Source organism: Monodon monoceros, unplaced genomic scaffold, assembly GCF_005190385.1.
Source record: "Monodon monoceros isolate NGI ecotype Baffin Bay Population unplaced genomic scaffold, NGI_Narwhal_1 Super_Scaffold_14, whole genome shotgun sequence".
Taxonomy (NCBI): Eukaryota; Metazoa; Chordata; class Mammalia; order Artiodactyla; family Monodontidae; genus Monodon; species Monodon monoceros.
In genome coordinates, this window is record NW_021703770.1 from 40,393,296 (window position 1) to 40,537,474 (window position 144,179).

The window sequence follows — 144,179 nt, forward strand, 5'->3', positions numbered from 1 at the left end:
AGATGTGAACACTGTTGAAATGACAACAAAGGATTTAGAACATTACATAAACTTAATTGATAAGCAGGGGCAGGATTCAAGAGGTTAAGACTCCAGTTTTGAAAGAGGTTCTTCTGTGGGTAAAATGCTATCAAAAAGCATTGCATATTACAGGGAAATCATCCATGAAAGGGAGAGTCAATCAGTGCAGCAAACTTTATTATTTTCTTGTTTAAAAAAATTGCTAGAGCCACACCAGCCTTCACCAACCACCATCTTGATCAGTCAGCAGCCATCAACATCAAGACAGACCCTCCATCAACAAAAACAATATGACTCACTGAAGGCTCACATGATGGTTAGCGTTTTTTAACAATAAAGTATTTTTAAATTAAGGTATGCATATTGTTTTTCTAGACATAATGCTATTGCACACTTAAGAAACTAGTGTAAACATAACGTTTTTATCCACTGAGAAACCAAAAATTTGTGTGACTCACTTTACTGTGATACTCACTACATTGTGGCATTCTGCAACCAAACCCACAGTATATCCAAAATATGCCTGTAATGAATATCACTGAAATACCCATCAAAAAATGGATAATATTTTTGTGGAACTTGAAAAAGTGATTCTCAAATATATATGAAAGTTGAGAGTTCCTTATCTAGTGATATTTTATTGAACCTAAATATCCCGATTGACCTCTGGAATTCTTCATGCTGAAAACAAATAAAAATGCTGAAGACTAGATATAGATATAGATATAGACATAGATATAGATAGATATAGGCATATCTCCAAAGACCTAATGAAACAAAAACATTTTTCAATCACAAATATAATAGAGGGTATGGACAGTTGTATTTTCCAAAGATGGACAAAATAATATTTTCCATCTCACAGATCTGCAAGGTGACCTTAACCTGCTGTGAGAATTCCAAGCCACTGAAATGCTATGTAAGGTCCTCTTGTCAATAGTCCCAGCTAAGTGCAATCCATCTTTCAAAACATCCTAACCCAGGTAGCAGACATTTGTGTAGAGGAGCTTAAAGATGATTGATTCCAATAGCCAGCCATTTGAGTCATTCCCCAGGAGTTTAGGTTTCCCTGCTGAGACCCCAGACATTGTGGAACAGACAAGCACTTCCTGTTGAGTCCTGTCCAAATTCCTGACCCATAGGATTTTTGAACCTAATAAAATTACTATTGTTTTATATCACTAGATTTTTGGTGGTGTGTTTTCTAATAACAGTTAATTGAAACAGCTGTATTTCAGCAAGTGGCAGGAATACAGAAACTGCTTTTGCCCTGAATGTGTATGCAGAAGCTGGAAACTTCAGTGGTTTTCACAGCCTTCATGAGTCAGGGAGCACCCAAGGTAGGAAATCTAATAAGAAACTCTCAAACCCTGAGTTGGGAACGTCGATGCAAGGAGGAAGCAAAAGTAAATATACGCATGCCTCTATCCACAAAGGATTATGGTTGTCCCGACTCTGAACAGAGAAAGGAAAAAGAAAAAATCCCTGGGAAGTTGTACCCACAAGGTGGACTTTGAATATATTTGCAGTCAAAAGTTGAGACTCTTATGCTTCAATTAAGTTTTAAATTATTCTACATCCTTACTGCCCTAAAGTGCTTACAGTGGTAGTACAAATCCTCTCTGGAATAATACTCCTTCCTCCTACACCCAAAAATTCTGATAATTAATTTTCAAATAAAATGGAGTAGCACAAAACTTCTGTTCCCAGCTATGATTAAGTAATAAAGATCAGATCTAACCTTCACCTAAAACAACTACAAACTTGGTGGAGTAGAAACTCTTGAGCTTACCCCCCTCACAAAAACACCAAAATCACAGCAAACTGCTGAATAACCATCAACAAAAAAATGCTGGAACCTACCAGAAAAGATATCCTACATCCAAAGACAAAGAAGAAGCCACAATGAGATGGTAGGAGGGGTGCAATCATGATAAAATCAAATCCTATACCTGCCAGGTGGGTGACCAACAAACTGGAAAATAACGATATCACAGAGGTTCTCTTACAGGAGTGAAAGTTCTGAGTCCCGGGTCAGAATCCCCAGCCTGGGGGTCTGGCATTGGGAGAAGGAGTCCCCAGACCATCTGGCTTTGAAGGCCAGTGGGGTTTGATAGCAGGAATTCCACAGGACTGGGGGAAACAGAGACTCCACTCTTGGAGGGGGCATACAAAGTCTCAGGCACACCAGGACCCAGGGGAGAAAGCGGTGACCTCATAAGATCCTGGGTCAGACCTACCTGCTAGTATTGGAGGGTCTCCAGTGGAGGCGGGGGGCAGCTGTGCCTCATTGTGAGAACAAAGACACTGGTGGTGGTAGTTTTGGGGAGTACTCATTGGTGTGAGCCCTCCTGGAGGTGGCCTTTTTCTCACCAAATATTGGACATCTCAAATAATGTGTTTTTTTTTAACATCTTTATTGGAGTATAATTGCTTTACAATGGTGTGTTAATTTCTGCTTTATAACAAAGTGAATCAGTTATACATATACATATGTTCCCATATCTCTTCCCTCTTGCATCTCCCTGCCTCCCACCCTCCCTATCCCACCCCTCTAGGTGGTCACAAACCACCGAGCTGATCTCCCTGTGCTATGCAGCTGCTTCCCACTAGCTATCTATTTTACGTTTAGTAGTGTATATATGTGCATGCCACTCTCTCACTTTGTCACAGGTTACCCTTCCCCCTCCCCATATCCTCAAGTCCATTCTCTAGTAGGTCTGTGTCTTTATTCCCGTCTTACGCCTAGGTTCTTCATGACTTTTTTTTTTTTTTCTTAGATTCCATATATATGTGTTAGCATACGGTATTTGTTTTTCTCTTTTTGACTTACTTCACTCTGTATGACAGATCTGGGCCCATCCACCTCACTACAAATAACTCAATTTCGTTTCTTTTTATGGATGAGTAATATTCCATTGTATATATGTGCCACACATTCTTTATCCATTCACCCTATAATGGACACATAGGTTGCTTCCATGTCCTGGCTATTGTAAATAGAGCTGCAATGAACATTTTGGTACAGGACTCTTTTTGAATTATGGTTCTCTCAGGGTATATGCCCAGTAGTGGGATTGCTGAGTCATATGGTAGTTCTATTTGTAGTTTTTTAAGGAAACTCCATACTGTTCTTCATAGTGGCTGTATCAATTTACATTCCCACCAACAGTGCAAGAGTGTTCCCTTTTCTCCACACCCTCTCCAGCATTTATTGCTTCTAGATTTTTTGATGGTGGCCATTCTGACCAGTGTGAGATGATATCTCATCATAGTTTTGATTTGCATTTCTATAATGATTAATAATGTTGAGTATTCTTTCATGTGTTTGTTGGCAGTCTGTATATCTTCTTTGGAATAATGTCTATTTAGGTTTTCTGCCCATTTTTGGATTGGGTTGTTTGTTTTTTTGTTATTGAGCTGCATGTGCTGCTTGTAAATTTTGGAGATTGATCCTTTGTCAGTTGTTTCATTTGCAAATATTTTCTCCCATTCCGAGGGTTGTCTTCTGGTCTTGTTTATGGTTTCCTTTGCTGTGAAAAAGGTTTTAAGTTTCATTAGGTCCCATTTTTAAATTTTTGTTTCTATTTCCATTTCTCTAGGAGGTGGGTCAAAAAGGATCTTGCTGTGATTTATGTCATAGAGTGTTCTGCCTACGTTTTCCTCTAAGAGTTTGAGAGTATCTGGCCTTACATTTAGGTCTTTAATCCATTTTGAGTTTACTTTTGTGTATGGTGTTAGGGAGTGTTCTAATTTCATACTTTTACATGTACCTGTCCAGTTTACTCAGCACCACTTACTGAAGAGGCTGTCTTTTCTCCACTGTATATTCTTGCATCCTTTATCAAAAATAAGGTGACCATATGCACATGCATTTATCTCTGGGCTTTCTATCTTGTTCCGTTGATCTATATTTCTGTTTTTGTGCCAGTGCCATACTGTCTTGATTACTGTAGCTTTGTAGTATAGTCTGAAGTCAGGGAGCCTGATTCCTCCAGCTCCATTTTTCATTCTCAAGATTGCTTTGGCTATTCGAGGTCTTTTGGGTTTCCATACAAATTGTGAAATTTTTTTGTTCTAGTTCTATGAAAAATACCAGTGGTAGTTTGATAGGGATTGCATTGAATCTGTAGATGGTTTTGGGTAGTAGAGTCATTTTCACAATGTTGATTCTTCCAATCCAAGAACATGGTATATCTCTCCATCTATTTGAATCATCTTTAATTTCTTTCATCAGTGTTTTATAATTTTCTGCATAGAGGTCTTTTGTCTCCTTATGTAGGTTTATTCCTAGATATTTTATTATTTTTGTTGCAATGGTAAATGGGAGTATTTTCCTAATTTCACTTTCAGATTTTTCATCATTAATGTATAGGAATGCAAGAGATTTCTGTGCATTAATTTTGTATCCTGCTACTTTACCAAATTCATGGATTAGCTATAGTAGTTTTCTGGTAGCATCTTTAGGATTCTCTATGTATAGTATCATGTCATCTGCAAACAGTGACAGCTTTACTTCTTCTTTTCTGATTTGGATTCCTTTTATTTATTTTTCTTCTCTGATTGCTGTGGCCTAAACTTCCAAAACTATGTTGAATAAGAGTGGTGAGAGTGGGCAACCTTGTCTTGTTCCTGATCTTAGTGGAAATAGTTTCAGTTTTTCACCATTGAGGACGATGTTGTCTGTGGGTTTGTCATATATGACCTTTATTATGTTGAGGAACGTTCCCTCTATGCCTACTTTCTGCAGGGTTTTTATCATAAATTAGTGTTGAATTTTGTTGAAAGCTTTCTCTGTCTCTCTTGAGATGATCATATGGTTTTTCTCCTTCAATTTGTTAATATGGTGTATCACGTTGATTGATTTGCGTATATTGAGGAATCCTTGCATTCCTGGAATAAACCCCACTTGATCATGGTATATGATCCTTTTAATGTGCTTTTGGATTCTGTTTGCTGGTATTTTGTTGAGGATTTTTGCATCTACGTTCATCAGTGACATTGGCCTGTAGTTTTCTTTCTTTGTGACATCTTTTTATGGTTTTGGTGTCAGGTTGATGGTGGCCTTGTAGAATGAGTTTGGGAGTGTTCCTCTCTCTGCTATATTTTGTAAGAGTTTGAGAAAGATGGGTGTTAGCTCTTCTCTAAATGTTTGATAGAATTCACCTGTGAAACCATCTGGTCCTGGGCTTTTTTTTGTTGGAAGATTTTTAATCACAGTTTCAATTTCGGTGCTTGTGATTGGTCTGTTCATGTTTTCTATTTCTTTCTGGTTTCAAATAATGGTTTTAAACACTGGGCATTATGCAGCAGGACAGTCATTTCTGAGGGAGAAAAAAAATATTAACTGAGGGCTATGACTGCCTTACTTGCACCCTGGATAGTGTTTCCAGCCCATAGTTCAGGGAGAAGACACCTAGGTGGAGCCTGGTGGTGTTGCTCAGTTGAGATAATGAAGTTGAGAACTGGTGAGGTCAAGGCAGCTGCAGTTCACAGGGTCAAATAGCAGACAGGAGAGTCCTATAGAGCGAGAGCTCTGCATAGATAAAGGAATTACTTCTTGAATTTCAACTGAATACTAATCAGTGAATCAGTGTCAGGAAACTACCTGAATTTTTATAAAGTACTATTTGGAAGAAACAGAAAGAAATATCTGCAGGGTTAACACAGGGTCAGGAAAAGTTTGTGTCCTTACCAGCCAAAGTAGTAATTCAATAGTAGTAACATCATAATTCAAAGGGTTAGAATAAACAAAAGTGTATTCGGTCAGTGGTGGAGAAATATTAATAGACCAAATTCTCCTCTGCTTCTTCCTACAAAACTTAAAACAACCCTGAAAAGGATTAATCTAGCACCCAGCAAGGTAAAGTTCAAAATATCTGGCATTCAATTAAAAAATTGCCAGATGTGCAAAGAAATCACCCATATAATGAAAAAAAATATTCAATCAACAGTAATAGACTCAGAAGTGACAGATGATAGAATTAGTAGACAAGGATAATAAAACAGTTAATATAATTATCTTCCAAATGTGCAATAAGGTAGAGGGAAGGATGAATATATTAAGAAAAGCGATGAATGATATCAAAAAAGTATCAAATTGAATTTCTAGTTCCATAAAATGTCTGATATTAAAAATATACACTGGGTGGGATTAACAGCAGAAGATATAAATGAACTTGAAATATAAAGCAATAAACAATAAAACTATCATAAAACAATAAAAACTATCCAAAATTATATATATAGAGAAAAAAATATTAAAACATACTAACAGATCAAGTAGTCCAATGTATGTGTCTGGCGTACTTGAAGGAGACAGAAGAGTAAGGAATAGAAAAAATATTTGGAGCAATAGTGACTGACAATTTTACAAATCTGATGAAAATTATAAAACCAAGAATCCAAGAAGCTCAACACACTTCACACAGAAGCAACATGAAGAAGTCTATACCATGACATACAATCAAATTTCTTAAAGTGACTGCTAAAGGGAAATTTTTAAAAAACAGCCAAAGAAAAAAGAATCATTACTTAAAGAAGAACAGATATAAGATGATTGCAGATAGAAAACTTCTTTTTGCAATCAATGCAAGGCAGAAGAATGTGGAGTAACATTTAAAATACTGAAATGAAAAATGAGAACCTGGAATTCTATACCCAGCAACAATATCTTTCAAAAATGAAGGCAAAATAGAGACTTATTCAGGCATACAAAAGGTAAAATAATTCATCATTAGCACCATGAGTTATGTTCAGGGAAGTCCTTCAAGCAGAAAGAAAATAATACCAGATGGAAACATGCATCTACACAAAGAAATAAAGAACACTGCAAATGATAAATATGTGGGTGAATATAAAAAAACCTCTGCTTATTTTTAAAACCTTTCTGAAGGAAAATTAAATTGTTAAGGGAAAAATAATAACATGTATTATCAAGGCCATAACAAATGAAGAAATAAAATGCATGATAACCGTATCACAAAGGCTGAATAAATGGAAGTACACAGTTTTAAGGCTCTTTTACTGTAAATGATATGCTATCACTCATTTCTTACCAGCAGAAACTGAGGTGGCTGTAGGAGCAGGCCACCCAGGTAAACCATCTTATACACCAGGTATCCTTCTTTGTGGGAGTTCCTTTCATGCTCACTGGTGCTGACTGGGGAAGGGGGACATACAATGGAGGGTGGATGTCTGTAAGAGTCAGGCTTGCTAGTAATAGCCCAGTAGAGGTAGATTCAAAGGAGGATAGAACCCCAAAACCAAAGACTTTTTTGTTTCCCTCTCAGCTTCTGTAGGAAGAAGCAGTGCCTTCTGTCTGTCTTACTTGTATTTTTAGTGTTGCTGAACTACCACACATCTGGAATCCAACAGAATTCTGTGCTCCTGGGGCATCCAGAACTCTGTATGCACGTGGGATGCCCAGGAATGGTGCCAAACATACTGTGCTTATCTCCTCTGCTCACGCACATGCTCCTGTATCCAATTCAACTTCCTTAACAAAGGACAAGTTCAAAGATAAAATTATTATTAAGAATTTCATGAAGGCAATAGGACAGCATTAACCAAACAGGAGGCCCTTCCGCAGGTTCTGTGTGCCTGCACAGTTCTCATGCCATAAATCTTGCCCTGAGCGATACATCCAGGAACTCAGTAAAGATCGAGTGAAAGTCTTGGTTTATGTTAAGGGCTGAGCACTGGTTGGCCTTCCACTTGGTGGGATTGGCCTTATTGCCTCTTTTTCTGTTCACTTCCCTGATAACTTGCCCAGGTACAGAAGTAGTGTTTTCACCCTCCTGGTTTTGTTATCCCATGTAATATGATGCCAAAAGGTGTAGAAAGTTTCTGGTTTCCAATGACCCACTGAAGCCCTGTGTACTGGCAGCTGTTCACCTTGGCCACCAGTCAGGGCTTCAGCTATACCTGGTAGTATGGTGGGGGAGCCACTGGGGTTAAATTCAACATTGAAAAGTATTAATTTAAGCCATAACGCCAAGAGGAAAATTTGAAAATCTTTATGATCATTTCAAAATGCGCAGAAAAAGATTTGATAAAACTAACATCCACTTGTGATTTTGTTAAAAAAAAGTCTTTGAAATCTAGATATAAAAAGGAACTTCCTTAACCTAATAAAGAATATTAAAAAATTTACAGCCAACAAACATTCAGTGATAAAATATTTAAAGCTTTCCCTTTGAGAATACAGAATATGTAAGAATGCCTTCCATCATCACTTCTATTCAACATTTTAGCATGAAAAAGACATAAAAATTATTTCAAAAAGAAAAATAAAATAGTCATTATTTACTGGTGGCATAATTATGTAGAAAAAAATATAATGCAGATAATTTAAAAAGAAGTTTAGCAGAATTGCAAGATACAGAATTAAAATACAAATGTCAATGTAGACTTCTGCTTTAAACCATGGCAGAGTAGTTAGTAACAGACTAGCCTTTCTACTTAAATAACTGGACAAGATATGTGAGGCAAGATTTCAGGCCTTGGGTATGAGTCAGCATATAGCTGTCATCCCTGAGAGAAGTAAAAAACATGATATAAAGTCCCATGTTCACTGCAGCTCTCTGTCTGAAGTCAATTTCCGGATTACAGCTTACAAAGCTGGAAAACAAGCAAAGCACATCAGTTCCACTTGCCTGTGGAGACAGATTTCAGAATTTGGGGCTATCAGATTAGCTGGAATCTGCAGGGCAGGCAGGAAAGAAGAAAGATGCACATAAGGTAGGAACCAAAAGTCTCTTTGGGGGTTCCCTATAAGTCCTTACTCAAGGATTAGGCTGTGCATATACAATGAAAACCTTTACAAGGCTTACTAAAGACTAGTTGTTGTGAGATTGAGAGAGTAATAAAGATATTAGAGGTTGGCCAGAAATGGGAAATGAAATTCCCATCCAGGTAGAGTGAGGAAACCTCAGAAACACTCAGGGATAAAACTGAGACACCAGAAAGGCCATAGCTTAGGTGCAATAACCACTAAGGCTTACTGGAGACCTATACTAACAAAGCTCAAAATCAAGCCTGGACAAGAACAGGAGGGAATTTGAAGATAGCCAATGTAGAGGGTCTTGGAAAACATTTTGGAATTTTCACTGATCCACTGTAACAGAGTATAGAGCCAAGCCTACATAAATGCAAGTTGATTGGATATATTGAACTGACTGCAAGAAAAAAAAAAAAACGACAACACTTTTCAGGGGAATATAACGGAATTCAGTGTCCTTACAGCATATCACCCACAGCATCCAGTACACAATGAAAGGTTACCATATCTGCAAAGAAACAGGAAAATATGACCAACAACAAAGAAAAATAGCAGTCAATAGAAATAGTTGTTGAGAAGGCGGAAATGTTTAATTTCAAGGTGAAGTGTTTAAAACAGCTATTATAAATATGTTCAAGGGCTTAATGGGAAATATGGCCACAATGAGTGAAGAGTCAAGGAATCTCAGTAGTGAAATAGAAATATAACACTTAAATGGAAATTTAGTGATTCTACAGTAAATGACTTTTAAAAATTACTGAATAAGCTTCAGGGCAGAATAAAGACAGTTGAAGTGGGAATCCAATCTGAAGAACAGAGGATAAGAGCTTGGAAACTAACAGAGCCTCAGGGATTTAGGGTGACACAATTATCACCATATAACTGGAATCCCAGAGTGAAAGATCACTTATGATGGGCCAGAAAATTTATTAAAAAGTATATCCAAAGCTTTCCAAGTGATATAAAGTATTGGCTTATAAATCCAAGAAGTTCAGCACAATCAAAGTAGGGTAAATACAAAGAGAAGTACACCTACACACCTAGATACGTGATAGTCACACTGCTGAAAACCAAAGGTAACATGTGGAAAGCAGTGTGAGGTGGAAAAAAAAAGATAGATTGCAACAGAGGACTAGTTAGGTAAATAATGGCAAACCTCACATCAGAAACATGGAGGCAAGAAGATCCAGAATTCTAAATAACCATCAAAAAAGAGAGGGAAGAAAGCCCTTTTCAGATAACTAAAGCTGAGAGAAAGTATCACCAACACACTTGGTGTTGCTAATTCTGCAATATGAAGGGAATTGGTTCCATTGGAGATGTAGGAAAGAATGAAACACCAGAAATGGTAAATATTAGAGTAAAAATTTTAAGTTGAGGTTTTACAATGCATTTAAAAGAAACATACATGACAACAATAATACAAAAGATAGGGTGGGAGTGTGAAAAATAGAATTACACTCTTACAAGGTTTGTACATTTGTGAAGTATCATTTATGAACAGGAGGTGTGAAGTACTGTGTGTGAAATGTGAAACTGTGAACTCCAGCTCTGCAATGCTGGAGTTGGGGAGAAAACTGAGGGTGTTATGAAAGAAGAACATAGGGGGATCCCTCCTAAATATGTAATATTAATGGATATAATATTGATGAATCTTAGCAATTATTTAAGTATGCATACTATTAATCCTAGAATTGTAGAACACTACATCTAACAGTTGCAGAATACACATTCTTTTCTAGTACACTGAGAGCAATCATTGAGATAAACCATATGCTGGGCTATAAAATGAGTCTCAATAATTTTCAAAAGTTTGAAATCTTATAGAGTATGTTGTCTAACAAATTGTAATGAAATTAAAAGTCAGTAACAATAAGATATTTATAAGACACCCAAATACTTGAAAACTAAACAACAGAATTCTAAACAAATAACAGTGATAAAAGAAAAACTCACAGAAAGGGAAATTTAAAAATAATTTCAAATGACTTCTAGTTAAAACACAACATACTAAAATTTATGGGATATTAATAAAGCGGTTCTTAGAGGTAATTTTCTAGATTTAAATGCTTATATTATTAAAGAATAAAAGTTTAAATCAATTTTTTTTTAGTTTCCACCTTAAAGACATAGACAAATAAGAAAATTAAATAGAAAAAAAGAAATAACAAAGAGCAGAAATCAATGAAATATTAAACAGACATTAGAGAAAATTAACAAAGACAAAATTTGGCTTTCTGAAAAGAAATACATTTGAATCTCAGAAATACTTCTGTTAGGAGGGCAAAATAGTACAGCACCTTGAAAAAACACTTTGGTATTATATTTTCATTTAGAATGTGCACATGCTGTAGAAATCTGTGATTTTACTCCAGGTTACAAGCCAAAGAGAAATTCTTGCGAATCTTCACCAGGAAAATCATATAAAAATATTTATAAGCACACTGTTATAGAACAAACCTAAAAACAGCCCTAAAGCACTATCACAGGACAATAGATATAGGAATTGTGGCATATTCATGGGTTAGAATAGTATAAGGAATTAAAACAAATCGATTACAGCAATTAATTTAATTAAAACTTTTCTTGTGTACCTATTAGGTGTTAGGCACCTGGGATACGTCAATTAATAAAACTGACAGAATAGATCTCTACTCTCAAGCAACTTACATTCTGAGGTGAAGAAAGATAATAAACAATTTACATAATATATAAGTAAATTATGTATAAATTATACTAAAAAGTGATGAATGACTATTAACAAAGGAACCAGTAAAACATGGTAAGGGGACACTTGAATTTGAGTTGGAGAAACTGAGGAAGTAATACACAAGGGGAGTATATTATCAATATTATGTGTACCACTAAGAAGGAGAAAATGCTATCAGGGAATTATTTATGAGCTGCATCCTGATTTGAGAAATGTTTGTGAAATATGTCATTGACATTTTGGGTTAAATGCTCAATAAGCAGAAAAAAAGAAGTAAATGTGAACATTTTCAGCTCACTACAAGTTATGCTTTTTATGTATGCCATTTGATGATTAAAGAAATAGCTGGCAACTCTACATTTGAAATTATATCCTCAAAATATTTGTAATATATGGTCCATATTTCTTCTGTGTACATAAAATAATTCTCTATATATGTTCTCACTATTAATCATCTGAAGAACTTTTTGAGATAATCTTCTTCTAGATTTCAGAGACAATATTGCATTCAATTATTCAAAAAGCAAACAAACACTGAAATATGTGTTTAATAACATGTCAGTTCTCTTCATGGAGTTCATTCTATATATGTGCTATATAACTGTAATTTCAAATATAGAAATCAATAGAAATGTTTTTTTAAAGTTTATTAATTTTCTGAGTTTTGAAAAGGAAGGCTTTCTTTAAGAAAACATACCCATTTTCCAGGTTTTGTTAAGTGATTTAAATATAGTACAATAGATTAAAACCAAGACTTTCAAGTATGGACTTAGAGGATCACAGAGTTTTTAAATGAACTTACATGAAAAATCATTCGTTTAAATTTTTAAACAAAATTCACCCTAAACATCTCCCTGATGTTGTTCTAGGACAATCCCACAGAAATAATAATGTGTGTGTTTGACCTAGTAAGTAGCCGATTCCAGCTACTGAGAAAGCAAATTTGGATAATTCAACTTTTAAAATCTAAGGCAAAAGACTGCTTAACAAGATTAAGTAATTTGATATGCTATTTCTTATTTTAATATATTCAATGAATTTCATACATTTTGACAGGATTATAATTTCTGCAAATTGATCCAAAATGATTCTCCCAAATTTCAATCTATATGCACATTTATCTAGACGAAAGATGATGGCACATATAATTATTAGATTCTAGTTTACAATTCAACTTACCACAAATTTAACTAAATGACATATCTGCCACTATATAATAAAGAAATAGGCATATTCATAACATGTATCTGGATGTTTAATTTTATGTAAAGCCATTTATTTCTTGTTCAATGTCCCTAGATATATTTTATTTGATATTTGGTTAGTGTATTCCTCATAATTTCTTCTAATATATATTTGTGCCTAGGAGGGAATTTTAAATTATACATGTTCCAAGTATTGAAGAACAAGCATGAGTTGAAAAATAAATAATTGAGGCCTGGATAACATGAGACTCTCCCACACCAAAAGTGTAAAGTATTAAAAGTTAATTTGAAACATGATTTTTTGGAGTTTAGTTATTTTAAAGGATGCTTGCAAAACTACTTTGCAATAGCCATATTCATGGAAGGTAAGTTCGCTAGTGCCCACCTTATAGATCAGTAAACTACTTGCAGACAATTTGCAAGGAAAAGCTATCTCATAAGGATATGTTCAAGGTAAGAAATTCATTGGCAGAGACTCATTACTCACTGTTCTAACCTTATTTCCTCACTGTGGATACAGTTTGAAAATGTATTCCTGTGTATGTGTAACACACTATTTTCTACGAGATGTTTAAATAGATACCAAGGTGTAGAGTTCCAGAAATTTGAATATATGCTTCAAACATCTGGAGTTATACATATGGGGAGTATACAGCTGTGTTTATTTCAATGATTACACATTTACATGCATACAATACATTTATTTAAATGTATAATTTCTTATATATGTGAGAATATTCAAACACATTTGCTGTACTTATTTGAATATGAAATTGAAAAAGGATTCAAATAAATAATTCACCATTTTTATTTAAATCTTACAGTATTTATTTGTATAAGGTACTTATTAATATACAATCAGAGCACTTTTTAGTGTAAAACCAAATATTTTTAAAAGATTGAAGTAACAATCGGGATCATGAGTCATACAAATGAAGAAATTTTTTGTACAGAGGTATTCGTAGCTAGCATACTTTCAGAAGAATTTGGAAATTCAGCAGGACGAGAATAAAAGCATTTGCAATTGGAATGTGTTTCTTTTATTCTAACAATTTTATCATAGTATAGTGGCCATTTTAATTGAATCTCAAAGCACTTATCCAGAGGCATTGTTTTTGTTTGTTTTTATTTTCTTTCTTACTACCTTATCTGACAAGACAAACACTTCTGGGTATTGGTATAATATAGAACAAAAAAGGATTTTATTATTTTAAAGCTGCACACATGCAAATCTGGTCAAGAGTATTAGTCTCATTTAACTCTACCTTTATTTCTGGAAGAGGAACTGGAGACCAACAAAGGATTTAGAAGGACAGAAAATAAAAGTACCTTTTTAGACTCAATTCCTGGCCCTGATATCTTGGGAGATTTCAGAGGATCTTCCAGTTAGTCTGTTTATACTTGTCCAGTTCTTTTGCATGCTATTTCCTTTCTCAAGGTTTTCTTTTGTTTGTTCGTTTGTTTTTAAAGATTTGATGTGCTGTCCTAGAGAAAAGTGACTTATATTTCAGCAAGAGAAAAATTATATTGGAAGTCACATAATTTTTTTTAAAGAAATTTGAATTCAATTTATCACAGTATAAAAATAATGACTGCAGGCATTTTTTCATGTGTTGAACGACTGAATAAACGTCACTCACAGCCTCAGTTTCTTCGTTCTTAAGCTGTGGATAATAACATCTCGCAATGGGTGTTTTGAAGATTATATAAGATATAAATCATTCAATTGTCAGATGCTTTGCAAATAATAACTAATAACAATATTTCATTCCAATTTTGTAAGTGTGAAGACTGGGTACCTGGACATATCTCCAAATCTTAGTTGTTGGTCAGATTTCAGGAATCACCTTTCCTAAACTGATTAATCTGTTAAAAGCTTGAATCTGCAAACAACATCGTTTTCAGACAGTTCATTCTTCCATCCAGGGATGCCCCCCCAGAGTGTGGATGGTATGTGTGTATGTGTGTTACGTGAGAAAAGTTCAATAATCAAAAGAACGTATTTCTGTGCTTTATATTGAAAAACAAGTCGCAGTCCTTATTTTCAGTTTCCGCGGTCACTTTGTGAGACAGGTATCAGAGCCTGGGAATCGCGTCAAAAGGAAATGCCACAGGTTCCGCGCATTTCCTTCCAGGACCCGCGCAGAGGCGGGAGAGAGAATGACCAATTGGAGCGCAAGTTTAGGCTTCTCCCGCCCCTTTCCGTCGAGCCCCGCCTCTTTTCCGTACGGCCCTCTAGGTGTAGGGGTGTGCAGCAGGCTCGTCCCGCCCCCTCCTCTGAGTGACAGGACCGTGGACAGCAACATTTCCAGCCGGACACATAGTTTGTTGGCCCTTGCGTTGGCTGAGCTAAGGTGTGTGTGTCCCGCGAGGGCGAGGGGATTGGGGAGGCCCTGCCCGGGAAGCTCGGGGTCGGGGACTGAAAGCAGGCGCACCTCCTTAGTGGGCCCCCAATGCGTTTAGGAGACGTTCGATCCGCCCCTGGGAGCGGCACTTGGGCGGGCTGGGCGGAGGGGGGGCTCTGGAAGAGGAGGAACCCAGAGCCCGGGAAACCCAGTAGGTACGGTAATAACTTAAGGACCCTTCCCGGAGAGCAGGGAGATCGCGGTGGGGGTGGGGATGGCGGGCGCGGGATTAGTGCGGTGGGTGGGCGTGGCCGCCGTGGTTGCTAAGGAACGCGCGGTTCCCGCCCTGCCAGCGTGTCTGGCGCTGGCTGCTGGGCCCTAGAACCGTAGCCCCACCCACATCCCAAGGCCTTCCACTAGGGTAGGGGCTGGCTCCCGTGTGCTGTCAGTTAATTCGCGTCTGTTAATTTCACTGTCCTGATCTCTGCGTCTATAGTTCCCGCTCAGGCCTCCCTCTCTCATGTTACTCTTCTCAACATTTTTTCTCACTCCCCTTCTAAAATGAACAAGTATCTGCAGACCAAAACATGTGCAGAGAAGGGCTTCAGGCAGCCTGAGGTGGCTTTATTGCCAGGATGGTGGGGCGGGATGGGTCTTTTCCTGGTGTTTGGTGAATCCCTGAACCCACATGGTGTCCATGTGGATGACTAGGAAAAGGGAGATAGAAGATCTGATATCTTCCACCTGGAATTCTTTTTAATTGGTGCTGCTGTTTGAGCTCAATGAGCTTCTCAGGAAGTTGAGGCAGTTCATTACTGGACATGCCCTAATATATGATCTCCCTTTCGGACCCTATTATGGAGAAGGGTGGTACTAACCCTATAAAGCCCTCTTTTGCGTCACTGTCCCATATTTAATGATTACAGCAGAACAAACATTCCAGAGAGAAAATACAAAGGAGCTAAGAGTCTGCTTTTACTTCCTTCTGCTAGGTTTACTGTATAAATCCCCAAGAAGGAAGCTTGTACTACTTGTTACCACTGGGAAGAAGACTGGCCTAAAAGTCAGGAATGTAGCAGAGTTTGGAAATATTTGCCCTTGGGCAGTAACCCTCATAACTGTTTTCTCATCTGGAAAGTGGAGATACTTATGTGCCCTTTATTTCTAAAAAGTAAGGAGGAATAATTGGTTGTGAAAGTGTTATTAAAGTAATGATCTACACGAATGTAAACTGTTATTGATTACACTTTTAATCTATCTTTTTGTCTCTATGATCTCTGTTGGTGATTCTGTATTAGTTCTTGTTAGTACCTGAAATGTCTTGCATGATATATATTTTTTTCCATTGACACCACTAGATTTTTTTCAAGTATATTCATAGCCTGAAAGAATTGGTAAAGAGTACTTTCTAATTCAACGATGAGCGACCTTTTTGGTGTCATATACCATTGACTCTCCCCTTAGGAAAAAAACACAATTACAAGCATAAGTGGACCTTGGATAAAGAACATCTGTTTTTGATCAACTTCTTGAGGGTTAAGGAAATTACTCTCCCACCTTACCTCACTCCAAAGAGTGAGTAATTTATATCCAAAACTACTTGGCTGGGAGCAGAATTGGGTCTCTTTCCTTTCTTACACAGTGCATCTCACTGTAGCTTACCTTAGTTCATGGTCTTCAGTGAATCCTTTTTCTTTTCTTTTCTTTTCTGTATTTAGTGTTTAACAAACATGAGCTACCAATGATCAATAAACTGTTGCTGTCTTTCAAAAACATGTAAATTGTATTTTATTCCAGATGCCCTTTGATCATCCTCTTAAAGAATATTTTTATATTTAAGCAAGTAAAAGATAAATTATTGTCAAATATTTTGGGAAAATGTAAAATTTTATTTATGTAATTCTCTCTTCTATGAAAGTCCATTTTGGACAAAGAAAAGCTGATTACTTTTAGTGTATGCTACTAGAATTATTTAATTTAAATGAATGATCTTTTATAACATTATAATTTCCCATGTCTAAAAAATATTGTGTTTGACTCCACTTTGGCTCTTTTCCTGTTTTCTGTATTAAAATGGAAGGCTAGAAATAGAGATATTTTGTTTGTTAATGTACCTTTATCTAGCTTTATCGGTAAAAGTGGGCATCAGTAGTAGATACTATCATTAGACAGAGAAAACAATGAAAAGGAAAATATATAGCTTTTGTAATAAACATAAGAGTATTTAGGAGCACTGATTGTTTGTTTAGCACTTATAATTTTATTCGAACTGTTTAATATTTATTCCTTTGTTTACTCAACTCACTTCATTTCTAGTGGAGAAACTAGAATAAAGACAAACTGATTATAGCAAGAATTCTAATGGAATTAAAGTTTTAGGGCCTCAATAAATAATAGCTCTTCTCTCGAATTTGTAAACAGACAGGTGGAGTTGGCAAGATCTGCTTCCTTACTACAGAGCTGATTGGACATAGTGCTTTCAGTGGGAGACCAAAAATGAGTACTAGAACTTCCTTCCCCTTTTTAGCTCCACTCCCTTTCTCAGAACCTAGACTTTAGTCCAGTGAGAGAAAATTTCAGTTTAAAGAACAGATGCACTTACTCAGAATTGCTGGTCTGTATGATCCAGGGCAGAGAAGGAAGAAAAAGAAGATAAACCCCTAGTGTTCACAGGTTTATAACAGGTTATCTCTACCCATTGGAATAATATGGGCCAAAGGATTTCAGCTACGGATCATGTAACTCCCCTGTTGGGAAGCTGTGAATACAGAGTGGGATCTGAGGCCAGGACTGTTAATCTAGTGCTCTGGTTTTTCATCCTAGAGTGTACCTCTGGGCCATTTGAAATATGTGGAGGTGTTATTAAATTATTATGATATCTTTAAAAGCTACTGGCTTTTAGGACCCTGACATTTAAGGATGCTGAATATTGTATAATGTAGAGGTCCACCAGCTCAATGAAAGCTTTCCTTCCCCTACTCCAATGCCAAAATCATCTCCAGACTATTCCAGTGGAAGTTCCTCCATATAGAAACATGAAACTAGGCCAAATTTCACCCTAGTCTTTGTTCATATGTGCCATGTTTTTTCTTTCTTTTTATTTTTTTTAATTGAAGTGTAGTTGATTTACAATATTGTATTAGTTTTAGGTTAACAACAGAGTGATTCAAAATTTTTATAGATTATACTCCACTTAATGTTATTATAAAATATTAGCTATATTTCCTGTGTTGTACAATATATCCTTGTGGCATATTTATTTTATACATAGTAGTTTATACCACTTAGTCCTCTATCCCTATCATGCCCCTACCTCTTCCAATCTCCCCACTGGTAACCACTAGTTTGTTCTCTGTGAATCTGTTTCTGTTTCATTATATTCATTTGTTTGTTTTATTTTTTTGACTCCACATGTAAGTGGTAATTTACAGTATTTGTCTTTCTCTGTCTGACTTATTTCACTAAGCATAATACCCTCTAGGCCCATTCATGTTGTCACAAATGGAAAGATTTTATTCTTTTTATGGCTGAGTAATATTCCATTGTATATATACACACCACATCTTCTTTATCCATTCATCTATTGAGTATCTACCGTGTTTTTGATATCAATAGATTTGACTCTAAATGTGAAGGTCTTAATAAAAACACTGCTTAGAATGTAGTTATTTTTTGGTATTCTCTCAGAATGACTAAAATTACGTTAATGGAAAATAGCAATACATAGTTCATCATATTTAATATCCTTAAGACTGAATATATCCTTACTGAACATATAAGAATCATAGGCTCCTAGAGCTAAATTTTTTTCACCCCTATTATATACATTTAATTCTTTCTTGTATGGTACAAGTGTTAAGTATCTTTGCAACAATATAGTGAGTAGGTATATATTTTCATCAAAAAGAAAAGATGACTTCTTAGCTTACTTTTTAGTTTTGAAATGTTAACAATAGAAAGATAAATACTCTGTACTCAGTGGTTTAACAAACTCTGTTGTGTTGAATCAGAAGGTGGAGACAGTTCTGTAAATGAGAGGATCTTTTCAATTTCATGGTTTTCAAGCCAATAAACATGGAGAATGAAGCAGGAATAAAGTAGCTTAGTTCTTCTACAGTAGTATTATGTAGGACAAAGTGCAAAAACAGCAGACCAATTAGATTGAACAACTTAAAATTTTGGGGAAATGAAGGGAAGATAGTTTAATACAAAAAGCATTTTTTACATACTTTGAATTTTAAAATATTCAAATATTTCAAGATACAGAATAAGAAATTATATGGATACCTGTGACAAAATCCTAATTGTAGATTACAGTTTATAACCTACACCAGCTAGAAAGTGCACTGGACTGAAAGTTTTAGACTTGGCTCCAGCAATAGATATATCATTTGTTGGGTTTTATAATGTCTCCAGGCATCAAGTTCCTTATTTGTGAATAGAAAGAGTTGAAGATTTATTGTTTTCTACCAGTTTTTTCTGAAGAATATGCTTGAGTATTATGAAAATTCTCATTATTCACAGTGATTCACTTATAGCAGTTTATAGCACTGAATCTTTCTGGGCAGGAGTATATTAGATATTTTTTAGGTATAATTTTAAAAAGCATATCCCAGTTCCTGATTTCATTTTTTCTGTTCATAGAGATCTGTTCTCTGTCTCTTCTCCTTCCCTCAACATCCCCCTCACCCTCCACACATGCACACACTTGGAAAACACTGGGCTATGTAGAAATGATCTATACAGGCTCTTTCAATGCCAGGACTTTCTGGATAAATTCAGCATTTGAAATGAATAAAGTGGAACAAAAAATTCCCACAAAACCAGGGAAAAGGAAATTGGCAGAATACTCATAGGCATACCTGTGAAAATCTGAGAAGAATTTTAAGCTAAGGAAGAATATTTGAAGGAATTTTTTGATATCTAACACATGCAAGAATGCATAGCCTCTATGGATAGGAGAACTTCATATAAAAAGAGCAACAATTAAGTGACACTAGGAAGAGAATAAGATAAAACAAAAAGAGGACAAAAAAACTGAAAAATGTGAGAACTGTATTAGTTTTATATTCATGCTGTATAATTTCTGTATTTCAAAGTCTGATATAGGTTTTACTGGGCTGAAATCAAGGTATTGGCAGGGATGCATTCCTTTCTGGGGGCTCTGGGAGAGACTGTTTCCTTGCCTTTTCCAGCTTCTGGAGGCTACCCACATTCTTTGGTTTATGGCTCCCATCCTCCATCTTCAAAGCCAGCAACATTGCATCTCTCTGACTATTCTTTTGTAGTCAAATACATTATGACCACAACTAGGAAAACTTAACAACATTTAAAGACTCAGCTGGATAATCCAGGAGGTTCTTCATTTAATCACATCTGCAAAGTTCCTTTTGCAATGTAAGGTAACATATTCACAAGTTCTAAGAATTAGGACTTGGACATCTTTGAGGAGGGACATTTCTGCCTATCACAATAACATATTAAAAGTTCATATTTGAGGCAGTAAAGAGCAGAACTGATGTTACAGTAGAAAATCTAATGTGTGGAGAATAGACTTGAAAAAATGTCCTAGCTGAAATACTGAATGCATGAAAAGAGAGAAAGATGAAGTCCATTATATGAACATTTGGAATTTCTGAAGGAGAGACTAGAAAATAGCTAATTGTTCCTAAACAAGAGAACAGAACATTTGAAAAAAAGTAACAAACAAAGGGATAACAGGAAATAAAAGTTTCATTAACTAAAAAATGACCAATGTATGCAGAAAGGATATTTCTTATATGAGATGTAACAACTCAGAGACACAATATCAAAATTTTTTTCAAATTATAATGATAAAGGAAAAAAAATTTTCATATGTATAGAAAGAGAGAGAAAAAATTGCATATTATTATCAGGAAACAAAAATTAAGCTGGTCTCAGACTTCTTTTCTGTAGTATTAAATACGAGATGACAACAGAGCAACATTTTTAGAGTTTAAAACAAAATTCCATGCAATCTGTCTTGTTCACACACAGCGACAGAAAACCACTCTTAAATATATAAAGAACTCTAAACTACATACTTTCTGCTTTGGGGGGGAAAAAGGACAATAATTTATAAGAAGCTGATACAATATAAATACAAAAGTGATGGTATATTAAACAAACAAAACTGATGATATATCTCAGAGCCCTAGAATATAGAGGTGGCTTTAATAATTACGTTAAGTCTAGTTAAAAATTCAAATGTAACAAAAAAAACTGCATGAGAAGATATATAATGTAAAAATTAATTCAGCAACAGCAACGTAAATTTAAATAAAACATTGTGATTTTTTGATTTATTTATGCCAGAGATGAAACCTGGTAATTCAAGAGTATGAATAGATTAAAAAATAAACCATAGCTCAGCAAACTATGACCTGGAGCCCACCCACATCTGGCTTGTTTTTGTAGGACCCATGAACCAAGAATAGTTTTTATGTTTTTAAATGGTTGAAAAAAATCAAAACAATGATATTTTGCAATGTGAAAATTATATGAAATTCCAACTTTATTGTTTATAATTAAAGTTTTATTGGAACACAGCTACACTCATTTGTTTACATATTGTCTATAGCTGCTTTTGTGTTAAAACAGCAGTGTTGAGTAATTGCAACAGAGATGTAAATGTGGTGCTCTCGTAGTAGCTTTGCATTGCTTCTCAGAGCACTACAAATCACAGTGACAAAATTGAGTTATAACTTAATTTTGTCTCTTGACCTGCAGAGCCTAAAATATTTATGATCTGGCCCTTTACAGAAAAACTTTGCAACTCCTAACCTAAACTATATATATGGACTTTAGTGTATAAGACTGAAACTTTCTTTTCAATTCACGGTACCCAGATTTACTCAGTTATTGCCCTTCAATGTTCTACTTACCCTAGCAACTCTTTGGTCTTATATGGACTTGGGTTAAAACCAAGAATCTATTATTCTTTATATTTAATAATCCAAATTTTCTCTTTTTCACCTCTGTGCTTTAGAAAATTCATGTAAAGATTTTAGAATATCACTTCCAAAGACAAAAATCAGTTAATACTGCAATACTGTAAGAAGAAAAAATGAATACTTTACTATTGTATGCCAAAATTCTATGTGCTTATAGAGATAGATAAGCATGTACTACATTTAATAAGTAGGTTGTATGTCAATCATTTAATAATCAAATATTTGTTTGGCAAGTATAGGTGAATTATTTCAGAAGAAGTGACCTTGAAACAAGGTTTTGAAGGATATTTGTAAATTTAAGGTAGTTAAGTCTGGGGCTAAGGTAACACGGAGAATAAGATTTGTAAAGCCACTAAGCTGTCAGTAGGGTCATGTGATTGGGAAATGTAAGAAATTCAGTAGCTGGAACAGAATTTGGAAAAAAAAGTGGCTGGAGTTGAGGCAATAAGACCTGCTAGCCCAGGCCAAGAAGGCTTTTAAATGTCAGTGCAAAGCAATTCTCATCTTGTGGGCAATGAGGATCCATTTCAGATTTTTGAACTGTAGAGCAACATGATCAGATTAGTATTTAGAATAATGGTTCTTAAATTTTTCAAGTACAGCACTCCCTAAAATTCTTTAATGTTATGACTTATAACTTCATGAAGCAAAAGTTGCCTTGGGATATACCCATTTATGTTATATTTATAACATTTTTTCCTCTGAGGGGGATATATAAACAATACCCAAATTTCTTTTCTCCATTTTACAGATGTAAAGTCTATATCTCAGATAAATGATCTGAACACACTCTTCCCTGTAGAGGAAAGTGAGTGTGCTCTGTGATTAGACAGATTTGATTTCAAATCTCTACCCTTACCTTGTTAACTGCATGCTTGGAAAAGTCACCTAATCATTAGAAAACCTAGTTTTCCCAGGTGGGGTTAATTGTACTTATCCCACAGGAATATTATGAGAATTTCTGATAATGCATGCGCCATGCTTAACACAGTAAATGGAAACTGCTGATATTATTATTATTACTAATATTAATCATCATCATTATAAGGCTTCAACACCCATTATTCACATTTTCAAAACACAAAAGTTTTGAAAAATTATTTTTTTCTAAGTTTTCACAAACTAATTGGAGGCAAACCATCTTTGAAATGACAAGGTACTAATAGTATTTATTTTTCTAGTCAGTGTCAATATTGATAAGATTTTGCTGTGAAGTATTGATGTGCTGCCCCTATACTCCTCTAAGAGTGTCATGTAATTATGGTAGACATGGGACATATTACCTTTCTATAGTCTCCAAAACACATCTTGCCCATTTTATTTTTATTTTATTATTTATTTATTTATTTATTAGAATTTTTAAAAATTAAAAAAAAAATTTTAAAGTCTTTTAAAAAGACTTTAAAAAATCTGGACCATTCTTAAAGTCTTTATTGAATTTGTTACAATATTGCTTCTGTTTTACGTTTTGGTTTTTTGGCTGCGAGGCATGTGGGATCTTAGCTCCCTGACCAGGGATCGAACCCGCACCCCCTGCATTGGAAGGCAAAGTTTTAACCAGTGGATCACCAGGGAAGTCCCTCAAACATTTTAGATAAGGACTACAGATCTATATTATTGTGATTTATTTTAACAACAGCTTCATTGAGATATGATTCACAATCATAAAATTTATCATTTTAAAGTGTACAATTCAGTGAGTTTTAGCATATTCACAGAGTTGTGCAATCACTACTATCTAATTTTAGAATGTTTTCATCACCTCACAAAGTACCCACTATCAGTCACTCCCCATCTGTTCTGCTCTCACCCTCACCGTTAATCAAACTTTTTCTGTCTCTATAGATTTTCTCATTATGAACATTTAATATAAAGAGAAAAATAGGAATGATGCATTAATTGGACTTTTGTGAATGGCTTCTTTCACTTAGCATAATGTTTTCAAAGTTCATCCATGTTGTACCATGTATCAATATTTCATTACTTTTTATGTTGAAATAATATTCAATCATATGGTTATACCACATTTTGTTTATTTATCATGGATTGTTTTCACTTTCTGGCTATAAGGATAATGCTATTTACATTTGTGTACACATTTTAATGGGAACATACATTTTCATTTCTCTCACATATATACCTGGGAGTGGGATTACTGGGTCACATGGCCATTCTGTTTAGTTTTTTGAGGAACAACCAAACTGTTTTCCAAAATGGGTGCACCATTTTGCTTTCCCACAAACAATGTATGAAGGTTCTAGTTTCTCCACATCCACAGCAACACTTCTTATTATCTGTCTTTTGGTATAGCCATCCTAGTGGGTATGATTTGAATTGTGATTTTGATTTGAATTTCCCTAATAACTGACGATACTGGGTATCTTTTCATGTGCTTATTGGCAATTTGTATTTATTCTTTGAGGAAATATCTATTCAAATCCCTTGCACATTTTAAAATTGTTATTTGTGTTTTTACTGTTGTAAGCGTTCTTCATATATTCTCTGTATATGACCCTTATCAGTTATACAATTTGAAAATATTTCCTCCCATTCTGTGGGTTGTCTTTTCATTTTCTTGATCATGTCTTTTGGAATACAAAAGTTGTTTTATTCTGATGAAGTCCGATTTACCTATTTTTATTTTGTTGCTTGTGCTTTTCATGTTGTTTCTAAGAAACTGTTGCCTAACACAAGGTCATGAAGTTTTACTTCTGTGTTTTCTTCCAAGCATTTTATAATTTCAGCCTTTACATTTAGGTCTATGACTTGGTTTGACTTAATTTTTGTGTATGGTATGAAGTAGGAGTTCAACTTTATTCTTTTGCAGCATCATTTTTTTTAAAAGACTATGCTTTCATATTGTGACTCTTGACCTGAATTATCATCATTATTTTCAAATCATCTAAAAATTGCAAGATATTTTTTAATTGAAATACAGTACGTATGTATGTACAGTATGTATTGAATACATACAGTACAGTATGTATTGAAATACATTATGAAATGATCACCACAATAAGTCTAGTAACCATCTGTCCCCATACAAAAATATTATTGACTGTATTCCTTATGCTGTAACTTATTTATTGTATAACTGGAGTTTGTATCTCTCAATTCCCTTCACCTATTTCACCCACCTCCCCACCTCTCTCCCTTCTAGTAACCACCCATTTGTTCTTTGCATCTACGAGTCTCTTTTCATTTTGTTTTGTTTGTTTGTTTGTTTTCTTAGATTCTACATGTAAGTGAGATCATGCAGTATTGGTCTTTTTCTTAACCTGATTTATTTAACTTAGCATAATACCTCTTGATTCTTTTGCATATAGCTATCCAGTTTCCCCAACACCATTTATTGAAGAGGCTGTCTTTTCCCCATTACGTATTCTTACCTCTTTTACCTCTTTTGTCATAGATTTATTGATCGTATAAGTGTGCATTTCTTTCTGGACTCTGTCCTATTCCATTGATTTGTGTGTCTTTTTTTGTGCCAGTATCATACTGTTTTGATTACTGTAGTTTGTAGTGTAGTTTGAAATCAGGGAGGGTGATACCTCCAGGTTTGTTCTTCTTTCTCAAGATTGCTTTGACTATTCTGGGTCTTTTTGTTTTTCCATACAAATTTTAGAATTGCTTGTTCTAGTTTGGTAAAGAATCCTTTGGGGTTTGATAGGAATTGCATTGACTCTGTTGATTGCCTTGAGTAGTATGCTCATTTCAACAATATTAATTATTTCAATCCATGAGCACAGTATATTTTTCAATTGTTTGTGTGGCTTCAATTTCTTTCATCAATGTCTTATAGTTTTCTGAGTACAGGACTTTTACCACCTTGGTTAGATTTATTTCTAGGTATTTTATCCTTTTAAATGCAGTTATAAATGGGATTGTTTTCTTAATTTCTCTTTTTGATAGTTCATTGGTAGTGTATAGCTATGCAACAGTTTTTGTATATTAACTTTATTGAATTCATTGGTGAGTTCTAATAGTTTTGCGGTGGTGTCTTTAGGATTTTCTATGTATTTATATATGTATATAAATTATATAGTATATACATATTTTATATATATGTGTATATATTTATATATATATTCATGTCATCTGTAAACAGGGACAGTTTTACTTCCTCCTTTGCAATTTGGATTTCTTTTATTTCTTTTTCTTTTCTCATTGCTGTGGCTATGACTTCTGATACTAGGTTGAATAAAAGTGTCAAGAGTGGGCATCTTTATCTTGCTCCTGGTCTCAGAGTAAATGATTTCAGCTTTTCACCATTGAGTATAATGTTGGCTATAGGTTTGTTATACATGGCCTTTATTATGTTGAGGTACATTCCCTCTATACCCATTTTTGTCGAGAGTTTTTATCACAAACAGATGTTGAATTTTGTCAAAAGCTTTTTCTACATCTATTGAGATGATCATTTTTTTTTAAATTTGATAATGTAATGTATCACATTGATTGATTTGTGAGTATTGAATTGTCTTGTGTCACTGCGATAAATCCCACTCGATCATGGTGTATGATTCTTTTAATGTATTGTTTGATTTGTTAATATTTTTTTGAGGATTTTTGCATATATGTTTATCAGTGGTGTTGGCCTGTAATTTTCTTTTTTGTGGTCTCTTTTTCTGGTTTTGGTATTCAGGGTGATGTTAGCCATGTAAGATGAGTTTGGAAGTGTTCCTTCCTCTTCAATTTTCCAAATAGTTTGAGAAGGATCAATGTTAACTCTTTAAATATTTGGTAGAATTCATCTATGAAGCCATCTGGGCCTGGACTTTGTTAAGAATACTTTTTTTAATTACTGATTGAATTTGTTAATTAATTATTGAGTAAATATTAATTTATTTATTAATGACTGAATTTCATTACTTGTAATTGGGGTCTTCATATTCGGTTGGCCAAAAAGTTCATTCGGGTTTTTCCATTACATCTTGCAGAAAAAGATGTATGTTTTCCCATACGTCTTACAGAAAAACCCAAACAAACTTTTTGGCCAACCCAATATTTTCTAAATTCTTCCTGATCAAGTCTTGGGAGATTGTACATTTCTAGAAATTTATTCATTTCTTCTAGGTTGGCACATAATTGGTTGTAGTAATCTCTTATGAGCCTTTGTATTTCTGTGGTGTCAGTTGTAACATCTCCTTTTTCATTTTTCATTTTATTTATTTGGGCCCTCTCTGTTTTCCTTGATGAGTCTGTCTAATGGTTCATCCATTTTGTTGATCTTTTCAAAAAACCAACCCTTAGTTTTATTGAACTTTTCTCTCTCTCCCTCTTTTTTTTTTGTTAAGTCTCTGTTTTATTTATGTCTGCTCTGATCTTTGTTATTTCTTTCCGTCTACTAACTTTGGATTTTCTTAGTTCTTTATTTTCTATCACTTTAGGTGCAAGACCAGATTGTTTCTTTCAGATTTTTTTGTTTCCTGAGGTAGGCTTGTATCACTGTCAACTTCCATCTTAGAACTACTTTTTCTGCATCCCACAGATTTTGGATTGCTGTGTTTCCATTTTTGTTTGTCTTCGAGTATTTTTTTACTTCATTTGATTTCCTCTATTACTGATTGGTTTTTCCTCTATTACTGATTGATTTGTTTAGCTTCCACCATGCTTGTGTTTTCTGTAGTTTTTTTTTCTTGTAATTGATTTCTAGTTTCATAGTGTTTGATGGAAAAAGATGCTTGATATGATTTTAGTCTTCTTAAATTTATGAAGACTTATTTTGTGGCCTAGGATGTGATCTATTATGGAGAATGACCCATGTGCACTTGAAAATAAATGTGTATTCTGTTGTTTGGGGATGGAATATTTTATATGTATCTATTAATTTCATCTGCTCTAATGTGTCATTTAAGGCCAGTGGTTTTTTTACTGATTTTCTGTCCGAATGATCTGTCCTTTAATATAAGTGAGGTGTTAAAGTCTTCTGCTACTGTATTACTGTAAGTTTCACCCTTCATAGTGGTTAATACTTGCTTTATTTATTTAGGTGCTCCCATATTGGGTGCATTTATATTTACAATTGTTATATCTTCCTGTTGGGTTGATCCCATTATCATTATGTCATATCATACTTTGTTTCTTATTACAGTTTTTGTTTTAAAATCTATTTTGTCTATCAGCGCTACCTCAGTCTTTTTTGCTTCAATTTTCATAGAGTACTTTTTTTGCATTTCCTTACTTTCAGTCTCTGTGTGTCTTTAGAACTGTAATGACTCTTGTAGAAAGCATATGTATGAATCTTAATTTTTTAATCCATTCAGTTACTCTATGTCTTTTGATTGGAGCATTAAGTCCATTTAAATTTAAAGCAATTCTTGATATGCATGTACTTATTGCCATTTTGTTAATTGTTTTGGGGTTGTTTCTGTAGTTTGTTTTTTTTTTTTCTCCTTTCTTCTTTTGCTTCCCTGTTGATTTGATGGCTATCTTAGTGTTATGTTTAGATTCCTTTCTCTTTTTTTGTGTTGGTATCTGTTTTAGGTTTTTGATTTGTGGTTACCCTGTGGTTCATATATAACAACCTATATACATATATATACACATATGTTTTGTGTATGTATGTGTGTGATTATTTTAAGTTGATGATCTCTTAAGTTTGAAGGCATTCTAACCGCCTTGTATTTTTATTCCCCCACCACCATGTTTAATGTTTTTGATATTATATTTTTGTTTTTGTGTCCCTTAACTATTTATTGTGGATATAGATGATTTTACTACTTTTGTCTTTTAATCTTCCTACTTTATAAGTGGTTGATTTACTGTATGTTTGCCTTTATCAGTGAGATTTTTTTTTCCTTTCATAAGTTTCATATTTCTAGTTGTGGCCTTTTCTTTTCTGATTAAAGGAGTCCCTTTAATATATCTCTTAGAACTGGTTTGGTGGTGCTGAAATCTTTTAGCTTTTGCCTGTCTGTAAAACTTTTGATCTCTCTATGAAATCCGAATGAAAGCCATGCCAGAGTATTTTTAGTTGTAGGTTTTTCCCTTTCATCATTTAAAATATATTGTGCCACTACCTTCTTGCCTTCAGAGTTTCTGCTAAAAGTCAGCTGATAGCCTTATGGGAGTTCCCTTATACATAACTTGCTGCTTTTAATAACCTTATGGGAGTTCCCTTATATATAACTTGTTGCTTTTAACTTGCTGCTTTTAATATCCTTTGTTATCATTAATTTTTGCTATTTTATTTATAAAGTGTCTTGGCATGAACCTTCTTGTGTTCATCTTGTTTTGGAATCTCTGTGCTTCCTGGACTTGGATGTCTGCTTCCTTCCCCAAGTTAGGGACTTTTCAGCTATTATTTCTTTAAATAAGTTATCTGCTCTTTCTTCTCTTTATTCTGTGACTCCTATAATGTGAATGTCAGTTTGCTTGATGTTGTCCAAGAGATCTGTTAGACTATCCTAATTTTTTTAATTTTTTTTTTTTTTTCTGTTCGGCTTGGGTAATTTCCAGTAGTCTATCTTCCAGATTGCTGATGTGTTCCTCTGTATCTAATCTACTATTGATTTCTTCTAGTAAATTTTTTTTTATTGCAGTTATTGTAATCTTTGCTCTGTTTCTTCTTTATATTTTCTAGCTCTTTGTTGAACTTCTCATTGTGTTCATCCATTCTCCTCCTGCATTTGGTGAGCATATTTATAATCATTACCTTGAACTCTTTATTGGGTAGATTACTTATCTCCCCTTTGTTTAGGTCTTTTTCTGAGATTCAACTTGTTCCTTCATTTGGGACATATTTCTCTGTTGCCTCATTTTTCCCAGTTCTCTGTGTTTATTTCTACATGTTAGATCAGTCAATTATGTTTCTTCATCTCGGAGAAGTGGCCTTATGTAAGAGATATCCTATGTAGCCCAGCAGCATGTTTCCCTCTGGTCACCAGAACTATATGTCTTAGGGGTGTCCCATACATGGGCTGCATGTGCCCTCTGTTGTGGCAGGGCTGACTACCATGGTCATGCTGGTAGGTGAGGCTGGCCCCAACCCAGTTGGCTGCGAAGCCACATGTTGTGTGGTTGTTGCAGGCCTGATAGGGGATGGAATGAGCTCCCCATGCAGTTGGTTATACAGCCTGGGGGAAATAGGACTACTGCTCGCCTGCTGATGTGTGGGGCTGAGTACTAGCATGGCTGTTTGCCTGGTCCAGGTGGGCACTGAGCTGGCACTGGCCTGCTAGAGAGCATGGCCAAGTCTCTGGGCAGCTGTCCACACAGTCCAGGGAGGCATGGGTCTGTTGCTATCCCACTGATGGCTTGAGGGAGGATTCCAAAATGGGGATTGACAATGCTGGTGGTATTGCTGTAGAATGAGCTCCCAGAAATGGTTGTTGTCAGCTGCTCCATCCCCATGGGGAGTCCCAGTTACCTCCTGCCTCTCTGGGAGGCTCTCCAAGATCAGCAAGTGGGTTTGACCCAGGTTCCTTTCAGACTACTGCTTCTGTGCTGGGATTCAGAACATGTGAAGTTTTGTACATGCCCTTTCAGAGCAGAGAGTTTGTTTCCTATAGCTGTCTGGCCCTCCCAAACATAAGACTTGCTGGTTTTCAAAGCCAGACATTTGAGGATTTGTCTTCCTGGTGCAGGACCCCTAGGCTAGGGAGCTTAGTGTGGGGCTCAGGCCTCTTATTTCTTGGGGAGGAACTCTAAGATTTTGATATTTTTTCATTTGTCGTTTGACAACCTGAGGAAGTGTGCTGACTATACCACATCTCTGCCTCTCCTATTCATCTTCTTGTGGTCCCTTCTTTATATGTTTAGTTGTGGAAAATCGTATATGCTAGTCTTCATGTTGTTCTCATGGAGAATTGCTCTGTAAGTAGTTGTAATTTTGGTGTGTCCGTTGAACTCCAGGTGAGTTCATAGTCTTCCTACTCCACCATCTTGGCCACCTCTGCAAGCTATTTTTAATGATATAATTACAATTAGTAAAACTTGTATTCTCAAATACTTTGAGTTAAATTTTATGTTGATTATTATTGTTAGACAGCAGTTTGGAACCACTTAAATTTGATACTCTTATCTATGTGAGAGCAATTGTGGCATAAAGCTAGAGATAAGTTCAGTGCCTGGCACATAATAAGTATTTAATAAATATTCATTGAACAAAAATGAATAAACCGTACATTATTTGAATGTTTTCCTTGTTGCTTTTTAATTGGCATTTGGTTTAGAAAGTAACATGTACTTAACAATTATGGTTGAATAAATATATTTATAGGTCAACTCTACAAATTGCAATAACAGAAAATAAATTAAAATTAGTCTCTACATTCATATTTAAGTCTAAAATATAGTGGAAACATCTCTTAGTACTTTTCAGATAATCACTATACAATGAACCATTCTTCAAGTGTGATCGGCAGAAATAGTGTTACTATTTATTACAGTGGAAGGGGGTCTTTACTTAAATAAATTTAGGACACATTGGGTCAAGTAAATTTAAATAGGCTTTTCTATTATAGGACTTCTCAGAGCTTTTTTATGAAAGTGTACCTTGTGTAAAGGGGGAAAAATATAGTGGCCATAGAAACTTAATTTGAATGAACATATAACAGAGTTAGCAAACCACAAACCAAAACTTGGAAAATGCTACCACAGTGATTTTATTTTGTGGACGTTAAGGAACTGGAGATCATCCATTTAATATTTCCATATACTCTGTTTTGGATTCCAGTAAGAAAAAGCAACCAAGAGTATTATTATTGGTATCTGGAGTTGAATCTTCCAGGAGTGCGAGCGCAGCTTCCTCAGTAAAGGTCTTGCCTTTAGAAACATCTTACCCCTTGACATCTCTCCGGAGTTAAGACTTGGCAGCCTCAAGGACACAGCACAAGGTGTGTTTATTTGATTTAACATTTGGCAAAAGGTGTTTTGACTTGTGGTTTGTTTTCTTTCACTTTGATTTTCTTGTTTTGGTTTGTTTGTTTTTGGCAATGAACTTGAGTTTGGAATTAGTTCTTTTTTATGGGAGGCAGGATTACAATGGGGAAATGTTTTTACTTGTATTTATTTTATGATTTTGGGTAAATCCAAGAAAATGAAGCAAGATCCATAAAACTATAAAATTTTATCTGATTAATTTGTTAAATCATTTAGTATTATTAATTGTCTATGAGAATTTGTTGCCACATTAAATATTTGATCTCTCTTGATGTTTGATACACTATGATACTTTGATACATAACTATATGTTGATAATTATATATTGGTTAAAATCAATGTCCCTGCATAGTAAGTAATGAACAAATTAAGATCATCATAAAATATCTATTATTCAACATTACTTTAAATCTTTCTTGATTAATTGGTATATCTATGTCTCACATGTTTTGTGGAGAGAGGAAATATGTTATAAAATGGAAGAAAATGGGCCCCCATTATATCTGTGACCCTATCTTCTACTCTCTTCTTCCACCCCTCATTCTAATTAGAACTCTTCAATAGCTCCCCATTTCACTCAAGACAAAAGCTAAAGCTTTGAAACTGGTCTGTATGTCTCTGCAAGACCTGGCTCCTTGTTACCTCTCTAATCCCATCCCTAACTACTCACTTGCTTAGCCATACTGTCTCCCTTGTTGTTATTTGAAAATGACAGGCGTGTTCCCATCTCAGGGTTTTTCCATTATTTTCTCTACTGAATTGCTTTCTCCCTGATATCTGCATGACCAATTTATTTACTTTCTTTTGGATTGTTATTAAAAGGTCGCTTTCTAAATGAGGTTTTACGTGGTCACCATCCAAAATATCCCTGCTCTGTGTTTTCTACTTAGCATTTATCTTATCTAATAAACTATGTATTTTATACTTGTCTTGCTTACTGTCATTATCATTTGCAAGAATATTAGTTATTCCTATGAGGGCAAGGGGTTTTGTTTGCTCTGGTTTTATTCTAGCCACCAGAGTAGTCCCTGGCCTTTGATGAGTGAATGAATGAATGCTTAATTTAGAAAATATTTTTTAAGGACTTACCATGAGCAGTGCTAGTTGGTGAGGATAAGGAATGAAATACACAGTTCCTGCCCTCAGAAGTACACTTTGAAGGGAGGTAGAAATTGCAGCAGTATGAACAGAACATTATCATTACTTGGGGAAGCAACATTTAATCAGACTGTGTTGGGCTCATGAAAGTCTTCCTGAAAAATGTAACCCATTGAATCACTCAAATAGCCTAGGTTATGCTGTAGGAACAAAAAAGCCCAAAACTCAGTATCTTTCTTTTTAAAATTTTTATTTTATATTGGAGCATAGTTGGTTAATAATGTTGTGTTAGTTTCAGGTGTACAGCAAAGTGTTTCAGTTATACATGTACATGTATCTATTCTTTTTCAAATTCTTTTCCCATTTAGGTTATTACAGAATACTGAGCAGAGTTACCTTCCACTATACAGTAGGTCCTTGTTGGTTATCTATTTTTAATATAGCAGTGTACAAGTCAATCCCATTCTCCCAATCTTAACACAACAAATATTTATTTCTCACCCAGACTACATGTCCAGATTGGATTGGTAGGGACTCACAGTGACCAAAGACATTGAAGACTTCTTCTGAATGTACTTCCATGATCACTGCAGAAGTGAGAAGAAAGAGTGGCTAGTTATGCACTGGCATATAGAGTTTCACTGGTCAAAGCAAATTGCTTTATTTCAAGTGGGGGACTGCGAAGTACAATACTGGCCTCTATGCAAAGGGAAAGGAAAATTGGAAGATATGTGAACAGAATTAATGACTACCATGCCTTTCTACTGTTTTAAAGGAGTATAGGAAAATTGGAAGATATGTGAACAGAATTAATGACTACCATGCCTTTCTACTGTTTTAAAGGAGTATAGGAAAATTGGAAGATATGTGAACAGAATTAATGACTACCATCCTTTCTACTGTTTTAAAGGAGTATAAGATACCCACGTAAAGAAGTGTTTGAAAGCATTTTCAGAGAAAGGAAGGGCATGGGCAAACCCAGTAAGCTGTTACATATTATGATCATTTCAGAAAACTACACGTAGTTAAAAGTAGTTGGGGTATAGTGCATGCGTGGGATAAAGACAGATAAAGAGATTAGTGGGAAAACAGGGGTTAGATTATAGCACACTATGGAATTAGAGCTCTATCCTAAAGGACTTAGGGAGCATTGAATGATATAATATACCTCAGAGGAATTTCTTGATTAAATTTAATTTGTGAGAGATTATTCCTGTTTTTGTTTGTTTTTTTTGTTTTTATTGAAGTATAGTTGATTTACAATGTTGTGTTAGTTTCAGGTGTACAGCAAAGTGATTTTATATATATATGTATATATACATATATATGTGTGTGTATATATATATATATATATATACTTTTTCAGATTTTTTTCCATTAAAGATTATAACAAGATATTAATATAGTTCCCTGTGCTATATAGTAGGTCCTTGTTTATTTTATATATAGTAGTATATATATGTAGTAGTATAGTATATGTTAATCCCATATTTGTATCATTTTTATTAGATTCCACATGTAAGTGATATCATATGATATTTGTCTTTCTCTGTCTGACTTGCTTCACTTAGTATGGTAATCTCTAGGTCCATCCATGTTGCTACAAATGACATTATTTCATTCTTTTTATGGCTAAGTATTATTCCATTGTATATGTATACTACATCTTCTTTATTCATGTGTCGATGGACATTTAGGTTGCTTCCATGTCTTGGCTATTGTAAATAGTGCTGCTATGAACATTGGGGTGCAGGTATCTTTTTGAATTAGAGTTTTCATGTGAGATATTATTTTGGAATCAGTGTGGGGGATGGCTTTGAGGGGAGGAAAAACTGGAGACAGTAAGACCAATTATGATACTAATGCAGTAATGCGGGTGAGACCCTGGATAAAGACAATGACAGAGGAGATGAAAAGGAGGAGAACAAAAGGTAAAAAGGCAGGAAAGTGTTTATGGGGCGGACTCCAGGGCACAGAGGAAGTAGGATACTTCTTACACTGGCAGTGTTTGTGCCTGAGCATGTGTATGTGGATTTTTGTTTAGTGTGTGTGTAAATGTGTATGTTGCTGTGTGTGAGAGAGTGAGAGTAAGCTTGCAAAGTCAGTTGGCATTACCTAAAGATCTATGTTTTCTTCATGATTTGGTAAACAAGCTCATGTGCCCAGATTGAAACGAAGATGGGTTTCAGGAGAGCCCTGCAAGCTGGAATGGCTACTGAGTCAAATGGGAGATGGGATCACCTTGGGGCTGAGAAGTTGCTGGGTAGTGTTCTGTACTTGTAAAATATCAGATTACACATTTTACAGCAAAAATTGCTTTGGGAAGTTCAGTTGCGTTTTTCTTTAAATTGTTTAGAGTTCAGCAATAATTTGAAAATAAACATTTTAAATGAATTTGTGTATGCTATTTCCATTAGAGGGGCCCATGATATATAACCTATCCCCTGCTCCCAAATTTTGGCTAATGTGATAATGAAGACCCAATCATTTTATAATAGAGGAAAATTTTCTAAAATTAGTGAGGTAGTTATCCAGTGCTTTTATAAAATCATTTTTTATGATAGACTGAAATAAAATACTATAATGTTATAGTGAAGTTTAATTTTCAAAAAGAAAATAGAGAAGTGATTGGAATACTTATTATATTTTTCTTAAAGTTTTTTGGAAGACATTGGAATGTACTATAATTTAAAGATATTCTGAAATTGCATTTCTTGTTTGCCATTGTATGTTAGACCCATGGTCATTTTAAATATTTGGGATGCTAAATTTATTACTGCAAATTCAAGTCTGGTCATTGACAGAACCAGTTTTATCTAATGTCAGACTACTGCTCTAGTAGAAAGAACCATACCGACCTGCCCAATGCACGTGGTGGATATATGAGAGAAATTGTGACATATCGACTTAGAAATAGCATCAAGAGTTTACAACTCCTGAACTCCTGATAAGAGAATATCAAAGAAGTCGTGGAAGTGTTGAACTGAGAAGATTCTTTTCTTAGTGGAGAATAATTGGAGATTTCTGACAAAGATAAGAGATTCAGTTGTTAGTTTAAAAAATGGGGACTAGTGTTTAAGATTTTTGTTGTTGTTCAGAAACCTTCCATTTTAGAAAGTATTTTTGCATACTGATTATGTACATATACTGTAAACATTTAAGTGATAATCTATTCCTTCAAAGTTTTCAACACACTAACAAGAAGACAGCATATGTAATTTGGCATTTTAAAAGTTATCCAAAGATACTTTTGCTGAAACCACTTAGCTGATTATAGAAGATGGTTAGAGTACAATTTATATGTAATTAAGTTACACATAAGATACATATTATGAGACCATTCTTTTCTTTTTGTATCTCATTGACTTTTTAAATGAATGTGAGGTCATCAAGTTCAGGTTATTATTATTTTTTTGTCTAAAAAAACCTATTTGGACTGTAAGGTGCCTCAACAATGAGTAACTGATTAAGCCAGAATGATGTAATAATACTAACAACATTTATTGAGCACTTACTATGTGAGAAGCACCATGTCAAGTACTTTAAATGAACTAGCTATTTAATTTAATGCTTACAGCAGCCACATGAGATAGGAATTCTTACTGTACTGATTTTAAAAAATGATAAATGAGCTTAGCTTTGTAAACAACTAAAAAGTAACAGAACCAGAAAGGAAACGAGTTAAAGCAGGGAAGAGTTAACCCATACTTTATCAGGCTCATATTCTTATAAAAGATAGAGAACATATAGCATTTTTAAATTAAGTTTATAATAATTAAGCATAAAACGTGGATGTTTTAAGTTAACGTAACAGTCTTCTGAAAAATATATCTACTCAAAAATATACTGAGTGTCTACTATGTCCACAGTGTTCTAATAGTTTGAGATTATTTAGTGTACAAACAATTGTGGTACTACATCCTAGTGGAGGGAAGTCAGAAAATAAGCAATAGACTAAATTTAATATGAAAAGAGCTTTTTAACATTTTAAAAGTAATAGTTGATAGGTCTAAGGTAAAAATAACTTTTCTTTTGCAACACTGATCATATACTTGTTCATAAAAAAGGTGAATATTGATTGCTATAATATGGTTATTTATTTTAAATATTATTGACCATTACTTTGAAATCTCTCCCTTTCCTCCCTCCTTACACACTGAAGATGCAGCATTCCAAGAAAACAATTAAATGTCATTTGTAAAATAACTTTATTTTATTTAATTACAGAACTAAGTGCTCCATGGCTTAAACAGAATGAAAGTGAAGTCTTAGGACATATTTTTCCTATGAAGAACACATTTAAGTGCATTTTAGCACCAAAATAACTGCAGATGCCATGATTAAAGATTCAGTCATCGTCTTTTTGTTTGCAATATATAGGGGTATGTTTATGTGTGTATGAGAAAAAGAGGAAGGGAAAGAATAAACATGAGAATGAGAATGAATAATGCCAAAGCTCCCTAGGTGCTTTTGTTTTAGTAGCTTCTCAGAATTCTACCTCTATAATTCAGGGAATTGACTAAACATTTACATATATTGTTAAAGTAAAGGATGCCATTTTCTCTGTTCTATGTTTCTTCTATTTTCTCTCAAGTGGTCTCAGTATTACTATACTGGATATTCTTTTATGTAGCTGTCTCTAGTATACCACTCCGTAACTACTTGGTAGACCATCTTACATCTATTCTTTCTTGTGTATGCTTTAAGGAGTTAAAAAATGGATATAGTTTATGAACTTCATTATTGAAGTAGTAATGATGTGGTACAGTGAAAAATTAAAATGTTTAATCACAAGGTCATTAACAAAGAATGAAAAATAATTAAGGGCAAAAGATGAATAAAGGTTTTAAGATAAAATCGAAACTCAAGTATGAAAAGACCACTGTATTGAGAGAGGCATAGGAAATATTTTTGCAGAGGATATAATCTGTATTAAAAGTCCAGTTCTGTTAGGAACTAGACTTTTGTACTGAATGAGATAACATGAAAGTCTTTGGAACAGGCTGTAAAAAAGTTTTGGAAAAAGTAAAGGTAACAAAAGTGACAAATGTAGTTAAAAAATAAGCAGTAAGGAATATGATTCATTAGGGAGAATTTTGGACCAACCAGAGATTGTGATTATGGCCAATAATGTGAAAAATTTGGAAAACTATATTTTTCTTTTTTAATTGCTTCATCAGTTTATTCATGCACTAAGAGTTGTTTACTTTCATAAAATCCCATTTTCTGACCTGAACTAAACAAGGCAAGTTTAAAGGCAGGGACTCAGAACAGTTCACAGCCTTTTCACTATGTTCATTTCTAAATGCCTTATTTGAAAGAGAATGCCCTGGTTTATGATTTTCATATCTTTTTCCCTTTTAGAAACAGGCAGATGGTATGAAAACTGGACTCCCTTATTTAAAGGGAATGTTGATATTTATAACCAAGCTTATCTCCAGCAAGATTTGTTTTTTGCAGCTGTTCCAGGTTGAAAAAAATATTATATTAAAGCCCTGGCTTGTTTTTCTTTCCATATTTGGGGGGGGGTAATCTTCAGAATGTGAAAAAGTGATGTTTGATTTTAAACATGAATGCAATGTAAACTGTGATTTTTTGCTTCTATATGTGAATTTTCTGTTTGTATGCTGTGATGATATTACTCTTTTTGTTTCACTGATCTATTTCCTAGATACATCACACTTGAGAAATAATTTACTCATCTTTTTCCTATCATCAAAGTATTCTAGGAAGTATAGTATATTTTCACTGAGTTAGCCTTTATTATTAAACAAACTATTTTCTAACTGTCCATTTTGATATGTTAGTCATTTTCTTTCTGCCCAGAGTGAGTATATGTTTTACTGGGAAATCAACTTTTTCTGTTCTTTTTTTATAGTTATATTATTTTTTGTAAGATATGTTTTTCTTTCTTATTTTCTATTCTTTGTTTCTATTTTCAATTACAAATGCTGCTATTTTTCTCTGAACATGTTTTAGAAACTTTCTTTTATAATTTAATAGAAAATTAATTATATTTTATTCTCTAAACTTAATACTTAGAGCTATCTTTTTGGGCATGTGTTGACATAGAATGAATATCTAAGCTTATACACACACATAATCTTTGTTTATATGTGTTCTTATTATGTACCCACATGTACAAAATTTTCCATAAAGAAGGATATTTTATCAATAGATATATTGATTTATTGTGAATAAATGTGATTATTGATTTAAGTGGACATAACTTACACAGCTTGCTTGTCAAGTTAAAGCAAGCCCCACTATTTTCATAAAGATTACCTTCTTGAATATGAAATATTATGCAAATTATGATTATGTCAGACATATATTTTTCCTTTTTAATAATTAAAGCTGAAACTTTTATTTAAAAGTTTTTAGTGTTTATCAGCACTCACAATTAAACTATTTAATTTAATATCATGAAAACCAGCATATTGCTTAAATTTACAAAACCCCAACCATTATTAGTAGTAAACAGTTTATTTCCAGAGAGTTTCTGAATAAACCCTTTAAACTTCAATCTTTGATTCATAAAATAATCAATCTCTCTCTTTAACCACATAGAACATGAGTAACTTTAATAGATTTTATCAGTTCAGTTTATTCCACACCTCCCTTTATTCTTTATAATGATAATCACAGTTAAAAATGTTAAGTGAAGAATATGTGAACTCTTTGTTTGTGTGTCACCTCTCTCCCTATCTTTTTGTAAGGAATGCTTTTCACTCTAGTATGTTAGTTCATTGTACAAATGCCATTTTTTCCTTGCATGAGTGTTTGCCTAATGTGGGTTTAGTAAAAATTTAAATGGAATTCTCAAAATAAACAAATTGACTTGAAACACTTAGTGAAAGCTGCCAGCATTCTATTATTCTGTACTCTCACCATGTAACAAAGCAAGTGATTCTACAAAAGGTATGAAACTGCAAACAAAAGTCTTTCACCTTACTATTCCTGGTTTTATTATTATTGCTGCATGTTCCCGATGGATACCCTATGAGTGAGCATTTAAGGATCCTGTGACCTGGGGTTGTCTATATTCATTTTCTATTTCTTTAGCCAGGAGATCCAAAGTATATATTTCTCAAATTCTTTGAAAATAATAAAAATAATAAAGATAAATAAATATAATAAAATAAATAAATAATTTATTTATAAATAAAAATAATAAAGGGTGTTCTTTCAATCAGTACCTTATACATCTAAATCTCACATAAGTTCAAATACAAAGAGCTAGGGCAGAAATAAAATACATTCTTTTATTATATGATATGGCTGAAGGAGATGTTGTGTTTAGTCATATAGAAGTAGTAGTGTATAAAAAAAGTGAAATAAAATATATTTATAAACTATATTAAAATAATTGAAATTTTAATTCAGAAAGTATTTATGTGTTTCCCAGGCTTGCAGCCTTTCATTTTGAACATCAGTGATCATTATTCTATCAGTTTATGGGGAAAATAGCAAACTGCTCACAATAATCACCCTCTCTTTTTGAAATATCCTTCTAGAGGACCTGATTCCAAGGTAAAATGTTAGCTTATGTGAAGGAGGATTTAATTAACACTTGAAAATTGACCAGTGGGAGAGAGAGAAAACTTGTAGAGTAGTAATGCCATTTTATAGTGAATAAAAATTGATTCTAAATATAATGACACTTTAATTTCTTAATAAGAATGTAGTTTAGGAAGGATCTAACAAACGTGACACATTATTTATTTATTTATTTTTGCGGTATGTGGGCCTCTCACTGTTGGGGCCTCTCCCGTTGCGGAGCACAGGCTCCAGACGCGCAGGCTCAGCGGCCATGGCTCACGGGCCCAGCCACTCAGCGGCATGTGGGATCTTCCCGAACCAGGGCACGAACCCGTGTCCCCTGCATGGGCAGGCGGACTCTCAACCACTGCACCACCAGGGAAGCCCTACACATTCTTTTATCTTTAAAAATAATTACTGGGAATTCCCTGGTGGTCCAATGGTTAGGACTTGGCGTTTTCACTGTGGGGACCAGGTTCGACCACTGGTTGGGGAACTAAGATCCTGTAAGCTGTGTGGCACAGCCATAAAAACAAAAAACAAACAAACAATAAATAAAATAATTACTAATAATAACCAACATGGCTATGTTTAACTGATTCAATAAACTAGATATTAGATAATTAATTTCCAGGTATGTATTAGTTTTCTATTGATGCATAACAAATTACCATAAACTTAGTGTCTTGCAACAACAACCATTTATTAGCTCACAATTTTGTGGGTCAGAAGTCCAACATGGCCTGAATGGATTTTCTGCTCAGGGTCTTACAAACCTGAAATCAAATGCCAACCAGGCTGTTCAAGGCTCTGTGAAAGAATCCACTTTTAACCTCTTATATGTTCTTGGCAGGATTTAGTTTCTTCTGGTTGTAGGACTGAAGTCCTCATTTCCTTCTCAGCTAACTGATCTATTTCAGGTCAGCCTTATTTTTTGCCACATAGCCCCCTCCATCAATGGAGAATTTCTTATACACAGAATTCCTTTGACTTTGAATTTCTCTGACTTCTCTGGCTTTGACCTCTAGACCAAGATTTAAAATGCTCATATGTGAAACCCCTTTGCTGTTAATGTAGCATAATCACAGGAGTTATATTTTATCATAATCACAGATTCCACCCACACTTAAGGAGGGGAAGAGAGTTACAAAGAAGACCATATTGGAGGTCATCTTAGAATTCTACCAATCACATTTGATGTAGTCATTACTTATCAATATGAGTGTATGGATAACTTTTAATCGACGGTGTGCTCTAGGATTACCTCATTATTTTTGTAGCTAATACCAGGTCTTTCTTGCTCTGCTCACTTAAAATTTTTGTGTTTACATCTAACATTTTACTTCCTACATCTCTGCTGCATTATCATAGTTTTCTTCTTATCTGTGTTTAGAACAGGTGAGACATAGGACCACACATTGAGATTTCTACTTTTAAAAAGCAGCTAATGAATTCCTAGGGAGAGTTATTCTGGGTCTCTTTTGGACATTCAAAACTGTTTTGAGAAAACACAGTTAATTGCAAAAAGCTGTAATGTATTTAGGAATTGATGGGGCAGAAATAGAGTAATGAATTATATATATATTATCACACGTTCCCCAGACAACAGATTCTGAGGCACAGCTTAACCTTGAGTGCAATACTAGGGGGACAAGAGTGAGTGAAAAATGGAAGAAAGAAAAACTTTAGATAAGGAGGAAAAACAAATACAAGGTGTTTACTAAGCTGGCCATAGGTGCAAGAGAAAATGTAGACTTTTGTGTGGTCACGTGGGACTTCTCCAGGCCGGCTGTATAGAACCAATTAGTTGGGTTGAGCAGAAGAAAGTAATTTATCTGCCAGCATCTGCCTATCTCTTATTTTTCATTGGTCAAAGCTCACCTCATGGTTTGTTACTATCCCTGTACTTTTCAGATTGTTGTTGTGCTATGGGGCTTGGGATTTGGAAGTGGCAGGAGGAGCCAAGCTTCCTATGGGTCTAGGTGTAGGTATTGCTGTAGCTGTGGAGGTAGTGTTGGAAGCTGTACCTTCACCTTCACCCCCAGAGGAAGCCAAGTCAGCCAGTGGTATTTGAAGATTAGTTGAGATTAATGGCTTGTGCTATTGGGTAAGTGATTGAAGATCCAGGAGGCAGTGAATCTGCGGAAGTACATAAATTGGGTCTAACATAGAATGACATGTAGTGATTGCATCTGGTCAATTTCTTTAAAGATTCCTTATAATATGTAAATGGGCCTTTAATAATACCTATGTCACAGTTAAAACTCACTAAATGTTTATGAAGTTTAATTTTTAGATAACATCGTCTCCTTGGTCATCAGATAGTCTTTTCAAAATTTAGATAGTTTATTTGTTAATAGATGGTGAAATACTCAAGCATAATTAATGTGAGAAGCAATAGATATCATTCCTTTGGATATCCATTGTTAATTGAGTCCTAGAGTTATACCGAAAGGCATTGATCTTGTGGATGTGTTACTTTTCAAATATGAGTATTCAACCAGGTCAATATTCTTTACAAAAGCCAATTGTCTAATTTTCACACCATTACTGTAACAGCAGAATTCAGATTAACATTTACATGGTCTTCTTATACAAAGATTTTGTTATTATTTATTTTTTGTTATTATTATTAGGATCAGGGTAGGATTGAACCCAGGTTCTCTGATAAGGCTTGTTGGACTGTCCAAGGTATAAAGGTTAAGAACAAATAGATGTATTTAATCTCTGAGGTTTCTTCTGATTCTGTTGTACTAAATAAACTATTGTTTATACTCAGATCCTTCCTTTTATATATTTAAGGTAAGCTCCATGGCTTTAATACTACCATTCTCATTCAAAAATTGAGGTATATTCATATGTCTTTTAGTTAAGTTCTGTGGTTTTAACTACCATGTTTGTCCCAGATTTTTTTTTTCTTTCAAACTAACCTCAAATATTAATCTCTGGGACTATATTTTGATTGACTTTTGGAAAATTCTAACTATGAAGAAAATAATAGCTCTCTAAATTTTGTGGTTGATTGAGTGAACAAACAAACCAATCTAAGTTTGTATAATTCAAGTACATTTTCATTGTCAATTGTACATGAAAAGCATATTATCTGTTTTATAATGAAATATTTCATTGTCAAATGAAATGTTATATAACAATGTTATAAATATCTATGTCTCACCCCCAAGAGTAAGAAATAAAATTACAAATTGAAAGCTTCATCTTATGGCCATGGTGGAGGAATATGGGCCACACTTTGCCTGCTTTAAAAAACTATCAATAACAAACTGGTATATTTCAACAATTTTAAACATTGGACAACAGACAGTAGAATTGTGATTCCTAAGAGAAGGAAAACGGTGAGCACTGGATTTCTTCCTGGAATTAATTTCCTGCTTGTGGGTATAGAGAGGAGGAACCCAAACAGAACCCAGCCACCTCACTGAATTTAGCTGATATGGATTGGAGTTTGGAGAAGCTGAGTGGGCTATATATGGTGGGGCAGAGTTCTGGAGGGAGCTATGCAGTGAGAGCATTTCAGAAATCTACATAGGGGTTCCCTTGCAACTTTATTGTGTGCTATGCCATACATGTGTAGTATGTAACTCCATTTGGCTGGGCATAGCATGGGAAGGGTGTGTTAAATTGAACAATTATGAGAGCTTACACAGAGTGGGGAGATTAGAGCTTTGGCCAGTCAGAATGGAAGGACTTCATGGTCAAGTAGGGCAATTAGTGGGACCCTAGAGATTATAATGCCTTAGAAGTAGGACTGATCTGAGTGAAGGCTGTCCAGACCCAGCCTAGAAAAATTTAAATAAAACCTGATCAGAGCTTCCCTGGTGGTGCAGTGGTTGAGAGTCCGCCTGCCGATGCAGGGGACACAGGTTTGTGCCCCAGTCCAGGAAGATCCCACATGCCATGGGGCAGCTAGGCCTGTGAGCCATGGCTGCTGAGCCTGTGCGTCTGGAGCCTGTGGTCCACACGGGAGAGGCCACAACAGAGAGGCCTGCATACCACAAAAAAACAAAACCAAAAACAAAACCCTGATCAAACTGATTTGTAACTTAACTGCTTTCCCATCCTCCCCTCCCCCTAAAAAAAAACCCAAAATGTTTCAAAGGAAGAAAATGATATCCAGATACTCAACAATGTAACATTTATAATGTTCATCATCCAATAAAAATTACTAGACATGTCAAAGTGCAGGAAAATGTGATCCACAACCAGGATAAAAAATAGTCAATAGAAAGAGACTCATAAATGACAGATTTGGTGGACCTACCAGCAAGGAATTTAATTAGTTATTATGAATATTTTTAAATTTTTGGTGGGAAACATGAAAATAGACAAAACATGAACAAAATGGAAGGTATTAGAACATAGACAAAACATGAACAAAATGGAAGGTATTAGAAAGAATCAAAGGAAGTTCTAGTGATAGAAAATACAGTTTATGAATTAAAAATTTTACTGTATGATATTAATAGATTAGACACTGTAGAAGACAAGATCAGTTTGGACATATTGTAAGAAAATCAGCCCCAAATGGAAAATAGAGAGAAAATGATTGCTTAAAATTAAAACAAACAACCAAAAACCCACAGAGTCTCAGTGACTTATGAGACAATATGAAGTAGCCAAATATATATGTAGCTTAAGTCCTAGAAAGTGGGGGGCAGAAAAATATTTGTAGAAATCATGGCAGAAAAATTTTAAAATTTGATGAAAACTTTAAACTCACAGATCTAAGAACTCAAGGAATCCTAACAAGGATAAAAAAAAAAAAATTAGACAGACACCAAAACACATCAAATTGCTGAAAACAAGGATTTAAGAAATCTTCTAAATTAGCTAGATCAGGGGAGGAATATGAAACAAAGAAAAAATGGTGAATTTGAAGAGTGTTCATCAAAACTATGCCAGCCAGAAGACTGAAAGAAAATATTGTGACCCTAGAATTCTATACCCAGCAAAAATATTCTTCAAAAGTGAAACACAAAAAAATACTTTAAAAAAATCTTAGAGAATTTGTTGCCCAAACACTTGCATTACAAGCAATATTAAAGATAGTTCTTTAGGAAAAATGAAAATGAAACCTCAATCTATACAAGGAATAAAGATAACTGGAAATAGTAAATATGTTGATAAGTATAAAATGTATTTTTCTCATTTCATAAATTTTTTAAAAGATGCTTGTTTAAAGCAAACATATTAACTATGACTTGGAGTGTACTGTTGCAAGGCCTTATACTATGTTAAGTAGTAGAATGTTATTTGAAGATAGACTGTGATTAGTTATATATGTGGGTTATAAATTCTGGAGTAACCACTGAAAATGTAAAACAAAGAGGAATAACTAATAAATTAAAAGTGAAGATAGAATATTAAAAAAATGTTCAATTAATCCCAAAGAGGCAGGTAAAGAAGAACAAGGAAAAGAACAGATGGAACAAATAAAGAACAAATTGCATGATAGTAGATATAAACAGAAATATATCATAAGTCCAATAAACAAAATTATCTTAAAACTCCATTTGAAACAGGTATTTTCAGCCTGGGTAAAAAGACAAGCCGCAACTATATGCTATCAACAGATATAATTAAATACCTCTGTGCAAACTATCTCAATTTTTATCTTCCTTCCTCATTCCCACCAAATAACTAAAGAATTTGGTGTTTTGGTGTTTATTATTAGGAAGCATGAATATACATATATATAATATTGTATATATTTTACCTAAATAATATTAGCTATTGATTTGAATGTTTTAAAATGTTATATAAATGTATTAACACATGTATTTTGTCCATATGTTTTACTGCCTTATATTTCATTGATGAATAAATTGTGATGTACATGCAGGGCTTTTTTCTTTTTTTTGATGTTATTAAAAATGTTGCACTGAACATTCTTTCTAGTGTTTTTGTGCATGTAAATATAGAATTGTTTTTCTAATTCATATAACTAGCAGAGGAATTGATGATTCTGGTGAATGCATATCTTAAATTTTACTAGATATTGCTACATCACTCCCCAAAATACTCATTAGTTACTGCTCTTATTTTGTTACAGTAATCTATTCTCTTTAAAAAGTTCTGTAAGTGATCTTGCATGCATTTTAGAGGTATTCATAGTATTTATAGGTATTTTATAGATTTTACTGTTATAGTAATTATGATCTTTGTACCTAGATTTAATATACAGTAGCCTTGCTGAGCCCTTGTAAAGAATGTTGCACACAATCTAATAATTTGCCTGTAGTTTCCTTTCTGTCTCCCCAGTCATATTATTTGTGAATAATAAATTTTGTTTTTTTTTTTTTCTTTCCAATCCCTGCATCCTTTCTCCCCTTGTCTCACTATATTACCTGGATTTCTCAGTACAATGACTATATTTGTCTTGTTTATGATTTTCACTATTAAGGATAATCTTTATCTGTTTGCCTGTTTATAAAGCACAGTGAGAAAGTTCTTTTCTATTCCTGTTTCCTCCCTCCCTTTCTCCCCTGCTCCCACCCAACTCTTCCTTATTTTCTTTCTCTCTTCTCTTTAAGAATCAATGGGTAGTAGATGTAACTTTTATTTTTGCATCTATTGATTGAGGACTTTCATTTTTTTCTCTTCTTTAAACAGTTACATGCAGAATATTATTAATGTGTTATCTAATATTAAACTATCCTTCCATTTTTGTTATTGGTCCAGCTTCTTCATGGTGAATTTTGTTATTATGATTATACATACTGGATTTAGTTTATAATATTATATTTAGGATTTTTATATTTCTCTTCATAATTGTGATTGGCTTATGATTTTTCACTCTCATAATGTCCTTATAGTGTGTATTTGTATTTTTCAAAATAGCTTATTGTATATCTGATCTAGCTTGTTAAGGATTTTCTTTTCCTCGAATATTCCTTTCACATCTGAAGCTGGGGAGCTGATTGATAAGCATGTCTCTTAACCAGTTCTTGATATCTTTTATTCATTAACCAGATGCTTATTCCCTTCCCTTATAATCCTTCTAAATCAGCTTTCCAATAATCCCTTTAATTCAACAAACTTTACATGAAACAGAGGTTTTATGGGATGATAATGTGCAAAATTTGAAAAGGTAGACAAGTAACATTGGAAACATAGTTTCAAGTCCTCTCAGAGATTGACAAGACACATGTGGAGATTCAGTAAAGCTTTGCAGAAAACTTGTCCTAAAACTACCACATTTTGGGAACTTGGTTCACGTTTACTTCAATGTAAAATACATGTAAATTAAGAAAAATAAAAATTTTAACTTTAAAATAAGCCATGCTTGGTTATAAATAGTGATTTTGATAGATTAAGAGTGAATCAGAATACTTCATCTACACAGATATATATTATTTTGGGCTAAACATAAAAAATGTACTTTTTGCTAGTAAACCTTTGTCTCAGGTAACTTATTGAAAGCTCTGAATAAGAATTTGCTAATGTTACTTCAGAACCAAGGTAAGGGAGTTCATATTGAGGAATTATGATAAAATAGATATACATCTGTTTACTTAGGAATTTCAGAGATAAGAATAGATGCCATCTGAGATGTTTGCATTTAGAGCTTATTGTTTTCCCTCATCTTTTAGCTACCAGTTTTTGGTAGCATCTGGTTGGAATACAGTTTTTTTGTTATTGATATGATAATTGAAACAATCTTGGGTTTCATAAAATTCCCTTAAAATAACCCCTCATTTAAAGGGATTATAAGTATTGAAAAATCAAAGTTTGTGACCTTTAGAGCTAGAACCCTATTTTTAATTACTCTTTGTCTCTTCAAGAAAAATAGTCTGAAGCTGTGTTGGTCAAAGGTCAAAGATATGAAACTGCCTTTTCTCTGCTTGAGTCCCTGAAGCCAAACATAGCCTTGGTTCCTCTCATTCCTCTTGACTGTTAGTAGCTCTTAGCATGCAGTGTACACGTTGCCTGACTTACTGATTTTATACTAGAACTGTAGGTGCCTTTGCTCTTTTTACATGGTTGGATATGTGTCTCTTCTTTTATCAGCATTTTGTAGTAGTAAAAACAGGGTCTGGAGTTTTATTTATTTGGTACCATATTATTGTAACCTATAAAAACTTTTTGAAAGTGCAGTTTACAATAAAAAAAAAACCTTATTTGAAAGAGTGTAGTTTATGACTTTTTAATTAACTATTAAAAGTTATATCATAGGCCAATCCTAGCTTAATTATCTTTTGCAAATGTAATACGAGAAATTAACTGAAGTGCATTTCCCGTTTTGCTGAATTTAAACCCTGCAAATCATAATGATCATTTTTCTGCTTAGGAACATGGTCCAGAGAGAAATCCTCTCCCTGTCAGATTTGAAGTGCCTATTCCTTTGATATTTATGCGAGGTTCAGAATTTTAAAAAATAATTCCATGGGACCCAGCTAATGTAACTCCCCCGCCCCCAAATGATGAGCGTTGCTGATGGTACATGCAGGCAGCTTTTTGTCTATTCTGGGCAGTATAAATTTAATGTGTTGTTTTCAAGTATGCCATGTGTCCAGATGCCACAACAATCTGTGAATTAAAAAGGCATTAAAATAAAAGTAAGTAAAATATTTGTAGGTATTTTTTTTTTGAAGACCTGGGAATTTGTGATACAATAATGTTTGGATTAACTAATTCTATTAGGTTTCAGGAAAAACAAGTGCATTGTTTTCTTACAGCAATTTTAAACATTTTATGGTGTGGATTTATACTACTACTCTATCCTCATCGCCTAGCCCATACCTTCTTCTCCCGCTATATTACCTATTTCTGTTAATGACATTACCATCTCGCTAATCCAGTATTTTGCAAGTATAGGCCATGAACCACCTGAGTCTGAAAACTGCGGCAGGGAGCTGGTGCTTGTTTAAAATGCAGCTTCCTTGCACCCACCCCGACATTTCTGACCGGGTGTCTCTGAAGAATAAGACCTGGGACTTTGTATTTTAGTTATGACTCAGTTTAAAAGCATAGTCATCTTCAGCTCTTCCTTTGCCTCATACCCCCATCCAGCATGTTCCCAAATTCTAAAAGTCAAACACCAAAACATCACTTCCTTTCTATTTGCTGCATTCCTTCCTTAGTGGATTGCCTTTGAACATAACTAAATTTTTTTTAAAACTTATTAATTATGTTCAAACCTTCCAGTCTTTCTAATATCATTAGAAAGTGTCTGATTTGGTTACCTCACTGCACAATACCCTTTTATGGTTTCCTGTTTGAAACAGGAAACCCGAGCCTTTTCCTCTGGAACTGAGATGCTCAGTTCTGGGCAGCTGACCCTTTCCACAGGGACTGGGATCTCCCCATTTTACCCAGGCCACAGCTGCCTCCTGAGAGGGAGGCCTGAGTACTCCATGCAGTTATGAGTTAAGCTGGTTCGAGATATTACACATTCGTGTTATATTCATTCACTTTTTAAGATGACCTATTTGGCCATTTTTCCTCCCCTTAACACTTATGCTCCCCATTATTTTGTTTTTGTTTTTGTTTTTCATGGACCACTCTTTTGCTGTTTCCTTATGTTCCTATATTTTTCTTTATGTCCCTCTTGAACCCCATCCATTCTCAAGCAATTGATTATTACTTTTACCTCTTGGCATTAATTGAAACCTTATTCTTCTCAGAGACACCATTTCCCTGAAGCTTTCTTCAGTGGAAACTGTTCTTTCTTTAACCCTCCACATACCCATGGATCAAGATTTTGGTTGTTATCTTTTCATTTCCTTATTACCACTTCCAGATCATTTCTTTTTCCATGCATATAGAATGACAAATGAAACAAAAAAAAAACAGCTCCTTTGTGGTTCATTCCATTAGACTGTAGTGCCCTTTACCTCTCTTCTTTGCTGTTATCTGTGGACATTCAGGTCACAGAGTCTCCCTAACTTAGAGTTTTCTTTCCATCCTACCCCAAATCTTTCCACCCTCCTGAGTACCTTCACTATTCATATGTATGAAGTATATATTATTCTGGTCTCTTGTTTCCTTATCTGCCATATTGTTTTTCTGTCATTTTAGTCACCCTCCATGATGGGTGACTAACGTGCTTCATCCCAATAATAACACCAATCACCTCACCTTTGCTATTAATAACCTTTAGTTCTTCTAGAGTAAAAGAAGACTTTGGTTATTGGACCTCATACAAATCCTTAAGTCCAAAAATCAATCTATTTTCTGCTTAACTCTTAAATCCTCACTGTCTCCACTTCTTTCTCTATCTTTAAACTCCATGGTACATCATTTCACCCACTTTTTATAGTACCCTAATCTTCTTGCCCTACTGCCCTTCTGTTATGCCTGTCCAGGAAAAACAAAACTTTGCTTAATCCAGCCTCTACCCCTTCCCTAGACCAGCAATGCACAGCTGAACACTCAGAAATATATTATTTGCAATCATGTAGCTTGCTGCTACTGTGGATTCATGGTTACCAAATTAATGTGGTCTCTTAGTGTTTCTCATTAATCCGGTTTTCCCGAGACACCTCTTTCCATTTCTCCACAACAGAAATTCCAGCCTCTGCACTCTCAAATCTCCAAACTTCCCACCTTCCGTTTCACTCTTAGGAGATAACCTTGCTTCCTAATTCATGGTGAAAGGAGAGCTACCACTTAGAGCTCCCTCTGCTTTCGGCAGCCAAGCCTCAAAACTTACATATATTTTTACTCATCGTTTTTCCTCTTTCCTGCTGAAGTGAAATAGGTAGTCTGCTATGATTATTCCTTCAAGTGTACACTGAATTCTGTCCCTTCCTATCTACTTGGAAACCTCAATCATTTTCTGTTTTTTTTTTTTTTCCTGTGTCTTCACCTCCTCACTTTGTGCTGGTTACTTCTACTTACTATTTAGACCAACTCAAATTTCCATCTGTATTCAAAAACAAACATGCCCTCAAGAGTAAAACAAAGCAAAGCATAACAAAAAAATCTCCCTCAACCTCAGTTCCTCTCTACTTACTATCCTATATCTCTCCTTCCTTTTACTTATTTTGTAATAGATTTGTCTAGGCTTTCCATCTCTGCTTTCTCACCTTGTGCATATTCCTTAGACCATAGGAATTAAGTGTTTCAGTGTATGTGTCAGGGAAGAAGCAGGGATGACCATTGTTAAATCATATTATAAGGCCACTTATAATGAAACTGATGAATGCCCATTCAATTTAGGACCAAAGGAGCCATTGCTTCTTTTGCTCAGCATAGTATTTTTGAGATTTATTTCCATTGTTGCATACTATCAGTAGTTTTTTGCTGGGTAGTATCTCATTATATGAATAAACCGCAGTTTATCAGCTTTTCTATTGATCAGCATTGGAGCTGTTTCCACTTTTTGGCTACTATGAATAAAAATACTATGAACATCCTTGTACAAAGCTTTTTCTGTAGACATATGTATTTATCTCTCTTAGATAAATACATAGGAGTAGAATTGTTGGTAGTTAATTTTGTAAGAAATTGCTATACAATTTTCCAAAGTGGTTATATGATTTTACAACTTATATACATGAGAGTTTCAGTTGCTCCACATCCTCCCAATATTTTGTAGAGTAAATCTTTATTTGAATCATTCTAGTGGGTGTATAGTGATATTTCAATTCTAATTTTAATATGCATTTTGCTGATTACTAATGGTGTTGAGAACTTTTTTGTGTGCTTGTTTGTTATTTGCATATCTTCTTTGGTGAAGTTTCTGTTCAAGTCTTTTACCCATTTTTTGTTGAGCTGTATGTCTTATATTATTGAGTAGCTCTTTATACATTCTGGATGCAAGTTCTTTTTGTCAGATACAGGTATTATGAATATTTACTTCCTATAGGTAACTCACCTACTTGATAAACTTCAGTACATCCTCTTCTTTTTGCTTTTATGGTGCATACCATCTGTGTTCTCTCTAAGTGTTATTTGCCTACCCCAAGGTCATGAAAATAATCTTTTTTCCTAGCAGCTTCATTGTTTTGTTGTTTTTCTCTTTTGTTTAGGTTTATGGTCTATCCTCAATTGAGTTTTGTGTGTGGTATGAGATAGGGGTCTGTTTTTATTTTTCTTTTTCCCATAAGGACATAGAGTTGTTCCAGCACTATTTGTTGATACTGTAATTACTTTAGTTCTAAGTATAGATGAAGGGTAGTCCCAATCACTAAGATTCCTCTTTTGGAACATGACTTTTTGGCGTCATACAGATTACTGTCTTGTAGTTACTTTTCTAATGAACTTTTATATCAATGTTGGCAAGTGATCAGGATTTTGGAAAGCACATTTTCACACATTCGAGTTTTTACATACTCTTTCTGCAGCTACAAAGGAAATTAATTTGGCAAAGTAAAGATGAAATGGTCACTTTGATCCTTGAATATATAAGGAAGACCACTGTTTAGCTCTCCAGTTTTATACAATAGGAATTTGTTCCTATTGCAGACTTATCTCACTATTACACTTATGTCAAGGTATACATTGTCTACTTGGATGCTGTGTCACATTTTGATAGTCTTTTTTTTTTTTTTTGCGGTACGCGGGCCTCTCACTGCTGTGGCCTCTCCCGTTGCGGAGCACAGGCTCCAGACGCGCAGGCTCAGCGGCCATGGCTCACGGGCCTAGCCGCTCCGCGGCATGTGGGATCTTCCCAGACCGGGGCACGAACCCGCGTCCCCTGCATCGGCAGGCGGACTCTCAACCACTGCGCCACCAGGGAAGCCCTTGATAGTCTTTTAATTACCTATTTTTCACTTCCTCAAGTGTGGAGAATTATCTCAGGAGATCTGAATCATGTACCCTTGCTTGAAATATTAAAATATAGATTCCATGAGTGGGGGAGGGGTACGGAAGTGACATTTAAAGTAAATTGCAGAGTTTCAAAATCATGGACCTAAAAGCTGAATTTGATAGTGCACTGGAACATGAGTAGGGAACAAAGGACAAACTTGGATCATTAATGCTTCTTTATACCAAGGATTTTTGCTTTATATAGGAAAAAGGCCATAATTTGGATGACTTAAGTATGTTCATTACATGATCAGCTTTGAAATTTTAAAACATTACTCTGGAATGTTAGATCAGGGACCCTTATCTTCTTCGTTTACTACTTTCTTCAATTCAGCTTCTAGCATAAGATTGTATTTCATGATTGATTCTCAATTCTGATCAAGCCATAGCCAAACATCTTTTTTGCCTGTTTGTAACTTAATACTAAGGTTAGAGGGTTTTTTTTTTTTGTTTTTTTTTAAGTGAGGGTCTATCTTGTAGCCTTAAAAACTGAGATGGTTAATTTTTTGTGGTCATGGGTTGAATTTTTTTAATAACCTTTGTTTCGATCTGTATTTAAATGTCACAGTCTGGATTGAATGCTTTTTCTGGAAGCAGAGACATATGTGAAGGCTTCAGGTTTCTTATTTCTTTACATGTTCTTTCTGGATTTCATAAAAAAGGTATAAATGAGCAATAAAATAAGTTGGTTGGAATGTGATTAAATATAACACTACCTTTGTTTTTTTTAAAGGTCACATATTATGCTTAAAAATATGTATGGGAAATTGCTGTGCAAAATTCAGGTTAAGAAAGGATATTAAAAACAAAAGTATTCTCTTTAATTTTAAAAGTCCTAAAGAGTGTACAGTTTTAATGGAGTAAAAATTAATTATGAGTTATTTTAATATGCAATTTAGGTATTAAATAAAATTAATTTTTTTCTTCCTTAAAAATGTGTTATCAAGTTTCAAGAATGTTAAAAACTTCTCTGATGATTTAATCTAAAATAATTCTTACAGCAAAATTCATAAATAATAAATATCTTATTAATCCATATTTTAGTTTAGCTGGGTCTCAGAGCAAGTTAGTTCCTCAGGGAACGTAGTCTTCTTTATAAAAGAAGGTGATGAGATGTAATCTCCAAGGAATTAAATTGTGAAAACAATCTTGGTATTGTACATGCTAATATAAATCTGTTATTCCCTTTCTGCATCTATCACAACACACTTTAAATTGTGGCTGATCTTGTATGCAAATAGCTGTCTTATTAGAAATTGTGGCTGTATGTGCTAATGTCTCCCTGGATTTCTAGGGGGTTTGCTATCTAACCATCGAAGCAATAGAAATGAATGATGTTTACTGCAAGGCTTTGAAGAACAAAGAAAAGACAGAGCATTTTAGAGGTTCTAGATGTCTGAGGCATTGACAGTTTGCACCATACACATGAATGGGTTTCTCTTTAGATCATTTAAAATAGCCCTGATGTGTTTATTAGGAAAGTAAAATATTTTCCACCTTCTTGTGTTTGTTGCAACTAATAAAATGTGAGTCATTTGTGCATGTGTGTGCTCTCTAGGCATTTTTTTGTTTGTTTCAACATTTGTTCAAATGTAACCTTGCTTAAAAAATAGAATATAATAATTTCAAAGATAAGAATAAAGTTTAAATTTTTGAAACTTTGCATAAAGGTTATCAATCACCAAAATAATTAGGAACAAACATTTAAAACTAGTTCCTCTTTAATGTATCTCCTAGGTTGAAATTCTCTTAAAGTTTTTATATTCACAGGTTATTATACACATAAAATGTGTCATTTATAGAGTGTAAGCCCTTATAAACCTTTAGGTTCTTTAGCTTTTTTTTTTGATATAATTTTGTGTATTTAAAGTACATTTTAAAGTAAATAAAGTCCAGTTTACTTTGGTGAAAAGATTCTCTATGAGTTCCTGACTTTTTTACTTACTACAGATAATGAATGAATAAAATACTGGCCTCTAAAGTGTTATCTCTGTTTGGATGTTTGTTTAAATGACCAGGAAGGAATTGGGGGAAACATAGTTAGTGACTGTTTTGGTAGGTTGCCTTAGTAACTTGCTTTTTAAACATTTAAGCTATTCCATAAAGGCAAAAAAAACAAAACTAAATTGAAGAGAGAATAATATCTTGTGTATTTATTCATTTAAACTAACTTCTCTCCTAAAATGTAGTGATATCTTCTCTAGTCCCACACAATCAAGATTAAAATAACTTGACTCCTCTCTACAATTAACAAATGCAAAACAGTATGCAAATGGAATTGCTGTATGAATAAATTATATCTGTTGACATTATTTATGGTACTTCTTTATCAGAATTATTTTTGATATTCTGAATTACAACAAGTGAGAATATAGGATTAGGTGATGTCTTGGTTTCAATTCTGAAATTTTAAGCATGTGTTATCTTAGATGTAATAACTACATGGTTTATGAGAGATTAAGACAATTTATTTGACTTTTTGTCTTGCTTTGTACATTCCTAGATATTACCATAATATTAAATCTGAAGATTATTATGAATATAAAAATAAATTTTTATCTGAATTTATAATTTTCCTATATATAAGTAGACATTATTACTTTGGAAATGCCTTTTACTGTATAAAGTGGGGTCATTGTTTTCATTGCTCTATCTGTGTGACCATAAATATAAATAAACAATACAATTTGGTCTGAACAGATTTCAAATGTGTTTGGCATTTGGCATTGTTAATAATGCCCATTTACAGTTAGATAATTGCATCAGTTTATATGGAGACATCTATACATCTATTTGTTTTAGTTAGGGTGATACTACCTACTGTGACAAATAGATGCAAAACGTATAGAGGCTCAAATGCTACAAGTTTACTTCTTGTGCTCATAGCAGTATGAAAGGGAAAATATGTTGGTTGAATAGCTGTCCTCCATGCAGTCATTCAGGATCCAGGATGTCATGGGCTCTGCCATCTTCATCACATTATTAACAGGGTCATTCTGGAGGTCATCTCCATTTCAGCCAGATGAATGAGTACATATGAAAAGTTTTTATAGGTTAGTTATAGAAGTAGCAGACATTAATTTATTCATATTTCATTAATTGAAACTCAGTCACATTCCCACAACTAACAGCAAAGGAGGCTGGAACATGTAATTGAGTGTGACCAGGAAAAAAAAAAGGAGAGCATGTAATTTAGGAAGCAGCTTTTCCTACATTCCACCTTTCTGGTCATGATATAGCCATAAACATCCTTTTTCCTGCCTCCCCAGTAGGGAGATCCTAAAGTTCCCCACTTACTGAATCCCACACAAAGTCAAGGATCTCAAGCCAATGCACAGTCTGGTTCCTTGAGGTTTACAGAATATGAAGTTTACCTACTGTTTCCCAGCCTCACCAGGCCCCTAATAAATAACAGCAACGCAAAGGATAACTGCTTCATAGCTCCAATAATCACTCCCATTTAGAAAGGGAAGAATGGGAAACACACAGGGATTGATCCATGCTGTGCAGGATACCGCTGAGAAGGCCCATTATACTGACAGTAGAAGTTTCTTGCTTAGACCCTAGTTATGGTCTTTTTTAGAGAAATTCCCTTGTCATGGCTCTGCCTTCTGGATGGTTCTCCTTCCTGGTCACATATGAAGTGAGTGTTACAAATCCACAAAGTTTGCCTTCTTTGGGGGCAGCACTCTGCTGGTTTAAGTTTAGAGGCCCAAGGATTGGTTTTCATTCACAGAATTTTTTAAACAAAATTTCTGGTTTCCCTGTAAATATAGTTCCCTCATATTTTAGTAACATTTTTACCATTTCTAGTTAGTTCCATGTGCCAGTAATCACACTGCGATTTCTTTCTTAGACATGGTTCTCAAGTCTGCTTTCTTTATAAACATCAGATCTCCCACGCCTCTCTTTCTATAGTGGCTGCCTCCAGGTGATCTGGAACATTACGTTCAGGTGAGAAAGGAACATCCTTGATCTGCTCTTTGCCCTCCTCTCTCTCTCTTTTTTAACTGAGATGTCTTAATGAGCACTTGTTTTTCAAAATCTGTTAAACTGTCTTCAAAAATTTTTAAAAAGCTTTATTGAAGTATAGTTGATTTACAATGCTGTGTTAATTTCTGCTGTACAGCAAAGTGATTCTGTTATACATATATATACATTCATTTTTTAAAATATTTTTTCCATTATGGTTTATCATAGGATATCGAATATAGTTCTCTGTACTCTACAGTAGGACCTTGTTGTTTTAGCCATTCTATATATAACAGTTTACATCTGCTAACCCCAACCTCCCACTCCATCCCTCCCCCAACCCCCTCTGAGTCTGTTTCTGTTTCATAGATAGGTTCATTTGTGTCATATTCTAAATTCAACATGTAAGTGATATCGTATGGTATTTGTCTTTCTCTTTCTGACTTCCCTTAATGTGCTTATCTCTAGTTGCATCCATGTTGCTGCAAATGGTATTATTTCATTCTTTTTTTATGGGTGGGTAATGTTCCACTTTGTGTGTGTGTATAGATAGATACATAGATAGATAGATAGATAGATAGATAGATAGTTAGATATCTCATCATCTTCTTTATCTATTCATCTATCGATGGACATTTAGGTTGTTAACATGTCTTGACTATTGTGAATAGTGTTGCTATGAACATAGGGGTGCACGTATCTTTTTGAATTATAGTTTTGTCTGGGTATATGCCCAGGAGTAGGATTGCTGGATCATATGGTAATTCTATTTTTAGTTTTCTGAGGAAGCTCCATACTGTTTTGCAAAGTGGCTGTACCAACTTACACTCCCACCAACATATAGGAGGTTTCCTTTTTCTCCACATCTTCTCCAGCATCTGTTATTTGTAGACTTTTTAATGATGGCCATTCTTACTGGTGTGAGGTGGTACCTCATTGCATTTTTTTAAATTATATTTTTTATTGAAAGTGGGCATAGAGGGAACCTACCTCAACATAAAAAAGGCCATATATGACAAACCCACAGCAAACATTATTCTCAATGGTGGAAAACTGAAGGCATTTCCTCTAAAATCAGGAACAAGGCAAGGGTGCCCACTCTCACTACTATTATTCAACAAAGATTTGGAAGTCCTAGCCATGGTGATCAGAGAAGATAAAGAAATAAAAGGAATCCAAATTGTCAAAGAAGGGTAAAATTGTCACTGTTTGCAGATGACATGATACTATATGTAGAAAATCCTAAAGATGCTACCAGAAAACTACAAGAGCTAATCAATGAATTTAGTAAAGTTGCAGGATACAAAATTAATACACAGAAATCTCTTGCATTCCCATACACTAACAATGAAAGATCAGAAAGAGAAATTAAGGAAACAATCCCATTCACTACTGCAACAAAAATAATAAAATATCTAGGAATAAACCTACCTAAGGAGGCAAAAGACCTGTATGCAGAAAACTATAAGATACTGATGAAAGAAATCAAAGATGACACAAACAGATGGAGAGATATACCATGTTCTTGGACTGGAAAAATCAATATTGTGAAAATGACTATACTACCCAAAGCAATCTATAGATTTGATGCTTCTCTTTAACTTTTATTTACTGCTTTTTGGCGTTTAGAAGTTGGCATTTCCAATCTTGTTCCCAAATTACTGGGCTCTCTATACCCTCATAGTTTTGCTTGTGAACTGGCCAGTTCTTGCCTGACTTCATCTTTATCCTGTAGCTCCTTCCTCGAAGCATTGAGGAATGCTTCCAGGCACCCTCTGGGGAACACTTAAGTCTGTAATAGTCCCCACCAACATACATGATTCAATCACAATAGAATTTCATTTCTTTTTCAGTAGAGTACAATGATGGTTTGAACTAAAATATTGCCTGCCGTGTCAGTAAACAAAGGATGTGGCAGCCATCAAGCCATCACATTACAGCCACTGGATGGTGAGCCCTGAGGGAACTCAGGATGGAGACAAACAGGCTGCCCACTGCCAAGCCCATCTAGCAGTCAGCCACTGTAGCCACCTGTGATAGTACACCAGAGGAAACTCAGGATGAGAAAACACAGGATACTGGCCCCAGGTAGCTGAAGGGCATATCAAAGGAATGATTTCAGTGAGCCCAGACTCTTGCATCTTCCCATACATAGAAAAGAGCTAAATTCCTTAATCTGAGCTATCTGGTTTTCTTTAATTAATAGTAATCTTTTGATGTTCCAACTACCTGGTCTTTGTTGCAGAAACTCCTGTATATCCTGGCTTCCCCCCTTGCCTCTTTGAGCAGTCTCTCAGAGTCATCTGAGATGCTTCCTCCCAGGCTTGAAGTCCTAAGAATGTTTGCTGAATAAAACATAACTCTCAACTTTTAGGTTGTGCAGTTTTTTCAGTCGACAATAGTAAATAAGTTACAGAATACCCTCCTGCATCCCAGGAAGATCAAGATTCTGTGTTCTTACAAAGATACCCTTATGGTTTCTCTGGAGATTATTTCCATTCTAGCCAATTGGAAGGGGAAAAAGAACACAGGATTCAATACTGGAGATTTTTAGTGTTCAGGTCTGGAAGTGGCACACATGACTTCAATTCATATTCTGTTGATAAGAATTTAATTAAATGTTTGATTTCAGGCTAGGAAAAATAGTGCCAGGAAAAGGACAATATGGATTTTGGTTAGTAGGTTGCAGTCTCTGCTACAATATCTAAATTCAGTAAAAAGAATAGGATTTGAAAGATATGTTGTGGATTAAAGCAAACTGCATATAATGTAGTGTACAGGGGGGAAGAAATTTTCTTCTACCCTTCTAGGTTCTTCTGGCTGGTCTAAGAATTAAATTGACGTGAGACAGATTAACAGGAGAAAATCAAACAGAACTTTAATAACATGTATACATGGGAGAGACCCAGGAAAACAGAGTGACTCATCAAAATGGCTGAAACCCTCACCTTAAATACCCTGATCTCCAGCTCTAACAGTGTGGTTTCATTGAGCATTAATAGTACTTGATAACATGAATGTTACCAAGAATGGATAATTGGGAAATTTAATTGTATTTAATTGTATTTATTTGCACCAACAATTGTATCCTTGATAATTTATTTGAAAGAATTTTATATTTTCTTTCTCTTTACATCTTTATTGGAGTATAATTGTTTTACAATGGTGTGTTAGTTTCTGCTTTCTAACAAAGTGAATCAGCTATACATATACATATATCCCCATATCTCCTCCCTCTTGTGTCTCCCTCCCACCATCCCTATCCCACCCCTCTAGGTGGTCACAAAGCACTGAGCTGATCTCCCTGTGCTATGTGGCAGCTTCCCACTAGCTATTTTACATTTGGTAGTGTATATATGTCCATGCCACTCTCTCACCTTGTCCCAGCTTACCCTACCCCTTTTCCTTGTCCTCATGTCCATTATCTATGTCTGCATCTTTATTCCTGTCATACGCTTAGGTTCTTCAGAACTTTTTTTTTTTTTGATTCCATATATAAGTGCTGGCATATGGTATTTGTTTTTCTCTTTCTGACTTACTTCATTCTGTATGACAGACTCTAGGTCCATCTACCTCACTACAAATAACTCAATTTCATTTCTTTTTATGTCTGAGTAATATTCCATTGTGTGTGTGTGTGTATATATATATATCTATATATATAGTTGCCATATCTTCTTTATACATTCATCTGTTGATGGACACTTACGTTGCTTCCATGTCCTGGCTATTGTAAATAGAGCTGCAGTGAACATTGTGATACATGACTCTTTTTGAATTATGGTTTTCTCAGGGTATATGCCCAGTAGTGGGATTGCTGGGTCATATGGTAGCTCTATCTTTAGTTTTTTAAGGAGCCTCCATACTGTTCTCCATAGTGGCTCTATCAATTTACATTCCCACCAAGAGTGCAAGAGGGTTCTCCTTTCTCCACACCCTCTCCAGCATTTATTGTTGGTCGATTTCTGGATGATGGCCATTCTGACGGGTGTGAGGTGATACCTTATTGTAGTTTTGATTTGCATTTCTCCAATGATTAGTGATGTTGAGCATCCTTTCATGTGTTTGTTGGCAATCTGTATATCTTCTTTGGAGAATTGTCTGTTTAGGTCTTCTGCCCATTTTTGAATTGGGTTGTTTGTTTATTTGGTATTGAGCAGCATGAGCTGCTTGTAAATTTTGGAGATTAATCCTTTGTCAGTTGCTTCATTTGCAAAAATTTTCTCCCATTCTGAGTGTTGTCTTTTCATCTTGTTTATGGTTTTCTTTGCTATGCAATAGGTTTTAAATTTCAGTAGGTCCCATTTGTTTATTTTTGTTTTTATTTCCTTTTCTCTAGCAGGTGGGTCAAAAAGGATCTTGCTGTGGTTTATGTGATAGAGTGTTCTGCCTGTGTTTTCCTCTAAGGGTTTTATAGTGTCTTGCCTTACATTTAGATCTTTAATCCATTTTGAGTTTATTTTTGTGTTAGGGAATGTTCTAATTTCATTCTTTTACATGTAGCTGTTCAGTTTTCCCAGCACCACTTACTGAAGAGGCTGCCTTTCTCCATAGTATATCCTTGCCTCCTTTGTCATAGATTAGTTGACCATCGGTGTGTGGGTTTATCTCTGGGCTTCCTATCCTGTTCCATTGATCTATATTTCTGTTTTTGTGCCAGTACCATACTGTCTTGATTACCGTAGCTTTGTAGTATAGTCTGACATCAGGGACCCTGATTCCTCCAGCTCTGTATTTCTATCTCAAGATTGCTTTGGCTCTTCAGGGTCTTCAGTGTTTCCATACAAATTGTGAATTTTTTTGTTCTAGTTCTGTGAAAAATGCCAGTGGTAGTTTGATAAGGATTGCACTGAATCTGTAGATTGCTTTGGATAGTATAGTCATTTTCACAATGTTGATTCCTCCAATCAAAAAAACATGGTATATCTCTCCATCTGTTTTTGTCATCTTTAATTTCTTTCATTAGTCTCTTATAATTTCTGCATACAGGTCTTTTGTCTCCTTAGGTGGGTTTACACCTAGGTAATTTATTCTCTTTGTTGCAGTGGTAAATGGGAGTGTTTCCTTAATTTCTCATTCAGATTTTTCATCATTAGTGTATAGGAAGCAAGAGATTTTTGTACATTAATTTTGTATCCTGCTACTTTACCAAATTCATTGATTAGCTCTAATAGTTTCCTGGGAGCATCTTTAGGATTCTCTATGCATAGTATCATGTCATCTGCAAACAGTGACAACTTTAATTCTTCTTTTCTGATTTGGATTCCTTTTATTTCTTTTTCTTCTCTGATTGCTGTGGCTAAAACTTCCAAAACTATGTTGAATAATAGTAGTGAGAGTGGACAACCTTGTCTTGTTCCAGATCTTAGAGGAAATGGTTTCAGTTTTTCACCATTGAGAATGATGTTGGCTGTTGGTTTGTCATATGTGGCCTTTATTATGTTGAGGTAGGTTCCCTCTATGCTTACTTTCTGGAGGGTTATCATAAATGGGTGTTGAATTTTGTAGAAAGCTTTTTCTGCATCTATAGAAATGATCATATGGTTTTTCTCCTTCAATTTGTTAATATGGTTTATCACATTGATTTGTGTGTATTGAATAATCCTTGCATTCCTGGGATAAACCCCACTTGATCATGGTGTATGAGCTTTTTAATGTGCTGTTGGATTCTGTTTGCTAGTATTTTGTTGAGGATTTTTGCATCTATGTTCATCAGTGATATTGGCCTGTAGATTTCTTTTTTTGTGACTGCTTTGTCGGGTTTTGGTATCAGGGTGATGGTGGCCTCATAGAATGAGTTTGGGAGTGTTCCTCCCTCTGCAATATTTTGGAAGACTTTGAGAAGGATAGGTGTTACCTCTTCTCTAAATGATGGGTAGAATTCGCCTGTGAAGCCATCTCATCCTGGGCTCTTGTTTGTTGAAAGATTTTTAATCACAGTCTCAATTTCATTGCTTGTGATTGGTCTGTTCATATTTTCTATTTTTTTCCTGGTACAGTCTCAGAATGTTGTACTTTTCTAAGAATTTCTCCATTTCTTCCAGGTTGTCCATTTCATTGTGATATAGTTGCTTATAGTAATCTCTCATGATCTTTTTTATTTCTGCAGTGTCAATTGCTACTTCTCCTTTTTCATTTCTAATTCTATTGATTTGAGTCTTCTCCCTTTTTTTCTTGATGAGTCTGGCTAATGGCTTATCAATTTTGTTTATCTTCTCAAAAAAATAGCTTTTTGTTTTACTGAGCTTTGCTATGGTTTCCTTCATTTCTTCTTTTATTTCTGGTATGATCTTTATTATTTCTTCCTTTCTGCTAACTTTGGAGTTATTTTTTTCTTCTTTCTCTAATTGCTTTAGGTGTAAGGTTAGGTTGTTTATTTGAGATGTTTCTTGTTTCTTGAGGTAAGATTATATTGCTATAAACTTCCCTCATAAAATTGCTTTTGCTGCATCCCATAGGATTTAGGTCATCATCTTTTCATTGTCATTTGTTTCTAGGTATTTTTTGATTTCCTGTTTGTTTTCTTCAGTGATCTCTTGGTTATTGAATGGTGTATTGTTTAGCCTCCATGTGTTTGTATTTTTTACAGATTTTTTTCCGTAATTGATATCTAGTTTCACAGTGTTGTGGTCAGAAAAGATACTTGATATGATTTCAGTTTTCTTAAATTTACCAAGGCTTGATTTGTGAACAAAGATATGACCTATCCTGGAGAATGTTCCATGAGCACTTCAGAAGAAATTGTATTCTGTTGTTTTTGGTTGGAATGTCCTATAAATATCAATTAAGTCCATCTTGTTTAATGTATCATTTAAAGCTTGTGTTTCCTTATTTATTTTCATTTTGGATGATCTGTCCATTGGTGAAAGAAGGGTGTTAAAGTCCCCTACTATGACTGTGTTACTGTCGATTTCCCCTTTTTTGCCTGTTAGCATTTGCCTTATGTATTGAGGTGCTCCTATGTTGGGTGCATAAATATTTACATTTGTTATATCTTCTTGGATTGATCCCTTGATCATTATGTAGTGTCCTTCTTTTTATCTTGTAATAGCCCTTATTTTAAAGTCTATTTTGTTTGATATGAGAATTGCTACTCTAGATTCTTTTGATTTCCATTTGCATGGAATATCTTTTTCCATCCCCTCACTTTCAGTTTGTATGTGTCCCTAGGTGTGAAGTGGGTCTCTTGTAGACAGCATATATATGCGTATTTGTTTTTGTATCCATTCAGCCAGTCTATGTTTTTTGTTTGGAGCATTTAATCCATTTACTTTTAAGGTAATTATCGATGTGTATGTTCGCATTACCATTTTCTTAATTGTTTTGGGTTTGTTATTGTAGGTCTTTTCCTTCTCTTATGTTTCCTGCCTAGAGAAGCTCCTTTAGCATTTGTTGTTAACCTGGTTTGTTGATGCTGAATTCTCTTTGTTTTTGCTTTTCTGTAAATATTTTAATTTCCCCCTCAAATCTGAATGAGATCATTGCTGGATAGAGTAATCTTGGTTGTAGGTTTTTCCCTCTCATCACTTTAAATATGTCCTGCCACACCCTTCTACTTTGCAGAGTTTCTGCTGAAATATCAGCTGTTAACCTTATGTGGGTTCCCTTGTATGCTATTTGTTGTTTTTCCTTGCTGGTTTTAATATTTTTTCTTTGTATTTAATTTTTGATAGTTTGATTAATATTTGTCTTGGCCCTTTTCTCCTTTGATTTATCCCGTATGGGACTCTCTGTGCGAAGTGCACCTTATTGACTATTTCCTTTCCCATATTAGGAAAGTTTTCAACTATAATCCTTTCAAATATTTTCTCAGTCCCTTTCTTTTTCTCTTCTTCTTCTGGGATCTCTATAATTCAAATGTTCGTACGTTTAATGTTGTCCCAGAGGTCTCTGAGATTGACCTCAATTCTTTTCATTCTTTTTTCTTTATTCTGCTCTGTGGTAGTTATTTCCACTATTTTATCTTTCAGGTCACTTATCCGTTCTTCTGCCTCAGTTATTCTGCTATTGATTCCTTCTAGAGAATTTTTAATTTCATTCATTGTGTTGTTCATCATTATTTGTTTGCTCTTTAGTTCTTCTAGGTACTTGTTAAACGTTTCTTGTATTTTCTCCATTCTATTTCCAAAATTTTGGATCATCTTTACTATCATTACTCTGAATTATTTTTCAGGTAGACTGCCTGTTTCCTCTTCATTTGTTTGCTCTGGTGGGTTTTTAACTTGCTCCTTCATCTGTTGTGTGTTTCTCTGTCTTCTCATTTTGCTTCACTTACTGTGTTTGGGGTCTCCTTTTCACAGATGCACATTCGTTGTTTCCATTGTTTTTAGTGTCTGCCTGCAGTGGCTAAGGTTGGTTCAGTGGGTTGTGTAGGCTTCCTGGTGGAGGGGACTGGTGCCTGTGTTTGGTGGTTGAGGCTGGATCTTGTCTTTCTGGTGGGCAGTACCATGTCCAGTGGTGTGTTAAGAGGTGTCTTTGACCTTATTATGATTTTACTAAACCTCTCTGCTAATGGGTGTGATTTTGTTCCTGTCTTGCTGATTGTTTGGCATAGCATGTCCAGCTTGCTGTTTGTTGAGTGGAGCTGGGTCTTAGCATTGAGACGGAGATCTCAGGGAGAGCTTTTGCCATGTGATTTTATGTGGAGCTGGGAGGTCTCTGGTGGACCAATGTCCTGATCTCAGCACTCCCACCTCAGAGACACAGCCCTGACACCCAGCCGGAGCACCAAGACCTTGTCAGCCACAGACCTCTGAAGAAAAGGGAGTAAAAAATAAAGAAAACTGAATAAAATAAAATAAATTTTAAAAATTATTAAAAGTAAAATAAAAATTAAAAGTAATAAAAAGAAAGAAAGAAAGAAGAGAGCAACCAAACCCAAAAACAAATCCACCAATGTTAATAAGCACTAAACATTATACAAAAAACAAAGAAAACAATCAAAAAGATCCAGACAGGCAGAACCCTAGGACAATGTTAAAAGCCAAGTTATACAGACAAAATCACACAAAGAAGCATACACATACGCACTGAAAAAAAGAGAAAAAGGGGGAAAAAAAAAAATATATATATATATATATAAAAAGATATAGGAAGCGAGCAACCAAATCAATAAACAAATCTACCAATGACAATAAACTCTAAATACTAAACTAAGATAAACATAAAATGCTAAGCTAAGATAAACATAAAATCAGAAACAAATTAGATGCAGAAATCAAATCCCAAGTCTACAGTTGCTCCCAAAGTTTACCGCCTAAATTTTGGGATGATTCGTTCTCTATTCAGGTATTCCAGAGATGCAGGGTACATCAAGTTGACTGTGGAGTTTTAATCAGCTGCTCCTGAGGCTGCTGGGAGAAACTTCCCTTTCTCTTCTTTGTTCGCACAGCTCCTGGCTTCAGCTTTGGATTTGGCCCTGCCTCTGTGTGTAGGTCGCCTGAGGGCATCTGTTGTTCCCTTAGACAGGACGGGGTTAAAGTAGCAGCTTATTTGGGGGCTCTGGCTCATTCAGGCCAGGGAGAGGGAGGGGTATGTAATGTGGGGCAGAGGCCAATGTGACATTGCAACAGCCTGAGGTTCACTGTGTGTTCTCCCAGGGAAGTTGTCCCTGGATCATGGGACCCTGGCAGTGGCAGGCTGCACAGGTTACCAGAAGGGGAGGGGTGGATAGTGACCTCTGCTTGCACACAGACTTCTTGGTGGCTGTAGCAGCAGCCTTAGCATCTCATGCCCGACTCTGGTGTCTGTGCTGATAGCCACGGCTTGTGCCCATCTCTGGATCTCATTTAGGCTGTGCTCTGATTCCCCTCTCCTTGCTCATGCCAAAACATTGGTCTCTTGCCTCTTAGGCAGTTCCAGACTTTTTCCTGGACTCCCTCCTGGCTAGCTGTGGTGCATTAGCCCCTTTCAGGCTGTGTTCATGCAGCCAACCCCAGTCCTCTTCCTGGGATCTGACCTCTGAAGCCCGAGCGTCAGCTCCCAGCCGCCACCTGCCCCTGTGGGTGAGCAGACAAGTCTCTGAGGCTGGTGAGTGCTGGTCGGCAATGATCCTCTGTGTGGGAATCTCTCTGCTTTGTCCTCTGCACCCATGTTGCTGTGCTGTCCTCCATGGCTCCGAAGCTTCCCCCCCTCTGCCACCCGCAGTCTCCACCCACAAAGGGGCTTCCTAGCGTGTGGAAACCTTTCCTCCTTCACAGCTCCCTCCCACTGGTGCAGGTCCCATCTCTATCCTTTTGTCTCTGTTTTTACTTTTTTCTTTTGCCCTACTCAGGTACGTGGGAAGTTTCTTGCCTTTTGGGAAGTCTGAGGTCTTCTGCCGGCATTCAGTAGGTGTTCTGTAGGAGTTGTTCCACATGTAGATGTATTTCTGATGTATTTGTTGGGAGGAAGGTGATCTCCACGTCTTACTCCTCTGCCATCTTGAAGATCTCTCGAATTTTATATTCTTTACCAATATCTAATGGGAATAAGTCAAATGCATTTTTACCTGTTGCTTTAAAAATGGATTTTGTGAAATAAGTTATTTCTGAAGTTTGTAGATAGTTCTTTTGATTTTTTAGGACTTCATCATAATTATTTTCTTTCTTTGCAGCAGGCACTTTGGAGATCAAAGATGGGAAGAAAAGATGCCTCCACTATAAAACTTCCTGTTGATCAGTACAGAAAGCAAATTGGTAAGCAATGAATTCCCTTTGATACATTCTTGTGAATTCAGATGAAGATAAAAGCAATTATGTGTGATATTAAGAAAATAACTTTTCCCTAATACATATGATGCACAGAATATGAATAACAAAGGACTGCACAGAATTTTTAAGGAACAAAAATCAGTGCAGCCCTGTTTACCTCTGAAGAAATACCTTTTTTGTACTTATGATTTTTCAAAGCTCTTTTAGATTTTATTAATTTGGTAAAGCAAAAATACTTTTATTGTTATTCTTAAGGCAAGGTGCTTGTGTATAATCAGTATTTTTAATATTAACATCTGTTTAATTATTTATTTTTATCCTTATAAAATCTTTCAATTCTTTTGACTCTTAGTGGCAATAATGTGATAACCTCAAAATTCTCTATTAAAATTTTAACTTAGTAAAATGGTGGACTAGAAGGAAGTCCAGTAAACAGCAAAGGAAGATAACAGGAAGCTTCCCTGTTTTAGACTATGCTCTAGGTACAGGATTTCCTACCTAATCTTTTCAAGGATGCATGGAGTATTTACAAAAAATTACCTCCATACTAAGTCACAAACCAAGTCCCCTCAATTTTAAAGAATCAATATCCTGCAACCACAACTTTGAACAAAGTGTAGTAAATTAGAAATCAATTGGAAGCCAAAAAGTTAACTTCCCCTTCCCCACCCGCTACCCTCTCTTCTTACATGTTCCTTCCTTTTGCCACCTGTTCCCATTCTTTTGGAAATTAAAATAATAATCATAATAATAATATTAATAATAAAACCTCTTCTAAATAACTGACAGATAAACAAAGAAGTTACAATACTTGTCAGAAAATAAGTAGAAGTAATTGATAATAATAGAGTATATATACCTGTTTTATAAATATGATACATAAGGTACACTCCATAAGGGAAAAGATGTTTCTGCAAAACAAAGGAGATGAAAGCAAAGTGAAAAATATTTAAAATATGTAACCAATTAAAAATTTACACGTAGAAAAATAAAGCCCTACTATAAATAAAATAATCTGGAAATCCAGTAGTAAAATGGGCAAAAAATATGAGCAGGCAATTCATAAAAGAGGAAATCAAACTACACAAACAAAACCAAACAACTATTACAACAAAAAATGCAATCAAAAGAATCTTATGAAAGATTTAACTCACCTAACTGATGGATAATGCAAATTAAAAAACAATATTTCTGACTATATTATTTCTTAGGAGAAGGTTTATGATATTTGATTTCTTTTGTATATATCTTCCTTCACTTATAGGATGCAGCATGAGTAAATAGTGTGGGTTGTTATATTATTTATGTGTTTAAACAGAAGGACTGACTTACCAGATTGAAGTTTGATCAGATGGGATGTGCTAAACCACATAAATAAAGAATAACCATATTGGGGATCAATCCACACCCAACTCTTAAATAAACAATTCTTAGAATTTTGACAAGTGTGTATATCCATGTAACCACATATGCCAATCAAAATATAGAACATTTCCATCTTCTCAGATAGTTCTAGTCAGTCCTTACCCACACCCCCCATATGCAACCACTGTTCTGATTTCTATCATCACTGATGACAGAAAAATAAAATAAAGCATCAGCTAAGATTTTTATTGAAATTGAATTGCATCTAATGATCAATTTTTGAGAATAGATACCCTAAAAATCTAAAGTATTCTGTTCTATAAACATTGCATATCTTTCCTTTGATTTAGTTCCATTCATATATATAAGAGCCAAGAAAGAATAAGACAGAGAAAGTAATATAATTGTAAAGTCTCAGCCCTCTTCTTATACTAAATTGTTCTGAGGATTCTGTGTTATGCATTATGTTCCCGTATAGAGTTCTCTTTCCTGTTTCACTTCCTCTTGAAAATATAAGCAGGCACAAGATCTACCCTTCTCACAGGATGCTTGTGAGATCCATAAAAAGTGTTAGAGCAGTTTACAAAGTAGAGTGTTGCATGGACATGAGTTATCCTGGGTAAACTTTGCAAATACAGTAATCATGATCAAACAAAATATACTAAAATTAAAATAGCGAGGGTATACTATTGTCTACTCTTTTTAAGGATAATGCACTGCAGTGTTTAGATTTTCATGTATATACTATAGAATAATATAGTAATATTATGTAAGTAATAATAATAATATGTAAGATTTTGTAAAGACAGAGAAAAAAATGAAATAGAAAAAATATTAATTAGTTAATTAATTAGGATATTAACTAATGCGAGAATTTTCTCAAGGATTTTTCTTTTCTCACTTAATGCGTCAGAGTTAGAAAGTACCAGAAGCCTCAACTCATACTAATGATGATAGATGGTCTATCACCGACACTGTCTTCCTTACATGGAGTTCTATGTAGACATTTTCCCAGATATGATCCAAAATGTGAGGAGGGAATAAAGCAACTAGAATTATTTTAAGAAGATATTTCAGTATTGATGGTAAAAAACAAAGTACAAATAGCAAATAAACTGAGTATCACAGTGTTTTTCTTTTAGTATTCAAGCTGTTAGTAAGCTAATTTAGATTGCTAATAAAGTTTCACAATGAATAGAGGCGTTGTATGTGTTCAGTGTTCACTTGTTACTAAATCTCATTTATTTATGTAATTTTTGTTTGGTCAGTCAGTAACTGTACATGGCAAAACCAGTGCCATTTTTGAATGATGATTTCAATATCACTGTTTAATATTTGTCTTCCACTAAAAGTTTTGCCTTTTAAATTATGTAGTAAATGACAGTGATTAATGGCTTTCACAAAAAGCCTTTCTTACAATAGTCTTTGCTCAGGTAAGAATCAAATGAGCTGACACTGTGACTGGAAACGCCTCGTAGATAGAGAATTTTCACATTAAATGGACACTACGTTAATTACTATATCATGATCTTGAAATGTGTAGAGAACTGAGATGGAATACCCTTCTCACTTTTAAGGCAGTATACTAAGAAAAACTGAATATTCTGAAATATTGCTGACTGCAAAGGGAAATAAATTGGTTTGGGCCTTACATTTCTTCAGAAATAATGTTTTAAAAATAGATAGTGTGAGACTGGCTAATATTACATGTATTATTCTAGAGATAAATTATTTCAAAATTGGAAAAGAATAGAATTTTTAAAACTTCTAACATAATTAAGATATTTTATAAATAGATATTATTAAATATATGAGGCCAAATAATACATGTGCTAGGTAAATCATATAAAAATTATAACTAATTTACTTATAAATCCCTATTTTCTTATATAACAGAGGTATTATAGGCATCTTGTGCCACGCACATCTTATTTCATCCTCATAGTAGTCCTATAGGAGCTTCATTTTTTACAGATCAGGAAAATACAGCACAGATGGGTTAAAGAAATTTCTCAAGGTGCTACATTTGGTAAGAGGTAGAGCCAGGACTCCATTCCAAGAAACTGACCACAGAATCCCTTCACTATACTGCTTCCCTGGGGCCAAAGACTATATTAGGTACTGGCAGATGCAAAAATAATTAAGTCATAAGATCTGAGTTCATGGAATTGGCAGTATAATAGCACTATGGCTATTATGACTGTCTGAGGAAACTCTGCTCATAATTTAGAGATACAATGTCCAAAATAAATTCTGGTATTTCTTAATTCTCTCTATATTTTTAAAAATCCTAATGTTATTATTATAGTTTATTCACTAAAAATTCATATATAATGGTATACGTATTTACTATTTCCTCTATTCCTAATTCTGTTTTATGTCCCAGACCTTCTATCTAAAATCATTTTCTTTTGTGCCTGGTAGACATCATTTTTTAGAATTTCCTAGAATATATGCCTGCTTGTGGCAATTTCTCAGTTTCTTTTTTTTAAAAATGATATTGATATACCATTATTTCTGAAATATGTTATCTCTGGCTATAGAATTTGAATTTGGAAGGTTTTGTTTTTATTTCATTGTGTGTTCTTTCAATATATGAAAATATCACTCCTTTGCATTTTGTCTATTATTTTTACTCCTAGGAACTCAATCTAAATGTTACTTCTTTAAAAATAATCAATCTTTTTTTTTTAACCTCCTTTTAAGATTTTCTGTGTCTTTGGATTTCTGCAGTTTCACTAAGATGAGTCTAAGTATAGGTTTGACTTCATTTATTCTATTTGGGGTTTACTGGGCTTCCTGTTGTTGTAGATTCATTTTTTAAAATATGTTCTTGAAAATTTTTATCCATTGTTTCCTGAAAATATTACCCCAGTTTCATTTTTTTTCTCTCATTTTTGGCAAATACCAGATATTCTATTGCTGTACAATAGAAAGGTGCATTTTCAGCTTTACTAAATGCTGGTAAATTACTCTCTAAAGTGGATGCACTCACTATTTTACAGTCACAGAAACGATGTAAAATGTTGTCTATTTCTCCATATTCTTCATTACTTTTTAGACTTAAAATTTTGCCAATCTCATACACATGAAATTGTATTCATTCTTATTTTAGTTTTCATTTTATTACTTACTAAGATTAATCATTTAATATATTTGTTGATCTTTTGATTTCTCTCTTTGACAAATCTATTGCTGCTATTTTTCTTTTTCTTTTTTTGTGTGCGAGTAGACTTTTAACTACTATTCTTTTCTTTCATTCTTTTTTTTTCATCTGTTAATAGATCTATATTTTCTTGAACCAATTTGTTTAACATCCTGGGATGAAGCTAAATGAAATCTACTGAGTTGTTTTTCTCTCATTGCATTGTTTCATTTCTTTATTTATACTGATAATAATTCTCTGTTACTTTATTCCATTATCCAATTTGCTTCTTGCTTTGGAAATACCTTACTTGTTTAGTTACTATAGCTTTTATACTTTTATACTTTATTTTTATAGTCTTTAAAATGGTAGGACAAATCCTCACCCTTATTTGTTGTTTTTAAAACTTGTCTCAACTACTCTTGGTCCTCTATCTGCTCATGTGAATTTTAAAATTAACTTTAAATAGTCATGAAAAAGGCCACTGGTAGTCAAATTTGAATTCCATGGGATTTGTAGATTACTTCGTGGAGAATTTATGTCTTTATATGTGAAAATTCATATCAGTTTTATCTTTTGAAATTATCATATGGCTGGTAAATTCAATAAATTTTTATTATTTTCTTTATAAAGTTATTGAGTATTTTTGAGCTAAACAGAAGTGATACATAATTTATTTGCTATTATTGCATATTTTTTTTGCTAATATAAAATTATATTTTGTAATTGGTTCTTGCTGCTATATAAACATGGTAATGAATTTTAATTATTAATCTTGTATTAAGCAACCTGACTGCATTTTATTAGAGTAATAATAATTTGTAATTTCTCTTGATTTTCTAATAGGCATAATTAAATTTTTTTTAACCTTTGTATTTTATCTTTCATATCTTGTTATGTTGTGTTTTTCAAGTATTGGATATAAATTACTGACTTTTAAGAAAACACTTCAATCGTTTTGCCATTATGTATAATACAGCTCTAGGATTTTGGTACATACTTGTTGGACTAAGGAAATTCCCCTTTGTTCTTAGTTTGCTAAGAGTTTGTTTTTCTTTTTTAAAATAATAAAGTATGTTGAATTTTATTGAAGTTTTTCTGTATATGTTGGAAGGATATTTTTGTTATTTTGGCAAATTGTATTTATAGATTTTCAAATGTTAAACTATCCTTGCATTACTGATATATACTGATATATATCCTACTTTGTCTTGATATTTTTTAATACACAGCTGAATTTAGTTTACTAATAATTTAAGATCTTTTTAACATCCTTCTTCATGCATGAAATTGGCACCAACTTTCCATTCTCTTTCTGTCTTTGTTCAGTTTTAGCTTCAGAGTCATATAAGATTTCTATAATGAATTGGAGAAATATCTTTTTTATATGCTCCAGGATAGGTTATATAAATTTGGAAATATGACTTTCTGGAATGTTTATAAAACTCCCTAGCAAAACCCCTGTCTGAAGCTTTTTAGATGAGTAGACTTTTAACTACCTTTTTTTTCCATCAGTTAATAGATCTATATTTTCAGCCAATTTGGGTAACATATTCAGTGATAAAGTTGAATGGAAAATATAGAATATATTCATAAACAGTTATGCATAAAATTCTTTTAATATTTTAAAATTATAACTGTAATTTCTGTTTTTAATTGATGTTATTTAATTTTACTCTATCTCTTTTTTCATCACTTAAGATTTGTTTAAATTTTTTAGACATCTTAAAGAATTAGCTTCTGTTACTAGATTTTATTATTTCCTTTTCCATAATTCTAGTGTTGTCTCTGATTTCCTTCATTGTAATTCTTTAACTTGTCTCTTTCTTTTATAATTATTTGAGTTGAATTCTTTGCTATTTGCTTTACAAACATTTTTTTTTACTAATGTATTCATTTAATGGATCAGTTTTCTTCACTACATTATTGGCTCTATTATATTATTTTAGAGCTTTCTTGAGTTATATACAGTTATCCCTCAGTATCTGCCAGGGATTGGTTCCAGGACCCTCTGAAGGTACCAAAATCCATGGATGTTCAAGTCCCATAGTTGACCTTTGTATTAATGGCTCTGCATCTATGGATTCAACCAACCTTGAATTGTGTGGTACTGTCTGTATTTACTGGAAAAAAATCTTTCTAAAAGTGGACCTGCATGGTTCAAACCCATGTTGTTCAAGGGTCAACTATGTATATATATATATATATATATATATATATATATATATATATATATATTTCAAATTGATTTTTAACCTATTGTTTTCTGTTCAGAAAATGTTTTTAGAATAATGTTAGTTTTTGATATTAAGCTCTTCTCTATTGCTTACTATATATATGGTCAATTTTATTAACATTCTCTCTGTGCTTACAAGGGATAGATATCCTCTAATATTGGGATGCAGTACTGCTTATATTAATTGTGGTGTTCAAATCTCTTTTGTACTTAATATGAATGTATGAGCTGTCATTCTGTGAGAAAGAGTAATTGATATATTCTCACTAATTCCATGAAGCTGTCAATTTTTGTAATTCTGTCATTTTTTACTGTGTATATTTTGAGGTTGTTTTTGTTGCATAGCATTTCTAAATTGGTATATATTTCTGATAATTATTCCCCCTTTTCTATTAAATCCTGGCCTTTATAAAGTGCTATTATTTTTCTTCAGAAAATCTTTTTTTGTCTTAAATTAATATTAGTAATGACCTTTCTTTTGTTTAGTATTCTGATTGACATTTTTGTTCCTACCCTTTTACTTTCATCTAGACTTTAATGTTATATTTTATGATTTTGATACAGCCTAAGAATCTTTGTTTTGGGGCAAGCAAATTTAATCGTATATTATTTACTGTGAAAAAGAATCTAAATATATTTCCACAATTTTATTTTGTATTTTTTATCTGTGGCGGTTTTTCCTTGCTAATCTCTACCCTAACCTTCTTTCCAAAAAAAAATTGGATTGTCTTTTTTTCTTTTTTCTTTCAAATTTTAGTTTTACTTTTCATTTCTTTCTCTATTTTCTTTTTTGTTTTTTTGTTTGTTTTATTTTTTCTTCCATCAAATGTTATCTGGTATATTTGACCTAGTGAAAACTAAAGTGTATCAATACTTTTATTTATCCTAAGCAATATAAAGATTTTTAACTCTTTATATCTGATTACTTTTTCCTGTTGTTCTTGTTGTTGTGTGTATTACTTTCTCTCTTGTTTTCAACAGGATAATAATTATTATTTTTAACTTTTTAATCACCAATAATTACTTAGATCTAACTTTATGTTCGCTCTCTTTACTAACCACTACCTCTTATATTTTACATCTTCCTCCTGGTGAAGTTTCCTTGTTCCTTTTGCCTGAATGCAAATATCTATTAGGGAAAAATTCCTCTGTCTCTGCTTAAAAGACAATATTGTTGTTACATTGTACTCACACTTGAATTATTGTTTCAGGTGTTTCTGATGAGAACTCATCCATTAGTCTAATTGTCATTTCTTTTTGGTGTATTTTTTTTCCTGTCATTAAGAATTTTTTAACATATTTTTCAACTTTAATTTAATGCAAATATTTATTTTTATTGGTAAAAAGAAAAAAAGGGAGTGGGCTTCAGAATTGCTGTGATTCTTCATCCTGTGGATTCTCGTCTCTCTTAAGTTTCAGAAGGACTTCAATCTCTGATTTTTTTTTGATAATGACTATCCTCCTCTCTAATCTCTCCTTCTGGAATTCCTATTATATATAAGTTCAGTCTTCACATTATAGCATCCATATCTCTTAAAATCACTTTTATATTTCATATCTCTGTCCTACTCTGGGTTACTTCTCAGATCTACCTTCCCTTTGACTAGCATTCACAAATTCTTTTTCTCTCTCTCATTTATTTATTACTATGTTTATCTTGCACCCATAGATGTATCATTTCAGTGACCTTTTTTTTGTCCTGGGTAAAAAGTCTATTTAATCATTTAAAAACTCATTCTGTTTTTATTCTGTTCCATAATTTTTTCCTCTTTAATTATTTTAAATAGCAATTTTATATATTCTTTCAGGTTTTTAAAATTATTCCTTCTTCTTATGGTACCAACTTCCCCATTTGTTGTATTGGCTTATTTATTCTAGGGCATGCTGTTTTCTTCTTTTTCTTTCTTTTTTTTTGATCCCTCTGTGCTTTATGGTTCTGAGTTTTTGTGTATGTATTCAGCTTCAACAGAGGTTTGTTTTTGTTTCTGTTTTCTCCCTCTGTGAGAGTCCCAGCAGTCTGAATTATGAAATATTCTTATGGAACAGTGTTCTATTTATTTATTGACAATGGGGATTTTGTAGATTTTGGACTATTATTTTGGACTTATTTCTTGGCCTAGGATTCCTGCAATTTGGACCTCATACCTTGTTCTGGGTCTAACAGTATTAAGATTTGTATTTCTCACAGGAGACACATCTCTTTTCCACACCCAGAGCTTAGAGGAAGCAGAAAGATCCCTTGCTATTTCTCCAAACAAGCACAGAATTATTTTTTGTATGTTTTGGTCAGTCCTTTGAGAACCTCAACTTTATCCATATATCTCACAGTGGCACTATACAGACCTGGGCCTTTAAAATCTAATATGCAAGCCTCTTGACGTCTAATACAGGCACTAATATGACCACCCCGACTTCTGCAACCAGGGCCACTAGGACATCAGCTGGAACTAGCTGTCTTGCTTTGAGTTTTTTCCTTGTTTCTGGCATTTGAACATTTTCTCTATTTCCTTTATTTTATAATAAATATATGTATGTATGTGTGTATGTAAATATGTGTACATCTAATATTAAGAGCTTTATAGAATGTTTGTCTGTTTGTTTGTTTGTTTTTTCCTACTGTTTCTATGTACTTATATCAGAGAAGGGTCCATCTCAGCCCACTCTACCATGTTTTCAGAACTGGAAGTCCTTTTAACATTTAACTTTGCTGATTGCACATACCACTTCCTTTCTACCTTGTTTAAGTATTTATATTTTTATTTGTACCTACTAGGACTTAAACATTTTTGCAGGCAGAAGCTCTATCTAATTTTTGCATCCTTAATGATCATCCCTCATGATAGAAGGTACTTAATAATTATTTGTTAAAATAATCAATAAAACAATCTCCCTAATTCTTAGGTAATTAAAATTCTATATGCCCTTTGTTTAACCTACTGTTTATATTATTTATTATTTTGTAATCTCTCTTGAAATAATAAGCAGTATCTTTAACTAACTTGAAAACTTATTGATACATACTGTTATGTAATTTTTCTGGAGTTTGTTTCTTATCTTCTGTGTGATACTTTTTGTTGTTTTCCTTTAATTTTATCTCTGTATCCCCAAGGCCACTTTACACATAGCAGCTACTTAAAAAAAATGTTTGTTGATTTTTTGGGGGGTGGGGGAGTGGTGGTTAAATACAAACTAAAGATTGAGATACTTTATAATACCTTTTACTTAACTACATTTCCCTCTGTTGGGGAGGAAGAAACTTTCCTCTATCCTTCTAGGTTCTTCTGTCTGGTCTAAGAATTAACTTGATATGAGACAAATTAATAGGAGAAAAATCAAACAAAAGTTTAAATAACATGTATACATAGGAGAGACCCAGGAAAAACTGATTAACTCACCAAAATGGCTGAAACCCTCACCTTAAATACCATCTTCAGCTAAAAATAAAGGAGGACTTGGGGGTAGTAGTTTGGAATTTTAAAGGAAAAGAAGGTAATTCACATGCAGATGGAAAGCAAACTTTTGGTAAGCAAATGTTTGCTGGGCCCTGCAGAGATAATTAAACACAGAGTTCACTGTGATCTGTGGGCACTGATGAGTTTCACCCACCACACCCAGCCCCTATTCTTGCAGATATCGCTGGTGATAGCTCTATTTTTAGAACAAGCTACCTAAATTTTTTAAACAGGAGAAGGTCAAAGTTTCTTCCTGAGTCTTTTTGGGCCTTGATTGTTTTAAGCTCAAAATAATCTGCATGCCAAAGAGACATTTTGGGGTGGCAAATTTTGCTCCCCTACATGTATAAGTTGCTCTCCATATATTAAATTGTTGCTTGGTTAACATTTTTAATGTATTTTTCTGGGAAGTTAATTTATATCTCATAAGCAACTTGTTGCATTATCTTTGTAGAAACCCAAAGTAAAGTATTTGTTTCTTAGTACTTAATGACTTAATGTGCTGTTAAATGGTGATGTGTCCTTTACAATGTATGATTAATGTTAAGTTGTTCTGTGCAAGCACTGAAAAATTATCATTGTTTGAGTTGCCTCTATAACATGATTTTAAAACTTTGTGTGAGATTTTTGTTTCTGAGGATTAATTTACCAGCTTCCTCTATAGCCCAGATATCCCTCAATAATTTTAAGAAAAATACTATTTTCAAATTTACTTTTATAGATACCTCCTTTTTCTAAGTAAATATATGGCATCATTTTGTATGACTAACTAAGTATAAAAGTGTACAATGCTGATGAGAATCCATTAGCTCCGTATTTTTTATTGTGTTTCTGGTTTTGTAATAATTTTCTTTTTATCAACTTGATGGATTAAAATTTTAATTATATTTTGCCTGTGACTACACAATTTGTGATTTTATTCATCTTGCAGCTATCAAAATGCAGACTTTTTGTTTACTGGCATAGCTACTGGAGCATGCTATAGAGTTCCATAAGAAAGACTATTGAACCTTGCTCTTGCAAAGTGTTTTCTATAGTTATTTGTAGTTTGTAATATAGTAACTAAAAATTGTGTTCATATAGTAGTTGGAAAATTACTTTATATGCCAAATAATATTGTTCTTTTACGTGTAATTATGGTAATATGAGAAAAGTAAGATTTCAAATAGCATTTTGCTTTCTAAGGAATGGAGGAGGGATTTGAAGCAGTTGAGAAATTATTCTAAAGACATTGTAGGAAATATAAAAGTCTTTATTGTTGATTAGCAAATTTTATTATTTGTCAGTATTTTTGGCATGTTGTAAATAACTCATCTTCCAATAATTCAGTTGAGTAATTAAATTTAGATTGCAAATTTTTCTTTTCAAATATTTTGACTCATCTCTTCACTTTTCTATTGTATCTTAATTGGTGTGGTCTATATAAATGGACAATAAATTATATATCTTTGTTATAGAGATCAGACAGTGAATAGAACTTGGTATTCATCCCAGACAGAATTATGATTGAATGTGTTTGCAAGATTAAAGCACTGAATTTACTTTTTTCTAATTAAAGGCAATTAAAGATTTCCAGACACAAATAAAAGACAATGAATTGAGGAATAAGTGTAGGAGCAAGTCCATTTGCAGGTGAAAAGATATGCCTTTGAAGCAGAACCAGCTGTATTTTCATTGAAAGAATAACAGTTGAGGAAGCTTTTCTGCATGTGCTTGCTTGATAGCATAATGTACTCATAAGCAGCTTATGCAGTATTCAGAAAATAACAGTGCATTAATTTTTAAAGCAGCAAAAGCAGAGGAAGAGCAGTACTGCCACATGATGATAATGAGTGTGGCTACTGTAAAGTCTGCTGTTCTAAGAAAGAAAAAAAAAGTGAGCTTCTGAAAAATGAACATTTATAAAACAATAACCAGATATTCACATGATAATGAGCTTAGGCCACAATATCAACAAAAGGCAAAGATGCAGTCTTGTTTCTGGGCAAAGCTAAGGAATTAAAAAGCCAAAAGCCAAAAGCAGTTAAGTAATCTATTTTATTAAACTAAGGAAACTGTCAGTAAAACTGTGGCACAGTTAACACAGACTGTTACTTTAAATATAAAATAATTCATGGCATAAATGTAGGTTTTTATGTCAAATTAAATAGAGCATATAAATTACTCTATTCTTTCCTAAATTAATGTAATATGAGGAATGGAAAATGATAATATTGAGGTAACAAAATATGACCTTTATTAAACATATGTTCTTATATCTACCCATGATTCTTTATAGAAACAGTGCCAATGCTAAAGTTAAATATATTTTAATTATACTGAATAAGAAAGGCATTTTTAACATATATAACATGTACTGATTAGAAATTATAAATGAAAATGGCTTTTTAAAGTATTCTGTTTAAAAAAGCAGACACTACACAGATTGTTTGCAAAGTATATATAAATAAAAATTATGAGAATGTAGGTATTATTTTTGCTATCAAAAAATTCAGGCATAATTCAAAAATTCTTTTGCATCAATGTTTTCTTTTTAGTTATTATTTTGCTCTTAGTTGTTATTTATAATCCCTGTTTAAGACTTGAAACAGGAAATTCTGGTGATTATGTACAATGAGTTGTCAAGTATATGTTTTCAATTTATATTTAACAGGAGAAATCAGAGACAGACTAGTTTGTTTTGTTAAAGTTGCTTGAATTGGGAACTAAACACATATTATTAGGTGAATCTTAGTTTTTTGTCATTAGAAGTAACTTGAGAGATAATCTTCTGGGGCACAAGGATGATTAAAATGATCCCAAAGAAAAGTATACATTCCACTTTGCTCTTAGTTTTATAAAGTGTGAGCCAGGGCTGGAAATAGCCGTGAATCCAGAGTGAAACAAGAAATAAACTCTTATTCTTCTCTTATCTCCTGGAATCAAGAAGTAATCAATTAACCTCTCTCTCTCATTTTCATGTTATTTCAAGTTGGCTTTCTGTCCTTTATCATGAAAACAATTCTGAAGAGTATCTAAGAAGATCCTCAACAACTACACAGATATTTTCTAACCAAGCCAGGGACTGTTACTCTCCAAGTCTAGGATCTAAATTAATATTTAGTCTTTTTATTCTTTCTTCTTTTTTCTATTGTAATCCAGCCTAAAAGATGAGAAGGAAATATTTAAATTTTTATAATGTTCTTTAAAGGAGAAATTGGTTGTGTAGAGAGTATGGACAGTACACTCTAGGACAAAGCGAAGAACTATAGGTTCAGGTTATCATGGTCAGTATTCTAGCTGGTCATAGTAGTTATAATTTATGACCTTCATTCTCCAATATTCATTCCAGATCTTATCTCTAGCAAGAATCTTAGTTTGATGAGCCCTTTGCCATTAGTGGGTAACACAAATCTTCGTTCCTGAAGTTTCTAAGTGATTCTTCTTGTTATAAAGTCACACAGTTGACCAATATTTTAAATAGATATATGTGTTTATTTATTTATTTTTAACATTTTTATTGGAGTCTAATTACTTTGCAATGGTGTGTTAGTTTCTGCTTTACAACAAAGTGAATCAGTTATACATATACATATATCCCCATATCTCTTCCCTCTTGCATCTCCCTCCCTCCCAAACTCCCTGTTCCACCCTTCTAGCTGGTCACAAAGCAACGAGCTGATCTCCCTGTGCTATGTGGCTGCTTCCCACTAGCTATCTATTTTACATCTGGTAGTGTATATATGTCCATATATACACTACCACTCTCTCACTTTGTCCCAGCTTACCCTTCCCCATCCCCGTGCTCTCAAGTCTAGTAGGTCTGCATCTATATACCCATCTTGCCCCTAGGTTCTTCATGACCTTTTTTTTTTTTTTTTTTTTAGATTCCATATATGTGTGTTAGCATACAGTTTTCCTCTTTCTGACTTACTTCACTCTGTATGACAGGCTCAAGGTCCATCCACCTCACTACAAATAACTCAATTTCATTTATTTTTATGGCTAGTAATATATCATTGTATATATGTGCCACATCTTTTTTATCCATTCATCTGTCGATGGACACTTAGGTTGCTTCCCCATCCTGGTTATTGTAAATAGAGCTGCAGTGAACACTGTGATACATGACTCTTTTTGAATTATGGTTTTCTCAAGGTATATGCCCAGTAGTGGGATTGCTGGGTCCTATGGTAGTTCTATTTTTAGTATTTTATGGAACCTCCATACTGTTCTCAATAGTAACTGTATCAATTTACATTCCCACCAACAGTGTATGAGGGTTCCCTTTTCTCCCCAACCTCTCCAACATTTATTGTTTGTAGATTTTTTGATGATGGCCATTCTGACTGGTGTGAGATGATATCACATTGTAGTTTTGATTTGCATTTCTCTAATGATTAATGATGTTGAACATTCTTTCATGTGTTTGTTGGCAATCTGTATATCTTCTTTGGAGAAATGTCTATTTAGGTCTTCTGCCCATTTTTGGATTGGGTTGTTTGTTTTTTTGATATTGAGCTGCATGAGTTGCTTGTATACTTTGGAGATAAATCCTTTGTCAATTGCTTCATTTGCAAATATTTTCTCACATTCTGAGGGTTGTCTTTTCATCTTATGGTTTCCATTTCTGTGCAAAAGCTTTTAAGTTTCATTCGGTCCCATTTGTTTATTTTTATTTTTATTTTCATTTCTCTAGGAGGTGGAACTCTCTCATAGAGTGTTCTGCCTAGGTTTTCCTCTAAGAGTTTGATAGTGTCTGGCCTTACATTTAGGTCTTTAATCCATTTTGAGATTATTTTTGTGTGTGGTGCTAGATAGTGTTCTAATTTCATTCTTTTACATGTAGCTGTCTGGTTTTCCCAGAACCACTTATTGAAGAGGCTGCTTTTCTCCATTGCATATTCTTGCCTCCTTTATCAAAGATAAGGTGAACATATGCATATGCGTTTATCTCTGGGCTTTCTATCCTGCTCCATTGATCTATATTTCTGTTTTGGTGCCAGTACCACACTGTCTTGATTACTGTAGCTTTGTAATATAGTCTGAAGTCTGGGAGCCTGATTCCTTCAGCTCTGTTTTTCTTTCTCAAGATTGTTTTGGCTATTCAGGGTCTTTTGTGTTTCCATACAAATTGTGAAATTTTTTTTCCTAGTTCTGTGAAAAATGCCAGTGGTAGTTTGATAGGGATTGCATTGAATCTATAGACTGCTTTGGGTAGTATAGTAATTTTCACAGTGTTGATTCTTCCAATCCAAGGACATGGTATATCTCTCCATCTATATGATCATCTTTAATTTCTTTCATCAGTGTCTTATAGTTTTCTGCATACAGGTCTTTTGTCTCCTTAGGTTGGTTAATTCCTAGGTATTTTATTCTTTGTGTTGCAATGGTAAAAGGGAGTGTTTTCTTAATTTCACTTTCAGATTTTTCATCGTTACTGTAGAGGAATGCAAGAGATTTCTCTGAATTAATTTTGTATCCTGCTACTTTACCAAATTCATTGATGAGCTCTAGTAGTTTTCTGGTAGCATCTTTAGGATTCTCTATGTATAGTATCATGTCATCTGCAAACAGTGACAGCTTTGCTTCTTCTTTTCCGATTTGGATTCCTTTTATTTCTTTTTCTTCTCTGATTTCTGTGGCTAAGACTTCCAAAACTATGTTAAATAATAGTGGTGAGAGTGGGCAACCTTGTCTTGTTCCTGATCTTAGTGGAAATAGTTTGTTTTTCACCATTGAGGACGATGTTGGCTGTGGGTTTTTCATATATGGCCTTTATTATGTTGAGGTAAGTTCCCTCTATGCCTACTTTCTGGAGGGTTTTTATCATAAATGGGAATTGAATTTTGTTGAAAACTTACTCTGCATCTATTGAGATGATCATATGTTTTTTCTCCTTCAATTTGTTAATATGGTATATCATTGATTGATTTGCATATATTGAAGAATTGTTGCATACCGGGATAAACCCCTCTTGATTATGGTGTATGATCCTTTTAATGTGCTTTTGGAATCTGTTTGGTAGTATTCTGTTGAGGATTTTTGCATTTATGTTCATCAGTGATATTGGCCTATAGTTTTCTTTCTTTGTGACATATTTTTCTGGTTTTGGTATCAGAGTGACAGTGGCCATGTAGTATGATTTTGGGAGTGTTCCTCCCTCTGCTATATTTTGGAAGAGTCTGAGAAGGATAGGTGTTAGTGCTTCTCTAAATGTTTGATAGAATTCACCTGTGAAGCCATCTGGTCCTGGGCTTTTGTTTGTTGGAAGATTTTTAGTCACATTTTCAATTTCAGTGCTTGTGATTGGTCTGTTGATATTTTCTATTTCTTCCTGGTTCCATCTCAGAAGCATGTGCTTTTCTAAGAATTTGTCCATTTCTTCCAGGTTGTCCATTTTATTGGCCTATACTTGCTTGTAGTAATCTCTCATGATCCTTTGTATTTCTGCAGTGACAGTTGTTACTTCCCCTTTTTCATTTCTAATAATATTGATTTGAGTCTTCTTCCTCTTTTGGATTGATCCCTTGATCGTTATGTAGTGTCCTTCTTTGTCTCTTGTAATAGTCTTTATTTTTATTTTATTTTATTTATTATTTTTTTTTGCGGTACGCGGGCCTCTCACTGCTGTGACCTCTCCCATTGCAGAGAACAGGCTCTGGACGTGCAGGCTCAGCATCCATGGCTCACGGGCCCAGCCACTCCGCAGCATGTGGGATCTTCCCGGACCGGGGCATGAACCCGTGTCCCCTGCATCAGCAGGCGGATGCTGAACCACTGCACCACCAGGGAAGCCCAATTTTAAAGTCTATTTTGTCTCATATGGGAATTGCTACTCCAGCTTTCTTTTGATTTCCATTTGCATTGAGTATCTTTTTGCATCCCCTCACTTTCAGTCCATATGTGTCCCTAGGTCTGAAGTGGGTCTCTTGTAGACAACATATATATGGGTCTTGTTTTTGTATCCATTCAGCCAGTCTATGTCTTTTGGTTGGAGCATTTAATCCATTTACATTTAAGGTAATTATTGATCTGTATGTTGTTTTGGGTTTGTTATTGTAGGTCTTTTCCTTCTCTTGTGTTTCCTGCCTATTGAAGTTCATTTAGCATTTGTTGTAATGCTGGTTTGGTTGTGCTGAATTCTCTTAGCTTTTGCTTGTCTGTATAGTTTTTAATTTCTCCATCAAATCTGAATGAGATCCTTGCTGGATAGAGTAATCTTGGTTGTAGGTTTTTCCTGTTCATCACTTTAAATATGTCCTGCCACCCACTTCTGGCTTGCAGAGTTTCTGCTGAAAGATCAGCTGTTAAACTTATGGGGATTCCTTTGTATGTTATTTGTTTCTTTTCCCTTGCTGCTTTTAATATTTGTTCTTTGTATTTAATTTTTGATAGTTTGATTAATATGTGTCTTGTGTTTCTCCTTGGATTTAACCTGTATTGGACTCTCTGTGCTTCCTGGACTTGATTAACTATTTCCTGATCCACATTAGGAAAGTTTTCAACTATAATCTCTTCAAATATTTCTCAGTCCCTTTCTTTTTCTCTTCTCCTTCTGGGACCCCTAATTCGAATGTTGGTGCATTTAGTATTGTCCCAGAGGTCTCTGAGACTATCCTCAATTCTTTTCCTTCTTTTTTCTTTATTCTGCTCTGCAGTAGTTATTTCCACTATTTTATCTTTCAGGTCACTTATCCATTCTTCTGCCTCAGTTATTCTGCTATTTATCCCTTCCAGAGAATTTTTAATTTCATTTATTGTGTTGTTAATGAATGTTTGTTTGCTGTTTAGTTCTTCTAAGTCCTTGTTAAACGTTTTGTATATATTCTCCATTCTATTTCCAAGATTTTGGATCATCTTTGCTATCATTATTCTGAATTCTTTTTCAGGTAGACTGCCTATTTCCTCTTCATTTGTTAGGCCTGATGGGTTTTTGCCTTGCTCCTTCATCTGCTGTGTGTTTCTTTGTCTTCTCATTTTGCTTAACTTACTGTGTTTGGGGTCTCCTTTTCACAGGCTGCAGGTTTCGTAGTTCCCGTTGTTTTTGGTGTCTGCCCCCAGTGGCTAAGGTTGGTTCAGTGGGTTGTGTAGGCTTCCTGGTGGAGGGGACTAGTGCCTGTGTTCTGGTGGATGAGGCTGGATCTTGTCTTTCTGCTGGGCAGGTCCACGTCTGGTGGTGTGTTTTGGCCTGTCTGTGACCTTATTATGATTTTAGGCAGCCTTTCTGCTAGTAGGTGGGTTTGTGTTCCTGTCTTACTAGTTGTTTGGCATAGGGTGTACAGCACTGTAGGTTGCTGTTCGTAGAGTGGAGCTGGGTCTTGGCGTTGAGATGGACATCTCTGCGAGATTTCCACCGTTTGATATTACGTGGAGCTGAGAGGTCTCTGGTGGACCAATGTCCTGAACTTGGCTCTCCCACCTCAGAGGCACAGCCCTGACACCTGGCTGGAGCACCAAGAGCCTGTCCTCCACATGGCTCAGAATAAAAGGGAGAAAAAAAAGAAAGAAAGAAAGAAAAAGATAAAATAAAATAAATAAAATAGAATAAATAAAAATGTTATTAAAATAAAAACAAAAATTAATTATTAAAATTTTTTTAAGTAATTAAAAAGAAAGAAAGAACAACCAAACCAAAAAACAAATCCACCAACGATAACAAGCACTGAAAACTATACCAAAAAAAGAAACACACAAACAAAAATAAACAGACAGAATCCAGGACAAATGGTAAAAGCAAAGCTATACAGAGAAAACAAACACAGAAGCATACGCCTACATATTCACAAAAAGAGAAAACGGGAAAAAAAAAGTATATATATATCGTTGCTCCCAAAGTCCACCTCCTCAATTTGGGATGTTTCGTTGTGTATCCAGGTATTCCTCAGATGCAGGGCACATCAAGTTGGGTGTGGTGATTTAATCGCTGCTTGGATTTAATGAGGCTGCTGGGAGAGATTTCCCTTTCTCTTCTTTGTTTGCACGGCTCCTCGGATTCAGCTTTGGATTTGGCCCTGCCTCTGTGTGTAGGTCGCCTGAGGGCATCTGTTCTTCACTCAGACAGGAAGGGGTTAAAGGAGCAGCTGCTTCGGCGGCTCAGGCTCACTGAGGCCAGTGGTGCGGGGGAGGCAGTGGTACGGAGTTCGGGGTGAGTCTGCGGTGGCAGAGGCCAGCATGGCGTTGCACCAGCCTGAGGCGTGCCGTGTGTTCTCCTGGGGAAGTTGTTCTTGGATCACGGGACCCTGGCAGTGGCGGGCTGCACAGGCTCCCGGTAGGGGAGGTGTGGATAGTGACCTGTGCTCGCACACAGGCTTCTTGGTGGCTGCAGCAGCAGCTTTAGCATCTCATGCCCACCTCTGGGGTCCGCGTTGATAGCCGTGGCACGCACCTGTCTCTGGAGTTCTTTTAAGCAGTGCTCTTAATCCCCTCTACTTGTGCACCAGGAAACAAAGAGGCAAGAAAAAGTCTCTTGCCTCTTCAGCCATTCCAGACATTTTCCTGGACTCCCTCCCAGCTAGCCGTAGCACACTAGACCCCTTCAGGCTGTGTTCATGCAGCCAACCCCAGTCCTCTCCCTGGGATCCAACCGAAGCCGGAGCCTCAGCTCCCAGCCCCCACCTGTCCCGGCAAGTGAGCAGACAAGCCTCTCGGGCTGGTGAGTGCTGGTCTGCACCGATCCTCTGTGCGGGAATCTCTCTGCTTTGTCCTCTGCACCCCTGTTGCTGTGCTCTCCTCCTCGGCTCCGAAGCTTCCCCCCTCCGCCACCTGCAGTCTCCGCCCGCGAAGGGGCTTCCTAGCGTGTGGAAACCTTTCCTCCTTCACAGCTCCCTCCCACTGGTGCAGGTCCCTTCCCTATTCTTTTGTCTCTGTTTTTTCTTTTTTCTTTTGCCCTACTCAGGTACATGGGGAGTTTCTTGCCTTTTGGGAAGTCTGAGGTCTTCTGCCAGCATTCAGTAGGTGTTCTGTAGGAGTTGTTCCACATGTAGATGTATTTCTGATGTATTTGTGGGTAGGAAGGTGATCTCCCTGTCTTATTCTTCCGCCATCTTCCAAATGGGGCTTCTTCTAGATGTATATTTACATACCACACAGTTGACCCTTGGTATCCATGGGAGATTGGTTCCAGGACCCCCATGGATACCAAAATCCTGATTCTCAAGTCCCTTATATAAGTAAAATGGTGAAATACAGTTGACACTTGAACAACATGAGTTTGAACTGCTCGGGCCCACTTATACACACACTTTTTTTTCCCAATAAATATATACTAGCGTACTACAAGATCCTGGGTTAGCTGAATCCATGGATGTGGAACTGGAGATACAGCAGGCTGACTATAAAGTTGTACTAGATTTTTGACTGTGCAGAGGGTCAGTGCCCCAACCCCTGCATTTTTCAAGGGTCAACTGTATTTGTGTATAACCTACCACATCTTCCTGTATACTTTAAATCATTTCTAGATTACAGTTGACTGTATATAAATTTCATTAAATTCTACCATTGGTCATGGTAGTACATGGGATTAACCAAGGAGTTCCTTCACATCTTTCCATATTCCTTTTGGCCCTCACTGTGTATTAACAAACCATTTTCTCCTTGATAGCCAACATCAATTATCCCAGCCAACACTGTGAGTCCCCATTTTACTGTTTACTCGTAGGCATGAATAATCCAAACTGACTGGGTAGCAGACTCAGCTTCCAATTCAGGAAAACTAATACTGTGTATTTTTTTTAGGTTACCTCTCTTTCTAGGTAAAGTACACAACAAAATGTACTACTTAAACTTTGGGCACTGGGAGGATTTCCCTTATAAATTGTGTTTTAGGACCACCTCCAAAGATAGCAGTGTACTTCCAGCTGGTGCAGCATATTATAATGAACCATCCACATACATTATTTTTTAACTACTAAAACAGTACACACTATTTTATGATTTGTTGAATTAGATAACCCCCAATTCATGACTGTTAGCTCAGGCCAGATGGTCCCTGAGTCTCATGACCAGGTAGTCCGTCTTCATCAGAGCTTGGTAGCAATCCAGGAGTTGTTTCTTAGCAGCTGTTACCTGTTGAAGGATGTATGGTGTTGTTCCAAAACCCTAGAGACTGCCACTTCTTTTTAATTGGGACCTGCTAAAGACTTGTTTCTATGTCTCAGTTAGCTTAAAGCACTGCAGGCTCCATTGACTATGCCATGTCATAAGTTCTAAGAAGTAGAAGAGCTTGTACAGCAATCTACCGGAGAACCTTTTATTGTACCATGTCTTAGCAGCTTTTCAGGTTCTTTACATATATAAAATATGCATGTAGATTAAAAAAATTAACAACATGAGCAACCATGTATCCATCATCTAGGTTAAATATTAGACATATACCAGTAGCTTAGATGCCTCTTTATGCACCTTCCCAATTGCTACACCCTCTATGCCTCTATCCCTGTGAGAGATAACCACTATCTTGATTTTGTATTAATTCCGTTTTATGAATTTTCTACCTAGATATGTGTTAAGCAATATATTTTTTAGTTTATGAATTTTATATAAATGAAATCATGCTGTATATGTTGTTATGTATCTTGCTCTTATTGAACATATTTTTAAGTTTTATTCTTATTGATGAATATTGATATAGTTCATTCATTTTCTATGCATTATAGCATTCCATTATATGACTATACCAATATTTTTCTATCCTACTCATTTTGACAATTGCATGATTCTCAGTTTTTTTCCTATGAATGCTATTATGATGATTCTATAAATATTTTCAGACATGTCTGTTCTTTGGTTCACATGTGCAAGAGTTTTTCTCTACAATATATACCCAGTAGAAAAATGTTGGATTATAGGTATGGATATGTGACATTATCAAGTAATGCCAGTTTCTTAAGAAGTTGTACCTATGTTCCCTTCTTAATGGTAGATAGAGCACAAAGCACAGCAAGTTGACCTTTTCTTCTTGGAGATAATGTTGACATGCTCTAAATCAGTGGACTTCCATGAATCAGATTTAGTTTATAAGTCTCTGTATTTTTGACACAATGTTCTTTCTTCTCCCAGATATAGACATAGATAGATATAGATAGATATAGATATAGATATAGATATGAATGAGGCATCTCAGGCAGTTTTCATGTCTTCTCCAGGGCTTATGTCTTATTGTCCTTGTGATATATTGCAGGTTGGTGAGGCAGTTAGTCTATTGGAATCAGATTATAGCATTAAATAGAGAGTTGATATAGTTTAAAAGCAGGTTTGTAAGTATACTGCTGTCCCTTCCAGTAAAGGCAGATAGCCTCTTGTGGTATCTGTGGTCAGAATTTAGAAAAATGCATTGGCTAGATTAATTAGCTAGTTGTGACCATGTGCAAAGGACATTTATATTCTGCTACGGTAAGTACAGTAAAAAAATTCTACATTAAGTTAATATTTAATTGTACTCAGTCTCCAAGACCAACTAGCCACAGTGAGGAAATAAATAGATCTGCGAAAATAATCGGTGTAACTGCATATTTTGGGGTTTTTTTGTGTTTTTTTTATAGTAATCTTTTATTTATTTATTTTTATATTTATTTTTGGCTGTGTTAGGTCTTCATTTCTGTGTGAGGGCTTTCTCTAGTTGTGGCAAGTGGGGACCACTCTTCATTGCAGTGTGCAGGCCGCTTCACTATTGTGGCCTCTCTTGTTGTGGAGCACAGGCTCCAGATGCACAGGCTCAGTAGTTGTGGCTCACGGGCCTAGTTGCTCCGTGGCATGTGGGATCTTCCCAGACCAGGGCTCGAACCCGTGTCCCCTGCATTAGCAGGCAGATTCTCAACCACTGTGCCACCAGGGAAGCCCGCATATTTTGTTTTTGATGATATACTCAGTTTCTGAAGCTTCTCCAGGAATTTGCATTCCCTTTGATTTACCATTTTAGTAAGCAAGGGGATTAATATTTCTACTTCACTCTTACTTTCAAAAGCTCTTACATCACATATCAGGGAACCAAGCTGAAGATCCTGCCTATTTCCAAGGTTATCATTTGAGCCTATATACTCAGATATTGACAGTTGGTTCTGGACCACTGAGCCTGACATCAGAAATTGAACTTTTTACTTTTATTACCTATTAAGCTCTCTTTCTGACTTGGGAGACTTCAGTGACATTTTGGCCTCCTCCAGAAGTTAGTGTTTTCTGAATCTTTATACTTAATATGTTCCCAGTATTTGGAATTCCTTCCACCAGTTATCCACATGACTTCCTCCCTGACATCATTCAAGTATCTGGTTAAGTGACATCAAATGATAATGTCAAGTGATATTACCAAGAAAGCCTTCCCTAACCACTCTATCTGAAACAATACATCTCCCTCCTTTGTTTTCTGCTGCTTGCCAAATGTATTCTTCTTTTTAGTGCTTTTCATTACCTAGCAAATTGAACCATTATTTTTGTTTGCTTATTATCCATCTTTTTACAAGGTTCAGGATAATAGGCATTTGGTCTGTTTTGCCAAACTATTTTATTTTCAGTACCTTGAACACTGTTTCTATATAGTGTAAGTGCTCAATAATTTTTAATGAATGAATGAAAGCACTGCTTAAGAAAATAAGATATAAAAATTCTTATGACCATAAGTGAACATTTTCAGTTATGCTTAGGTACAAGGTTAACTAAGAAAAATTATAATTGGTGATATGTCCTGATGTTACACTATTTGCAATACTATTCTCAGAGATTCTAGCAACTCTATCTGCTAACCATAAAAAATAATGTCTCATGCAAGCAAGAGTTTGGATACAGGTGAAAATAATAATAATAATAGTAGTAATAATATATCTATATATAGATATATAAACACATAGGTATAACTTTTTTGTTTCCTTATGGATAACAATATTTTGATACTTGCTAGCCAAAGTAACCTTATGTCAGAGATATATTGAGTACATGTATTGAGTACATTTCACAATGTGCTCAATAGCTATGTGTATATACTCATAGAGGTTTGATAATCAGTTGCTAATATTTGTTCAAAGAGCAATTTTATAGTACAGGTTTCCTGTGTGAAAATGCAAGCTTTAATGTTCCTTATTTTGAAATGCCCAGTTTTCAGCATTAAGTCCAGATTAATTTTGAACAAAAAAATTACTAAATTCTATTATAGAATAAATAGCAAAGCTCATACATTCTAAGTGTATTTTTCCCTTATATAAGTTATGGTAAGTCCAGGCATTAACATGAAAGTTAATATGTTTTATTGTTCCAAGTGCATTACTTAGCTGTATCATTAGCATATTTGGGGAAGGCCTTTTATATTTCTTCCCCAAAATGATCTTGGATTTTACATGCAAAGGGAGAAGCTTTATAATGAGATATTGACAGAAACACACACTCTCTATTAAGAATCTCAGATTGTATTGAAGGAATTTTAACTTTCAATGTCATGATTTCACAGAAATTTTCTATTTGTATTGGCAATATTAATAATGCAGTCATCTAAATATATATTTATTGTTAAGTCCTATACATAATGGATAATAGAATCTATATTCTTACTAAGCCATAAAAACAGTTTTCCATATCATGGAATTTTTACTAGAATAATAATTTTGCAACTTTATTTTAAACATACAAAAGGTGGCATTTCATTATTATAAATATGTCTCATAAGTTTAAGATATAATATGTAGTTATTTTAGAGAAAATCAAACAGAATGTTATTGCTGTTTTGATGAAGGTAATTGAGATTGAGGATTAAGAGTGACATTTGTCATCATTTATCAACCTGAACTTTGTTTTATTCCTGTACTTTGTTTTGGTTTTACAGTATCAAGAAAATTCTATTAATACAAATAAATAGTTACAATATTAATGTAACTTTTTAATAGTACAGATCTAGCAATTTAAGGATACTCTTCAACTAAACTGAACACAAAACTCTAATAGAGATGAGCAGTTAGAAATTTTATTCCAGAACTAAAACACAGGTATTATCTAAGGACAACCTGCAGTTTTTATCATGAATATAAAGTTTCAGTAACCAAAGTATAATAGTCCTTCTAACTATGCATGTGCCTCTCACTTTTTATTGCAAAACAGTTAAGCTATAATAAGAACATGCATCAAATAGGAACACCAGTGTCTTGTCTATCATTTTTAAGGAAAATGCATCTGTGCTACAATAGTATATTCACTTGTATAATTCTTTGTCTATGGACATTTAAAGTCCTGAATTATTAAAAGTCAACTGTATAGAAACAACTTTCCTAACCTATGACACATGTCCAAGAAGATCAAATATAAGTACAGCAAAGTCAAAAGAGATAAACATCAACTAGTAAAACTAGCACTACAAAGCAATGTACTGCTTGTTTCCATTATATTAGAATGTGAAATGTATTGGATTGTGCATGTTAAATTTTTTTAAAATGTAGAATATCTTTAAAAACAGGAAATTGAATAAAATATTGATTTGAGTTAGACTCTTAAATGTATATTTTGTAATCTCTTGGGAAACTATTGAAACATTATTCTAAGAAATATATCAAAATACAATATATGATTTAAACAAAATATTAAAAAATTTGCAAATAACTTAAAAAGGCATGAAAAGTGAAACAGAAACAAATCAAAAGAAACAAAAAGAAAACAAAGATAAAATGGTAGACCTAAATAAAAATACATTAATAGTTTCATTAAATGTATATGTTTAAACATACCAATGAAAGGACAGAGGATTTTCAGGTTGAAATTTTATAAACTGATGTAAATATAGGCTGTAGATAAGAAATTCACTTCAAATATAATGAGATTAAAGGTAAAAGGATGGAAGAGAAGCACTTCTTGAATGGAAAGTAAGGACCTCAAAAGTCTGCTCTTCTATAAAAGCAAGAACAATGACAAAAAATTGTCAAAATCAAATTTTTCAGAAATCTACAAATTTTCAAATATTTAAAACAGTGCAAAGAGTGTTTATTTGAGAAAAACAGCTAACTCTGAGTAAGAACATCAAGCTTTGTTTTGTTCAACTTGCCTTAATCCCGTCTTCCTCTCCTCAGCTTTGCAACAATAGTAGTCATGAAAAACAGCAGCCTGCAGTCACTGGAGAGGCCAAATGTGTTTGGAGCTACCCCAAATCCCATCCTCTGAGAACTATCACTATTTGGCATGCCTGGGAGCTTACTGAAAATCCCCATTCTCAGAAGTTGTCCTTATTTGACCTGACTTAGAGCTCATTCTGTGTGAAGAGTCCTTTCCTGATGGCATTTGGCAAAAACAATCAGTGGCAAGCATTTAACATCACGACTACCTGAGGCAGCATTACTAGTTGGGGCTAGCATAAGGCTGACCTAATATTGTTTTTAAAACTGGGCAATGAGATGTTCATAGTGTCTTTTTAAATCCCTGACATGGATTCTTGGGAATCTAGAAAGTCATGAACCTGTGTAGGACTATGCCATGTCCAGTAAAGACCTGGAAAGGTCATAAGCTCTCACTTTTTGCTGACCTTGAGGAAGCTAGCAGGAAGTGAAGGCTAATTCAGAACTATAAAGTCCTGTCAAAGTATGGAACACCTGTTTAACAAACCTGGAAGATTTTTTGGTTAAAGACATTTAAGAAAATACCTGTCTAGTTATTAGATGAACATTAAGCTAAGTGACTCCATATAACAAAGAATACAGACTCTACAGAATTAGACCATAAAAGTCACTAAACAAACAAACAGCAACACCAACAAAAGAAGAACAAAGAGCAGCAACAACAAATCCTAGGGGAAATCTGATTGGCAGAGTTGCCACATTACGTTATTTAACTGTTGCTACATAACACTATTTTGTAGAAAACTGTTCTCTACAAAAATTATGAAACACACAAAAAAATCAGCAAATTACAGTCCATACACAGAAAAAGAATAGAAAGCATCCCTAGACAAGTTCAGACCTTGGACTTACTAGACAAAGACTTTAAATCAGCCATTTAAAATATGTTCAAAAAATAAAGAAAACCATGTCTAAAGAATTAAAGTATGAGAATGATGTACCAACAAATAAAAAATATTATTATATAAATGTAAATTATGTATATAAAAGATAGAAATTCTGGACTTGAAAAAATATAATAACCAATATAAAAATTTCACTAGAGGGACTTCGCAGTAGATTTGAACTTATAGGAGAAACAGGGAACATGAAGAGAGGTTAATTGAGATTATCCAGTCTGAGGAACATGAATAAAAAATAATAAATGAGATATGACAAAAAATGAACACAGCCATAGATACCTATAGGAATCTATCTAGCATACCAGTCTATGCATAATAATAGTTCCAGAATGAGAAGAGGAAGAGAGAGTATCAAAAAGAATATTCAAAAGATAAAAACCTTCTTGAAATATGATGAAAATCTTTAATTTGTATATCCAAGAACCTCACAAAATTTTGAGAAGGATAAACTCAGAGATCCACACCTGGCCACATCATAGTCAAACTGCTGAAAGTCAAACATAAAGAGTAAATCTTGAAAGCAGAAAGTAAAAAGTAATTCATTATATATGATGTGATGAAAGCAAAAGAGTGTCAACCAAAAATTCTACATCTAGCACAACTGTCCTTCAAAAAAGTGAGAAATCAAGATGTTCTTGGATAAACAAAACCAGAAAATTTGTCAGTAGTACACCTGCCCTATAAGAAACACTAAAAGAAATCCTCCAGGCTAAAATGAAAGTACATAAGGCAGTTACTAGAATCCACAAACAGAAAAAATAAGTTAACACCAGTAAAAATAACTGCATAGGTAAATATATCTACAAGTGTTTTTGTGTACAACTTTCTTCTTCTCCCTGCTGACTTATGAAATGATGATAAAGCAGTACTTGAATGGAGATTTATACTTGTTAATGACTATATTAATAAAGAAGAAAGGTTTCAAATCAATAACTTAAATTTCTATCTAAAAAATTAGAAAAAAAAGTGGAAACTAAACTCAAAGCTATCTGAGGGAAGGAAATAAGAAAGATTAGAGTGGAAATAAACAAAATACAAAACAGAAAAATGGTAGAAAAAAATCGACAAAACCCAAAATTTGTTATTTAGAAAGATCAAGGAAATTGAAAAAACCTGTAGTTAAGACTAAGGAAAAAAAAAGAACAAATTACTAATACCAGTAACAAAACAGTGTAACTACTATCAACCTTACACATATAACATGGATTATAAGAGAATACTATGAACAATTAATTGTACACTAAAAAATTAGATAACCTAGATACAATAATACCAAGTGCTAGTGATGATGCAAAGCTATCAGAACTCTTATTCATTGCTGGTGAGAATGGAAACACTCTGAAAAATGGTTTGACAATTTCTTACAAAGTTAAATATATACTTACCATATGACTCAGCAATCTTACCCTAGATAAATGAAAACTTATGTTCACATAAAAACCTGCATACCTGTGTTTATAGTAGCTCTTGTCATACTTGCCAAACACTGGACATAACCCAAATGTACTTCAATGAATGAATGGATAAACAAGTTCTGGTACCTTCCTATAATGGAATACTAACCAGCAATAGAGAAGAATAAAATGCTGATACATACAACTTGGGTGAAATTTAAAGGCCTTAAGCTGAATAAAAGAAGCTCTTGTCACATTTTTGCTGCATTATTGAAAAGACAAAGCTATAGAAATGGACAATATATCAGTGGTTGCCAGGAATTATGGTAGGAAGGAGGGTGAGTTTAGAAAGTTAGTGCCAGGGAGTTTTTTGAAATAATGTAACTTTTCTATATCCTGATTATAGTAGTAATTACATGATCTATACATAGGCATTAAAATTCATAGAACTGTATACCAAAAGGAAAAAAAAAAGTTATATTCACTGTATGATAAGTAAAAAATAAAATATAATGAAATAATATAATAGGATCATATTGGAGGGAGGAAGCATAAATCAGTCCATCAGAAAGTGTGGAGATAGGGGAGAAAGCTTTTGTTACTTAAACTATGTCATAGGAAATTAAAATACAGAACTGTGATGAATGGTGTAATTGAGAAGAGAGAAACGAGATGATTGAGGTCCCATATTGGCTTTGTAGGCTCGAATTTCTCTCATATAAAATGTAATGAGCAATTGCTAAATTGCCACTTTTGTTATTGTATTATTGATATACCAAAATCAGATCCAATTGTATTTTAAAAGCTGTCTGCATATAAAATCTAGATTACATAAATGTGTTTTTTCCTGGGTGTAAGTATTCAGAAGGCAGGAGCTTCTTATTTTATATTTTTTTTACAATCATGTGCGCATAGGTATTTTTCATGAAGCCATAAAAAATTAAAATGTTAAATATCTTTTTGGGTATAATGGAGAGATCTGGTTTTAGTTATAAAGAACTTAACAAATGCCCCTGTAAACGTTTTCACTTAGTAGACTGAAACCACGTTTTGCAATGTATACTTTTGGATATCACAGTCAGCAAGGAGAATGCTACATTAATGACAGATGCACTTTTTGGAGAAGTATGAGGTGTGTAATAATTTTTAAAACTGTCTATTTATTATAAATACTGCTTCAAATGTTCATATCAACTTTAATATAAATTTAGAAGTATTATTCTTTAAGAGATTATAGGGCTTTAATTGAAATAGAACACATTACTTAACCAATGGCAAGTGAAGTAGAATGATAAAATCTCACTTTAACATTGACTCTTTTAAGCATATTTGAATCTGCTTTATGACAGACACATCATCCAGAATACTGCATATGTCTACAAAAAGCAGATTGGTTAAGATAATCTCTTTTTTTGTTTATTTTGTCCCCGTTGCACCCAGAGTTTATTATAGGGCATATATAACATAAGAAATGACTTCTTGGCTTCAAATCTATAATATTGAAATTTCTTTTTAGGTTCTCATTAGAAACTTGCTTTGTAACCCTGAGTGGAGACATTTGATGTGTCACCAGTTTCATTGCTCTGAACTGTTTATATCTCAGCAGGAATAATGACATGAATAGTTTGACTGTTGACATGTGAAATCAGAGTGAACACTTGTCAAGATTTTTTCAGCAAAATTAAATGTTGCTAATTTAAAATGGGTCAGAGTAATATTTTTCTGTATTTGTTCATTCCATAATTTAAATTTAGATCATTTGATATACATTTTTACAATTGGCTCATTTCTGGATCATTAAACCCCATCATCAAATAATATTTATTAAGCTGCTGCATGCTCATAGATCCAGAATGACTGCTATACCATTGCAGTTAAGGAAATAGCATACAGACTTCTTAAAAAAAAAAAGCTCTTCAGCCAAATAAATACTTTTATGTGTCTAATGAACACAGATATAGCATTTCTTCATTCTCCCATTCATTTGTCTCACTTCTCCCTGGCATTTCTAATTCTAAAAATCTATATAGAATTTTGAAGGTACTTTTGAATCATTAGCAAACACATTAAAAAATATATTGCACATTAAATTTTGATGGTATACTTTAGATAAACTGCTTTCAGATTTACTTCAGTGTGAGGAAGATGTGGAAATTAAAGTTAGCAGTTGTATTATTTTGATAGACTACAGGGGTAAGTTTTGGAAAGTAATTGATCTTTGAAAGGAAAGGGAATAAAATGGAAACAACAAGGCCAAATAGAAGAATATAAAATAGTTGAAGAGATTATATGGTCAAATGTTAACTCCCACTCAGAATGACATATGATTATATTTGAGACTAATTGGACCCAATTCTTAGCTAACAGGTTGGTTAACAAAAAGAGTATATTATTCTAGTCAGTGCTTTTGTTGTTGTTATTGTTAAATCTGTTTTCCTCACAGAGTGTGTAATAGCTCTTTTGTTACCCATTAGTGGGGTCACCAGGTGGTATACACACACACAAAAAACAAATTTGGTGACACTAACTCAGTTTTGTTCATTTTTGGTTGTTAAATGTAGTAAAGAACATTGAAACTAATGTCTAAATATAGCTATCCTTCATCATTTATCTAGCCATATTTATTCTGTCCTCCACAGAGAGCAAACAAAAGTTAAATACTTTTTTCTAAAGAATTCAGCAACTGAAAGATATTTACAGATCAGTCTTTAGTTTCTTACTTTGAAGATACTTCTCAGATTGATTATTGAATACTTAATATATCGATAATAAAATAAATTTCTAATGAACTGTTATTCTTCAATTATGAAGACAGAGTTAACCTTACTTGTTTAAAGGGATCTTATGTAATTTCATTTATTTCCGCATTTGTCTCCAAATGCTTCTAAAGGTTTACTCTCTTTGCTTTAAACATCTTATTCTCTAAAAGAATTTTTTATCTTTGTTGATATTCACCTCACACCAAATGAAAGATGTCTGTCAAATCTTCTTCCTGAAAAAGTAAGAGAGAAGGAAAAATTGACCTTAGGGTGACCAGTTTATGGTTTCCATAACTGGGAATTACTTTGCAACTTTGTCTCCCAGTTTTACTCTATTTAAAGGTTCTTGACATTTCAGATGGCCGTTAAACTTAAATTATAGCTCATTGTCCGAAATTATCTCTTTCCAGGTAAACAGGATTATAAAAAAACCAAACCTATTTTACGAGCAACCAAATTAAAAGCAGAAGCAAAGAAAACAGCAATAGGCATAAAGGTACCTGTATTTGATAACTTTAAAATTTGATATATTGCATGCCATCTCATTTTCTAAAACTGGATTGCATAAATGTTGAATTCTAAATGTTTTATGACATTTCAAAATATAAGTCAAATGCCAGGATTAAAGGCTTTTAAAGAGAATTTACTTAATGAGAAACATCCTTCCCATTCTAAGATTTTATTAGGTCTTAGAATAAGACCTAATGTAACTTAAGAGAGACAGTTACACTTAAAGTTGCAATTTACTTTTTCTCTAGCTACTGTATTTATTGTTCAAACACTTCAGCGATATATGTGGCCTGGATCAAACACTTTTCTTACTTGCAATAAGTTTCATTTTATGGTTGTTTAACTTTTAATTATAAATGTATATACTTAGATCGTTAATATATGTAATTTTACACGTGTATTATTTTTGTTGTCAGTACTCTCTATGATGAAATTCTAATGATGTTCCCAAACTTGTTCTTTTAGAAAACCAGTGTTTTAACTGCTTAAGAGGGATAAAAGCAACTGAGAATGATGTTAGCAGATGCTAATCCAATGTGCTAGCACAATGAAGTTCAACAAAATTACATTTACATTATTACCCATGTCAACTCTGCCAAGTGTTTAGAGTAAAATTAAACTATAAATAGAAAAATTAATTTGACGGCTCTACTGTCAAATGTGCAAAAGTAAAGTGACTAGTACCTATATTTTATTTAAATATTAAAATGTTAAAAGGAGATTTTGGGTTTTATCTGGCAGATGAAAAATCAATTTTTCTAAGTTATAGCTTATAGCAAATGCCAAGGTATTACTACCAAGCTGTAACAGCTGTTGAACTGCCAGATGATATATTTGGTTGTCTTCCAGAATTTGCTATTATGATCACGAAACACTGCCTTCTTTTTACTCCTGATACTGATTTTGATCAAGCATTGCTGTGTGCTGCGGTATGTTTTCACAGCACAATCTCCTCAGTTAGTGCTGTGTGTCAGCTTTTAACGGAAGAAAAAGAAAAAAAAAGTGAATTGCCTTTTTGTTTGAAAGAGAGATGATTAATCTTTTGAAGTTTTCTTCTAATTTCATGTGAAATTTCATTCATCTTTAAAATTATTTCCATGACACAAACTTTCTAAAACCAGTGGTTAGTTTCTTATTTTGCAGTTAGTTACCTGATGATTGTCTCTTGTAATGAGAGCACTGTCTCTCATTTTCCAGGAAAGCAATATGTCACTTATTTTTATCTTTCACAATACAGGGCTTTGTTTTTGTCTTGTTAGAAGAATATTGGGGTAGCACAATCCACTTGTGGCACAGTATAATGAGCAGCTGCAAATTAGAATTTGAAAAATAGTGCAGCCATGCATTTATTGATATATACCACTTTCCTGTATATATCCTCTATTTCATTTGCTCTTATCATTTTGCTATGGTTTTAACTTGAGGAAATAACCATATTCCTAGTATAAGTCTACCTTATAGTGCAATCGAATGTCTTTTTAAAAGCAATATAGAATTTGTTTATCTTTTATGAGAAAAAAATTGTTCTTAGGTTTCATTTATGATTTAAAGTATGTACAGAAAAGTTTCTGACATCAAAAACAGCTCCTTTTTAATAAACTAGCATATCATTTTGATTTGTAAACCTGTGAAAAACAAAAACCTTATCTTTAAACACTGTTTACTTTGCTTGAAAATTTATGTAAAGAGCCCATTAAAATAATAGGAAACTTTTTAGAATCAGAACCATGGAGGTGTTTTACATTTCAAATCTGGCATACTAATTAGTTGGCCCTGTCAAACTTTGATTGCCTTGTCATTTTAGCATAGTATTTTAAATAACGAAATTTCTTTCAGCAATTGCCATTTAATGCCATTTAATTTCCCCAGTGAGTGATTTTATCCATGTTGATAATGTCAGAGAAGCAACTAAGGATTAATGAACATCAAACATGTTTGACTCTTATCTAGTTAATACAGGATGACCATAATGTTATAATATTTTATCACTTTACTACTTAGTTTTTAGAATGAATCATTGCTATGCTTTTAAAATAATTTAAATCTACAGAAAATATGAACAGCTGCAAGGAATAGAAAAATAACAGCAATGATAAAACTGAACACGAAAGAGGCCTAGAATCACATGACTCCTCTTACTGTTAAAATGATCTAGCTGAGTCTAAACTGGCACATTTGTAAAATGGATTTTATGCCATTTACCTCACAGTATAGTCAGAAGAGTTAAATAATACACTTAACATAAATATTTCTTTGAATTAGCTATTACTGGTTTGCATAAATAAGACTGTCCTTGGATGTTTGTCATTGGCCTAAAGATCCCCTACTCAACTAAGTCTGCTTTGTGTTACTATACTACATATTACAAAATGTTTTCAGTTTTGCTGTGAAGATAGTATTATGGATATTATTGCTGTAAAGTTTTCAAAACATTACATAATTTTAATATACCTTGTACATAAATTATATAAATCTGACTCAATCCTTCATTTATTTAGAAATTGCTATGAGCATTACAATGTTGTAGAACCTGTGGAAAAAAAGATGAATAAGACACAATTATCTTGGAGGAATTTCTACAAGAAATCACATGATTGAGAAATCATGGATTAGAGATATAAAAATTACACAATAGGGTACTTACCCTCAGGGGCTTCTAGTGCTTTTTTATAAATGTATGTTTAGTGATAGAAAATTTCATGGAACAGTAATGATTCAGAATAAGATATGAATATCACTTCTTCAAAATGTGGAATTATTTCTATTGAGAAGCTATTTTTAGTTCGTGTATTTTACCAATATAAACAAAATGTCATAATTTATGACCCAGTAATGAGTACCACCTAAAAATTATTTGCACAACTAATATTTGTTATTTGGTTGCTGTTCAATTTGAAGATTATTTTTCAAGAGTTGCAACATCAGGGAAAATTTTTTTAGAATGCAAATAACCTGTGTTTCCTAGTATTTAGAAGGAAAAAGATAATCTATATTTGTTTATTAAGTAGTTTATTTGAAACAAGTAATTATAATAAAAAATAAGGATCAGAAATTTGATTTATCTGTTACATAAATAAAATATTCAAATGGCAACCAGATCCTGCTAACAACCCCTTGGGATGAGCCAGCTGGAAGCATTATTTTTGTTCTCTTTGTTATTCCTGATCTAAAACTAAAAATGACCAAGGGTGGGGAGAGTCATAAATGCCTGTAGGTCTCTAAGTTATGGTTAGTGTGACCAGAATTCTGAAAGCAGTATTTTCAAATTTTACCATAGTTTTAACCCTCCAAGCATGCAGTCCCCACAATACTTATCTCCTTAGCAGAATAGGGACATTCTGAAACAAATGATTTGCTGTACCTCCTCGTCCAATACTTCGGAAGCCTCACCCCCTACACCATAGTATGTTGAATAGACTTAATTGAATTAATGGATCTTCTGAAGTTGTATTCTATGAATGTTCTCTGCTTCCTACCCTTAAACCCCTTTTTCATGCCTCTGGATATTCTGAAAATGTACAATGAAGATGATACAGAGCTGTTTGAAAGGATAAAAAGGAGTTGAAAACCAGCAATTAGAGGTGATTATCAATGAGATGAGAATCACAGACTCTAATCAAGAGTAAAAACTTTAGTCTTGTGTTAAACTTATGGGAATGGTGACTGCTGTTGAACAGTTTTTTGTCCACTGTACAGAACAGATGGAGTTTGCAGTTGTGTGTCACTTGTTTATTACATCCTCTTAAAATTAGTAGCTGTGTAACCAGATGGGTCTGGGAGCACAGCTGTGGATACAAGAAAATAAATGAAACCTGTCTGATGCTGCCATACCCTTTTGAGATGCCAAAGTATTCCAACTGCAGCAGAGAAAAATTCACTTTAATTTGACATTATATTGATAGAGTAGATTGAGAAATCAAATCTTACAAAAATAGTTGACACTAAATCTTTCAACCCCATGTATTTTATTAATATTTATTTTTATAGTTTGCAAATCTAAAAAAATCTAATAATAAAGCTAAAAATCTGTATAAAATGTCCATTTGTAATTTCAACATCCAGGTAAAAATTACATGTTGATTATAAACCAAATTTATTTTAATGTTTTTAAAGTTTATTAGGTGGCATATGTTGAATTATTAATTTTGCATTCTTTTGAAATGTAAACTACATTTGTGTAAGTGCAAATAAATTGCTTCTCCATAAAATAATGTCAGGAAGGGGTGTGATATGCAAGTGAGAATTACAAGGGAATATTTAAGCCCCTTAGGATACTGTACTAGCACTATTTATTCTTCTTTCTGTTTAGCCAAATTATATGTTAATATGGAGAAAATTCCTTCATGGTATGTGTGTGTGTGTGTGTGTGTGTGTGTGTGTGTGTATATAAGTTTATAGACTTTTTGAAAAATAATATGATTTTTGCCATTGTATATATGGTAATTTTTTGGCTATTATTTCAGCATAATTGATTAATATAATCCATATCAAATCGCCAAATGAAGTATCCAGGACCATCCTTCATAGTTGTGTTAATTATATCATATCATGCTTTATGAGCCAAGAGTACTTAGTTTTGTTCTGCCACATTGTAAACTATAGAATTTAGAATTTAAAAATGAGTTTTAAAAAATAATATTTAATAAGGATGTTTACAGAGACATAATGTAGAAACCGGTTATAATAGTTTCTTCCTATTAGAAAAGGAATGATAATTTAAAAAAGAATCTGTGTCCAAATGCTATAGCTAATAATAAACGTATTGAAGCAAGAAATAATGTTATTTCTTTCTCAAATGTTATTTCTTTCTCAGATAGAGAAAGATAAACTGTGTAGTCACAAACTACATTGCTTACATCCAACAGTTTGATATCCAAACTACGAAAATATATTAAAATTATAAATGTTAATTTTACAATTAGAAAAACACAAATTTAAATAAAAATAATAATACACATCTATTATTATACCCACTGATGTACCTGCCATTATATTAGGTATTGTCAAGCACAAAAGTTTCTTTGCTTAATGACAGAAAGTGTTAAACAAAAAGAATGTGATTATTAATTCTAGACTGTGTTTTTTTATCTCGTGAAGCTGATAACGTTAACCAACCTCATTTCATGAATTTCAAATCTACTTTTTTTTTCCTTCCTCAGGAAGTTGGCCTTCTACTTGCAGCTATATTGGCCCTCCTACTGGCTTTCTATGCTTTCTTTTATCTCAGACTGTCCACAGATGTTGACCCTGATCTGGAACCAGATGAAGATTAGTTGAGCAGCAATCAATGCATGAAAAAGATATAATTTTATAAAAGCACCTCTAGGGACCAATACTTTCTGAAGTACTGAGACAGCAAGATCTTGAATTTTTTCTGCTGGTATTTTCAGTTTGCAGAAATATCTTTTAAAATGTTGCATAGGATATCAAGAAAAGAACCTTACCTAGTAACGTAGTATGTGTGCTACCAGATACTTTTATAAATCTTTCTACTTTGACAGGCAACCTATTCATGGTGCATTTAGATAAAGTGAAAAACAGATCCTAAATTCTTCAGATGTCTTAGGCAATTTATGTGTATAACTCCATCACTTACAGATTACTAAATCTATTTTTGTTCCATATACATTCTAAGTAAAAGTATATATCCTCATTTACAGAAACATTCTCTAGTCACATTCAGAGCCTAAGAAGGAATGAAAACTCATGGGAAATTTTTCATTTTACAGAGAAGCCCTGCTTTCTTTCCAGACGTAGTTTATATCATTAGAGAGACAATCTGCACATACATCTACAGTAATCTTTTTCCTTCTTTGCCAACTGTTCAGTGCACATGTGCTCCATCAGAAATGGCACCTGGATGACAGAAGCTCAAAGAGTCACATATGTCTCTAAAATAGAGTTGCTTTCCTCTTGGGCTGTCTGAACTGGTGTAAATAGAAAGTTCAGTTGATCTTGATTTTAATTAACTTATTACTCTATTAATATAAACTTGGAATTCTATTTTAATTATGTTGTCCTGGCTGCTTGCAGTATCAGTTTGCCCCTCTTGTTTAGGAGATATGTAGCAACCTGTTGTCTAATTGTGCAGTGTTTTTCACACAACGGTAATAGCAGAAGTCCTACCTACTCAGAGTCATTTTCTTGGGTTGTCTCTTATATCTGAACAATACAAACTTGTTTTACAAAATTGTATTTTGTCTCTTGGGAATTAAATCAATTAGAACCCTTTCATGAAAAGTAATAGAAGAAAATATATGGAGTTTTTTGTTTATATGATTTTTCAAGGTATTTTACATTCGTTGGAGTATAATGACTAATGTAGTCAGTATTTTTTACTGGTAATGGAATTTTAAAATAATTTTATAACACATGAATACATAAAGATTAGAAAATGGAAAAATATGTATCCACAGCAGAGTTGTTAGTTACTACCTTACATAAATATGTATAGAAAATGAATAGCTTGCAACATGTGCATAAGGTGTTTCATAGTAAATACATTGTATTTATAAAGAGTAAATAAAATGTTAAGATTGTTTCCATACTCTCCAAGAGAAGAAAGTATTGATAAATATCCTAGATAGTCTTTGAGACTTTTGCAGATAGTTGAACGTGGTTGGGTAGCATTATGTTCTGTAGAATTTTTTCAAGTAGCATAACTTATTTCATCAGTGTGAAAACAGCCAAAAGTTCCAGTATCCTCACAGATCATTTATGCCAAACATCTGAGGGCAAAATTTAGCCAGTGCTGTTTCCTGGATTCTTCCCATTGAAATCACAAACTCAAGAGACAGACCAAGAGTTCCTATACATTCACCGCAGTGGACAAATCCAAGTGGCATTTTTAGGAAAGGTTGCAGCATTTAATGCCATGTGGTATGTCTGTTTGTGAAGTGGGTGGCAAGAGAATATCCAAGCTGGCATTTTGGATATGATGGGTCTTTTACTTTCCTGAGTGACATGCCACATGTCAAGAAATACTGCTTTCCCCCACTCCTATCACATTTATGTGAACAATCTTCATTTAGTTATTTCCCCTCCCATCTGGTGTTAAATACGGTCATATAAAATAAAGATTATTTCTAATTTCAGTGGTAATTTAAATGCAAGGATATGTAATAATTGTCTATTAGATACCTATCCAAGTGAGATATTACAGAATTTACAGTATTTAAAATAGATGATTGTACTCTTGGAAATGTTTGAAAATTCATTACCCTGAAAAAAAGGAGAAAAACAACTTTACTATCCTGTTCTACTCTTGAGGTATTCTTTGGAGGAAAAATGTTGTTTCTGATAGTAATGAATATTAGCCTAGACACAGCATAACTAACTTAGCTGATTAACTGATGGTAAGTCCCAAAGGCTAAACTCTGATTTTAATAAATAGCAGGTAAAGTGAGACAATGTATGTTTACAAAATAATGTTTTCGTGAAATGCACATTTTTCAAACTCACATTAACTGGGAAGCAGCCAATCCTCTGTAGAGAAATCCCAAGTTGAAGTCTGGTTTGAATCTTTGAAGACAGAGAGGTGATATCCGGTCTGCAGTTTCAGGGGACTACACTTTTAAATAGTGAGTGGTATTTGGCATAAATCTGAGACTGGCACCATACAAATTTTAGGCATGGGTTTTTCCCCTCCAATAATTCACTGCTCAGAGTAATTCAGAAGACAAAATAAAAAAAAAAAATTAATGACTTTTCAGAATGTTAGAATCTATCTGTTAACACACTCTTTCTGCAGAAGAAATTTCAACTAACGCAGCTGGACTTAACGTACAGCCTATAGAACACTTTGAATGAAGCTTGAATGGTTGCTGGTTCTTATATTGCATGAAAAATACAGAATATGTAAATTCATTTGAGAGGCGATGTTGTAAAAATATAACCTCATCTATAATTTCTTTTAAAACAAATGTGCTAAAATCCTATTTTAGTACCAGAATGAGGTTTTGTTGTTGTTTTAAGATGGCAAAATACTTGAAGATTTTCCAATCTTTTTCAATTTTTTGTCAGTGTAGGTGAAATATTCCCACTCCAACCAAGGATTACAAAATCCTGAGAATATGTTCTTATTCATTTCTGTAATTGCAGTAGTGTAGTGGTCTGCACATTTTTAATAAATGCATGTTAGAATTTAAGTTAATCTCTTTCAGTCCTCTCAGAGCCTGGCACAGTTCTTGCATGTAACAGATGATCAAAAATTATTTGCATTTAATAAATAAAACTTAAAAATCACAATATTGATCAACTCAGCATTTAGCATTTATGGTCTTTGGTTGTATTGGGACACATATATATTTAATCCTGGTTCTCTTTAAGATCAAGACAACTAGCATTAAATTTGCTACACAACAGAAACGTTGCTCTTTTCTAGGAAATCAAATATGCTATTTTCACCTTAGTATTGTTAAAAATCAGACTCATTGTTTTAAATTTAACTTAGTCTAAATCTTCACTCCCATTGTAAATAAAACTAAATTTTCATTATAATGCTATATTTATGTGAAAACTAAAGTGTTATATTTTCCAGAATCTAAATTATATAGTCATTGATAATTCAGTAGATCAAGTTATGCTTTAGATAAGCTTCAGAAATAAACTTCTAGAAATTAAACTTAAATTTTAATGTATTTCATCCATAACATAAGGTTATTGTGTCAGAGACTATCTAAGATAAACTTTTATTTTTTTCTTACCAACAATTAGGTGAAGACACTTACCTGAGGCTTCTCTGGGGAGATTCTCACCACTTTTCCCTTAGCAGCACTGCCTTCTTTTATTAGAATTGCTCCAATGCAGCCTGGATAGAATGTTTGCTAGATTTTGTTCCACTGACACCATATCTAAAATCAGTGTAACCTACAGTAAAAATTGTAGCAGATGAATTCAGTGCCTACAGAAACCCTTTACTATTTTGTATAGGTTTTAGCTATACAGGTAAGTATAGAGGGAACTGGGAGAGTCACTTCAAGAACTATATCAGTGTGGAAATATCTATAGTGGGTCAGTAAATGTATTTAAAACAATTGAACTGCTGTCGTATTCAGCATTGTGCCTCTTTGTTAGACAATTTTTTTTTTTTTTATCCCTAGCAACAGACATGAGATCCTTATTTCAAGAAAAATAAGATACTTTACATGCCAGAAGATTTTTTGATGACAGTACCCCCTCCTATTCTTCATTTTTTAAAACAACAACCAAAATGGTGGGGAGGCAGCCAAAATTTGAGGTACCAATGCCTCTCGAACAGATGTCGCACCATTATTTTTTAGCTCGTTTAGATGAATAAACATGTTAAACTGTGAAGTATTACATTTTAGATTTTTTCATTAAAAAAAGAGACAATCTGTTTACTGTCCTAATTGAGACAACAATCCTTGTGGTTGCCAGTTTTGGCAGTCATAACAATGAACTATAAATATTTGGACCAACCAAGTAAATGATGGCTATAAAGGCTATAGCATGTGTAAAGTTCTGTTTTCACGGGCACCCATCTTAGTATGGCATTTTTTTCTGACTTCTTCGAATACAATTGTTTGTGTAAATCTGAAGTTTCATGGTGAGCCTAAAAGAAATTGATTTCAATATCTAATTTTGTTCTAGTTTATCATCCTTTTCAGTGTTCAACTATCCATCTGCTTGTAACAAATTGCTTCTGCAGTTGCTCTATTGAATGTGACAAGGCAGGCCTTATTGGATTGCCTTCTCTGTACATCCTAGGATAATACAAAATTCAGGGGGGGGTTTTTGTTGTTGTTCTCATATTTATAAAGTGAGGTTAAAAACATCTTTAAAAGTCTCTTTAATTGCAGTTTTTTAAAAGAAGATTTTATAGATAAACATGGCCAAATATAACTCTTGCTATAATGACCATGAGATGGAGGTCATAGTCTTAGCCCTTATCAGTATGCTTTACATAAAAGAAGTGTGTGGGAGAAGTTGATGGACCAAAGAGAAATAATCCAGACATTAAAAACTCATTTATTACACTAGTTCCTAAACATTTGTGATGCAGGTAGTGAGTGCCCTTCTAGGCATCTTATTTGAGTTCTCTTGCTCACTTCTCCTGCTCTTCACCCATGTGCCTCAATTCTAAATTCTCAGCAATCTCGAACATTCCTTCTCTGTTTGTGTGAACCGCACTTGTACTTTGTAATACTTAACTTTGTGCTTACTATATTAACTGCCTCTATCTACTGTTCTACTTAGAATCATCATTGATCCTCACCTATTTTTTCTACTGTCTCTTCTTACCTGCTTTCTTTTTAATCTGTCACTAACCACAGGCATTACGCAAAACTAGAGAGAATAGTACAATGAACCTCAATCTACCCATCACCTAGTTTCAACAATTACCAATATTTTGCCACTGCTTTATATACTCCATGCATTTTCTGTAACCTGAGGTATTTTAAAGCAAAACTCAAATATGCTGACATTTTACCTGTAAATATCTCATTATGCATCCCTGAAGGAACTTTCATATTTGTTTGTTTGTTATTTGTTAGGTATTATTTTTTGAGTTACTAAGAAGCTACTATTACAGCTAATAGAATTAATTATTTCTTGTTATCACTTAATACCAAGTCAATATTCAGATGTCCTTAACTGCCTCCAAGATACCTATTTAAGATAAGTTTTGAATCAAGATCTGTACTGCATTTGGTTGTATGTCTCTTAAATTTCTTTTAAAGTTGACCCTTGAACAATGTGGGAATTAATCTCCTTATAACTCAGTCAACCCTCCATATCCCTGGTTGCTCCACATCCGCAGGTGCAACCAACCAAGATCATGTAGTAGTACTGTAGTATTTACTATCGAAAGATATCTGCGTATGAGTGGACCCATGCAGTTCAAACCCATGTTGTTCAGGAGTCAACTGTATTCTGCAACAAACCTTTTTCTTTCATGCCATTGATTGTTGAAGAAACCAAGTTATTTGTCCTTTTGGATGTTCAACATTCTAGATTTGGCTTTTTCATTTTGTTATTCATTTTATTCCTCTATTTTTCCTATTTTCTGTAAACTAGGAGTTAACTTTTAAGTTAGATTAGATCCAGACAGTTTTGTTGTTGTCATTTGTTTGTTTTTAAGGCAAGAGTATTTCATAGTGAGACACATGATATCTGGTTGTCTCACTTATGGTGGTGCTGAAATTTAATAGTGGATTCATGTGCTAGTAACCTGATTCCCTCCAAAATAAGGTTTTACATCAACATTTTACCTAAAGCTTTTAGCATCCATCCATAATTGTTTCCTCGGTTCATTATCTCATTAGGCATTTCAAACTGGTGATTTTCCATCATTCCTTTACCATATATTAAGTGAAATTATTAAAAACAATTTTATCAACTATTTGGTTAGCTTACACAGCTCATAACAAGAAGGAAGCATAAATACTTGAAATCCAAATTTCAGAGTAATGGCTTAGCACTCTCTAACTGTGGCCAATAAAGATGTGTCATTGTTGTTCCTGTTGTTTCTTTTATTATCATTATAAAGGCATAGATTTTACCTATGTGGTGTGGCTCAATCCTTTGTAATCTTTGTTCTTTTCAGTACTGAATGGAGAATTCCATTATCATGCTTTACGTTATTAAAATCATGAAAGTTTTATGCTTTTACACTATTTTAAGTTATTCTGAAAGTGACAGCCAGTCCAATCAGATTTTAAAAACAACAGGAATAAGTAGTAAATATGGGAAAATGTATAATATTTTCATATTATATGATCGACTAGAAAACTAAGAAAATACTGAGTAAGTTTTATATAACATGCTCTTTTAGAAAAATATCTGTGAAAATCAATATCTATCTACCTATACAATAATTAGCTAAATATCATAACATAAAAATATTTTTACAATTGCAATCAAAACTATAGAATTATCTAGAAAAAAATCAGCAAGAAATATGAAGAGTCTTCATTGGAAAAAGAACTTTACAGAGGAACGTAATAAAACTTTAATAAAACTTTAATAAAAAGGGACCAACTATTTCCCTGAATGAGATCATTCAGTTTTGTACAAATATAAATTTTCTTCTGATCTGGAAATAGAAAAGAGAACCTTTATCAGATATTAAAGTGTATTATAAAGTTATAATACATAAAATAATATCATTGTCAAGGAAAAGTAGACAAACAAATAGAAAAAGTGCAATGTCCAGAAATATATTCAAATGTAGATATTCATTTAATGTATCCTGTAAGTCATGAAGATGGAAAGATAGGTTATTTATTAAATGTATTGAAACAACTGAGTGTCCATTTTGAAATTAAAAGATGCCTACCATGACGTAAAACAAGATTAATTTCTGATGGAATTTGATTTCTGTATGAAAATAAATGAAACCATAAAAAGTATTAGAAGAAATTGTAGACATTTTAAGAAAATTATAGTAGGGAAATTATTTCTAGGCATTGATTCATGAGTCAGAAACCATAAAGGAAATACTGTTGGTTTATAACACATTAAATTAAAATCTAACACATAACCCGGTACCCAGTGTTAATTAAAGATGTGAGAAAACAGTCTCTTTCATATACTGCTTGGGGGAATGGTAATCTTACACACTTTATGGAAGGAACTTTTGCAGTGTACTTTAAAAGTCTTAAATTTCATATATACTTTAGAAATTTATCTCAAGATAATAATGCCTGTAGTGTGTAAATACACAAAGTTAACCACAGCATTCTTCGTAACATCAAAACAAACAAGCAAGCAAACAAAATGAAAGCAATGTAAATACCCAATGTAGGAGTCTTTTTAAATGAGTCATGTTACATCTATAAAATAAAATGTGATGTATTTATAAAAATAACATTTATACTTAGCTGACATGGAGAGAGGTGAAAAATCAGTCATAAAGGATTACATGTAATGCAGTTCTCTTTTGTTCGAATGTATATACATGTCTGTGTGTTGTATATGTGTGTGTTTATATGAGTCTGTTGGAAGAATATTTAGCAAGAATTAAAGAGTATTTATCTTTGGATATTAAGTTATAAGTGATTTTTACTTCTCTATATTGAGAGAATTCTTCAGTCTCTGCTCTTCAGGAAAGACTAGAAGGGAAATGTTTTACTGAGCTACATCATGGGTCCAGACACCTGGCAGATCTATCTGTTTTGGGGTGTTTTTTTTCCCATTATGTTCTTCATTTTTCATTCAGTTAATAAATATTAAGCACCTATTAGGTATTATAATAAGTCATCTTTTACATTTACCCATCTATATTCAATGTAAGAAGTATGGGAAAAGGCAGTTCTGGGTTTTTTGTTTGTTTTACAGTGAGAAATTGAAGAATGCTTCAGAAAGGAACTGATATTGTAATAGGGAAGAACTTTTGTATCCTATTACAAGCTAATAACTCAAGGCATGTTGCCTATGAGCTTAAATTATACATAATGGCTCATCTCTGGGAACCCTGACTCCCAGGTAATGAGCATTAAGCTAAAATACCTTTGTTTAGCTCACAGGAAACATCCTGACCAGGCCCACATGTGAATGACTGCAGGGAGGAAGAAATTAACACATCCTTTCTGGAGGCTGATGGGAATCAGAAAATGTTTGACTTTGCTCCCTCCCCTTTTAGTATAAAAGAAGCCTGAATTCTAACTCAGGCAATGTGGTTCTTTGGGGCATGCCCACCACCTTTTTAGTTTGCCGGCTTTCCAAATAAAATCATTATTCCTTGTCCCAACAACTTGTCGCTCAATTATTGGCCTGTCACATGTCGAGTGGTACAAGCTTAGACTCAGTAACAGTATTTGGGTTTATTCATTTGTTCATTCAAAAATAACTTAATTGAACATTTACTACATGCCAGAACTGTTTTTGTGCTTGCAACATATCCATAAACATTAAAAAACAAAAACAATACCCTTGCTCTCATGACATATGATCTTGAGAGATGGAGATGGTGATGGTTTCATCAAACAGAAAAAAAGCGTGAAAAGGGTATTCTGAAGTGAGAGAAAACCAATACAAGAGTACAAATACATATTAGTGCTTGAGTGCTTGGCCTGTTGCAGGCAAGAGTGGCTGGAACACAGAGTGTATGTGGTAAAGTGGAGTGAGAAGGTTGTTTGTTAATGTCCCTTTGTACTTCTTGTCACCTTTCTTTCCTTTGCCTAAAACCATTTCCTTATATTTAATCTGGAAAATGCCTACATATCTATCCTTTAAGACCCATCTGTTCTCAGATTTTCCTGGACTTCCCCCACTCCAGCCACCAACACCTCCAACCCAAGGCTAGAATTTATTCCATGACAATTATTCATTTATATAATTCTTCAACTGGACTCTGAGGTCCTTCAGGAAGGAACTCTGGGTTTCATTGCTGTAACTCAAATGTCAAGCACTCCTCTAGACCCATGGCATTTGCCACAGTGAATATTTTTGCGTGAATAAATACTACACCTCATTCCCTAGAACAGGGTTTCTCAACATTGGCACTATTGACATCTTGGGCTAGATAATTCTGTTGTGGGGCCCTGTCCTGTGCATTGGAGGATGCTTAGCAGCATACTTAGATGCTAGTATGCAACTAGATGCCAGTAGAACCTCCTCCTGCCCCAGTTATTGTTGGAGGAGGTCATCAAGAGGATGTGACAACTGGTTGACCCATGAGTTGGACCAGGGCAATGGGAGGCTCCTTGCCCCTTCCCTGGGATGTATATTCTGCCCACTGTTTCCACAGTGGGAACCGTTTTCAAGGACACAGCCTTTGGAAGGCAATGTGTTGTGGAAATCATTTGGACTGTGTACGTGACTGTTAAGGCCTCTATATAAATGTTATGATTCTGACAGCAGGTGCAGAGATCTACTCATCTCTTACTAATTTTTCATTCATTTGACTTGCCTTTTACTGAGACTGGTGTGTTAAAGTCTTTTATTAGTATTTTTTTTTCATACCTTCTGTGGTTTTTGCATTTTGAACATGGCTGCTTTGTTATCTGGTATCTTGTTATTTGGTGTATTGATATTCATAGTTATTATATCTTGATTATAAGTTTTGGATTTTAGCATTATAGAGTGTCCTTGATGCTTTTAGGCCTGAATTCTACCTTTTTTATATCAATATCACAATTCCTGCTGTCTTATAGTTTCACTTTTTTTTTTTTGGCTGTACACAGGGCTCTCACTATTGTGGCCTCTCCCGTTGCGGAGCACAGGCTCCGGATGCGCAGGCTCAGCGGCCATGGCTCACGGGCCCAGCCGCTCCGCGGCATGTGAGATCTTCCCTGTCCGGGGCACGAACCCGTGTCCCTTGCATCGGCAGGCAGACTCTCAACCACTGCGCCACCAGGGAAGCCCAGTTTCACTTTTTTGATATGTCCTTTCCCATACCTATGATTTCAACATTTTGAAACACTGTATGTTAGGTGTGTCCCTTACATAGAATCACAGAGTTCAGATTTGCTTTATGAGCCAATTTGGATTTTTTTTGTAATAGATGAGTTAAGCCTATTCACATTTTCCAATGTGGCTAATATATTGGTATCAACTCTGCATATAATTTTATAATTTTATTTTACAGTCATCAAATATATTTAGTTATATATACTATGTTTCTGTATTTGATGTGGCTTTGCTTCTAAAAAAATTATTTTGGTATTTTTGAACATTGGTATTTTTATTTAGAGATTTCACTTATACCTTTTTTGTGCACTTAATGTACCTTTTCTTAAATAACCTTTTATTCAGTAGACTGTCAGTCCTACATGATATCCTTGACTTTCGTCTATTACCTATAAAACAGTCAATGATCTTAGTCTGCTTTCTCCTTTGTCTTTCCCTTCTTCCATTTCTAGTTGTTTTCTTTCTACTTTTCTAGAGTATATTCTTCTACTCTTGCCACTACCCTTCTTTTAGGTATTTAACTCTTAAAATTCTCAAAAATTAAACATAAATTAAACTCAAAAATTAAAAATATATAAAGTGCTTATCATCATTTATTTTGCCAAAATTTTCCAGGTTATCTCCTAGTTGAATGAAGGTCATCCAACCAAGGAAGAGCTCATGTGTAAACTATTCCCTTGATTCATGAACCTTTAAAATAGTTTTTCTATTGCCTTGACACTTGAGGGACAGTTGGGTGATTACAGAATACTTGGCCTGCAATTTTTTTTGTTTGTGTGTTGCCTTTGAAAAGCTTGATGCCAGTCTTTCCTAGACCCCCTCTCTGCATAAGCAACTTGATGTTATTGCCAGTATACCCTGAATTCTAATTGTTTTTCTAGAACATGTCTCTAAGTTGATTATTTTTGAGTTTTCTAGGCACACAGTGGGCCCTTTGAATATGTAAAAAAAGGTTTTTCTTCCTTTTGAAAAGTTTTCTTTGATTATACTTTTACATATCAGTTATAGCACGTTCTGTTTTCCTTCTTCAGAGACTTCAATTATATGTATTTTGAATTTTCTTTTCATGTCTTCAATTTCAACCATTTTCTCTTTGACCCTTTTACTTACTACTTTATCTCATTTTATCCTTTTATCATGCTTTCCTTCAAAGTTCCTTAGTAAATTTCACTAGAATCTATTATACCTTGGGTACCTCTCAATTTATTCTTTATTTCTGAGATGGGCTAGTTTTTTTCAACAGTCTCTTTGCTGAGATCAATCAACTCTTACTCCATCACTCCCCCTTTTTTTTTCCCATTGTGGCCTTAGTTTTAAAATTTCTGTTTCTAGTTTATATCTGTATCTATATCTGTGTCTCTATGTACCTATATCTAATTTTCAAATGCTCATTTGAGGATTTTTAATTCAGTTAAAAATTGTGTAAGCATATTCTTCTGGTTTGTGGTTTTTGGGTTTTTTGTTTGTTTGTTTTTGTTGTTGCTTTTTGGTACAGACCATTTCATCAGCTGAAGTATTTTGATTTGAATTTTCTGTTTTCTTCTTCCATTAACTTTGTATGTAGTTGGTTTGATTTTTTTTTTTTTTTTCTATTCCTAGTCATTTTGGGGGTTGAGTCTCTAGTTCGGGATTACTCCCTTATAAAAGCTTAGTGAAGCCAGTTTCTTTAATGAATGCTTTCAGTGGTAGGGGAGACACAAAGGATTGCATGCCTTGTCTCTTCCATTTCTGAAAGATCCTCAGTTTTTCCCTTACCTTCTTTCTCATTTCTGCTACATTCTCAAGAGCATAATCTTTTCTCTGCTTTTATGATTCTCACTAAGAAGCAATGCTCTTTGAGGCTGCTGACTTCCTCAGTATTAATCATTTTCAAATATTTTTCCTATAGCTGGTACTGTGAAGTGCCAAATACCAGACCTCAAATTTTGCCACTTAGTATTGTACTTCCTTTTTCTGGGGTCTTTGACTTGTTGATGTGTTCCACTTTTTAATGGTGTGTCTTAAGTGTCCCCTTTCCTAATTTTGGCACCTACAGGCTTAAGATGTTTGTTGGAATGTGGTGTTTATATCTCTATTTACAGGTAACTTGATTTTGGTGTTTTCTACTTCCTAATGAGGCTAAACACTTGAGCCATTTGTGATTATATTTGCATTCTTATTTTGATATTATCATTGGGTGGAGGACTTGAGAGATTCAAGTTCAGGAGGATATCGTTATCTCCAGTCCCACAATTTTTAAATAGATTTTGAAATTGCTTATTTTCTAGGTTAAATGTATAAAGCTGCTTTGGATTTGTCTTCTATAGACCTTATTATATTTTGAATTTTAAAATGTTTTTTGTCTTTAACTTGTATATCCCTAAATGGACTCCACACTTTGAGGGGAGAGATCTTGTAATTTTGATATTCACCATAGTACCTGGTATACTAACATACACAGAATAGCTTCTCAATACATATTAATTATTTAGTTATTAAAACTTTTTATGTAAGAAATTGTAAGTAAAATATTTGGGTTCTTTATATATCTTTTTAAAAAGATTTCATACTTAGATAAATGTTGAGAAATATCTCCTAAAACCATTAAAATGTAGTCCAGTTTCTTAAAAAGAATCCACATTTTAAGAGAAGCACCAATATGAGAACATGTTCTCATGATAAAACTGGAAATAATAGACTAAGTAGTTTGTCCAATTCATATTTTTCTCAGTAATTTCTCTGCAAAAAAAAAATGGAAACCCATAAACTTTGTTCATTTTAACATGTGTAAAAATTAAATCAGCAAACAATAAGAAAATATAATACATTATTGTAATCTCTGCTATTTATTAATTCATTTAATTTAAATGCAAATTGTATGTTTTAATCATAAATTGCTTGGTACAAGGTTGTTCCTAGTAATGAGCAGTTCAATAGATGGCACTTTTTTGAAATTCTAATAAAGCATTCCACAGAGCCCTCATTCTTTGTGAGCATGGTTGCCACTTGAAACATCCTGAAATACAGAGCTAAAATGATTTAAAACCTCAGAAGAAGGTTTCGAAGGTTGGAATAGGAAGCTACTCTTGGCTTCATGGCTAGATCTGAACACCAAAGTTAAGAAGTAATTTCAAATCAATCTGTAGAAAGATTTTACCTCTGATCATGAACGAACAGAAGCCCTCTCTCCAGAAGGTGTCAGGAGTCATATGATGGACACTAATGATGTCTGCTGCCTTTTATCATCTGTCAGGGACGAGTCACATTTATTTCCACACAGACAGTGAGAACATTTAATGAAACAAAACAGCATTATCGAGCTCCAGGTTTCCCAATTCTCTTTGGTCCTAGAAATGAAGCCCCAGTTTCATTAAATTGTAGCTTTTGGAGGTATACTACAATTATAGTCCATTGAACCAAAAATTATAATAAGATCCCAAAGCAAAGCTTAAATATACACAGACCTCCTCTCTCTATTTCAAAAGTTCAAGTTAATTCAGCAAATACCACAGCTTTAGGATATATATATATAGAGAGAGAGAAAAAATATTATAGAATAAATACAAAAATGAATTAAAAATAACCCAAATCATATTATCCAGAAATATTCCCTAATAATGTTTATACATTAATTATTTTGCTTTTAGCCTTCTAGACTTTATACTTTCATGTTATTATAAAAGTATGCAATTTATTTGTTCCCAGGCCTCAATAGCCTGTGACTACTGTGATACCCAAATTTTTGCTGTCTTTAATCAAAAAATGCACAAATGTAGGCATATATAGGCCTACCATATTGTCATATTCTTATTTATTTATTCACTCAACAAATATTTACTGTATTTCCACTAGAAGCAAGGCACTTTTTAGCAACTAGAAATATAGCAGTGAACCAAAAATAATGAAATCTGTCCACACAGAGCTCGTATTCTGGAAGAATAGCTGAGCAGAGATATAAAATAAACAAATGAAAAAATACATACAAATATATAAACATAATATGCCAGGTGATGAGAAGTGCTATGGAGAAAAAGAAGGTGAGGGAGGTGGAAAATGAATGTCTCTTCACCCTGCTTGCTCTACCAGACAATTCAGACTATTTTTTAAAATTAATTAATTAATTAATTTATGTATGGCTGTGTTGGGTCTTCGTTGCTGCGCACGGACTTTCTCTAATTGTGGTGAGTGGGGGCCGCTCTTTGTTGCGGTGCATGGGTCTCTTGTTACAGAGCACAGGCTCTAGGTGCCTGGGCTTCAGTAATTGTGGCACATGGGCTCAGTAGTTGTGGCGCTCAGGCTTAGTTGCTCCGTGCCATGTGGGATCTTCGTGGACCAGGGCTTGAACCTGTGTCCCCTGCATTGGCAGGTGGATTCTGAACCACTGTGCCACCAGGGAAGTCCCAGACTGTTCTTGATTTGACCAGACATGCTTTGACCTGAGGGCCTTTGCACTGACTGTTTTTTCTATTGGACTCACTCTTTCATCTCTTTCTAATCTTTGCTCAAATGATACCTTCTCAATGAGGCCAACCCTAACTAGTCTACTTAAAATTGCAACCTGATGCCATCTGCGCTCACCAGCACTCCTAAGCCATCATCGTATTTTGTCACTACCTAAGGCTTATCACTTTTGAACATTCTGCATAGTTTACTTAGTTATTAAGCATATTGTCTATTTTCAGTCTCTCTCCACTGGAATGGAAGGTCCATAAGAGCAGAGATTTTTGCCTGATCACTAATGTATTCCAAGTGCTGAAACTAGCATCTGGTACAAAATAAATGTTCAAAAAATATTTGTTGGGGCTTCCCTGGTGGCGCAGTGGTTGAGAGTCCGCCTGCCGATGCGGGGGAACACGGGTTCGTGCCCCGGTCCGGGAAGATCCCACATGCCGCGGAGCGGCTGGGCCCGTGAGCCGTGGCCGCTGAGCCTGCACGTCCGGAGCCTATGCTCTGCAACGGGAGAGGCCACACCAGTAAGAGGCCCGCATACTGCAAAAAAAAAAAAAAAAAAAAATTTGTTGGATGATTAAAGTGGAGATGTTGAATAAGCAGTTGAATATCTAAGACTCAATTCTGGGGAGAGAAATCCAGCCTAGAAATACAAATTTGGAAGTCATATAGGGTGACATTTTAAGTCATAACATTGTATGAGACCTCCTAGGGAATAAGTAACAATAGAGAAGAGGCCCTTAGAAATGTTAAGGAATCAACAAGATGGGGGCACTCCAGGGAGGAAGGCTGAGAAAAGAGGGTAGTAAGGCAGGGGGAAAACCAATTGTGCTTGGCCTCCTGTCATATGAGGGAAGAAAATGCTTCAATAAAGAAAACGTCAACAAATTTAGAAGATTTGTCTTTTTGTAAAAGATATATATGCAATATGCCTTAATTTTTACCACTCTTTTAACTACTACACTGCAAGATAAGCTCTGTATTTCTGAGTAGTAAAAACAATTTTTTGTCACTTCAATTTCATTACAAAGTATTATAAATATTCTGGTTTTTATAAAATTAGCTGCTGGCAATACGTGCACATAAACTGCAGGGTGGCCCAGTAAATGAACAGCAAGTATCCTGAATCTCTTAAGATGCACAGGCTTCCCTTTAGAAATCCATTCATCTGCAAAATAAACACTCCAAGGGACCTAAGGTTGAGCTTATTCAAATGAGGCTCATCACCTGCTTTCTCAGTTCCCTTCCTCCTCTAATGATTTCTTCCCCCATATGTGGCACATCTTTCTGTAAAAGCTTCACTGTTCTACATGATTCCTCTTCCCTCCCTTCCAGCCAAGGGACCAGCTGTGTTGGTTTTGTATCCTGCCTATGTTGCCTCTGTTGCTCTCACTGCATCCTGTTTGCTCCTTCCTTACTAAGGGCATCTTCTTTCAGGCCCTTAACACTACAGTTTCTGTCTTCTCTTCATAACCAAGTGTCAGCAAAGCTGTCTCTCTTAAGGTTCATCCGCATTCACTAACTCCCCTTGTCACCCCCTTTCATTCCTCACCTACTGTACATTAACTGTACTGTTCTCACATCTCTGTCATATCTGCTTCAGCTGGTATTACTAATAACCACCTAACTATCCACTTAAGTGAACTTTTTCAGTTCTTACTTTGCCTATTTGTGGCACTAGACATTGTTGGAAGCTTTCTTCCACTTGACACCTTTTCTTCTCATGGCTTCTGTCATACTACATTATATCCTACTTTTTCACTTCTGATTCTTTGCAGCCTCCTCTGCAGCCTCCCTTTTCTCTCTCTAGCCTTAAAATGTCAGTGTTCCTCAGAAGTCAATCTGTGGTCCTCTCAGCACACCTCTGCCTTTAACCTACATGAGTCCCTTGTTCCAATCTAATTAAATTGAACTAAATTCATTCATTCCCCAATGCTCACCTACGTTTTTCTTCTCTGCTCTTTGGTCACACTGTCCCTACTTTCTAGATTTTTCTTCCTACTTTCACCATCAACCCACTATCAGATCTGTAGTACTGGTCCTTCACGACTTAACTGAAATAACCTTGTCCTTTCCTCCCCAGAGCACCTCAGCTGTACCTTTAATAAGGCGCTTTCCACAGCCCAACAAGCATTAGCATTATTCATGTATCCTATCATCCCCCTGCAGGCTGGCCGCATGTCTAATTCATCCTTTCCTACATTGGCCTTAGACAGCTGAAACTCAATAAATGGGCTGATATTACAATGACATGATAATGGTATCCAGGAAAAGGCCATTTAGTTAGCAACTTCCTGAATTACCTAGCACACTGTGAATTAAGAAGTGAGCAAACTAATTCCTGTCCTGTTGAAATTACTGTGCTTGACAAAGCATCTCAATGAGCGGTGGGTTTGGCACAGATTCACTGAGCAGTAGATAACTTTTTCATAGTTCTGAATAACTGGACATTAAAATATAGAAACACATTTACAAATATGCAAATTACAGTGGTTATCTTTTCTTCATTTACTTTCAGTGAATCATTTATATGTACATCAATACTGCTATTTCATGTTTTTATAATGTTTTAGACATTTATTATGTATGACTTCACAGTTCTCTGAGTACCTTGGCAGAGCTCACTCTGAAATAAAATTAACAGTAATGATTATTAATAACAATTTAATGGGGCATTATATTAACATGTACGAAGATTAGGGCTTATTACACTTATTATTAATATTCCTCATGATAATTTCTTTAACAGTTTTAAAATTTGTCATGTCATTATATTGGCCCCTTTTCCTTAAGCATTGCTTGGACTTACAACTACCAAAACTATGACTTTTTTTTTTTTCTTGCGGTACGCGGGCCTCTCACTATTGTGGCCTCGCCCGTGCGGAACACAGGCTCCGGACACGCAGGCTCCACGGCCATGGCTCACGGGCCCAGCCGCTCTGCGGCATGTGGGAACCTCCCGGACCGGGGCACAAACCCATGTTCCCTGCATCGGCAGGCGGACTCTCAACCACTGCACCACCAGGGAAGCCCCAAAACTATGACATTTATTTGCTAGTAATAATAATAGCAACAAAAGCTACCATTTACTGAGCACTGTGCCAGTGTAGGCCTACTGGTAAGCACTTTATGTGCATCATTTTCTTTGATCCTTACGGAACCTCAGGAGGGAAACCGTATTGTTATCCCCATTTTACATTGAAACTGAAGCTTAGGAAAGTGAAGTGACTTTTTCGAGGTCATTAACTGGAAGTAATGGATCTAAGTTTTCATAATAAAAGTGTCTGATTTAAGAGCCAGTCTTTAACCCAAGCTTATTTACCTTCTAAATCTCTTTGCTCTCAGTAAGACATATATTTGTATAAACAATACCACTTCTACTGAGTTTGCCAGTTTTCGTATTCAACATCTGTAAGGTCATGCTGTACTTTGCTCTAGGAAAAAACAAATGTTCCCAGATAGGGAACTTATTAAATGCATTATGGTATGAGGTATGGTTACTGCACTTCCATAATTTTTTGAGAAACATTAACTGAAAAGAAAATGAACCTGAAATAGGTTCTTATTATACAATGTTGGCTTCATTTTAAGTGTTCACAAAATGTATTTTTAAACAACCCTTTCTAGACTCTTGACTAGAGTCAAGTTCTCTGACCTGCTTTGGAAGAGCAGAGCTAAGTTTGCCCACTCCAGCCTCCCAAAATTTCAAATCTTCATGATTCCCTAGGACATCCAATTAGATTGATGAAATGATACTGTTTCCTTAATGTTCTAAATAAGTGGTGTTTGAAAGCTAAGAGACAAATGTAGTTGAGACAGAAATTCTTCCAGTCTTATGGATTTCAGGCTTCGATTTCCTCTTACCAGCATTTGTCCTGGCTTTCCTATCTGAGGATCACTCTCCTTTGACAACCAAGGCAGAAAAATCATCAGCCCTTACCAGATCTGTTCTCTACTTGTCATCTGTCAGTACTGTACAATTAGACCTGAGCAATAGGCAACCTGGACCTTCCCTGCTCTTATTTGGAATATAAGTAAGTGAAACTTTTTTTGTATTTTTCCTTATCATTTTCTCTCACTTAAATTCATTTAGGGGCTAAGACTTCCTGATGGAATTCTTTAAAATCTCTGCTACATTTTTGGTATTTGTTCTTCTTTAATACACCTTTTATACATTGAAATCCATTAGAAAGCTCCCTTTAGGGGTATATGTAACTTCTAAAGTTGATGGTTCTAGACCATTTGACTGAACAAGCTTTGGGAATCTGATGAAAGCTCGGGGCACCCCTCCCCTGAATAATGCACCTACAGATTCAAATTTCTTATAAGTTCAGGGAATTTATAAACCAATGGCTTTCATCTATGGACCCTTATAGAAAAAATTCTGATTAGAGCCACCATTATTAAAGACTTTCTCATTCTTACCTTCATTAGTATTATCACGGTTGTATTGAGGCAATTAAAATTTTAATATAAATAATTTAAGTTTTTTCTTTTTTCACATTTTTCCTTCTAATTGACATACAACACTGTATAAGTTTAAGGTGTACAGCATAATGATTTAACTTACATACATCATGAAATAATTATCAGAGTAAGTTTAGTGAACACCTATCATCCCAGATAGATACAAAATTAAAGAAAAAGAAAAAAATTTTTTCTAGTGATGAGGACCCAGGGTTTTCTCTCTTAACAACTTTCACATATAACATACAGCAGTGTTAATTATATTAATCATGTTGTACATTACACCCCTAGTACTTATTTATCTTATAACTAGAAGTTTGTATCTTTTGACCATCTTATTCCAATTCCCCCTTCCCCCACCCCACCTCCAGTTACCCCAAATCTGATCTTTTTTTATAAGAGTTTGTTTGATTTTGAAATATAATTGGCCTACAACACTATGTTAGTTCCTGGTACATAACATAGTGATTCAATATTTCTATACATTACAAATGATAACCATGTTAAGTTTAGTTACCGTCTGTTACCATACAAAGATATTACTTTATTATTGGCTATATTTCCCACATTTTCCTACCCCTGACTTATTTATATTTTGTAACTGGAAGTTTGTACCTCTTAATCTCCCTCACTTATTTCTCTCATCTCCTTCAGCCCCTCCCCACCTGGCAACCACTTGTTCTCTGTATCCAGGGGTTTGTTCATTTGTTTTATTTTTTAGATCCCACATATAAGTGAAATTATTCAGTATTTGTCTTTCTCTGTCTGACTTACTTTACTTAGCATAACATCCTCTAGGTCCATGCATGTTGTCACAAATAGCAAGATTTCATTACTTTTTTATGCCTGAGAAATATTCCATTGTGTCTGTCTGTATATCTGTGTATGTGTATGTATGTGTGCACAATATACATATATATATATATGCCACATCTTCTTTATCCATTTATCTATCAATTGGCATTTGGTTGCTTCCATATCTTGGCTATTGTAAATAGTGCTATAAACATAGGGGTGCATGTATCTTTTCAAATTAATGTTTTTGTTTTCTTCAGATCAATGCCCAGGAGTAGAATTGCTGAATCATATGGTAGTTCTATTTTTAATTTTCTGAGGAACCTCCATACTGTTTTCCATAGTGGCTGCACCAGTTTTTATACCCACCAAGAGTGCACCAGTGTCCCCTTTTCTTCACATCCTCACCAACACTTGCTATTTATCTTTCTGATAATAGCCCTTCTGATAGGTGTGAGGCGATATCTTATGGTGGTTTTGATTTGCGATGTTGAGCATCTTTTCCTGTGCCTGTTGTCATCTGTATGTCTTCAGGGAAAATGTCTATTCAGGCCCTCTGCCCATTTTTTAATCAGGTTGTTTGTTTGATATTGAATTGTACACATTCTTTGTATAACTGGATATTAAGCCTTTATCAGATAAATCATTTACGTATATCTTTCCCCATTCAGTAGATGGCCTTTTGATTCTGTCAGTAGTTTCCTTTGCTCTTCAGAATATTTTTAGTTTGATGTAGTCTCATTTGTTTATTTTTGCTTTTATTTCTCTTGCCTGAGGAGACAGATACAAAAATAATATTGCTGAAGAAATGTCAAAGAGTATACTGCCTGTGTTTTCTTCTAGGAGTTTTAAGGTTTCAGGACTTACATTTGAGTTTTTTATCCACTTTGATTTTATGTTTGTATATGGTGTGAAAAAGTAATCCAGTTTGATTCTTTTGCATGTAGCTGTCCAGTTTTCCCAGCACCATTATTGAAGTGACTGTCTTCTCCCCACTGTATATTTTTGCCTCCTTTGTTTTAGGTTAATTGACCATAAAATTTTAGATTTTCTTCTGGGCTCTGTATTCTGTTCCATTGATCTATGTGTCTATTTTTGTGCTAGTACCATAATGTTTTGATTACTGTAGCTTTGTAGTATAGTTTGAAATCAGGGAGCATGATACATCCAGATTTATCCTTCTTACTAAAGATTGTTTTGGCTGTTGAGGGTCTTTTGTGTTTCCATACAAATTTTAGAATTATTTGTTCAGGTCCTGTGGAAAATGCCCTTGGTATTTTGATAGAGATTACATTGAATCTGTAGATTGCCTTGGGGAATATGGTCATTTAAACAATATTAATTCTTCCAGTTCATGAGCAGGGTATATTGTTCTATCTGTTTGTGTCATCTTTAACATCTTTCATCAGTGTCTTAATAGTTTTCCAAATACAGGTCTCCTCCTCCTCAGTTAGATTTATTCCTGTGTACTTTTTGATGCAGTTGTAAATAGAATTATTTTCTTAATTTCTCTTTCTTTTTGTTGCCAGTGTATAGAAATGCAACAGATTTATGTATATAAATTTTGTATCCTGCAACCTTTTCTGAATTCATTGATGAGTTCTGTTTTTTGACAGCTTCATTAGGATTTTCTATATAAAGTATCATGTCACCTGCAAACAATGACAGTTTTACTTCTTCCTTTCCAATTTGGATTTCTTCTTTTGACTGAAAAAAATGCACAAGATAATAGTTGTGAGTTAAATTTTATTTGGGGCAAAATGAGGACTATAGCCCAGGAGACAGCATTCCAGATAGCTCTGAGAAACTGCTCCAAAGAGGGAAGCGGGAAGGTCAGTATATATGTGATTTTGGTGAAGGGGGAGTACATGCAATCAGGCACATATTTTTTGCAGAAGGTTTCTGCTAGTCTTGTGAAGGTTACTGCTAGTCACAAGGAGCAGATATCATCATGAAAGCTTTTAGTTCTTTTCTAGATATGAGAATATACAAGAATTGGGCTCATAAAATCTTCTCCTAAAAATATCTAACTATCTGAAAGCCTGTTCTGCTAGTTTTTTTCAGAGCACAGAGTGCCTCATTCCTGATCTCCACCCTGGACTCCTTTCAGGGTGTGTTGAAGGCCAGCGGTCACAGCAGCTTGTGATTTGATCCTTAGATGGTAGATGGCAAGTGCCAATTTGTAGTTGACACTTTTATTTGTTTTCTTTGTCTGCTTGTTGTTGCTAGGACTTCCAATAGTATATTAAATAAAAGTGGCAAGAGTAGGCATCATTGTCTTGTTCCTGATCTTAGAGGAAATTCTTTCACCTTTTTGCCATTGAGTATGATGTTAGCTGTGGGTCTGTCATATATGGCCTTTATTATGTTGATGTATGTTCCCTCTATATTCATTTAGTTGAGAGTTTTTATCACAAATAGATGTTGAATTTTGTCAAAATCTTTTTCCAAATCTATTGAGATACTCATATAATTTTTATTCTTCACTTTGTTAATGTGGTGTATCACATTGATTGATTTGCAGATTTTGAACCATCCTTGCATCCCTGGGATAAATACCACTTGTTTTTGGTGTATGATCCTTTTAATGTATTGTTGAATTTGGTCTGCTAATGTTTTCTTGAGGAGTTTTGCATCTATGTTCATCAGTGATGTTGGCCTATAATTTTTCTTTTTTTGTAATATCTTTGTCTGGTTTGGGTATCAGGGTGATGCTGGTCTTGTAGAATGAATTAGGAAGTGTTCCTTCCTCTGCAATTTTTTGGTATGGTTTGAGAAGGATAGATTTTAACTCTTCTCTAAATATTTGGTAGAATTCACCTGTGAAACTGTCTGGTCCTGGACTTTTGTTTGTTGGGAGTTTTAAAAAATTATTGATTCAATTTCATTACTGGTAATCAGTCTGTTCATATTTTCTATTTCTTCCTGATTCAGTCTTAGGAGATTGTACATATCTAGGAATCAGCCATTTTTCCTAGGTTGTCTGTTTTATTGGTATTTAACTGTTCATATTAGTCTCATATGGTCCTTTGTATTTCTGTGGTGTCAGATGTAACTTGTCCTTTTTAGATCATTTAATTATAACAATATTTATTTTAGGGTCTCACACCACAGGTTTATACATGTCTTTACTCTGAATATTTTGAAGACTGTCTTCATAAGATTTGCTTACCACCTTCATTTTCCACGACAGCTATTTTGTATTATTGATTCAACTAAGGCAGTGTGTATAATAGAAAAATACAAGGCTTTGGTATATAACATTAATCAAGGTATTTAATATCTCTGTTACGGTATTTCCCTGTGCTAAATATGATTATGATTTATTTCATTGATTGTTTGCTTTTTAATGGGTGAGAATTAGATGGGGATGTCAGCTCCCCAACAGAAGAAATGTCATTGGTTTTGTTAATTGTGGTTCCTCAGCACTGGTCCAGAACAGCACCTGGCACATAGTTGTTGCTTAATGAATATTTATTGAAAGAATCAATAAAGTCTATAATATTTGACTTGCCTGATGATGATTTCATTCTGAAATTAAAAAATCATTACTAAGGACATACTATCTGCTAAGAATGTAAGAGAAAGGGAAACAATGGAAATATAAGAGACAAAGAAAATAAGAAATTAATGAGAGAATGAGACTGAAGCTAAAAGAGAGACTATGAGAGAGAAAAAATGAGTCCAGCAATAAGGAAAAGAAGTGTGTACATAAAGACTAGTTAACTGAAAAGACTTGTCTCTATACTATTTTCCGAGAGGATGAACAAATAATAAAAAATTACTCTCCTGTTGAGTTGGCAGCAAGAAGCTTCCTGTAGAAGCAATATATCTGAAGTAGATTTTTGTACCTGCTGCTTAGCATTGAATGAATATATAATAAATTTTATTCAATTTATTAGATTATCTTAGAGACCCTAAGTATGTCTTCAAATTATTTATTGATAGAATTTAACCAACATTTACACCTTAAATATCCAATATCCTGGAGTTTCCATAGAAACTTTCTTTGGTTGTTCTCAGCATCTATTTGCATGACGTCATTATACACTCCTTGTGAAGAATGCCAAGGAATGGCCACAGGTGTCTGGCACATTCTGACTATGGCCAAGAGACCCATATCATTAGGATAATGACCACAAGTCATCCTGCTTGGCTATGTGTCTGAAATCAAAATGTGAGGCAAAACCAACATAAGTACAGTTAATTTAAGACACTTTCTATTTGTTAAAGCTAATTTCAAGTCTGGTTTACAATTAACAGTTGCCCAAAGGATTAAAATGCCCATGTCATGTGACATAATAAAGTGTTTGTGGCACTGACCCCTGGATTTAATATTTCCAGGAATGGCTTTCATTGCTTGTGACCTAACTGCTGGAAGGAGTCCTACTGTAAAATAAATATCAACAATATCTTGGCAATGCCAAAGCAATTTATGATTTTATGACAGTCTATACTGGTGTCTAGTATTAAAGCAATACTGCTGGAGGCTAATTAATGGGTACATGTAGGATGTTCCATCCTGTAAGAGGGAGGTTGCCTGTTCCCTTACTGGCTGCTGGCTGCAGCTCTCATACTGATAGCATGTTGTTGCCAGTGTTGCCACCTCATTAGAAAATTAGCTTTTAATTAATTTTGGAAGCTGTTGCATGGGTTTCAATAGGAGGCACACATTTGTACACATCTCGTGGCAGAATTCAACCACCCCTCCATGTTTCTAATGGGCCTCTCCTGCCTCACAGTAAAGCAGCAGTCCAGCTGCTTGCAGGCAGCAGCTCCATGGGTAGCATTGGCCACACAGCTCCAGCCTGCTCCCAATTACAAAGAGATGTCCTTTAGTGCCCTCGTGTGCAGCCCCTTACTCCAAGGCCACTTGAGACATTAAGCAACAACAGAAAGGACCACAATCCCAGATGCTCCCCTTTCATGCTCTGACCCCCCAACCTGGCTTTAATGGCACATAGTCTGGCAAGAATATGCCTTACCTCATTTTTATATTTAAACATCTCTGCCTGAGCACAGTGGTGATAAACCTACAGACAAGATAAATAGCTAGATTATCACTCTTCTCCCCAGGGGAAAGTCATGCTGTCAATTAGGCTAATGGGGGTTCCGGGTTCAGCTTTGGCATGCCCTAACATTAGGGAAGGCTTTTTGCCCTGCATAGCTGTAAAGCCCAAAGATGGATTTGAAAAGTAGCTATGACCCTAGGGTGGCCAGGCAGCAAAGAGGGGAGTCAAGAACGTGATGATTACTCATCTGCCACAACAATGGGAGGGAAGAGAAGATGAGGCCCGTGAGACCAGATCTTTCGAGCTCTATTATAATTATACATTGCTTTTTTCGATTCAATTTGGTGGCTTAAAAGGAGATATGGGTGTTTTCTGCTGAAGAAGTGAGGCTCCATCCTTTCCTAAAAATAAGTGTTCTTTTGTCATACGTTTTCAAAGCACTTATTCTGACATCTCATTTGATCTTATTACCAATCTCTGATGGACTTAGGGCAGGTGGCATTTTTCTCAGTTTGCAGCTGATGGAATTGTGTGACACAGCAGAGTTTAGCAATTTCCCTGTGACCACACAGCCAGCTGTGATGGCACCAGGATGACAACCCAAATAATCTAGCTATCCTAAATTTTTATAATGGTTCTCCATTGCATCATACTTCACTCTACAGTCACAGAAATTAAATTATGAACTGCTGACAAATGATTTTTGTAATTTTATCTGTTACATAGGCATAGGAGTCAAACCTAAAAGGTAACTCCTTCTGGCAAATACAGCCTGCTAAACAATGAAATAATTTATTTAATCCAAAATTGGAAAGCATAGTGTTAGCCCTGATTTATTCTACAATTGGGGAGATATAGGGATCATAATTTTTTTAGATACCAGCAGAAAATTACAGACTCTGTGCAGTATTGGGATTTTCCATTCCAAAGACAGGCTCTTTGTAGTATGAATATTGGATTATAAGCAGGGTGACCGTGTAGTCTCCTGATTTACCTGAGCGGATCCCAGTTTTCAGCTGCTATCTAGGCATTCGATTAGTTTTAGCATTTGTTCTGGACAAAAATGGCCCAGCTTGATTGTAAATTTTATGGCACCCCAATTTTAAGTCAAAGATTTATCTTCTAGTTATATTGTCCCATTGAGGAACCAATACTTCCACAGCTTAGCGGTTGGAAGTTTACAGGAAACGTTTTATTAGTCGTATACTTCCCATGCTTTCCCAGGAGTGGATAATAGTTGTCAAGAAGGCAACCATTCACTGAGCACTTGCTCTGTGCCAGGTGCTATGTTTTGTACTTTACTTGCATTATTATTTCCTTTAATCATCCCCAAGCCCTCTGAGGTGGTTACCATCATTACCCATATTTTACATAGGAAGAAACTGAGGTTCACAGCAACCAAGTCACCAGCTTAAGATGCAACAGTAAGTAAGGGGCAAAGCCCGGATTTGAGTTCAAGTCTTTCTGGCTTCAAAGCCCAGACTCTTAACAGCTATGATCTTTCAGAGTAGGCAAAGTCTCAATCCAGGTCTGTTCACCAGTGTGTTTGTCTCCTACAAAGGGGAAAGCCCATAGCACTGTCTCAGGCCTCCCAGGTCATTTTCACTAGCTTCACCTAAATAATTGCTTCTTGTGCTTTAACAGGAACAAGAATCACATGAGGTGCTTTATTGAAATGCATATTCCTGGACCTTTTTGCAAAGATTGACTTGGTAGACTCTAGGAATTTCCCTTTCCAACAAGCTCCCTAGGTAATTCTGGTGCTCAGGGATTTTTTTTCAATCACACTTTGGGAAACGTTGATTTATATATTTCTAACTATTAGAAAGTTTGGATCTGAGGAGCACTTATCAAGTAGGCTGGGAGAAGTAGAGGTAGACCATCTATTTCACTGAAAATCCCTGAAATGGAGAACAACAATAATGGCGATATTGGGCACTGGCTTAGCACCAGACACTTTGACATGTTTTACTGCATATAATCTTTGTAACAATCCTGATGTGTGTGCGTGTGTGTGTGTGTGTGTGTGTGTACACATTTTACCAATAAGAAAATTGAGACTACTAAAAGTGAAATGTCTATTACTAAATTATGCATCCTTGTGGTGGTGTCAGGATACAAACTTAGATAGCTAACACAACTCAAATACTTTATTTATATGGACTGAAATACATCAAAATTTTAATAATTTTAATAATATCTATTATAGTTATGTTCTGACAGTTTTTGTCTTTTTCTTTGTACCTCATATTTTCCAAATTACCTTCAGTGGGTGTTATTTTTACAATCAGTAAACAGTAACAACATAAAAATATTCTTATTTTTCACTGGTTGGCTCTCCCAGCAGTAAACTTTAAATAAGGATTTGAGCACGAGTAGTTTATTTGGGAGGTAACCACTGGAAACACTAGTAGGGAAGGCAGAAAGGAGACAGGAAAGAGACTGGTGCCCACAAAGGGTGTTCATGAACAGATTACCATTGTGGGCAACTGGGACTCAATCCTCCTGGGGACAGTTAGAAAACTACACAGAGCACTCCTCAGGGCTATCCCACCTGAGGGCTGAGAAAGTGGGGTTATTCATCCTCCAACTGCTGTCCATTATCATTATCCAGCACATCCAACCTGCCCTGTCCATGATATGAGAATTCTCCTGAGGTCAAAGAAAGCCCTAGGGCAAGGAGATGCAGGTGTTTGCAGTAAAAGGACATCAGCCTGCAGGGAAGCTGACACAGTTGGCTACATTATGAAAGCAAAGCAGGTGAAGCTCCAGCAAAACTAACTACTGTGTCTTTGGCAAGTCATAATTTGGCTTCTTCAGGATGTTTCAGAAGTTTACAGCCTCCTGATCGGTCACTTTTCCTATTTAAAAATATGTAGCTGATATAAACTTAAACTTTGATTTCTATCTAGATTATAGCCTACACATAGGTTTATTTTTCTGTTAGTAAGGTTTTTATTTTCACTGTCTTGTTAAAAAGATACACCAATTTTTAAGGAAGGAATCAGCTTATATTCATTGTGTTGGCTTTCTACTTTCAGTGTGCAGAATAAACTTACATTTGGATTCCCAGATCTCTAAGGACCATGAAAAAATGAAACAAGGAAATCTGGAATTTGGATGTGGTGTTTCTTCTTCATAGAAAAGGATGGAAGATCCATGCTACACCCACTGTCTTGGATACCCCAAATGAGAGCTCAGTCTTATTGATACAATGAACTGACAGAACCTGACAGTCCCCATCAGTCATAACCTAAATCAGCTGAAATGCTGCCATTGCTCTTGGGGGAGCAGCAGCTCAGCAGAGAAAATCACCTTTGCTAATTGAACCTCTTCTGGGGGAACTGCCAAGTTTGTGCTAAAAGCAGCTGTCCCTGTTCTTCACTCCAGAAAAGGACAAGAGGGATGGATCAGAGGACCAATAGATACTGGGTTACCATCATTTCCCTAGATGTATTTAGTGCCTGCACAAATTCATATCAAAGTAAACTCTGGGCTGTATAATGAGAAAGAGAGACAACTCTATCTCTTCATTCTTCTAATTCTAGCAATAGAAATTCAAAAATAAGCAAATATTGAAAACTAACACCTTTTATTAAAAACTTGTTTGATATGAAGCAGTGAAGATAGTACCAAAAGAATGTGATGTAGGTCTCCTCAAAAAGCTTATATTATCTTGCGCTGTGCAACAGGAAGTGTCTACTTCTCTTCCTTCATTCTGTATTTTGGTCAAAGGCATTACTGTAAAAGACTATCCCTCTTTGTTCATGTCAGTCATATCCTTTGCTTGAGATTCCTGAGATTGTTAACTAAAACATTTTCTTCTTGCAATTCATTCTCTTTTTCAAAATCTCTCAGTTGGTCTGCTATAAAGAAGAAGCATGGGTTCTAAACACTAGGTCCTCAAGACAATATAGATACAACTGGTTCTAGATACGAAGATTACATATAAATACTTAACAAATAATAAATAGGTGTGAAGGCAAAGTCCAAAGGGAGAGGAAGATAGAGATGGAGATCAGGACTTCACATTTGGCCTTGAAGTCCAAGCTTCTCAGTTGTCTTTTCTGGGCTGGGCTCCCCAGCAGTATCACTACTGCTCTTGGTAGAGGACCAAGTGATTTTTCAGAGATAAGCCTCTTCTGTTGGCCATATATTTAACTCTCCCCATGAGGATTTTTGTCATTGTTGATTTTTGCTGTTGTTATTTTTAATTTTTATTGGAGTATAGTTGATTTACAATGTTGTGTTACTTTCAGGTGTACAGCAAAGTGAATCAGTTATACATATACATATGTCCACTCTTTTTTAGATTCCTTTTCCTTATAGGCCATTACAGAGCATTGAGTAGAGTTCCCTGTGCTATACAGTAGGTCCTTATTAATTATCTATTTTATACATAGTAGCGTGTATATGTCAATCCCAATCTTCCAATTTATCCCTCCCCACCCCCTTACCTCCTAGTAACCATAAGTTTGTTTCCTACATCTGTAACTCTATTTCTGTTTTGTAGATAAGTTCATTTGTACCCTTTTTTTTCAGATTCCACATATAAATGATATCATATGATATTTGTCTTTCTATATCTGACTTACTTCACTCAGTATGACAATCGCTAGGCACATATATGTTGCTGCAAATGGCATTTTTCACTCTTTTTTATGGCTGAGTAATATTCCATTGTATATATGTACCACATCTTCTTTATTCATTCTTCTGTTGATGGACATTTAGGTTGCTTCCATGTTCTGGCTATTGTAAATAGTGCTGCAATGAACATTGGGGTGCATTTATATGTTCAAATTATGGTTTTCTCCAGATATATGCCTAGGAGTGGGATTGCTGGATCATATGGTAGCTCTATTTTTAGCTTTTCAAGGAACCTCCATACTGTTCTCCATAGTGGCTGTACCAGTTGGTGCTGGTACAGTTGGTGCTGTGCCACCAACACTGTAGGAGGGTTCCTTTTCCTACACACCCTCTCCAGCATTTATTGTTTGTAGATTTTTTGATGATGGCCATTCTGACCAGTGTGAGGTTATACTCATTGTAGTTTTGATTTACATTTCTCTAATAATTAGTGATGTTGGGCATCATTCCATGTACTTTTTAGCCATCTGTATGTATTCTTTGGAGAAATGCCTATTTAGATCTTCTGCACATTTTTTGATTTTTTTTTCATTTTTTTGATATTGAGCTGTATGAACTGTTTGTATATTTTGGAGATTAATCCTTGTTGGTTGCTTAAGACTGGTACTCAGAAAACTATAAGATACTGATGAAAAAAATCAAAGACGACACAAACAGATGGAGAGATATACCATTTTCTTGGTTGGAATATTGTCAAAATGACTATACTACCCAAAGCAATCTACAGATTCAATGGAATCCCTATCAAATACCAATGACATTTTTCACAGTATTAGAATAAAAATGTTTACATTTTGTATGAAGACATAAAAGACCATGAATAGCCAAAGCAATCTTGAGAAAGAAAAACAGAGATGGAGGAATCAGGCTCCCTGACTTCAGACTATACTACAAAGCTACAGTAATCAAAACAGTATGGCACTGGCACAAAAACAGAAATATAACTCAATGGAACAGGATAGAAATTCCAGAGATAAACCCACACACCTATGGTCACCTAATCTATGAAATAGGAGGCAAGAATATACAACAGAGAAAAGGCAGTCTCTTCAATAAGTGGTGCTGGGAAAACTGGAGGGCTACATGTAAAAGAATGAAATTAAAACACTCCCTAACACCATACACACAAATAAACTCAAAATGGATTAAAGACCTAAATGTAAGGCCAGACACTATAAAACTCTTAGAGGAAAACATAGGCAGAACACTCTTTGACATAAATCACAGCAAGATCTTTTCTGATCCACCTTCTAGAGTAATGAAAATAAAAACAAAAATAAACAAATGGGACCTAATGAAACTTGAAAGCTTTTACACTGCAAAGGAAACCATAAACAAAACAAAAAGACAACCCTCAGAATGGGAAAAAAATATTTATCATTGTTGTTTTATTTGTTTTCAGTGTAAGAAAAGTTACTTCCAACATTGCGCCCTGGAAGCCTTCTCACTCTGCTCTGGACCTACCACCACTCTCTGCATGACCACCCCCCCCCAAACCTAGCCAATGATAACTTTTTCCTCATGACATCAGCTATAGCCAAAACTGTTTACTTTGCAATCCACCCCTTACCATTTTCATTTTCTCCAAACAATATTTTTGCATTGTTAAATCTTGAATTTTCTGTTGTTTATTTTTTAAAAAATATGTAAGGTGCTATTTCCTTAAAACTTTCATTTGAATAATTATACAAGTGAAGAAATCTAGAATTTCACATCTAATTGTAAGGTCAACTGGCCCGAGGCAGGGGAACGCAATCAGACTCACAGGTTGCATCAGACCGAAACTTTCCGGACCACCCAGTTCCAGGAACTGACCTGGGGACTTTCCACCCGGCCCAGCCTTCCCGCTTTTCGAGGGGTGGGACTAACAGTCCCAAGACTGATGCGACCGGCACCAGATATTGCCACGATACCTGAAGAGACCACCAAATAAGGAACAACCTGCGCCCTCCCGGATTCACCACACCCCTTTCCCTTCTTCCCCTATAAATTCTGCCCAAACCTTCACCCGGGCACGACTTCTCTGGCCCCTTTCTCTCGGACCAGTGAACCTCACCCGGGAGCGTTCCCGAATAATGCTTGTTTAAGCTCTCTCCCGTTTCTTGGTCCTGTTCCTTACACTAATAACTCAGTAAATTGGGTGATACACTCTCTTCAGTTCCTCTACTGTGCATTTCACATCCTCTCATGCTTATTGCTTCTTCCTCTCATCAGACCTTCCTCCACTCTCATTAGTTTCTTGTCTCCTTGCCCTCAAGTACAGCCCTTGTCCATCACTTATTCTTCACACTGTTGTGATGTTATCTTTTTAAAGCACAGAAGTAACCATTCTATTGCCTTGCTTCAAAAACTTTGCTAAAAATAAAAGGATCGGAGCATATTGGTGAAAAGCAAAAAAGACCTTGTGCAACTTCTGTGAACATAACTGAGGGGTCATTGGAGCCTGGAGCGTGATAACACCAAGTAAAGGTGCTGGATTGGGACAGATAGAACAACAGAAGCTCACAGCTGAAGGCAAGACTTGATGTCCAAAGGCATGTAAGGATTACGATGCAGACACCAGTCAGCTATGGGATTCTCAGAGTAGGTGGTGGAGCCCATTCAGCTGGATAGAGGTAGGTAGATAATTATCTAGCAGCTCTGTCCAGCTACCAGTTTACTATTAGTATCAGTTAGGGATCTGGACTGAAAGTAATAAACATTCATATTAACTTGGGCAACAAGAACAATTTATTTCCTCACAAAATTGAGGGATGATTAGGGATATAGTTAAATCTCCAGGGAAAAATTGGATCCTTGAGCTCCAATCTCACCATTTTTCTCTTCTCTTTTCTCTCTTCTCCTTCTCCTTCACCTTCTCCTCCTCTTCCTTCCTTCTCTCTCTTCCTCTCATCTGCTTTTCTCATCACCTGTCTTCATTTTCTCAGACTGCTTCCATTCACATATATAAAATAACTTGATCATCAACAAATCCATTCTCCATATTTCACGGATTTACACAGAAAGTGCTTACATCTCTTTCTACATTTCATTTCAAAAAGTCCAACATAAATTCTGATTGGTCTAACCTCACAATCCAATTGGAACTTAAATTGCCTGGGGGAGGAGATGGAAGAATAATATGATTGGCAACTTGCACTAAGGCATGTGGTTACAGCTGATGGGGGAGCAGCTCCCCAAAGGAAGGGAGTACTGATTCTGAAAGAAGGAGAGCCAGATATCCAAACTACAGGGATGTTGTTCTATTAAAATAAAGATAAGGCAGAAGCAAACATCTGATGCTAAATTTATTTAACTGGGCAGATGAAATAGCTGTGGTTCCCAAGGCATGGGTGTGATCACCAGGACACTGAGACCTCTATGGCTGGCCATGAAGAAAACTTAGTTGATAAAACAGCAGTGTGATGTCTATATTCTGGCATGCATACACAGATCTAGGAGGTAAACTTAACATCAAGTCCTTTAGGTAGCAATTGGTATGGTCTTGTAAAGCCTATTTTATATCCAACTTGGATTTGGTCTGACCTTGGAAGAAAGAGTGAAGGAAGTGGTAATATGTGATTTTTGGTACTCAACCTTCATTCATTCATTTCTTCAGTAAATATCTATTAAGTGGTTTATATAGGCTAAGCTGGGTTTAGGGCAGTGAGTACACTGCAGTGAATAGGACAGATGTTTCTACTGCCAACAGATGCTTAGAAGAGAGTTCCTACCATGTTTTATTTCCCCAACCTCCACTCTTGCAGTGCAATGTGAAGTGAGTAGGACACTGCTGTAGAAACCCTCCTTTCCTACACAGATGCTCATTTCAGCAGTAACCTGACTCCTAACATAGTGTCACATGTGTTGAATCTTTATAGATACATCTCCAACAACTGGAATTTCAGTCTGTAGTATATGGATGATGGATAAGTTTAAAACTACTCCTTGACAAGTCATTCCTTTAATTAGATAAATGAGAATGACTTTTGTTTGCTTATAAATTATATTATTTGATTAGTCACAGTAACTTCTTTGAGTACAACTGTTATCAACAGGTATCCTTCTTCTTATTTGTATCCTTTTAAAGGCATCTGCATCATTTTCTTTATTAAGAAAAGAAAATCTCTCTTCATTGCTCTTGATATATAAGAAGAATCCCAGAAGTTTTCTCTCTCTTTCTATACCATCTCTGAAATTCAGCTGGCTTTTTAAGGTTTTGGTTGCATAGCCCATGAGGTTGGGATTCTGCTATGAAATTAACCAGACAAAACATTGTACATAACACATGATTAAGTCATTTTCACTATATAATTGATTTCAATTAAAATAGCAACATAAATCATTGAACTATTTAGTAGAAGATGTATCTGAGAAAATGATACCTATTTTACTATAATTTTAGAGACAGTCATCTGCTATCGTGTTTAATTGAAATGGTATATGTGGTCATGTTGAGTTTGTGTTCTGAAATTAGCCAGTTTTTGATAGGTTTTCTTCATGATTCTAACCTTTCAGGTAAGGTTTTGTGAAGAAAAACACCCCACAAAACTCTAGTTAAAATATGTTTATTTCATTAAGGTTCATACTCTGTAGGAACAAATCAAATACTGCCTGACATTGGAATTGAGTTTTACAGAAGCTTAGAAATTCATTTTAAGTAAAGAAAACACTTTCTGAACCAATATTTTAAAAAACTCTTTAGGGTCTCAATTACTAATTTACAAATAGAGGTTTATAATGTCTTTCCTCCTCCCAAAAGAATTTTGGAAATAAAATTAAGAGAATGTACATGAAAGTACTCTGCCAACACTGCTATCATAATAGGTGAGACTGTTCTGTACTTATTAGCACTGCAAACTTTTCATGATAAAGACTATGGGTCAGTGGCTCCATGTGTCTCCCTATGGTATGTGACATATAGTCAGTTTTCACACCAATACACCATCACAGTAATGGTCAGTAGAATTAGTACTTTGTGTGTGTGTATTTTTATATGCACTAGATGTATATAGATGTTAGGTAGCAAGCTACATTCACACATATATGCACACACATAAAAAGATGCATTTTATGTGTATTATTTTATGAGGCATAAACATCTATAAATATCTCAAGCACAGAGGTTCTTATCTTGTAACAACAACTGCAACTCTAACTTAAGCAGAGTAGACTTTAACACACATTTGTAACATCAATAGACATATCATGGTAAATAGAAATACTAAGGGATATTAAAAGATATTAGCTCTAAAAAGTCAGAGATAACTAAATTCTTCTGAAACACAGTATAAATGGAAGGATGGAATCAAAATGCACAAAAGATAAAATATATATTATATTTCCTCCAAATATATATTATATTTCCTCCAAAATATATATATATATTTCCTCCAAATATATTATATTTCCTCCTCCAATATATATTATATATTCCTCTGAAATATTATCAGAGGGCAAACTAACAGAGACCATAAAAATAGATGACTTTTAAAACTTTAAGTACACATAAAAGAGGCGATTTAAGTAATGAGAAAAATTTCATTCATATATGACAAAAGAGTATGCATAGCTCTAAAATAAAATAATCAAATATAGCTTTAATCAAAACTTCCCTGGTGGTCCAGTGGTTAAGAATCCGTCTTGCATTGCAGGGGATGTCAGTTTGATCCCTGGTAGGGGAACTAAGATCCCACATGCTGCGGGGCAACTAAGCCCGTGTGCCACAAGTAGAGAGCCTGTGTGCCACAACTGGAGAGCCCACATGCCACAACTACAGAGCTCACACACTCTGGAGCCTGCATGCCACAACTAGGGAGAAGCCTGCACACCACAAAGAGCCTGTGTGCTGCAACTAATACCCGACGCAGCCAATAAATAAATAAATAAATATTAAAGTCAACAATTAAAATAACAGAGTCATATCATTCAAGTTAGTAGAGTGTAAAACCAGGAATAAAGAAAACCCAGTCAATATAGGAAAAAGCAGAGAAAGAGAAAAAATAAGCATAGTGAAACCATGGTAAATATTAAAAGAAAATAATTATAATAAATGTAAATGGATTTAATTTGCCTTTTGAAAGGCAGATCCTCATGTTGGGTAAGGAACCAAATCTCATTTAAATGCTATTTATGGAAAACGCACCTAATGCACAAGGATCTTGAAAGTTTGGAAGAAAAATGGGAGAAAATTATATACTTGGTACTTTCTAAACAAAATAGAGTTGCCTGATGAAATAAATACAAGATGACCAGTTAAATTTTGATTTCAGATAAACAATGAATATTTTTTATTATGACAAATATGTCCCAATATTGCATGGGCAAACTTATACCAAGGTGAAAAAGAGTTCATTGTTTATCTGGACGTCAAATTTAATGGTGTGTCCTATAATTTCATTTACTAAATCTGGCAAACCTAAATGAAAAGAATGTTAATCTAGCCATATTAATATCAGATAAAATACACTTTAGTTCCAAAAGAATTTCTTCAATAAAGCACAAACTGCATAAACAATAAAGTGCTAGATACATCAACTACATTAAAATTTTTAAACTTCAGATCAAATAAGACACTATAAACAAAGTGAAGACACAATGCATAGATTGGGAGAAGATATTCGTGATTCATATAAAATGCAAAAGATTAAAACTGAGAACTTATAAATTACTTCTACAAATTATGAAGGAAAGAAGGAAGGCAGGGAGGGAGGGAGGAAAAAAAGAAGGGAGGGAGGAAGGAAAGAGGGAAGGAAGGAAGGAAAGAAGGGAAGAAGAGGTAGAGGCAGAAAGAGAGAGGGAGAAAGAAAAGCAACTCAATAGAAAAATGATCAAAGTACATGAACAGGATACTGCAAAATGGAAATTCAAATGTTTAATGTTATAAGATGATAAATGTCACTAATAAGCAGGAAGATTAATAGTAAACTAATCAAGAGCTACCATTATTATTTATCGGACTACTCCAATTTAAAATTTTGACAATTTAACTGTTGAATATCTAATAAGGATGTACATAGGATTGGTAGCTTTTGAACCAGATGTTCTATTCTGACATGTACATCTAGATCCGAGCTGTGCAATACAGTAGCCGCTAACCACATGCAGCTATTTAAGTTTAAATTTAAATTAAGTTAAATAAAATTTAAAATTCTCTTCTTGTACTAGCCACATTTCAAGTGCTAGTGGCAAGTGTCTATCATATCATGGCAGCAAGTAGCTAACATATTGGACAGAGCAGGTATAGAACATTTCCATCATTGCAGAAACTTCTATGGGACAGTGACCCTAAGACTATCTTTAACAATAATTTCTACAAGGAAATATTTCTTTTCTTTCTGGCTCCCCCCTTACACCCTAGTCTTGCAGAACTGCCTCTACCTTACTAATAGCCATTGATCTAAGATGATTTGTCTCAAAGATATTTTCTATCTGGTTTACCTTAAGCACTTTAAAAACATTAGAGAAATAACTTAGTCATGTCTGAGTATATAAATAAATTAATATAAATATTGAATTTTAGGAAAGGAGCTGAAAATAGCCCACCTGCCTAAAACAAATTTACCAAACTGGAGACATGTGAGCCTACAGATATATTTTGTTTGGCCTGTCTGTAGTTTGCTTTTGTTTTTTTAATTGTACTAGTGTCCAACGTTTAAAAATAAAGAGATTATCTTTTTAAAAAAATTGTCTGGATTCTCTTAAAAAATAGAAAAATCTAGAACACTGAGCCAACAGTTTTGGCAGAAAACCTTTGCTAGTGCTGATTAGTGGGGACTTCCTTAAGGTGGGCATAGATTCCATAGGAGGTTGAGTTTTTTCACAACTTCAGGCATTTCTGTCATCTGCCTGGTCTCTGTAGGCTTTTCTTTTCTTTTTTTTCTTGAATTTTAAAATTTTATTTATTTTTTTATACAGCAACTTCTTATTAGTCATCAATTTTATACACATCAGTGTATACATGTCAATCCCAATCGCCCAATTCATCATAGCACCACCCCCACCTCCCCATGGCTTTTTCCCCTTGGTGTCCATACATTTGTTCTCTACATCTGTGTCTCAATTTCTGCCCTGCAAACCAGTTCATCTGTATCATTTTTCTAGGTTCCACATATATGCGTTAATATATGATATTTGTTTTTCTCTTTCTGACTTACTTCACTCTGTATGACAGTCTCTAGATCCATCCACGTCTCAACAAATGACCCAATTTCATTCCTTCTTATGGCTGAGTAATATTCCATTGTATATATGTACCACATCTTCTTTATCCATTCATCTGTCGATGGACATTTAGGTTACTGTAGGCTTTTGAGTTTGTGACTCCTGTTCCAAATCTAGACAAACGATTTTACATCTTTTTAGCATACCTTAACACTCAAGGGCTCCCAGCAATGTTGTAGTTGCATCTGGATGACCACACCAACCTGCATCAGAATAAATCTTTGATCATCACTTGAACTTGAAAAGACTAAAACATCAGTTGATTGAGTGGTGTTAAGATATTTTAGTTTGAGCATATGATTCTCTGCATATGTTTATTTCTGAGGTTTTATTTATATAGTCATGCCTGTATGTATGCATCTGACAATTGAGGAAATAAAGTAGAGGTGAAGGTCCAGCCATCCTCAGATGTTAGAAGCTAATATTGTGTTAACAGATGCACCAGAAAAGGTTAGCGCTTTATCACTTTGTTTACACCTGAATTGGGGTGGTAAAAGAGGAAACACAATGTAAATAAGCATAATGTTTTCAAGGAACATTAATGTTAAAACCAAGTGGCTTATTGCTTTTAGGGAAGAATACCTGACTTTTCTTCACATCTGACCTGAATTCCTTCTCTTAATTAATTAGGCAACAAAAGTATTAACATAACTATTCAGACAGAGGTTTAATGTCTGTTCTTCAGGGATATTGTAAAAAGAATTGCTGCTTTGTTGAGTTTTGACTCGGTTTAATTTAATAATTTGGTTTCTTGACATCTTGGAGGTGAGTCAAAGTCAACAAGTTTAAATGGTTGGGTAGTTGGGGATAGGGCTAGAAATAAGGGTTGATTTTAGTGGCAAAACTCCTAAGAGTGGCAAAACTACTAAGACACACTTAAAACTTCCTCTGGAAAAAACGTGGAAGAGTAGAAAGTTGGGGGCGGGGAAGAGAAACGTCTCTCAAAGATGGTGGAGGAATTAGAACCCCTTAGGACACAACCTCTTTAGACCAGTGTGTTCCAAACTTCATAATCCATTTGTAAGTCTTGAACTAATATCAAGAGATAACTTTTAAACAATATTTAATCTTTCTGTGTGATCTGCTCTCTAATACTTCTTGGTGGTTATTCTTTTTAAATTTTTTATTTATTTATTATTATTATTATTATTTTGCTGTACGCGGGCCTCTCACTGTTGTGGCCTCTCCCGTTGCGGAGCACAGGCTCTGGACACGCAGGCTCAGCGGCCATGGCTCACAGGCCCAGCCACTCCGCGGCATGTGGGATCTTCCCAGACCGGGGCAGGAACCCGTGTCGCCTGCATTGGCAGGCGGACTCTCAACCACTGCGCCACCAGGGAAGCTCTTGGTGGTTATTCTTTATTTTTATTCTGTTTAAAGAAAGACTTCCCCACTTTCTTCCTTAGTCTTTCTCTTTTCACTTTCTC

The 144,179-nt window shown here is 34.6% G+C and overlaps 1 protein-coding gene across 5 annotated transcripts; it reads left to right on the forward strand.

Moving 5' to 3' along the window:
• Positions 1–14,995: 14,995 nt before the first annotated feature.
• Positions 14,996–108,244, forward strand: TRIQK (triple QxxK/R motif containing). Of its 5 annotated transcripts, none has more exons than XM_029223252.1 (6): positions 15,001–15,072; positions 16,056–16,234; positions 31,717–31,876; positions 67,903–67,984; positions 99,724–99,809; positions 104,983–108,244. In XM_029223252.1, exons 4-6 carry the CDS (start codon positions 67,924–67,926, stop codon positions 105,094–105,096), a joined length of 261 nt encoding a protein of 86 aa, XP_029079085.1. In that variant the 5' UTR covers positions 15,001–15,072; positions 16,056–16,234; positions 31,717–31,876; positions 67,903–67,923; the 3' UTR covers positions 105,097–108,244. The 5 variants fall into 5 exon arrangements, with proteins under 5 accessions (XP_029079087.1, XP_029079090.1, XP_029079085.1 ...); XM_029223256.1 differs by having other exon boundaries at positions 67,906–67,984; XM_029223254.1 differs by lacking the exon at positions 16,056–16,234 and having other exon boundaries at positions 14,996–15,072.
• The last annotated feature ends 35,935 nt before the right edge of the window (positions 108,245–144,179 follow it).

Coding starts and splice junctions, on each gene's coding strand:
- TRIQK (XM_029223254.1), top strand. CDS start 67,924: ATGGGAAGAAAAGATGCCTCCACTATAAAACTTCCTGTTGATCAGTAC. Junction 67,985..99,723: donor TCAGTACAGAAAGCAAATTG/GTAAGCAATGAA, acceptor ATCTCTTTCCAG/GTAAACAGGATTATAAAAAA. Junction 99,810..104,982: donor AAACAGCAATAGGCATAAAG/GTACCTGTATTT, acceptor TTCCTTCCTCAG/GAAGTTGGCCTTCTACTTGC.